At 42.0% G+C, this 144,179-nt stretch overlaps 2 protein-coding genes across 22 annotated transcripts in view; both read left to right on the forward strand.

Annotated features, from left to right (window-relative positions):
- Window positions 1-4,824: 4,824 nt before the first annotated feature.
- Window positions 4,825-104,136, forward strand: EPB41L1 (erythrocyte membrane protein band 4.1 like 1). Of its 21 annotated transcripts, none has more exons than XM_074292539.1 (23): window positions 4,832-4,963; window positions 51,486-51,694; window positions 53,771-53,935; window positions 54,686-54,790; window positions 56,807-56,849; window positions 61,326-61,401; window positions 63,818-64,036; window positions 68,191-68,278; window positions 69,568-69,720; window positions 70,287-70,384; window positions 71,207-71,382; window positions 73,211-73,362; window positions 74,702-74,737; window positions 76,664-76,867; window positions 86,906-87,010; window positions 88,141-88,551; window positions 90,836-90,940; window positions 91,163-91,234; window positions 92,624-92,710; window positions 93,503-93,586; window positions 96,482-96,562; window positions 97,815-97,931; window positions 103,889-104,136. In XM_074292539.1, exons 2-23 carry the CDS (start codon window positions 51,500-51,502, stop codon window positions 103,895-103,897), a joined length of 2,781 nt encoding a protein of 926 aa, XP_074148640.1. In that variant the 5' UTR covers window positions 4,832-4,963; window positions 51,486-51,499; the 3' UTR covers window positions 103,898-104,136. The 21 variants fall into 21 exon arrangements, with proteins under 21 accessions (XP_074148649.1, XP_074148640.1, XP_074148646.1 ...); XM_074292540.1 differs by lacking the exon at window positions 4,832-4,963 and adding an exon at window positions 5,192-5,356 and having other exon boundaries at window positions 73,214-73,362; XM_074292538.1 differs by lacking the exon at window positions 4,832-4,963 and adding an exon at window positions 5,219-5,356.
- A 29,987-nt stretch (window positions 104,137-134,123) lies between these two features.
- Window positions 134,124-144,179, forward strand: part of AAR2 (AAR2 splicing factor) — a 13,380-nt gene continuing 3,324 nt past the window's right edge. Inside the window, exons 1-2 of the mRNA XM_074292560.1 lie at window positions 134,124-135,046; window positions 136,598-136,827. Of these exons, the coding sequence (XP_074148661.1) occupies window positions 134,299-135,046; window positions 136,598-136,827 (978 nt within the window). The 5' untranslated portion in view covers window positions 134,124-134,298. The remainder of the gene's footprint in view (window positions 135,047-136,597; window positions 136,828-144,179) is intronic.

Genomic DNA, 144,179 nt, shown 5'->3' on the forward strand with positions numbered 1-144,179 from the left:
CATTTCTACTCATATGAAAAGGTGCTCTAAATCACTAGATCAAAGAATTGCAAATTTAAGATGACTCTGAGGTACCATTACCAGATTGGCTATGATGACAGGAAAAGATAAAGACAAATGTTGGAGGGGATGAGGGAAAACTGGGACACATTGTTAGTGGAATTGTGAACTGATCCAGCCATTCTGGAGAGCAGTTTTGAATCATGTTCAAAAAGTTATCAAACTGTGCATACCCTTTGATCCAACAGTGTTTCTACTGGGCTTATATCCCAAAGAGATTTTAAAGGAGAGAAAGGGACCCATATGTGCAAAAATGTTTGTGGCAGCCCCTTTTGTAGTGGCAAGAAACTGGAAACTTAGTGTATGCCCATCAGTTTGAGAATGGCTGAATAAGTTATGGTTTATGAATGTAATGGAATATTATTTTTCTATAAGAAACGATCAGCAGGATGATTTTAGAGAGGCCTGGAGAACTTACATAAACTGATGCTAAATGAAACGAGCAGAACCAGGAGATCATTGTACACGGCAACAACAAGATCATATGATGATCAATTCTGATAAACGTGATTCTTTCCAACAACGAGATGATTGAGGCCAGTTCCAGTGATCTTGTGATGAAGAGAGCCATCTACACACAGAGAAAGGGCTGTGGGAACTGAGCATGGATCACAACCTAGCATTTTTTTCACTTTTTTTGTTGTTGTTTACTTGCATTTTGTTTTCTTTCTCACTTTTTCCCTTTTTGATCTGATTTTCCTTGTTCAATAAGATAATTGTATAAATATTTATATATACATATATTGGCTTTAACATGTATTTCTACCATGTCTAACATATATTGGATTACCTGCCATCTAGGGGAAGGGGTAAGGGGGAGGAAGGGAAAATTTGAAACACAAGTTTTTGCAAGGATCAATGTTGAAAAATTATCCATGCATATGTTTTAAAAATAAAAAGCTTTAATAAAAAATAAAATGCATAGACAAAAACAAAAAAAAGAAAAGAACTAGAGAACATTATAAAATGCAAAATGGACAAATTTTGATTATATTAAATTGAAAAGTTTTTGTACAAACAAAATCAATGTAGCCAAGATTAGAAGGGAAGCAGAAAACTGGGGGGAAAAAAACAACTTTTACATCTAAAGGTTCTGATAAAGCCCTCATTTCTAAAATATATAGAGAATTGACTCAAATTTATAAGAATACAAGCCATTCTCCAATTGACAAATGGTCAAAAGATATGAACAGACAATTTTCAAAGAAATTAAAGCCATTAAATATGCTTAAAAAGTTATCAAACTGTGCATACCCTTTGATTCAGCAGTGTTAGTACTGGGCTTATATCCTAAAGAGATCTTAAAGAAGAGAAAGAGACTCACATGTGCAAAAATATTTGTGGTAGTCTTTTTTGTAGTGGCTAGAAACTGGAAATTGAATTGATGCCCATAAATTGGAGAATGGCTGAATAAATTGTGGTATATGAATGTTATGGAATATTATTGTTCTATAAGAAATAACCAGCAGGATGATTTCAGAAAGGCTTGGAGAGATTTACATGAATTGATGCTAACTGAAATAAGCAAAATCAGGAGATCATTATACATGGCAACAACAAGATTATACAAAGATCAACTCTGATGGATGTGGCTGTCTTCAACAATGAGATTATTCAAACTAATTCCAATTGTTCAGTAATAAAGAGAATCAGCTACACCCAGAGAGAGAACTATGGAAAATGAGTGTGAACCACAACATATCATTTCCACTCTTTCTGTTATTGTTTGCTTACATTCTTGTTTTCCTTCTCAGATTTTTTCCTTCTTTCTAGATCCAATTTTGATTGTATAGCAAGGTAACTGTATAAATATGTATAAATATATTGGATTTAACATATACTTTAACATATTTAACATGTATTTGACTACCTGCCATCTAGAGGAGGGCGTGGGGGAAAGGAGGGGAAAAGTTAGAACAGAAGATTTTGCAAGGGTCAGTGTTAAAAAATTACCTATGCATATGTTTTGTAAATAAAAAGATATAATCAAAAAAAGAAATTAAATCCATTTCTAGTTATATGAAAAAATGCTCTAAATCACTATTGATCAGAGAAGTGCAAATTAGGACAACTCTGAAGTACCACTATACATCTCTCAAATTGGCTAAGATGACAGGAATTAGATAATGATAAATGTTGGAGAGGATGTGGGAAAATTGGGATACTAAGACATTGTTGGTGGAGTTGTGAGCTGATCCAGCCATTCTGAAGAGCAATTTGGAACTATGCCCAAAGAGCTATCAAATGCCATAGCCTTTAATTCAACAGTGTCTCTAATGGGTCTGTATTCCAAAGACATCATAAAAAAGGGAAAAGGACTCACATGTAAAAAAATGTTTGTAGCAATCCTTTTTTAGTGGCAAGGAACTAAAATTGAGTTGGATGTCCATCAGTTGGGGAATGGCTTGTTGAGATATGGGAACCACCTGCCAGTGGCTACTGGAGGTCTAACTCAGACCTGTAGAATGGATCTCTTCATGTGAAAGGATGATGATGATACAAGGAGAATAAGAGGCAGTTGCATTCTCTGACCTCTCTCCTCTTACCTTTTGCCTCCAATTTATTTCATTCCCAATCCACAAGGAACATCTTTGAAGGCTGGTTTGCAATTCTTTCAAGTATTAAGATTCACAGCTGTGGAGGCTCTCAGAGAATTGACCTGCCCCTTCACTTAGGCATGGTCCTTAACAATGGCTGAATAAGTTATGGTATATGAATGTTATAGAATATTATTATTCTCTAAGAAATGATCAGCAGGACGATTTCAGAAAGGCCTGGAAAGACTTACATGAACAGATGCTAAGTGAAGTGAGTAGAATCAAGAGAACATTGTACACAGTAATAACAAGAGTATATGATGATCAACTCTGACAGACATGGTTCTTTTCAACAATGAGGGTGATGGAGAAAGCCATCTGCATACAGAAAAAAGACTATAGGGATTAAATGTAGATCACAATATAGTGTTTTCACCTTTTGTTATTGTTTGCTTGCGTTTTTCTTTCTTATTTTTTTCCCCTTTTTGATCTAATTTTTCTTGTGCAGTATGATTTGGGGGGAAGGAAGGGAGTAAAATTTGGAAAACAAGGTTTTGCAAAGATGAATGTTGAAAACTATCTTTGCATGCATTTCAAAAATAAAAAGTTATTATTAAAAAAGAAAAAAGAACTTCTAGTTTTAAATTATATGTTAGTCCTTTTATTTTACAAATGGGGAAAGTAAGGCCCAGAGAAGGAAAGGAAAGTGGGTTCCAGGTTCACAAAGTTCCACCCTAGACTTCAAATGTCTGTTCAACTTCTTTGAGGGAAGAAGGAAGCTCTGTGGTCCAATCTCTTTCTCTCCCTTTGCCCCTCTCACTCAGTTCTGATTCTGAATCTTTTATTTTCCCCCACTGCTCTGGGCTGAGTTTAGTAAGACCTGGGAGGTAACTATGCCATTAATTCAAGCTTGTGCTTTCTATTGTGCCTTCAGAACCAGGACTAGGGCAGAGAGTAGAAACAAATAATGGGTGGCAGGGCTAAGGATTAATTTGGGTGAGGTTTCCTAGGAACCAGTTTCCCTTGCCTTATTCCTTGTTAAGGGACATTGAATACTATTTCTTTTTGTCTCCTGGACATCTTTGTCCTACCTCTCCCAGTCTCCAAAGTGAGATACTATTATTTTGAGTAGAGGGAAGAGAAGGCAATATACCTCTTCCCTTTTCCCAGGTGTGACTGGAAATATGGATGATTTTCAGGGCAGGAATACATACAAAGATAGAATGATGTTTCTCACCTCAAGTAGCTTTTAACCTAACCTAATGGGGGAAAGAGAGATCTAAATAATTGTTAATAGATATAGCTCTAGAGCTGAAAAGGTCCTTAAAAAGCTCCCATAGTCCAATCCTCTTACTAAAGGGTTACTGATTGAAGAAACCAAGGCCAATATAAGTTGTTAGGTAACTTGTCCAAGGTGATACAGGTAGTTTCAGAGGCAACATTTGAACCCAGATCTTAGGAGTACAATATCTTCTAAGGCAGCCCCATACTACTTTGGGCTAGTTTGTGTCATTTGAAAATTTCCTTTAAATTAAGCTGAAATTTGCCAATCTGCAGCTTATACTCATTCCTCCTATTTCTAACCTTCCCTCCCCTTCTTCCCTCCAATAAGCAGAACAAGTCTAATCCCTTTTTCACCTACAGACCCAGCAAACTATCAAATATTTGAAGACGTCTATGTTGTCTTCCTTTTTAAAGAATAGCTCTAGTTGCAAACCTTGCTAAGCACGATCTGTAGACACAGGTAGATTACACAGATAAAAAGATGCAGGGGAAAGAGTCCTGGGCTGAGAGTGGGGAGATCTGCTTTCTAATTCTGGCTCTGATACCACTTTGTTCCAAGACCATGACAAAATCCCTTTCCCTTTCTACACCTCAGTTTGTCCGATTGTAAAAAGAGAGGCTTGGATTCAAAGGTCTCCGGAATGCTACGAATCTTCAGGGAATTCCTAGGACTGTGACAGATAAGGGTAAGATAGGGGGAGGGAAAAGGAGGGGAGAGGAGTCTTCGTGGAGACGGTGGGGGAACGTGGGGAGGAGTCCTGAGAAGAAAACCCTGAGAACTCATAGACAGGTCCACAGCCTGGAGCCAGGCCACTACCGGTGTAGACTCCAGTGGGTTTGTGGAAGGCCTGGTCCGGGATTGTGAACTCGTGGGGGCAAGAAGCTACTAGTACCGGCTAAAAGCCAGAGCTGGGGATCCCCCGGGTTTTACCCGAGAAGGGGCGGGGCAATTCTAGCAGGATTCCCCCCCTCCCCGAGAAAGGGGGGCGCGGCAGTGGAGGGAGGGGCCCACAGGGGCCGAATCTCTGGCTCTCTTTATCTCGCAGCCGGAAGCCTAGAACGGCCCTGCGCTTCCAGCCCAGGTAAGCTAGGAGGAGCGCCTAGGGATCGGGCTTAGGACTCTCCTCTCTCTAGGGACACATGCAGCTCCCCAGCTGGTCCTCGGGCCGCATCCCCTAGCCCTGACTCCCGGCCCTGGCCCGGCCCGCCGCCGCAGTTCCTCGGCGCCTGCGCTCGCCTCCCCGGCTCTCGAGGGGGAGGGTCCGGGGCGGGGCCCTGGGGGAGGGGGACGGGGGTGTGCGCGGCGGGCGGGGCAGAGGGAGTGGGGGGGGCCCGCTGCGCACCGACGGGGCGGGCCATTTCTGCGCAGCGCAGGCGAGGCTAGGAGCCCCGGAGCCTGGGTCCCTCCGGCCCGAGTCGCTGCGGGAACGTCGCTGTCCCGGACGCTGGACAGTCGGAGGCTGGACCGCGGACAGGTCAGCTTCCCCACCCCCACCCTTCGCCTCCCCCCGGGGCGTCTCCCGGCACCCTCCTTAAGACACCGCGAGGGGCGGCCCAGGTTCCACTTGGGGGGGAGGGGACGGTGCGCGCCGCAGAGATGGGGGGTGACAGGCCTGGACCCAAACCCTAGGATTGGGGGCTACCCTCCCTAAACCTGGACTCCGTTCTTTGGGAACCAGCGGTGTGTGTGTGTGTGTGTGTGTGTGTGTGTGTGTGTGTGTGTGTGTGTGTGACAGCTTGTGTCTGTGTTTCCGTGTGATTCTCTGGATGTGTGTGGCTTTGTCTCCGCACCGATGGGCGGTGTATGTGTTGCGAGGGGGGATCGGTGAGAGGTTGGGGGGCTCGGAGGTTGTGGGCTGTGGATATGAGGGACGTTATAGGGGAGGGGGAGAGTCTAGAGGGTTTCAGGAGCGCAACGATTGTCTGAGGTGGCAGGGGTTTGGGAGAAGATTTGAGAGATTGGGGGGCTTTCGGGGAAAGCATTGGGAGGGCGGTGGCTGTGGGTAGAGATTGAGAATTGTGTGTGCCCGGAGGTTTGGGGAGGCTTTAGGGAAGACAGCCGCAGGGCCCTTAGGGAGACCCAGCCGACGGTTCCCGTGTGTTTGATAGGGGTGGGCGTTGGAGGTTTGGGGTGGGCTGTGTGTATGGGAAAGCTTAGCGGGCTTGGCTGCTTGAGAATTTGGGGGGGGGTGGGAGGGGCTGATGGAGGTGGTTGCAGAGCCGGGAGACCCCGCAGACGCTCGGGGCGGGGATTAGAGGCTCTGCCTTGGGTCGGGTGCTCCCTGGCCTGGGGGAAATCATTTATGTGGGTGGGGTAGGGTGGAGTGGGAGAAGAGGGGGGCCTTTCCTACTCTTACACCTGCGGGGGCTCCGCCCACGGAGGGGCCCCGCCTCTCGGCCGGAGCCGGGGACTATTGGTCACCCTGTTTCCTCGGAAGGGGCTAGAACTGGGATTTTGGGTTGGGGGACTCCTCTAGCTCTTGGCCTCAGGCCGGGTTCTAGCTCTGGGGCTGCGGTCACCTTTCCTGGTCCTAGTAAGACTCGCCCTCTTAAAGGGCCAGTGTTCCCATTCCTTTCATCTCCAGAATCCCACCCCCACCTTTTCCTGCCTGTTTTTTTCCCGTGAAAAGGTTGAGAGTAGTGTATCTTTGTATGCATATGTGTCTTTGTGCATGAGGAGTACATGGCTGTATATGGTGTATCTTTGTGTGTATGTGATGCCAGTATCTGTAAAGAGAGGGGTGACATCTCTGTGGGTATCTATGTGAGGAGAGACATTTTTCCCCTTGTTGGCCACGGTTGTACCGAGTTGGCCTCTGGAAGGTGCTTGGGATGAATTCAGGACTCAAGCTTCTTTTCCCCTACATTATTGGGGTCCTGGAGGCTTTTAGAATAGAATATTCTTCTCTATATGAGGGTCATCAGTGTGTGTGTGTGTGTGTGTGTGTGTGTGTGTGTGTGTGTGTGCTTCTCAAACCATTTAAATGTTGGTTTAGAAAGGAAAGACAACAAACTTCATGAATGGCATTAAGCACAGATGAACATTAATCAGGGGCCTGGTGACCTTTCCTATATGTTAGGCTTTCCTAGGATAGCAAGTTCCTAGATTTAGAGCAAGAAGAGACCTTAGTCCCTTGTCTAGCTCCTCTCTTTTATTGTTGAAGAAAATGAGGCATGAAAAGGTTAAGGGGATAATGACTTGGACTCCTAGTCCTATCTTTGCTACTAAGTCTTTGACCTTGAAAAAATGTTTTTCCCTTCTGAATCGTACTTTCCCCATCTGTAAGATGAAAGAGTTGGACTTGGTGGACTCTAAAAATTGAAATGCTTTGTTTCCCAAAGGAGTATGTGTTGTAGGGTTCTACTTGGGGTCTTTGTCTGACCAGGTTGTGATTAGGGCATGTATATATCAGAATAGCTCAGTCACCTCAACCTAATAGAGTTACTGAAATCATTAGGGGCCCTTTTCACTTTCTCTGGACCTCTGAAATTTATTGTGGGCTAAGGGTCTAGAGTGCCTTGACTTAGGCCAACACCTCTGTATAGGGCCCTAAATAGAACTGGTTTTTCCTTCTGAGTCTCAAGCAAACTTTCCATTGTTCAAATTTTATCTGCTCCATGAAATCTTGACCACCCCACGTAGAAGTAAACACTCTAGAACATCTGTTATCTAACCTACATTTACTAACTAGCACTTAAGTGACGTGTTGTGTGTGGAGAGATTCCTGGAGGCAGTTCATCCCTTGGACTCCTTACTAGCCCCAAGCATAGAGCTGAGCACCCTGGAGCAGAGATAACACTTTGCAGGTTAGCTGATGATTAGAAGGTAGGATAGAGAGCTAACATAATTGAGGCAATCTAAAAAAGATTGACAAGTTAGACCAGGAGTTCTTTACCCAGAATCTGTGAACTTTTTTTTTTTTTTTAATTCATAACCCTATTTCAATATAACTGGCTTCTTTTACAATCCTGTTTTACTTTATGTATCTAAAAGTATTCTGAGAATGGCATCCATAGACATTCTAGAATGCTGAAAGGGCCCATGTCCAAAACAAACAAACAAACAAATAAATAAATAAATAAATAAGAACCTCTGGATTAGAATAATTTAATAAAATGGAATTAAATAGGGATAAATGTAAAATTCTAAATTGGGTTTATAAAAATCAAGTATACAGAGTGAAGGTAATCTGATTAAACCCTATTTGAAGAGATAGAGAGAGTTTTCTAGGAGTTCAAAGAGCTTGGTCTGCATTAATAGAAAAAGTTTCCTGAATTAAGAGATTGTGGTCTTTTTGTCCTCTACTCTGGTCAGATTTCATCTGAAGTGTAAAATCCAGTTCTGGAATCATGCTATAGGAGGCATTTGGATCATTTGGAACTTGCCCAGAGAAAGGCAACCAGTATAGTGAATGGGGCTTAAACCTATGTCATTATGGAGAACTAAAGAAACTGAGGCTATTTAGCCTGAAGAAGAGACTTAGAAGGGACATAGGTGTCTTCAGGTATCTAAAGGGATATCATGGGGAGGAAGGGCAAAATTAGATTCATTGGGTAAAAGTTATAGGAAGACAGCTGCTCATAAGAAGGCAGTGCTGTCCAAGAAATATGCAGCTTAGGAGGCAAGGAATGCCTCATTACTAGGTGTCTTTAAATGGAGGCTGGATGACCACTTAGTGGGGATATTGTAGAGAGTATCCGTGCTTAGGAACTGGTTGGACTAGTGTGACTCTGAGAATGGAGTCTCTGTTTCTATGACATTTCTATTGATTTTATTGGAAGAAGCAGGTAGTGGACTACCAACTACCTGGTAGTTTGGACTAGAATCAAAGAAATTGATTCAGATTTAAAGTAGGAAGGGATATTAGAGGGCACAAATGAAGAAACTAAGGCCCAAGAGATAAGATCATAGGAGCATACTTCTAAAGTCTGAAGGAACTTTAGACTACTAGTCACCTTCTACCCCCCTCCCTGCAAAGTGCAAGAACTAGGATTTTGGATTGGAGGATGCCTCTAACTCTGGGGCTTCGGTCACCTTTCCTGGTCTTAGTGGGAACTTGCCCTCTTAAAGGATCAGTGTCCCCATTCCTGGCATCTTCAGAATCCCCTCCCACCCCTTTTTCATGTTGAAAGAGATGAGAGGTGAATCTTTGTAACCATGTGTCTTTGTGCATCAGGAGTATATATCTGTATGTGGTATACAAATGAAAATGAGATCTAGAGAGTTTGAGGTCACATGGTAACCAGGATTCAAACCTGGACCCTTTGGCCTCAGATTAAGTATGCTTCCCATTGCATCAGGCCCTTTAAAATGAGGGTTATACTAACTAATCACTAAGGGCTTTTAAGAGCTGTAATATTCTGATTTTAGGATTCTTTCCTTAGTAACTTTTGTTTGCTAAGGGTGAAGCCACCCCTCTTTCTTCTCAGTGACTGCCTTCAGCCAATGTCCAGGTTATGCTGTTCTCCTCCCTCTCATACACCCTAAGATTCCCTTCTCACTCACTTGTGATTGGCCCTGGATCCCAAAGCCTGAGAGCCAGATCCTAAGGCTAGGTTTCTGCTCCCTGGAATTGCATGTCCCCTCTTTCCACTCACCTACCTCAAGGCATGCCTGCTTGCCATCTTTCTCCCCATAAATCTGCAGGAAAGGATAGTACAGAAATCCCTGTAATATATTATCTATCCACTCCCATCCCTTGTGGTAAGGGGGTGGGGTGGGGAGGAGCAGTACTGAGTAAGAGGTTCCTATCAAGTAGGCAGTATGGTCTAATGAACAGAGCACTAGAGTTGGGGGGGGGGTCAGAAAAAGCCTAATTTGAAGTCCCATTGATGAGGAGTAAACTGAGGTTCTAAACCGAGGGGCTACCACCCCCATCACCACTTTTGATATTCTAGCTTGTAACCTTAGGTAAATCAATCACAGCTAAGCCTTCCTCATTTATAAAACGAGGCAGCTGGACTAGGTGGCTCTATGGTTTGTTCCAGCACTAAATCTATAATTTTATGTTTCTGAATGTCTGGGAGACCGGTGGTCCAGTTAGGTCTGCTAAAAGAAATGAAGGATGAGAGTGTGTGTGTGGGGGGCTCAGTCCAGATCTCTTATGCAACGGGAAACTCCAACAAAGGTGAAAATAGTTACTCTATCAGTTTCTCTCTACCTCATTCCTATCCTTCCTTCAAAGCCTATTTAAGCTTTGCCTTTTTTTCTGGAAGTTTTCAGAAACTGTTTCCCCAGACATTGAACTTGAAGTTAGAAGATGTGTGTATTCCTGTCCTGATTTCCGCACACTTGTTAGCTATCTGACTGGGTGGGGCCAGTCACTTTTCCTCTTTGAAATGAGGAGAATTTGCTGTCTTCCTCCTAGGGCCATGGGAAGGAAAGTCCTTTGTACACCTCAAAGTGATATGGAAATGGGACCTAGCTAGCATTTAATCCTTTTCTGAACTTCTTTGATGTTTCACTTTTTAGATCCTACAGTCGTTGCTTTTCTATGACTGTCTAGTCTGTGTGTTTTCCTTGTTCCCTCTGGGGGAATCATTCCCCTCTACTGAGTTCACACTCTCATCATCTCTCTTGGACTACTGAAATATCCTCCCAGCTGAGCTGGATTTTCTACCTCCCACCTTCTTCAGTTTATCTCTTACACACACTGCCAAACTGATTTTCCGAAAGTACAGGTCTGACCATATCACTCTACTATTCCATGAACTTGTGCTCCCTATAAACGCCTCTTTTTGGCATATAAAACATTTACAACCTGGCCCCTTCCTGTCTTTCTAGTATTCTTTTATTTTACTATTCTTCCTTCCAGCCATACTAGAATTCTTGGTATTCTTCATGCCTGATCCTCCCTCTCCCAAGTCTTTGCATTTGCACTGGCTGTTTGCATGACTGGAATGTCCTCCTTCCTCCTCTCTTAGCTTCTTAGAGTTTAAGGCTCAACTCTAGGCTGGAGACCTTTCCTAGTTCCCCTCCCCCCTCCCCTGCTTCCCCACTTTGAATACATAATTGGAATGAAGGTATGTACATTCTTTGTATGTATCTTGTTTATATCTATTTATGTATCTTTTGTCCTGGCCATTAACATGTAAACTCCTTGAGGGCAGGGACTGTTTTTGCTTTTTCTTAGTATTTCTGGAGCTTTACACTGAGAGTAGTGTGTAGTAAAAGCCTCATTAAGCAGTTATTGATGGATTGATTATTCAGAATTGAGCCTCCCCAGGGCTTGGTTCTCCTGGGGTTTTCTCTGTCTGCCTAGCCTTTGAACTGAGCCCAAAGCTTGGAAGAGATGTCAGTCATGTGGAATCACACTGAGCTGTCCTTGGTGCCTTCTGTCAAAGATGAGTTCCAACCTTTGCAAAGGATAGAAGGCCCCAATCAAGTTTCCTCCTGGAAGGCATCCCTGAATCTCTCTGAGCTTTCATTTCTCTCCATGCCTTCTCACTATGCTCAGAGGTTGTGTCCCCACAATTTAGCATCAAAGAATTATAGAACTTTGGGTCTGGAAGACATCTCAAAGAATGAAGCCCCTCTCATGCAGCAGCAGAGGGAACCAAGGTTTCACAGACAGGGACGTACTGGTCCCCTGTCACAGCTAGCTTTTGTGGCCCACTCTCTTTACAGCCAGTGTCTGGTGTTACTTTCATGAGGTGTTAGCGGATGCCTATGAATAGTTGTGGGGCCCTGTAGGGGTGCTAGGGATGCAGGTACCTGGCCTTTGTCCTTTAGGTCCCCTGGCCTGAAGAGGGGACTGGGCCTCTGGTGAAAGGGAACCCTCTGTCCTTTCCCTCTCCCACCCAGGCTGGTGAATGGGGAGGTTGTTCTGTTATCAATCTTACAGTTGCCTCCTCTGCCAGGCCTATGGAGGAGGGGTGAGGGGGAGGAGATTGGAGCTGAGGTAACTCTCTTCATGAATGTCTTCATTTAAAACAGGAGAGCATCTCGTTAAGGTTGTTTCCAGCTCCCTTCTTTCCCTGGCCCCAGGAATATTCAAGGCCTCAGGAAGGAATTAGAAAGAAGAGACATTTTGTCCTGTCTGTGTTTGGGCCAAGTCATCTTGTTCTATTACACAAATGAAAACAGTCCTCTTTTCCTTCTATGTTCCCTCCCCTTTGCCTAGAATCATAGAATCTCAGGGCTAGAAGGGACCTCCGTGGTAACCACATGGTTGTAGACTCAGAGCTTAAAGGGACATTAGAAGCCATCAAGTCCAGTTCACTCTTTTTACAGATGAAAAAACTAAGACCTAAAGAGGCTTGTCCAAGGTCACACAGGGAGCATCAGATCAGGGAAATAAGCCTAGCTTATTATTATTATTATTAGCTTGTTATTATTATATATTATTATTATTTCCTAGCAATTCTTTCCACAATGCCCCAAAGTGAATCCAGAATTCTGTCTGATGCAGGTAGCCTATAGGTAACATTCCTGACAAAATGGTTAGGGAATCTCTTAAACACCTCTAATGATAGGGACTTAATTATCTACTGGGGTAGCTCCTTCTGGTTTTCTGGGGGGGGGGGGAGGAGAGGGAGTTGAGGACAAATTTGATTATTATCTTTTCCTTCCAATTGAATTAAGGGAAGGAGAATACTGGGTGGTTATGGAGAGGAACCTTTGATTTGGCCTCAAAGGTACTGGGTTTGAATTTTACTTCTGCTACCTGGGTAACTCTAAACAAGTCTTTTCCCTCAGTGCCTCCATTTCTTTAGTCAAATGAGAGAGCTGGACTAGATCTTTAAAGATCCTCTGCAGTTCTAAATCCAAATCCTTTCAACTGGGATTCCAAACCTTTCTCATACTTATAGGGTAAATTATCACATGACTTAAAGCTTCTAGGCTCTTTCCAAATCCCTGTATTCCTTTTCATATAGTGTGGAGAAGTAATATCTGTGCAATATACTTTTGTGTAGTAGATTTTGGAGGCTTTAAAGAATTTTTAGCTAGGAGCAAATTTAGCTCTCTTCTGCTAAAGTCTCAGCATCTAATTCTGAAGCCTGAATTCAAATGGCAGGTGTTTTTGTTGTTGTTTTGTTTTGTTTTTTTTACTCCAAATTCTATATTCTTTCTAACATGCCAACCTATGAGGAGGGAAATGTGTTAGTAAATTCACTTCCCTGTAATTATCATTACCTTGTTATTCCCCCCTCCACACACATACACCTTTTTTTTTTTTTTTTTTTTTTTTTAAATAAACAAACTGGCCTTATTTTTTCTCTGGTGTCATCCAGAATGTATCTAATCCTTCCCCCTCATGACAGAAAACTGCTTGTGACTGCCCCACTCTCCTCCTTTCTTTGGGATTAGAAATCGGGAGGGGTAGTGAATAGCCTGGGCTGGAGGCCTGAGCTGGTTGTAGGGTTGATTAAGGTTGGGCTGCTCTAGGCAGGAATTGGAAGCCCTTTGGTATTACTATAAGAAGCTCTTGGAGGTGTTGGGGATGAGAAGTATTTCTTTCCTAAATACATCCTGGTTGTTTTTTTTTTTTTTTTAAATTAAGTTTTAAGGTAATAGACCAAAGGGATGTAAGAGTTGAATGATACTATCCAGTTATCAAGTCAGAGTTTTGGAGGTGGAAGGGACCTTATGGATCACCTAGTCCACCCCTTCATTTACAGAGGAGGAAACTAAGGCCCAGGGAGTTTAGTATTTTAGTATTATTCATGTAATAAAGACAGTGTCAGGATTCAAATCCAGGTCCTGTGACTAGATTCAAGACTCATGTTTCTTTCCAATGCAGCATCCTACCTCTAAGTCTAATCCCCTCACTTTAATGATGAGGAAATGGACACCCACGCAGGGAAGGGAGTTGTTTAAAGTCACTCAGGAAGTCAGCAGCAGATTCCAGGTGAGAGTCTGGGTTTCTGGCTCTAGCCTAGGATTCTCCCCAATATTTGGGCATTTAGTTCTAACACTAGTGGCTTCCCTTCCCTCATAGTCCTGAGCAAATGATCTCCACCTCCAATAAAAAGTCCCATTGCTGGGGGAATCTGCCAAGTGCTTTGAGATTTTCTAGCAGGCTGAGAAGTGCTCAGATAGGTTTTCTTCATCATGGAGTATGAGGCAGAAGAGAACACTGACTTACCTGAATTGGCTCTCTTTTCCCTCACGAAGTAGTGGTTACTCCCTGTGAAAGGACCCTTAAGAAGGCTATATTGAGTTCTGTGATCATGTCATTTCCATTGCTCAAAAACCTCAGTTTTTGAAATGAGAAAACCCAGCATAGTGAAAAGCTCAAGAGATTTAACATCAAAAGAGCTGGCTAGGTTTGGGCTCTTGAGATGCATTTTCTTCATCTTTAAAATGGGGAGAATGCCATTCATTCTATTTATTGCATAAAAGTTGTTGTAGGCAAATTACTTTGTAATCATTCAAAAGTGTTATGGGAATGTGAGCTGTTATTCATTTCTCCCTTTGACCTTTGCAATCAAGTTCAAATTCATTAGACTGGTGTCCAACTTCCCTTTCTGACCTTATCTCCCTTAGTATTCTTGACAATCACAACTATCCTAAATTCAATAAGCATTTATTACATGCCTTCTATGCACTATTTTAGGTGCTATGTATTCAAAGACAAAAAAAAAAAAGATCCCTCAAGGAACTTAGTTTGCTTTTTTTTTTTTTTTTTTTTTTTTTCCCTGAGGCTGGGGTTAAGTGACTTGCCCAGGGTCACACAGCTAGGAAGTGTTAAGTGTCTGAGACCAGATTTGAACTCGGGTCCTCCTGAATTCAAGGCTGGTGCTCTATCCACTGTGCCACCTAGCTGCCACCTAGCTACCCCTCTCAAGGAACTTAGATTAATGGGGAGGAGAAGAGACTATCTGAATGAAGACAGATGATAACATACAGAATTCAGTTCCTGGGAAAGAGGCATTAGCAAAGAATTGAGAGTAGAGGGAGATTGGGATAAGCTGATCCATCCTTCTGAGTTATCCCCTCCTCTCAATATTTGTCCATTGACATTCTGCCCATCCTTTAAATTCCAGTTTAGATGCTACTTTCACCTTCTCAGTTGGATTCCACAAATTACTTTTCCTCTTTGGGACTCAGTTTTTCCAACTATAATATGAGGAATTTGGATTAGATAGTTGCCTTCTAAGTCCGCATCTTTTGAGCTATGATCTGTAAAATGCTAAATGTTTAAGTATGTTTTATGTCCCAGGTCCTATGCTGTGCATAGGAGATAAAAGATGAAGATGCTTTCGCATCAAACCTTCACTGTAGTACACTTAAAATGCATAGTTATGGATGTCCTTTTTCTGTGCTTATGTCTTGTTGGCTTTGCTAGTCTGAGTTCAGTGATGGTCCTTTTAAAACTTGGTAACTCTCATGGTGGGGGAACACATCTCTATGAAGTTGGGAAGAATCTGGGCCAATTTAGTGCCCAGGGAAGCTGGGAGACTGGGTAGAAGAAAGAAGGCACCCAGCAGAACTGGGCATGGGGAATGAAGGGTTTTTGATATCTTTTCCTTCAGCAGCTGCTTTTCTAGGATGATCCATTTGTTTATACTTTGAGCTCTTTGCTATTCCCAAAGAATATGCTTACCAATTGTAAATTGAGTGGATGCCCGTCAGTTGAGGAATAGCCAAATAAGTTAAGGTATAGAATGTAATGGAATATTATTGTTTTATAAGAAATGATGAGCAGGCTGATTTCAGAAAAGTCTGGGAAAATTTACATGAATTAATGCTGAGGAAGTGAGCAGAACCAGGACATTGTATATATTAACAGCAAGATTATGTGATGATCAACTATGATAGACTTAGCTCTTCCAAAAATACGTTATTCCAATAGATTTGGGATGAAAAATGCCATCTGCATTCAGAGAGAGAACTATGGAGACTGAATAGAGAATATCTAAGCATACAATTTTCACGTTTTTCTTTTGGTTTGCTTTTTCTTTCACAATATAACTAACATGAAAATGTTTAAAATGATTATACATATAAAAAACAAAACTAGCTGTGTGACCCTGGACAAGTCACTTAACCCTAACTGCCTCAGGAAAAAAAATAAATAAAATAAAAAACAAAACTTATGTTTGCTTCTACCTTCTTTCATATGGCCCAAATCTAGCCCAAAGGACCAGAAAATTACAAGGGAGAGAGGAGGGACCAAGCCAAAGAAAATGTTATGGCATTTGAGAATATTATGGAAAGGATCTTAGAGACCACCTAAAATAGAGGTTTTTAACCAGGAATTAACAGACTTGTATTTTTAAAAGAATATTTTGATAACTGTATTTCATTATAATTGGGTCCCTTTGTAATTCTATTTATTCATTTTTTTGCACCTAAAGCCATTATTCTGAAAAGGACTCCAAAGGAATCACTAGTCTGTCAAAGGGTAGGAGTTGGAAGTGCAGAAATGGGTAAAAATGGGACTTTCCCAAGAGTCTCATAATTCTTTAGGTTTCTTGATTTCCATGCCATGGTTTCATACTGTGTGCTGTCCTTGAGAGGCTGGGACTTTCAGGGACCCAATAAGACTAAGGGCCGGAATTGTACTGAGAAGTCCAAAATGGATTTCCTCTCTCTTCCCAGAAGAGTTGCAGAGAATGATTAAGATAAGGTAAGGAACAGGGAGGTGGACTAGGAACATCCAAAAATGCTGGAAGAGAGGAAGGGGTGTGTGTGTGTGTGTGTGTGTGTGTGTGTATGTGTGTGTGTGTGTGTGTGTGTGTGTGTGTGTGTGTGTGTGTGTGTGTGTGTGTGTGACATGGGAGTGGTGGTGGGATAAATAGGATGGGGCTGGTTGATGGAAGTTTCAAATACCAATCCGAGAAGGGTCTCTAGGCTATTATCTGTTGGAGGGTTTGAACAACCATGGGCCAGCCTAGTAGAGCTTAGATTCATAAGACCATCTCTGGAAAAAAAGGGTTGGGAACGGCTTGGCTTCTTCTTCTCCTATCCCCCAGTCTTAAATTCTGCAGGAGCAGGGACAGGCCATGCCTGGAACAGAAACTACTCTGAGTTAACAGAGTTAATTGTTAATCCAAAGCTAGGGCAGAGTTTCTCTCAAACAAAAGCTTGACTAAGAGAGTGAAGGACAGACTGGGAGAAGGATCATAGATAGAGAGCTAAAAGAGACTTTAAAGGTCATCCAGGTGACACAATGGAAAATGTTGAGGGCCTGGACTAAGGAAGGTGAATCCAGTCTTAGATACTTAACCAGTTCTGTGGTCCAGGATAAATCATTTAACATCTCTGTGCCTCAGTTTTCCTCATTTGTAAAATGAGGATAATAATAGCACCTGCCTTTCAAGATATTTATGAGAATAAAGGAGATATTTAAATTTTTTTTTAACCAGCATTAGAAAGGCTATATAAATGCTGGCTATTTTTATTATTATCATTATCATAATCATTGAGTCCAAGTTCCTCATTTGATAGTTGAAAAAACTGAAACCTAAAGACTAAGAGTAGGATTCAAATTAAGGTCCTCTGACTCCTTTGATTCCAAATCTATCATTTTCCTCACTGTACTACATTGAAGAAAAGAATCTGGCATTGAAGACTCTCTGGGAGTGGGGAAGAGTTTGAGCCTCCCAGTATTGTCTGGTCGGGACTCACTGCCTTCCTGTAGGGCTTATTCCTCTCAGGCTGACTCCCATTCCTCTCCTTTCCCTTGAGCTAGTCCTGCCAGATTTCAGGCCAGCCCCTGGAACTCTGGCTGATAAGGGGCTTTTGGTGAAGAGGGTAGGGAAAGAGAGAAATTAAGTTACCAGAGGGGGAAAAAAAAGGATTTTCTTGGTTGACTGGGTTTCTTTCTGTGGGATTTTAGCTGTAAGAAGCTAACTTTACATGGCCTATCTTCCTCTAGGTAGCTGGCCTGTTTGACACAATGCCTGAAAGAGGAGTCACTTTTTTGAACCAAAGAACTGCCTCTAGAAGGCCATTCTTAAACTGAGCCATGTTACCTGGGAAGGTTTGACCTAATCCAGCAGGATAGATTAGTGTCAATACTGTTATAATTCATGTTTCCATAGACACAGTGTGTCCAAGCCAGGTGAGGGAAATAGGGCAGAGATTATTTTTTTCATGTTTTTTAAAGAACCTCAGCAAGGCAATTCTAATATAGTAGTTGACTCTTTCAGAAGTGGCCAGGTCAGGGAAATGGTAGAGGAGAAAGAGTGACTTCCAGGCATTCTGTCTTTCAGGATCCAAAGATTGTTGAGTATGAAGTTGCTATCTTTTGATGATCCAGAATTGTGCTTTCACTGAATCTCATCAGAAGTTGATGACTTGTCCTAGAGGGATTAAATCATAGCCTTATGGCATGTTAGAAATGAAAAGGTCTTGAGATAATCTTGACACTACCCCTTGTATTTTGCTCAGCAGTAGCCTAAAGTCCAGAGACACTCAACTAGTAGCAGGACCAGATTTCAGGTTGTTGACATACTAAAATTCCATTCTTTTTTCTTTTTTTCTTTCTTTCTTTCTTTCTTTCTTTCTTTCTTTCTTTCTTTCTTTCTTTCTTTCTTTCTTTCTTTCTTTCTTTCTTTCTTTCTTTCTTTCTTTCTTTCTTTCTTTCTTTCTTTCTTTCTTTCTTTCTTTCTTTCTTTCTTTCTTTCTTTTTTTCTTTCTTTCTTTCTTTCTTTCTTTCTTTATTTCTTTCTTTTTTTTTTTTTAAAGGAAATGGGACAGGATTTGCTACTGCGTGGGAAAGGATCAAGATAGTTTCAGGAAGTCTGGAGAACTGTGTGAGCACATGTGGAGCTCCAGGAAAGATTGGAGATGTATGATGTATACTGATTGGCTTTAGGTCCTTAGTTACTTCTTATCCTAAAATTCTAATTTATTCAGTAAGCACTTAGTCTTAATGCTACTTTGGTTCTTGGAGAATAGGAAGGAGATTGTCCTTGTTTGATAGCTGGGAAAATAAGATGAGCCAGACCTATAGAGATAGTGTCTGATACCTTCTTAATACTGTGGAAAGGAGAACTGGGAGGGTTAATTAAGCTGGATCTTGGAGGAAGGGCTAGTAGAGGAAGGAAATCCAGCTCATCCATTTTTTTTTTTTAATCTGCAGAAAAGGCATTTAGATGGTACAGTAGTTTAGAATACTAGATCTAGAATCAAGAAAAATCTGAGCTTAAATCCAATCTCAAATACTTATTAGCTATCTGATCCTGGGTAAGTCACTTACTTAATTGTTCTCTGTTTCAGTTTCCCCAAATCTAAAATAAGAACATCACCTACCATATAGGGTTGTTGTGAGGATCAGGTGAAATTAAAGTGCTCCCCTTGGCACATTATGGGCATTTAATAAGTGCTTATTCCATCCCATTAGCCCTGGGAGAGAAGCAGTGGCTTGAGTATTATTCTAGAAGTCATGTGAAGAGGCTGCTTCCCAAGCTAATGTGTGCTTCCCAAGCTAAAGTGGAAGCTGAACAGCCCCTTGTCAGGAATGTGATAGAAGAGATTTCTCCACCAGGTCGAGTTGAGTTAAATGTGCTCTGAGAGTTCTCCCAGCTATGAAATTATAAGAATTATTCCTTTTATGAGATCCATCCAGGAGCCTGGGTGTATTCCACTCCACTCCCTGTCTTCAGATTCATAAAATAAGCCTCTGGAGGTAGGGAGAACCTCAGACTTCTCTTCAGGACACCTGGGTCCTAGAACTGACTGCTCCTAACTTGCTAAGTTGCTTCTGGAGCAAGTTGCTCACTGGAACTTGCTTTCCTCATATATAAAATATTCTAGGACACACCTCTGTTGAGTTCCCAAACCAAAATTTCAGGTGTTTGCATCTTGGCTTTTGTCACTAATTGGTTTTGTGACCTTAGATCAGTCCTTTCTCTCTGAGCCTCAATTTCTTCATTTGTTAAATGAGAACATTGGACTCACTCAATAGTCTCTGGGGTCCTTTTTAGGTCTTAAATCCTAGCCCTTCTTACTTGAAATCATCCAATAGCTACTTAACTATCATTATTCCTAGGGTGTCAGTGGAAGTAAGGACTCACAGACTATAGGGAGAATATATGAAATTAGGAAGAATGAGCATCTTTCTATCCTGGAAATGATAGGATGAATATAATCATAATAATTAATAATTTGACATATTAATTTTTACAAAGTGCTTTGTAAGCATGTGTTTTCTTGTTTGATTTTCACATCAACTCTGCATTGTCTCCATTTTACAAGTAAGGAGAGGTTAGGTGACTTGTTCAGGGTCATCCAGCTGGCAAGCATTTGGAGCAGTATTACAACTCTTCCTGACTCCTGTATAAGGGAGACAGTTCTACTGTGCTAGAATAAGGAGCCGTAGGCATTTAGATCTCAGGCTGAAGAAACTGTTATCTTAGTACTAGTGTTAACCTGTAGTGTAACCTTGAATAGGGCTCTACCTTTCTCTGAATCTTTGTTTCTGCAACTGTTAACTGTTAAAGGGTCTTGACTGATTGACCCAGAAGGGAACATTGTTCAGAGACCCCTTGAGGTCATTGGACTTGGTACAAGAACATTGTCTCCCTCTGGCCTAGAGGAACTTGTTGGGGAAACAGGAGAAGTGTAGGGCCAGGCATTGGCAGGATAGGTAGAGGAGGAGTGGATACTGGGCATCTTACAGGATTCTGAGAGTGGACATTGCCTTGGGACACCATGGCAAGAGTATCAGTCATCAATAGATATCCACCTGAGACTTGGTTCTGCAATCTAGAACTCTCCTGGTACTTGGGTTAAACTCTGGCTATCCAGGCCTTTTTCCTGAGAAAAGAGGATGTGGGGATATAGAACGAAGCTGTCCTACCTTCTTAGTAGGTTTATTGTAAAGAATCAAATAGAGAACTTGGTTGTTTAAGACTTTAAGATATGAAATATGCAATGCAACTTTGCATATAATAATAATAAAGTTAATGGAATTATGCAGACTAGTTGCTACAAGCTTCCTCAACAGTACAGACTCTTGTGTCTTGGCTGCCTTATACAAGGGACAGATTATCCTCAATTCAAAGATTGGGAAATTAAGGCAAGGGAGGCAAAATGATTTAATGGTCATAAAGAACATTAGTCCAGGCATGAAATAGATAGTAATAACACCTACTCCTAAGATTGTTGCAGCAATGAAATGAGCTATCTGTAAAATGCTTGGCAATCCTTGAAGCTCAATATAAATGCTAGTTAGAATGGTGACAATAATGGTGATGATGAGGTCAGGGCCGGAGAACTGACCCTATGTTCTGCCTCTTCAGGGACTTGAGCAATGCTCCCATTCCTTAGGGAGCCAGGGGTGGAGATAAGTGTTCCTTTGACCCCAGACAAATCAGCATTTTTCTGTTTTTCTTCTCCTGGGGTTCTGAAGTGAACCCAAGTCCCAGACAAAGAGATAGCTTTAGAAAGTTACCTTGACTCATGCTACCTTGCTCTGAGATTCCAAATAGGGACACGAGGATCTGGTCCCTGGGGATAGACATCTAGGGGCATTACTATGGTGTAAGAAACCAGGGCTGGAAATCAAGAGATCCCAGTTTGAGTCCTGGCATTGACCCTGCTAATACACTTTCCTTAGCAGAGTTTGTGTGATGAGTAGTGCTAAGTGGTACTAGCTCCACTTAACAGATGAAGAGACTGAGGCTCAGGAAAGAGAAATAATTAGGTCATTCACTAAGGAAGTGATAGAGGATCAGACTCAAATGAGAAATAGACACCGAAAGACTTAGCTGTTTGCTCAGGGCTACACGGAATAAGTAGATAGAGCTAGTACCCAATCAAAGTTTCTTTCCTCTGAATTTAGCTCTTAAAAAAAAAAAAAGATTTTTAGTGATATCTTTTGTTTTTATATTACCTGCCTTAATTCCCTGATCTAGCCACCCCTTATTTTAATAAAGAGAAAGAAAGGGGTAAAAGTTAAGCAAAACTGATCAATACATCTTGCTTTTCTTTCTTTTTTCTTTCTTTTCTTTCTTTTTTCTTTCTTTTTTCTTTCTTTTCTTTCTTTCTTTCTTTCTTTCTTTCTTTCTTTCTTTCTTTCTTTCTTTCTTTCTTTCTTTCTTTCTTTCTTTCTTTCTTTCTTTCTTTCTTTCTTTCTTTCCTTTCTTTCTTTCCTTTCTTTCTTTCTTTCTTTCTTTCTTTCTTTCTTTCTTTCTTTCTTTCTTTCTTTCTTTCTTTCTTTCTTTCTTTCTTTCTTTCTTTCTTTCTTTCTTTCTTTCTTTCTTTCTTTCTTTCTTTCTTTCTTTCTTTCTTTCTTTCTTTCTTTCTTTCTTTCTTTCTTTCTTTCTTTCTTTCTTTCTTTCTTTCTTTCTTTCTTGTCAATTGGGGTTAGGTGACATGTGCAGGATTACATAGCCCAATTTGATTTTTTTTGGGGGGGCCCTGAAATACATTTGGGGTTAAGTGACTTGCCTAAGGTCACATAGCTAGGAAGTGTTAAGTATTTGAGGTCAAATTTGAACTCAAGTTCTCCTGACTTCAGGACTAGTGCTCTATCCACTGCACCACTTAGTACCCCAGCCCAATTTGAATTTTGAAGCACATACTTCAGATCTAGTGCTCTATCCACTGTACTATCTAATTGCCCCAATCAGCACATCTTAAAAAACTGAACAAAGTTGCATAGTTCCATGCCTATAAATTTCCTTCCCACCTTTACATAACACTTCTTTTCATGCCTTCTTTGAAGTAAAGATTGTTCTTTATAATCTAAATTAACTTATAATTTATTTATTTGTTTGTTTGTTTTGGTTTTTTGTGGTTATTCTATCTGCTCTGACTCTGTTTCCTTTGCTTTGCGACAGTTTGTTCAGCTGTTCCTGAGTCAGTGGTCATCTACTTTTGTTTCTAGTTCTCTAAGACTCTTTTCACTATGACACTGACTCCCTATGTGATTTCGGGAAATTCTTTCCCTAATGGGAAGCCTTGGGTTAGATGATTTCCAGGAGCCTCTAACCTCTGCAATCTATGATTTTTAAGGACTTGAGGCCAGGGGAGCATTTAACTGGAATCTAGATCTCATGCTGCTTGGGAAGTTGTCAGGCCTGTGTGAGAGAGAGCTCTGAAGCTGAGAACAGCCTTGTTATCCAGGGGCAAGCCCATGTCTAACAGCTCTGCATGTGTGGTAGACACAGAACTAGATCTCTTTGAGGTCTCTCAGTCCTGCATCGTTGAGAAGCTGGCAAAACTGGGCTTTGACTTGCCCTTTTCCTGTGAGATTTCATCTCTCTTCCCCTTTATCAAAAGTACCACCTGGTTACCCAGGTTCAAAACCCCAGTGTCCTCTCAATTCCTCTCCTTTTTATCTATGTATCCAATCAGTTGCCAAATCTTGCTTCTAGTCCACAACACCCCTTGAATACATCCTCTTATCTCTAGCCAGATAGTGGCCTCCCTAATTCTGGCTATCAGACTATTGTAATAGCCTCCACTGATCTCCTTGACTCCCCTTTCTAATCCATCCTTTTGTAGTGCCAAAATGATATTCCCTGAGGGAAGGTCTGCCCCTTCCCAGTAAACTCCAGCCTTCCGGTGAGATTGCTCTCCTCCTCATTTCAATGATCACCAAAGATCACCATGCTGGAAGACAGGAGACCTCAGCTTCTTAAATTGTCTGTCTCTGACTTGTAGATCCGAAGACAATTATTTTCCCTCTCAGCCTGTTTCCTCATTTGTCAAATGAGTTGGATGAATATGGTACCCTCTATACCCTTTTAACTCTTTCACTTGGTTCTTCTGGTTCTACTTTTTTGTTTATGAATAACTCTGTGTGTGTGTGTGTGAACACATGCACAAGCCCTGACCTCCCTGATCCTAAAGCATTTTTCTAACATTCCAAACTAATTCTTTCTTGGTGGTATTGTTCAGTCATTTTTTCCAGTCATGTCCAACTCTTTATGACCCCATGTGCATTTTTCTTGGAAAAGATACATATGAGAATGGTTTGCCATTTCTTTCTCTAGCTCATTTGACAGATGAGGAAACTGAGGCATACAGGGATTGATGACTTGCCCCGGGTGACACAGCTTGAAAGTATCTGATGCTAAATGTAACTCCAGAACTGCTGCTCTATCCAGTAAGCCACCTAGCTGCCCCTAGAACAGAAAAATTTTTCTGGTCTGGGTCTTAGTTTGTCCTCCTTCAAATGGGGAGGATGCTTTTCACTACAGTCAGGCAGATGATCTCTTCTGTGGTCATAAGTACCACTGACAAGGGCTTTGGACCTTCTCCCTCTTCTCCCAGTGAAGTGTGGTAGATAGCTGCCAAGGTCTCACGGAAACAACTTAGAGATAAGGTCTTTGGAAAACAAGGTGTGGAAATGTTCTAAGGGAAGACAAAGGTGTATTTGAGCCAATGCCCCACTTTGAGATGTCCATACTGCTGAGAGTAGACCGTCTTTTCTTTTCTGGGTTTTTCTGGTCTGACCCAGTGCTCCTGAACCTCCAGGATCTTTTCCAGCTCACAGAAGCCTTAGGCAGCCTTTCCTGAGATCCTTACTACTCAGGTTTTTCTTTCTCCTCTAAATCTGTCACCAAAGCTGTGTTTGAGTAGAGGTTTTTTTCTTTTTTGTTTTTGTTTTTGATGTCCCAAAAGTCCAATTATGGTTTACATAATTGTCCCCGTTTTACAGATAAGGAAACTGAGGCAATAATGGTTATGTGGTCATGTGATACAATGAAAGGGCTTATTCCTGAAATGATGAAGCTTTAGGTTTAAGCCAGAGCTTTAATTTGATATTAGTTGTATAAAATTGAGCTAATCTCTTTTATTGAGTCTAGTATCATCATCCACCACATGAAGATGGTCATGTTTGTAGTAAAAAGAACACTGGACTAGAAATCAGAAAGTTCTGGGTTCAAGTGTAATCTCATATACTTACTAGTTGTGTGACCTGAGCAATTTAGCAACTTTTCTAAAAAAAATCTCAGTTTTCTCATCTATAAAATGGCAATGATAGAATTTCCCTTACAGGGTATTAAATGCAAATATATGTATTTGCCATGCAAATCTCAAAGTAGCATGTAAATATTTTCATTATTGTAGTTACTATTACTATTTACTGTGTGAGATAGTTTGAGAGAAAAGTGTTTTAAAGTTACAAGAGAAATGTGAGCTATTATTAGTAGGGAAACTAAAACTGAGTTGATTTCCTAGTTAGATTGTGGTAAATCTGTTGTTGTTTCCTGGTCCTAACTAAAAACAAAATTGCCCTGGGAAAGTTGTCCAGTTACTGGGCAGGAGGTGTAGCATGTAACAGAATGATGGACACTGTGTTCTTCCTAGGAATACAAAGTTTCCCTTTGGGAAAGGCCCTGATTATCACAAGAGATCAGGACAGTCTGAGGAGGCTTGGGAACATTCCTGCTCCTGCTGTTTGAAATGAAGACCTGTTTCCGTCATTGATGAACTCCCAGAGGCACCTAGCTGGAAAACCTGAGTTCAAATTCAACTTCAAACAATAGCTGATCCTAAGCAAATCACTTAATTTCTTCCAACCTCTATTTCCTTGAATAATATCACCTATTTTGAACAGTTTTTGCAGGCTCAAATCAAAGTATAAGTGTAAAAAGTACCTAGCTCATAACAGGGACTAAGTAAAGGTTTATTTCTCCCCTTTTTCCTATCCCCATCTGTTTGATCTCTTCCAGTGACAGCAAATTGCCTTTGCAACCCCAAAGCAGGAAGGGATTTGCTCTTTCTAGAAAGCGTTGGTATTGCTGTTACTTGGAATCCCAGCGTTGTGATTTTGGTTCCTGGGAAGTCACTGAAAGTTTGAACAAGTTAAATAGATTCAGAACATTGCTTGTGGAAGATGAATCTGATAGCTTCTTTGGGGTAGGAGAGCGTCTTGGTGATGCAGTAGCATAATACCAGATAAAGATATTAAGAGATGGTTCCTGGAGTCTTGTCTCTGCTTCTGTCTCACTGTATGATGCTGAATAAATCTCTTGATTTTTGTGGGCCTTAGTTTGTTCCTCTACAATGATAGATTGACTTTGATCTGTTTTTTCCACTCTATGACTCTAAGATTCAGAGACCAAAGTAGGGGTAAATTGAGGGAGCTTAGTTTTGAAAACAAGTGGAGTCAAATAATTCTTTCAGACCTCAGGTCCTGGGATTTTTCCTGGGCAGCAATACATTTTCTGATCTGAAGGAACTGACTGAAGAAATGATGGCACCTGTGTTTGGCCAGGCTTCTTTATCTTTTCTTCCTGTGCCTGGCTTGTTTGGGCTGGGCTGTGAGTGGCCAAAGAGAGTTTTTTTCATTAGGTCCTCTGCCTTCTCCCCTCCCTACTTCTCCCCTCTGTCTCCTTCCTACAGCTCAATGGGCAGGCAACCTCTCAGGTCTTTGGCTGCTGTCCTGTTTTGTCAAGACTGGTTTGACAACCTCATAGCTAGGCTCCCTTCTCCTGCCCTGCCTTGGGGCACCTCCAGGACTCGGTGGATCCACACATGCCCACAGGGTTCCATGGCTCTCTCTGTAAATATTGGAGAGACTGAGGCAAGACCTAACAGCCTCAATTACTTCCCTATCTCATTTCTTATTAGTTTTCCTGATCAATGATTTTGGATCTCTGGCAATGTGGCATAAGGTAAAGAGCCATGCACTGGCAGTTATAAGGTCTGTCATTGATTAACTGTGACATTAGCAATGCCATTTTTCATCTCTAAGGCTCTTTTCTTCATCTGTCAAATAAGGATAGAATTACAACCTGTTATCTGAAGGGATGTTAGAACACTGAACAGCTAATTCAAAAGGCTCATTTATTCCAACTCTTATTTTTTTTTTAAATGGAGAAACTGAGGTCCCTAGGTGGTAAATTAGTAGTGTTTGCAAGGATTAAATGAAGTAGATAGGACATTTAACAAAATTAGATGTATGCATTTTAATTTGAGTTGTTTGGTACTGTCATGCTAGAAAGGCTAGGTGGTTTTGAGTGCAGAATTCATTTTTCTCAGGATCCATTTATTCTCTTCTTCCAGGGACCCCTGAAAATGCAGGGAAAAATTATAGTCAACCTTAGTCACTTTTCCCAGACAATTGAAAGGTTACAGATAAAAATCATGGTATTACAAAAGAGCAAAGCTATATCAGACTAGACTGACTACTCCAACTTTTCATTTATAAAGAGGTGGAAACTGAGGTCCAGAGAAGGGAAATATAGTAAGTGGTATATAGCAGAGCCATAAAATCCAGATCTTCAGACTATAATACTTAAGCATTTTTTCTGAGCGATAATGACATAGTATTCCAGATCTTGGACACTATGCCAGATCTCAGCAAGGACAAGGAAAAGAAGAAAATTAATTCTGGCTTAGGAGAACCTGATACCCTGTGGCTAGAAAGGGAAACCCGTTTTCTTTTTGGAGAAACTAGTTTTGGACCTCTGTGGTGGTGGTGGTAGTGGATCTTGTCTTTACACTCACCCCAGAACACCTACACAGCAGGTTGAGACATGTCTGTCCCTCTGTCTCTGGGCACTTCCTCTTGGGAGGACTGTGGTAGCTGGTGGTGACAGGCCCGCCCTCTGGTAAGGGTGAGGCTGGATGGGGGTGGGGACAGAGCAGAAAATTCCAGAGGAAAAAATGATGGGTCACCTAGTTCTAGGTCCCTCGGTTTCCTCTTTGACTGGAGGGATAAACTGCAGACATGGGACCAATTAGGCAAATAAGTAGGAATTAATGAGCAAAGCCAGGTCAAACCAGAGTTAAAAGGGACAAGCATGTCTATGGCATTCCAAGGGAACTTTTAGCGGGGTGTCTGAATTGTTCTTCAGGACAAGTTGGAGCTGTGGGGATTTTAGACTTTAAAGCCTCATCCATCATTAGAGAGGAGCTTATACTACTTCCTGATTCAGAATCAGGTTTGTACTGATTGGGAGAACCCTGATTTTGGGGGGCAAAATAGGATGGAAAGTCAGGTCAGCTCAAATACTTGTTTCTGGGAGATTAAACTTTCTGAGGAATTGAGAGTTAGGATAAAACTATTTAATTCCCCACTCAAATGGATAATAATCCTTGTTAAATATCTGAAATTTTCCTACCTTCCTCCAACTGGTAAAGTTACTGGGGCAAATCCTTAATTTAGGGCAGGGTAACTGAGTCACCAGATTTCTAGGACATTGATTGATAACACTTGAAATCCTTCATCAGCTTGAAACAACGAAGCTTAGTATTTATTTATTGAGAATCCTTAGTTAAAATAGGAAGTCATCAGTTGGCTAGCTGAGATGATCCTCTCTCTCTTGTCTTTGACCCTTCCCTTCATAGACCCCTTGTAAACTGGAGGCAGTTTGTGGTTCTTGTCCCAGGTATAAAAACTAGTAATGGCTCTCCCTGGGAAAGGCTTTTGGTTGATAGAGTATCCTAGACATGTTCATGGTAAGAACCCTCCCTTCCCATCCAGCCTAGAGTTAGAACTGATGTAGTCTGAGCTCATCTGGGCTCTGGAGATCTAAAGGAGACAGCTCTTTGAGTTTTGTCTCTGATTGAAGCTATAAGATAGAAGCAAGGCCCTTTCAGAAGAGTTTTTTTTAACTACTATGAAGTATTCCCAATGACTAGCCCTGATAGGGCTGAATCATTATATCAGAAACCCTCAGAAACCATTATTTTAGGACATCTTGTTTTGGCAAAGTGAAAAAAAGTTCTGAAATCAGGAATACTCATGAACCTGAGTTCAAATTTGGCCTCAGACACTAGCTGAGTGACCTTGAACAAGTCACTTAACTCTGCCTCAGTTTCCTCATCTGTAAAACTGAGCTGGAGAAGGAAATGGCAAACCTCTCCAGTATCTCTGCCAAAAAAAGTCCCTATGGACAGTATGGTCCATGGGGTCACAAGAAGTTGGACATGACAGAACAACAGTATTTTATAAGAGGAGAGGGAAACAGGCCCAGAGAAGGAAAGCTAGTAATTCATTCAGCTAGTAATTATTAGAGCTGAGACTTGAATGCACATCTCCCAATTACCATACTAGGTCTCTGATGTTTAAGGTGCTGTCCCTGAGGTGGAGATGTGTCTACCCCCACAAGCTGGTCCAGGAAAAATGCCTGTTTCTCCCCATGATCCTTCTTTTTCTTTGGGGAAGTTGGAGAGTCAAGAATGGCAGTTTTCTCCATCTTTATAATGCTTCATCCCCATCTCATCCCATCTCCCTTCTCCTCCTTCCAAGAAAACCCATCTTCTCAGTATGAGATTGGAACTACAATGAGCTGGGATGAGCAGGGGGAAGGGCCCTAAAGCAGAGAGAAGGCAACCCAGCCTCTAATGCCTTCCTCTAATGCTTTTAGCAGGAGCCTGTACTGAGAAGGTGCCATTGTCTGCGTTGCTAGGGGAACAGGGGTTCCTGCCTGTTCCTGTGACTCTGATTGGCTTCTGGTGGGGAATTGACTTTAATGAGTGGAAGGCCCTTCCTATTGCCTGAATTTTCCTGAGGCTGAGAAGATCCCTGCTGGTGGGGTGAGGGGGGAGGATAAGGGGATATGAGAGGAGAGAGGGAAGGATTAAATTTGGTTTCCTAATATACACATCAAAACTTACCCTCTCTTCAAAGAGTTCATTCATACACTCATTCAATAAATACTCATCAGGCTTAATTTAAGGTACTTAAAATCTTTCCAACTTTAAAAGCCATATTCACAACCTCCTCCTGGAGGAAGCCTTCCCAGACTCCTCTAGTAGAATTGTCTTCCTTTTTCTTTCCTCAATAGAATTTCAGGTTAGTGTGGATTATTTATTCCAACCCCTCAAGAGGTCAAGGTGGTGGTTCTTAAACTTTCTTCACCCAGGTTTAATTTTCTGCACAGCCATATTAGGTAGTTTTCTCACATCAAAAGTATTGTCCATAAAGTCCATTTTTCAGAGTCCTGTACAATTTGCTTCTATATCTATCTGCAAAGCTACCCTTTATTTACTTGGCAGTTGAGGGGTGGGATAGCATGAAGAAGAGGGTGAATTTTACCCTCAAAATGTGTTGGGAAAAGAAGAAGAAAAAAGATAATTTGGATCCATGACAGAAATGTAGCTACCAACCATTTCTTAAATTAAGAGACAATTATACAATGGCAAACTTTCAAATGGTACTTATTATTAGAAAAGTAAAAATAAAAAACCTACTTAGCTAGAACAATGCTTTGATAATATTTAACAAAGGGTTCTATTGATACCTTTTTTTTTTTTACCTGTCATTTCTAGCCTTCCCTTGTAACTACAAGAAAGTTAAGCAAAACTGATGGACTTAGCATGTGTCTATAACAGTGTATGCAGCACCCCAACTCATAGATCCCCACTTCTCCATGGAAAGGAGAGAGTTTATTGCTTCACTTCTGTTCTTTGTCCAAGATTGGTCATTATAATTATGCAGCACGTGGTTTCTTTAAAAATGTTCTTTCCATTTCTGTTTCTGTTTCTTTTTTTGGTTTTCCTATTTTAACTTTGTCAGTTCATAGAAGTCTTCCCATCTTTCTCCAGATTCCCTCTATTAATTATTTAATAGAGTAATAAATATTCCCTTATATTTATAAACTAAAAATTTTTAGCCCTTTCCCAGTCTATAGTCTCACACCATTTTCCAGTTTTTTGTTACCACAAAAACTGCTACTATAAATATTTTGGAAATATATGGGTCCTTCTTTTTGTGGTACAGTGGATAGAATGCTAGACCTGAACTATCAGGAAGGTTGAATTCAAATCCAGACACTTACTAGCTATGTGACCCTACTGGCTGAGGCAGTATTGGGTTGGTTTTTTTCTTGGGGGGAAAGCCTCCTTCTAAGTTGGTCCTTCAGATAACTTCCAACCTTTATTGCCCCATTTGGACCTCAGGGTGAGCAAAGCAGGGCTCTGAGAGCTGGATTGAACTGGGGAAGGTGAGGGTAGGGAGAGACCTGGGCTCTTTCCGACGTGAACTCAGTTTCTCACCGTTTTTTGGGCCTCTGTAAAACCTGGATGATTAATTCTTGCCATATGATTTTAAAGCCCATATAAATATGCATCAATTTTATTATTGTTTTGGGGAAGCTGGTGGGAGTTCTCATTGACCCTTTCCCCATAAGAATTTTAGTCTGTATAAATTTGTATCAATACTATTATTGTTTGGGGAAGCTTATTGATCCGTTTTAATACTAAGAATTATTGCCTTTGGAGCCTCTTTCCTCCAAATTTCTCTTCTCCCCCAAATTGGCAAAGAAGGAAAGATTTTGTAGTTTTTGACTTGGTTGGGGAGGGGGATTGTTTGTGAGCTCACCTGAGAAAGATGCTTTGGGATTCTTTTGGAACCAGAAACAAAAATCACATTTTTTCCCCCCTATATAGTTGGAAAATGATTCAGAGAGGGGTATATGAAATATGTTGAGACAGGCTCATCTCAGAAGTAATGGTGAGAGAACCAGTTATATAAAGACCAGTTAAAGAACTAGGGATGTCTGGCCCGAGGAAGAGAAGGCTCAGAGCTGACATGACAGCTCTTATTGACTATTTGAAGGGCTGTCTTATGGAAGAGAGAATAGCCTTGTTCTCTTTGGCTCCTGAGGGCAGAATGAGGCAAAGAGAGAAGGTACAAGGAAGCCAGTTTCAGCTCTATGTCAGATTTTAACTGTAATGAGCTGTAATGTAATCACAGGGGAATGGGTGGCCTCAGGAGATAGTGAGCTTACTTTCACCTTAGAGGTCTTCTTTAAAAGGAGACTGCCTGACCTTGTCAGGGGTGTAGTAGAAGAGATGCATATTCTGGGGTAGGGGGCAGAAGTAGGGCTATACTCCCCTTTGAGGGCTCTTTCAGCCTGGAGTCATCTTTTCTTTCCATGGATCTTCCCATATGTACGGGTATCCAGGAACTTTGTGGAATTCAGCAGCAAGGGCACAGGGTTCAGGGCCTGCCTCTGCTGTGGTGGTGGGATGGTACCTGGGGGGAAGAGGCATGAGTCTTACTCTGAAATACTGCTGAGGGCAGAACCATGAAGGGGAGAGGGAATTGTTTAGGCTCCTGCATCTGGAAGAATTTCCTAGCAATTAGAGCTGTTCTAAAGTAGAAGAGCACCACTGCCTCTCCCCCCCCCCCCCAAAGTAGAAGTTTTTTGAGTGTGTTTTTTTTTAATCAACCTTTTTATTTATTTATTTATTTTTAAATAATTAGACATTCATTTTTTATGTTTTTGGATTCCAAATTCTCTTTCCCTTTCTCAGACCTTCCTTTACTCATTGAAAAGGCAAACAATACAATCCCCATTATACATGTGGAAATCATGTAAGACATTTCTATATTACCCATTCACCAAACATTTATTAAGCACCTAGTATATTTCAGGCAGTTTGCTCTGCATAAGAGATATACTAGTTAAGCTGTATTCTTTTTTTTTTTCCTAGTTTGAGTTAAATTAAATGGCCAGTGAGATCTCTTCCAACTCTAAAATTCTGTGATGTTCCCTTAGTTTCCCCAGTTGTAAAATGTAATTAGTAATCCCAGTGTTACCTACCCTCACTGGATCATGATTGTGGAAATCCTTAAAAGTATCTAGAATCACAAACAGTTCTGACAGTGATGCCTATTGTACTCATGCATGCATATATAATTATCTGAATTTTATTTTTACCTGCCTGTGTATTGTACAAGTCAATTGTGCTTGGATACATACATACATACGAAGGCATGTTGTTTGTATAGTATATGAAGGGCAGATGGAAGTTCTGCCCTGTTATGTCCCTTGCTTCCGGCTCCTTCCTAACTTCTGGACCAGGGCTTCTGCTCCCTGTTGTCTCCTGACAGCCTGACCAGGTTTGCAAGGCAAATGACTTGTGCCTTGCCAGGTGGGGCTGAGCCAGGGCCTCCTGTGAACTCCAGCCAGCCCCTCCCTGGCTAAAGGAGTAAAGTGGGGGGAGTTTGAAGGACAGAGAGTGTCTTGGGGAGACTATCAAACGAGATAACATGGAAATCATTTTACAAAGCACTAGATTAATGTTAGTTCTGATGATGGTCTCTCCCCCTTGAACCACCATTATTTACCTGCCCTGTACTGACCAAGAGGCTGAAGCCTGGCCTTGGTCCTGGTCTTGCTTGAAATCCTGTGTTCTTTTCATTACACTGTGCCCACCTCCCCAGTATAAATGTGCTCACTGGCTCACACCACACTTCAGCCTTCTTCACAGGAAGAATGATGGGCTGGGATCAGGGGATCCAGTTCTTGTGGTGTGGGCTCAGCTAACTCATTGCCCTCCTCTGAACCTGAGTTTCTCTCTGTAAGGTGAGGGGGTGGGCAGTTTCTAGGGTCACTCCATGTATGACTGAGATTGTCTAGCCGGGTCCCTGCTGAGAGTCTAGACGCAAGGTGACACTGTCAAGGTGACTCCTTTTCTGTGCCTGTGATCTGAAGACTTCCAGGACTGAGAAGGGGTTTCCAGTCCATAAGCTCAGGGTGAGGGGAGATGGCCTAGCTAAACAACCAGAGCAATTTCTTTCCTTCTTCAGATTGATAGGTCAGTCTGGTTTGCAGCTTCCCCTGAGAAACAACATTTATTCTGAAATTGATCTGTTCTTCTGTCCCTTTAATTCATTGGGGTGGTCTTCCTCACTTCTGCTTCTCCATACCTTTCCCCTAGAATTGCCTCTGTTTCTTTGTCTATGTTTTTCTCTTTTTCATGGCTACCTGTCTTTTTCTCTCCTTTTCTCTGTCCTTATCTTTCCATTCTTTTTTGCTTTTGTCCTTTTAGCTCTTTCTTTCCTCCTATCCCTTCCCCTTAGTCTCTTCCCCCCTCCTTCCATTTTATCCCCTCAATATCTCTCCCTGCTCCCATCTTTGCCCTTCTTTCCCTCCCCTTCTTTCCCTTTCCCTTTCCCTCAGTCTCTCTCTCTCTCCCCTCTCCTCTATCTCTTCTCCTCAGTTTCTGTCCCTCTGCTGAGGAATTTCAATCCTCCTAAGCCTAGGGCCCAGGGCCCAAGACCAACTTGAAATTTTATGAGCTGGGCATCATGAGGGAGAGAGACAGGCCTATAATTTACCCCTAATCACAGTACTCTGAATTTGTAGTCCATCTTTCTCAGAGTCTCCATGGACTCAGACATGATCTCATTCATCTGTGAGTGGTACCCATTGTGGGACCAACCTCATGCAGATCCTTCTCCTCCTACCAGACAGGCCATGAGCTTCCCAAGGGTAACCACAACTTAGTCAGCCTGTGCCCACAGGGTGTCAGTAAATGCTTGGCAATTCAACTCACCAGTTCCATTCCATTCACTCTGATTCAATTTGAACTGCACCTACTATGTGCCATATATTGAGCTAGTCTTGAGAAGCTCACTGTTTAGTGAGATTTAGGAGATGGGACATATGTGCCCAATATAAGGCAAGTTAGAACATAATTAAGTGAAGAAAGGGGACCAGACATTGATGACCTGAGAAATCCAAGGTGGATGGGGAGAAGGGGAAGTAGGAAAGAGGTCAGGGAAGAAGGAATATTTGAGCCAAGTCTTAAGGAGAAAATATGATAACAAGCAGAGGTGGAAAAAGGTGACTAAGTTCAGGTAAAGGGTCAAGGTTGGATGTGGGGGTTGGTGATCCAGTTTTTGAAAGCAGAGTACATGAAGGGGAGGGATGGGATCATAAGGGTTGAAAGAAAGATGGTCAGATGAATGGGCAGGGAATCTCTCTACAAAGGGCTCTTTGGGCCTTGCCTACATGGAGTTTACCAAGAGGAGCCATATAATGCCATGATATATGAGCTCTGACCTGAGCCAAATAAAATAAACAGGCAGGGCAGTGGAAAATTGGTTTTGGAGCTGGTACCTGGGTGCAAGTCAGAGGTCTGATTTTATAAGCTGGGAGAACCTGAGCAAGTCATTTAACCTCTGGGTCTCCTCAGTTTTCTTATCTATAAAATAGAGATAATATTTGCAGCTACCTCACAGGGTTGTTGTGAAGAGCAAATGAGATAATATATGTTAATATCTTTTTAAAACCTTAATATCTATTAAGCTATGTAACCAGCAAATCACAACTTCTCTGAGCCTAAATAGTTTTCTTGTATAGATACTGATGGGGCTGGATCTTCCCACTCAAGATTTCTGAGCTTCTGGATAAGCTGTCTTTTCTTGCTTCACAGCCCCATAGTTTTCTTTTTCATGGGTTCCTTGTGCTAAATTACTTGTATTTTTAACTTTGTTTGAATCATGACCTCCTTTAATAAATCCCATGGACTGCGTCTCAGAGTAATTTATTAAGTGTTTGTAAATATACAGAATTATAGAAGTAACCAGTTATATTGAAATGGAGTTATCAAAATGCTAACAAAAACTAAATTCATAGACACCCCCCCCCCCTTGAAATGCATCTATTCTTGGAGCTCAGTCTAAGACTCCCTGATACAATTTAAACCAAAAGCATCTGGGCATTTCTATTACAACAGGCAAATTTCCCCTTATTTTAAATGAAAGGCTGGATTAAAGCATCTCTAAGGTTCCTTTCAGTTCAAGGTATGTCTTCCTTACAAGTCCCAGTGCATAGCAGGTACTTGGTGTTTGTTGATAGGATAATTGATTGCAAGGACTGGTGGGAATTATACTGAGTTTTCCCTCATGATTCAATCACTTGTCTCTTTCTGTCCAGTTAGTTGAGGATCAGAAGGTCACTGGTGACAAGTCAGGAGGGATCAGGGCAAGGTGGTCCCTTCCAAGAACTCCCTCTCCCCAGATGGAAACTATGTGGGAGGGTAGGGGAAAGGAGGAGGATACTTCCCCAAGCAAGTACTCCCCAAAAGCCCCTAGGGGATGCCCTGTTGCTAGGAGACAGGAAGGCTGGTTGGAAGCCGCAATTCTGCCTCTGGCCTCAGAATGACTGAGATGTTTTTTCTCCCAGAATCTAGTGGGTGTGGCAAAGGAGTGGACCAAAAGAAAAGAAAGGTGGGGGAGGAGGAAGGGAAGACGCAGGACCTAATTTTGTGACTCATACTACCAACCCATGTTCTCTTAGTATTTACTATGTTTGAAGCCTTGTACTGGTTCTACGCTAGGCACTGAGGTGATTTGGACCAGCCTACTTGGGGCAGGCCAAATTCTGGATTGCTTTGTTTTAGGATGGGCTATATGACTTTGGGTCTGGCTGGTTTCTAAGCTAGGCTGGGCTCAGCTCTTTGAGGATTAGCTAAAATTTTAATCTGTCCAGTAATAAGCAATGCCATCTCCATTCCAAACCACAGATTTTCAGGTGTCTGTGCCCAGGCCACAGTCAGTTCCTGGGACAGGTCCCAGGCCCTCTCATTTAATTCAAATAACCCTGGACTTGTGCCATATCAGCTCAGAGCTTGGGTTGTGACTCATCAAAGATGGAGGAGCAGAGACTAGGAGATACTCAGGCCATTGGTCCCAGTATTTATTTGCTAAAAATAGTTTCTGTCTAAGCCCAATGGATCTTTGACTTTAGACAAAACTTCTTTTGAATGTGTTAGGTTTAACTGGAGACCCCAAGCTTTTTTGCTCAGCCCCCAGCCTGGTCCCTCAGCTGCCCCTTGGGGATTCATGGTTGGTTAGCAACCCTCAAAGTAGAAAAATCTCTAGCCAACTATCCAGTCCAATCTCCCCATTTTATAGAGGAGGAAACAGAGGTTCAGAGAAGATATTTCTCTGAGATCACATAATGAGTTAGTGGCTGAGCCAGGAGTAAAGCTCCATTCCTGGGTCCCCCCCTTTTTTTGGTAATAATTTTAAAAAATTTTAATATACATTGCTTTATGAATTATATTGGAAGAGAAAAATCAGAGCAAAAGGGAAAATCTATAGGAGAGATAAAAAAGAAGTGAACATAGGATGGGTTAATTTACTTTCAGTCTCCTTAGGTTATTATTATTTTTTTTTTTTGTTTTGTTTTGTTTTTTCTGGATGTAGATGGCATTTTCTGTCCAAAGTCTATTGGGATTGCTTTGGCTCACTGGATTGCTGAGAGGAACCAAGCCATTCATAGTTGATCATGGAACATTCTTGCTGCTATTGTATACAATGTATTCCTGGTTCTGCTTATTTTACTCAGCATCAGTTCATGGAAATCTTTCTAGATTTCTAAGATCACCTTGTTCATCATTTTTACAGAACAATAATATTCCATTTCCTGACAACTTGTTCAGCCATTCTTCAATTGATGGGTATCCACTCCTTTTCCAATTCTTTGCTACCACAAAAAGAGCTGCTACAAACATTTTTGCTACAAACAATTTGTGATTTCCTTGGGATATAGACTCCTGGAGCCCTTTTTGCTAACTTTCCCCTTCCCTCCCTTGTCTTCTGCCCCCTCTGACTACCACCACCATCATTAGAGAGATGAAACCTATCCTTTAAGGATCTGAATAGCATTATGGAAAAAAACCCTGGGCCCAGCATTGAGACCTTTATTTCAAACCCTTGTTCTCTCACTGAGAATCACAACATTCAGAGCAAAAAGACTTTGAGGTCCTCCAGCCTCATCCATACTCCCCCCTTCTAACACTCTTCATTTTACACAGGAGGAAACTGAAGCCCAGAGAGAGGCAGATCAATTTCCCAAAAACCTCTTCCCCCAACCTTCCTTTGTAACAAAGAAATTCAAAAATGCAATAAAACAAAACAAGTCAATACACAGAGAGTCACTCTGGTATGGTAGAAAGACTACTGGCTCTGAAGTCAGGGGTCTTGAGTCAAATTGTAGCTTTTGATGCTCGGGCCTCAGGCTTGTGAAGTTGAGTTTGTATGATCTTGAATAGGTCACTTAGCTTTGGTGGACTTCAGTTTCTTCATCTGTAAAATGAGTTGATCTTAGACTAGATAGACTGAATCACTTCTGATTAGACTTTGGGTCTCCTTTGACATATGAACTTTCATAGAATAACATTTTTATATGCATAAAATAAAATATTTAGAATTGCAAAGGAAAGCAATTATATTGAAGTAAAAATGTAATTCACCTGCTTTAAATAGAGGATCCTGTAATCTTTTGAAATTACCAGTATCTCATCATAAGAGATAGCTCATCCAGCACTTGTGGTCTACTTCCTCTCTTCTCATATAAACACAGAAAAGACAGAACTCTTCCAGGCAGATTTAAATGAAAAAATTATATTGAAGGCCATGTACAGCCCACATGGAAAGTATCTGGAAATCGATACACTGCTTAGTCAGGCAGGGCTGGGGCAGCAGCTTAAAGATGGATGCGTCCATCAAATAGGGAAAAGGAAAGATCAGTTCTGTCAGGAGCCACAGACTCCATTTGTATACAGAGTCTGCCTTGGTTTGGAAATTAGCTTTCACTTGTGGAGTTGGTTTCAAAACTGTCTAGTGATTTTCACTTTTTGTTGTTGTTTATTTGCTTGTTTTTTGTTTTTTGTTATTTTTTCCTTTTTTGATCTGATTTTTCTTGAGCAATATGATAACTGTGGAGATAGGTTTAGAAGAATTGCACATGTTTAACTATATTGAATTACTTGCTGTCTAGGGGAGGGAGGTAGAAAAATATGGAACACAATATTTTGCAAGGGTGAATGTTGAAAAATTTTTGCATGTATCTTGAAAATAAAAAAAGCTACTAAAGGGAAAAATAAAATAAAAAGATTTAAAAAAACATTCTTCAAAACTGTCTAGTACATAGGGAGTCTGTATAAATTATCATGGTCAGGTGAGCAATAGGTAGAAAGAAAAATATTAAGGTTCCTAAAGTGAAACACTAAGCTCTAACTGGCTCAATAATTTGGTTAGGACAAAAAGGGGACTTGAGAGGATTGGGCCCCAATCCCAGTTCTTAGCTGTGTGATTGTAGGCAAGTTTTTTTACTCTAAGGCTAAGATGCCGCCAGTGCTTCCTTAAAAACAAGGGTCATGATCTCTGCTTTCCTTCCGTAATGTTGTGAGAATCCATTGTAGAAATACTTTGTGATATCAAGCAAGGTACTAATGTGAGGTGGCCCTGGGTCCTGAGTATAATATCTGTAGAATACAGTCTTTAGAACATTATGTCCAGCTGGGATGCTTCTAGTCCAAAACAGAGAGGCATACCAGCAGAAGATTGGCCACTTTGTTATTAAGTTGTGTCGAGTCTTTGTGACCCCATTTGGGGTTTTCTTGGCAAAGGTATTGGAGTGGTTTGCCATTTCCTTCTCTAAATCGTTTTACAAATGAGGAAGCTATGGTAACACGGTTAAGTGACTTGTCCAGAGTCACACAGCTAGAGTCTGAGGCTAGATGAATCTTACTGACTCCAGGTCCAACACTCTGTTCTCTGGGCCACCTAGCTGTCCCAGGTTGAGCCTGAGATTGTGAATTTTTCTACCAGAACAGTGAGTGAAACTGTTTTACTAAGGTCAGTCAGTTAAATTCAATAATTATTTACTAAGTGCTTACAGTGTGCCAGTCAATGGACTAAGCTAAGGTGTATAGAAGAAGTGCTCTACCTTGAATAGATAGTGTTTTCCCCAGGGTAATCACAAATCTTTCATATATTATTATTATCATCGCATTTTTATCTTATTTGATGGGATTCAGAGAGAAATAATCATTGGACAAGTTACAATCCTATTACTGTTTTATATTTAATGTTCTGTGGACTACAGAGCAGGTGAATAAAGTAATTATTTCTTGTAATCAAATAAAACAGTTGTGATGTAAATTCCTGTTCTCTAAGCTCAGAACATGTCAGTAGGGACAGCTCCAGTACCAGATGGGACAGTGGAGATGATATGTACTTCATCTTCTTCCCACATGGCTTTGTGTCTACCACCGAGTCTCTATATTTTGAAATTTATTCATTCCACTGAATTTGGAAATTAGAGTATTCAATATGGTGACATCTGTTAAAAATTATTGTCATCATTCATTCATCCAACAAACATTTTTAAGTGGTTAGGTGCAGGACATAAAAAGACAAAATCAAAATTGTTCCTGTCATCAAAAGTAGCTTACATCTATTGAGTGGGAGAGAGGGAGAACAACATGTACACTTATAAGCAAATGCAGAACACTAACAAAGTAAACATTAGGTAATTTTCCAGAGCAGCAGGAGAATGCTGGATAAAGGCATGGATACCATGTTCAATTTGCTTGGAGAGTTAGCTAACATATTGGTTAATAAAGATCCAAAAGGATCTTGAGAGACTAGAGCATTGAATTGAATTGAGTGAGATGAACATCAGTGGGAATAAATATAAAGTTTACATTTGAATTAAAAAAACTCAACTTCACAAGTATAATCTAAGGGAAGATTGGTTAGACAGCATTTTGTGGCTAATCTGAAAGAGATCTGGAATTCTTAATAAACTGCTATCTCAATGAGTCAGCAATGTAATATAGGAGCCAAAAGTCACTGCATTCTTGGCTGGATTGAGGAAGATATAGCTTCCAGCTATCAGGAGATGATAGTCATTCTTTACTGTAGTCTAACCACATTTGGGATATTGTGTTTAGGTCTGTCAGTCTCAGAAGGCTCCAAGAAGTTAAGAAGTAACCACAATGTAAAAGGACCTTGAATCTTTTATCATGTGAGGATCTTTTGCAAGAAATGGGGATATTTACCCTGTAAAAAAGAAGATTCAGGGGAACAGGAAGTCATCTTCAAGTATTTGAAGGGCTGTGCTGTGCAAGAGGGATTCTCTTTGCTGTGTATAATCTCAGAGGGCAGAGTAAGAAGCAAAAATTGAAAAGAGGAAAAATTTTGGCTTGCTGTCGGGGGGAAAAAACCAATTTCCTTCCAATTAGAACTATTCAAAATTGGGCTGGCTTGTTTTGGGGAGCTAGATGGTTCCCCAAACACTAGACTTAGAATCAGGAAGATTCATTTTCCTGAGTTCAAATCTAGTTAACCCTATTTGCTTCAGTTTCCTCATCTGTAAAATGAACTGGAGAAGAAAATGGCAATTCACCCCAGTCTCTTTGCCAAGCAAACCCCAAATGGGATCATAAAGCATTGGACACAATTGAATGACAAAGACAAATTCCCCCTTTTTGGAGGTTTTCAAGGACAGGTTGGATGACTTATTTATTGGTGGTGTTTTTTAGGAAATGGGTAGGGTTAAAGGAATGCTTGGGGACCTTTCCTATTCATAAATCTTGAAAGTATTTAACTATCATCTAGGTCAAAACCTTTAATTTACAGGTTTCCAGAGAAACAAAGGGATTTACCTAAGTCCACTTCAACAACATTCTCCAAACATTTTCTTCAGTGTCTGCTCCATATTAGGCAAAGGAGTAGTGTGGAATATTGGATGGTGACAAGAAGACCTGGGCTCTCGTCTCAGAGGAAGTCCAACCTTTACTAGTAAAGGAGATTTCCTCAAAGGGGAATGAATTCCCATGCCAATGAAATGACAATTCCAGTTCCACTTTCTCTTCTTCTCCCTGTTTGCAAAGGACCGTGGATTCAAGGATTAAAACAAATCATCCCCTGACCACCAGGAGTTTCTATTATGTTGTGACATTACAACATGTCCAGAAATAAGTATTTTGGTTATTCAGCCATTTCAGTTATGTGTGACCCCATTTGGGGTTTTCTTGGGAGAGATACCAGAGTGATTTGCCATTTCCTTCTCCAGCTCATTTTACATGAGGAAACTGAGCCAAATAGTGATTTGTCTAAGGTCACACAGTTAGTGTCTGAGACTGGATTTTAAATCCGTATTGCTGACTCCAGGCCAGGAACTCTATCCATTGTGCTACCTAGCTGAGTTGTCCATAAACATATACAAATAAGTATAATATAAGAAAAATTGAGGGTAAAGAGGGCTTTATAGAGGAGGGGACCCATAAGTTGATCCTTTAAGTTGAGAGCAACTATGGTTTGATGTCAAAAACAAAGAAAAAACTCCAACTTAACTAAAGATTAGAACTCTTAAGAAAGGATATGGATTGCTTCAGGGAGTAATGGGTCTGTCATCCTTGAAGATCTTCAGACAAAGTCTAAATAATGACCACTTGTTAGGTGTGTGGCAGTGATGGCAGTTAGATGACATCATACTCCGACTTTGGGGTCAGGTAGACTCATCTTTCTGAGTTAAAATCTGGCCTCAGACACTCACTAGCTCTGTAATCCTGGGCAAGTCACTTAACCCTATTTGCCTCTGTTTCCTTATCTGTCAAATGAGCTGGAGAAGGAAATGGCAAACCTCTCCAGTATCTCTGCCAAGAAAATCCCAAATGGGATCACGAAGAGTCAGTCATGACTAAACAGTGACAATAGTGGGGATTTCTCTTGAGTGTCAGATTAGATGGCCACTGAGACCTTCCACCTCTGAAAAATTCTGTGAAGGAGTGCACAAAAGTGACAGGCAGGAGATAGAATTTGAAGACTGGCTAGTTCATCTTGGCTGGAACAGGAGTCTGTTGGATAAGGTAGTGAGTGAGTAGAGAGTTCATGTTGTGAAAGGACTTAAACTCTAGACCAAGGAGTTTATATTCTATCCTGTCAAAATGGGAAGTCTCTGAGGGATTGTTTAGTAAGAAAGGAACCTGGTCAGATTTGTGCCCTAGGAAGATAGATTTTTTTAGGGGCAGATATACTGGCAAAAGTACTGGATTTGAATTAATTCACATGAACTGGGTTCAGCTTTCACCTTATACAGGCACTTGATTTTTCTAAGCTTTAGTCTCTTTGTCAGTTAAAAAGGAAAGGCTTAGACTAGCCAATCTCCAAGATTCTTTGCTGGGTTGAATCAATCTGTGGTTCACTGGTTTCTGTGGAAGATTGGAGAGGGGAGAGAATGGAGGCTATGAGAGAAGTCTCATTGATGAAGGCCTGAACAAAGATGGAGATAACTGACTGGATATGGTGAAGTGAGGAAAAGGGAGGAGAGATGGGTGACTCTGAGGATGTGAAACATGGGCGACCAGGGACAATCATATGAGTGTGTGGTCTTAGGTACCTTTAGTCTCTGAATCTGTGTTTCTGCACCTTATTTCCCTTCAAGAAATGAGAAAGACCAATTGAGTGTTCAGTCATGATTCTGAGAGTGATAGGCTTACTCCTTGAAGGGGGTTGTTGTTAGGGAAGGCTTTCTGGAGAAAAAGAAAGGAAGTGGTGCTCTGGGTCATGAAAGAAGCTGGAGAGACACAGAAGATGTAAGAAAGGGAATAAAACAAGCAAAAGTTTGAAAGCATATTAGGAGGGAGTAGGGAGAAGCCCAACCCAGGCTTGTTTCTCTGTTTATTCATGAAAACACTTCTGTCTTCATTGTAAACACACCTTGAACACCCACCTGGCTTGTATACCACACATCCTCATCCTCCCCTCCCTTCATTCAGTGCCTTCTTTTAGGCTTGTTGAACCCAGAAAAGGAACCCAAGACATTGTTGAGGATGAGGAAGGTGGTTCTTCTGCCTGACCACCACCCTTATTATTCTCAGTCTAATATAATGAATTGGGAGTCAAGAGAGCATTATTACTACCTTGCTGTGTGACCTTAGTCAAGTCACTTTTCTCTGAGTCCCAGTGTTAATAAAATAGAATAAATAAATAAAGTAAATTTTAAAAAATAATGTCTGTAAAATAGAGAGAATGATGCTTACCTAGTCATCCTCACAAGGCTGTGGTGAGACTCAAATGCCATTGAGCAATACCTTGGTGGTGTAGTTAGAGCCTTAACAGCTCAAGAAGGAGAGTTAGTTGGGAAAGGCTTCCTAGGGCATGTGGACAAAGCTTTGAAAGAGGGTTGGCTGAAGGGAGGAGGGCCATGATCCTTTCAGAGAAGACAGCAGAGGCGAGAGCTTGGCTTGTAAGGGCTTGGGGCCCAGCTTTACTCCAGCTGGTGTGTCTCTTCCTAGATGTCTGGGGGATTTGATGGCTGGAAGCGTGGCTTGCTTAGGTTGGAAGGAGTTGGAGGGAGTGGGATGAGTGCTCGGGTACCTAGGGCCTCACTTCCCAGGTGGGATTGTAGTAGCAATGAGGGTGAGTCATAAAGAGTGATTCAAAGCTTCTCCCACCCCTTCCTGCAGGGCTCCTGCAGAACTCAGTGGGACAGAACTTCAGAAATGAAGAGGAGAGATAAAAGAAATGGAGAACAGCAGAGAAAGGCAGCACAGATGTGAAGTACTAGGTGACTTTTATTCTTACTGTAGGATTTTCTGGGGTGGGAGGAAGAGAAATGAAGGAGAGACAGAAGCAGAGAGACAAGGAGCCTTTAAGTAGATGGCTGAAGTCCATTCCAAATGATTCTGAAAGATCTAGAGATCCAGAGCTGGGGAGAGGCAGAATGAGATTACAGGAGAGCTGTGGAGGAAGATAGAGTCAGAGCTCTGAAGGAGGGTAGAAAGTCAGATCACGGAGCTGATGCAGCCTGCACGTGGCCAGCTTCCCTTTGGGCTGGGCTGGGCCGGGCCACCGAGTGCCTGCGGAGCCGGGGATGGGGGGAGGTGGGAGGGAGGGGAAAAGGTTGGCAGCGTGTCCAGCACCAGGCCCCCAGGGCTGTGGGCTGCGGGCACATCGCCCAGCTCCCTGAACAGGCTGAGCTGCTGCGACTGCAGTCAGCATCAATCACCCTCCCCGCCAGTGGGGGAACAGTGAACGGGGAGCAAGCGGGGGTGTCTGAGAGCTGAGCCTGCTCTGCAGAGGGAGCTCCCCTCCTCCCCCGCCCTTGAGAGGGGGCAGCCCCCAACCCTGGAGAAGAACTGAGCCAAGAGGTCTTTCCCCTCCCCTCCCAGGATGGGGATGGCCCAGCCCCAGGTAGGAATGGTGGCCCAGCTGGGGAGGTGACTTGCTGTGAGTAAGCAAATGGGATCCCCAGTGGGCCTGCAAAGCTCTGGAGGAAGCGTGTGGGGAGGTTGGAGTTTGCTGGCTGTGGGGGAGGGGGGAGAATTCTGCCTCCTTTTTTTCTGCCCTTTACTATCTGTTTCCCAATCCCCTTGTCCATCTCTTGAGTGTGCTAGGTTAGGGTTGCTGCAAGAGGGGAAGATTGGACAGGGTCCTTACTCTACTGATGGAGCCTGGGGTCTGGAATGAAGCCTGGCCAGGTGCTGTGCTCCCTAGGTCTTGTCCTTCATGTTAAAGGTTCAGAAACTCAAGAGTAATCTGGCTTCTAAGTCCTAAGAATTTTATTTTATATTGAACCCAGTGGGTCTGCAGGCCTGAGCCCTCCCAGGATCCCTTCCCCTTTTATCTTTCCCTTCTTTCTCCTGGTCAGTCCTTCTCAGTCCTCTTCCTTCCTTCTCTTTTACTTTCTATTTCACACTGGGTCTTCCCGTGGTTCCTCCCGTGGACATTGGTCCTAGTGCTTGGTGGGGGAGGTGGTTGGTTAGGGACCCCACATGGGTTATCAAGGGGCACAGAGTGAGGAGGACCGATGGAGTCGGTAGAGGCCATTGATATGGTTGTGGAAAGAATACTGGAGCTGGAATTGGCAGCCTGGCATTTCAATGCTAGTTCTGATGGGATTAGATGAAATAATCATTAAGCTCTGGCATGCTGTAATTTTGCCATTCAGGCTTTGCCAGTCAGTCAGGCTTCTCTTAACCAGTCTGTTTTTCTTGCAAGGACCTCAGACTCTGCCCTTAGCACTCCCCCACCATATGGCATCTTTGGGTTCAATCTCAGGTTTGCTTGATTGAGTGCTTTCTCTCTTCTCTTCTTTCTCTTTTCTCTCTGTCTTCTCTCTCAGTCTCTTCTCTCTTTTTTTTTCCTCTTGTCTCTTCTCTATCTCCTCTGTCTCCCTCTCTTCTCTCACTCTTTTTGTCTTTCTTTTCCTCCTCCCTTTTCTCCCCCCCTTTTTCTCTCTTTTTCCCCTCCCTTCTCTCTCCCCCCCTTTTCCTTCCTCCCCTCATCCTGCCCCCTCTTCCCACCCCTTCCGTATCTTCTCTCTGTCTCTCCTTTCTCTCAAAGATGAAGGCCTCTGGGAAAGGCAAATTTTCCTACAGTCTCCTCGATGTTGGGTGGACACATCTTTGCCCCACCCAGAAATGACCCCCCCCAAAAAAAAAAAGGATCAGTGGTAGGGGCCTTAAAAGGCCAAGGGTAGTCCCCCAGAGGAGTCCAACGCGAGAGTTCAGTGTCCTTAGCCCTGAACCAAAGATAACAGAGGAGGCTGTGTGCCCATGGCCAGATGGAGCCTGCACTAGAGCCAGTGTGTGCCAACCTCCTCCCCATGGGTCTGTTGGCCCTGGGAATAGATGGGTGCTGCACAGTATCCAGGCCCAGCCCTGAGCCTCTTTGCCTGGCAGACTTGAGTTTACCAGCTGCTGAAGTATCATCCCCGGTAGTGATAGAACTTGTTATATTTTTTCCCAAGTTTCCCATTCAGCATCTCAGACCCCCTGTGAGGCAAGCAGTGTAAGAATGATTGTCCCCATTTTACAGAAGAAGAAATCAAGGCCCAAAGAAGTTTTCCACTTACAGAGTTAACAGATAAGCCTTGGGTTTAGAATCTAAGTCTCCAGACTCCCAGCCTAGTCAAATAACAATATAAAGCCACATTTCTGTAGACTTCTAAGGTTTACAAAGCTTTTTCTTCTCAGATGAAGAAAAAGGTTGTGAGGGTTATGTGCATGCTCATCCAGGCAATGCTGTGTATAGAGGGCTCAGAAGAGCTGAGTTTGAATTCTCTCTCAGACACTAACTGTGTGACCCTGAGTAAATCCCTAACTTAATTTCCTCATTTATGAAATAAAGATAATAACAACACTATCTATATCACAGATTATCATAAGGCTCAAATAAGGTAATATATGTAATTTATAAGTCTTAAATATGGTTTATTGTGTTATTAATTGCTTGATAGAGATATACAAAGGTGAGGTTGGCAATGACAATATAGTATTAATTATAGTTCTTACGATGGTCACTGTTGTGACACATGTGAGATAAAACAGCAGCAGATAGGTGTTTGACCATCAGCTCTACTTATTTCTATTCCCCATGTGACCTTGAACGACTCACCTCTGTCTGGATCTTTGAAAATGTATGAGATGAGAGAGGTAGATGATAATTTCTAAGGTTTTTTTCAACTTAGAATTATCTGATCAAATGTAGCAGCATATTGTCCAGACCCATCGATGTTATTTGGTGCTTAACCAAACCCTAATTTGTACTGTGTGTTTGGGGGGGTAACATCTCATGTGATTTAAGATGATGAATAGCATAAGATACTATCTATCATCCTTGTCCCCTCCTAGGTAATAATGGGGAACATTTGCAGGGAAGTAGGGAGGGTGCATTCCTTTTCAATCAATAGCATTTATAAATGTGCTCTGAGAAGTTGGGAGATTCTATATCTATACACTTGGGTAGAAAGCTCTTTACAAACCTTCCAGTGCTATCTATGTAAATGTTAGCTATAATTAGCTAGCATTTCAGGCTACAGAGACAAAGATGAAATCATCCCTGTGCTCCTGACACATTTTATCAGGGATGACAACATGTCTTCCTGTGTGTATACAAGCATTTACACAATAAACACATATGAATAATTTAATTTAATTTAAAAAACAAAATAAAATAAAATAGGGGAGGAGGAGGATCAGGGGGAGACTTTCCATAGAAGATAAAGCTTGAGTTAGGACCTGAAGGAAGAAAGAAGAGGATTCTGTGAGGTGGAGGTGGAGGGAGTGCATTTTAGGAATGGGAAACAGTGGAAAGACATAGAAAGGGGAGGTGGGATGCTGTGGATGAAGAAGAGTAAGAAAGTTATTTGACCTTCTTTGGTTAGAGATCGATTGTGAAGGATTTAAAGAGATACAGAGGAGATAATTTTATCCTGGGGCCAATAGGGAGACAGAGCAGCTTATTGAGTAGGGGAGTGACATGGTCTGACACATACTTCAAGTAAACCATTTTGTGAACTCTATTTGAGATGGAGTGTAGTAGAGAAAGACTTGAGGCAGGAAGAACAGCAGAGGGGCTTTGTAAGGGTCCAGGTGAGGCTGGAAAATGGAGACTGGGGAGGTCTGTGGGGTTTCGGAAGAGGCAGGGGTTTGGGGGAGAGGCGCTAAGCTCTTTCGCTTTCTGTCTCAGCAGATGAGGCAGCCCTTATCACATATCAAAGCTCCTTCTTTTGATTGTGGACTAGAGAAAAGAACACTAGAGGAATGACTTGTCCAGATTTACCCAGTGAGTTCTTGGAGGAGGCAGGCTTGAACTCTGGTGTGCTGGCTTTAAGTTCAGAGCTCCTCCATCAGCCTCTGCTGCTTCTCTGTACCATACCACATGGCCAATGCAGCATCTTGTCCTGAGAGCAGTGACCTTGGAGTTAGGAGACCTGAGCTTCTGTCTCAGTTTAGCTCTTCCACCCTAAGCAAATCTTTTCTTTACCTGGGTTACATTTTCCTCATCTTAAAAAAGGAATAATGATTTCACCACCTAACATCACAAAGTTGTCAAGAGAAGCAAAGATTTACATATGTAAAACACAATATAAATAGGAAGCGTTATTTTTTAAATAAACCTTGGTTTTGGTATCTCTCTCTCTTTTTTTTTTTTTTTTTTTTTTTTTTTTTTGCATTACCCTCATTTCTCAATATACACCACCTCTCTTTCCCAGACAGCTATTCCTTAAAATAAAGAATACAAATGAGGAAAAACAACAACAACAACAGTTCAGCACAATTAACCAGTACATTGAAAGAGACTGTTATCTACTGTGTTCCCCAATATAGTTCTCTGCTGCCCCATCCCCCTACCAGGCAGAGAGGAAAGGACCTTTTTTATCTCTTTTTTGGAGGCAAGCATAGTCATAATTTCACAGCTTTGAGTTTCAATTGTGGCTTTGTTGTGCTTTCCATTTATCTTATAGTCATTGTGTACGTTGTTGTCCTGGCTCTGCTTACTTCACTCTGCATCAGTTCTTACAAGTCTTCCTGTGTTCCTCTATGGTTGCCATTTCTCAATAATATTCCATTACATTTGTATACCACAGTTGGTTTACCTAGTAATTGGGCATATACTTTCCTCCCAATTCTTTGCTACTATAAGTATTTTGGTGAATATGAGACTTTTTTATTTTACCTTTTACTTCCTTGAGGAAGTAAAAGTAAAAAAAGAAATTACTGCCTTGAGGCATATGTCCAGCAGTAGAATATCTGGGTTAAAGGGTATGGACATATTAATCATTTTCTGAGAATATTTCCAAATTGCTTTCCTGAATAGAGCAATTCACAGCCTTACTAAGTGCATATTAGCTGGTCTTCCTTGGCTGGCTCAACATTGATTATTCTCTTGTCCTGTTGGACAATTTTCTGGGTTCTAGGGGAAATTTCAGATTTGTTTTGATTTGAAATGTGGTCTCATAATCTGTACTAATCACCTACTCTCTCCAAGTAGTGGGTAGAGTTCTGGCCCTGGAGTCAGGAGGATGTATCTTCCGGATTTCAAATCAGGCCTCATACAAGTACTAGCTGTGTGACCTTGGGCAAGTCATTAACCATGTCTGCCTCAGTTTCCTCATCTGTAAAATGAGCTGAAGACAGAAATAGCAAACTGCTCCAGTATCTTTGCCAACAAAAGCCCAAATGGCGTCACAAAGGATCAGACGGGACTGAAAAGCAACTGAACAATAGCAGTTTTCTGCAAGGCTAAGTGCTTCCACTTAGTTTAAGTGGAAGAAGCAAAGGTGAAGAACCTTTGAACCTTGTTTTCAGGGAGCTTACAGTCTAGAAAATATTTCTTTAATGATTGAGGCTACTTTCGCATCCTGAGTTGTGGAGTAGAGAGACTTTAGGTTATTTAGGACATTGAGGCTATTTTTGTGAAATGTAGAATGCAAACTGTTTGAGGGAAAGGATAGATGCTTTTGTATTTGTGGTGCCTAGAACAAAGTGGTAGCTTAATAAATGTCTATTGAATGAATGTATATGAATTTTTCCCCTTCTGTCTAAAGTGGAAATTGGACAGGATTGGGTAGCCTGAGTCTCAGAGTTATTCATTTATTTATGTATTGCTAGATCTTTACAAAATAAATTTGGGCGTTTCCCCAGTTCTCTGTAATTTGGTTCTCTCTGCTCACATTGAAGTACAAAGAGATGTTTATGGGTTAACCATGAGTTCTGGGTTCAAACTTATCTTTCACTGAAGATTCTAGGTCTTGGGATTGTTGTTGACAAAAGTTCCCTGTTATGAGGTTGTATAAAAGTTTGATTTCTATCCAGTTGAACCAACATTTCATATTCACTTATATGCCAGTCTAAGGGTGTACAGTTGTAATTAATGTGCCATTTAAGGTGTGTATGGATGGGGATATAAGGAGGGATGGTTGTTTCAAAGAACTTATCCTTCTTTCACTGAGGGCACCCCATAGCAAGATGGTGAAATGCATTTGCATTGATCTATGTGCCCAGTCACAGGCCTTAGGAAAAGTGAGGGTCAAAGAGAAGCGAGAGTGTTAGTTCTGTCCCTGTGGAAAAAGCAGACTGGCCACAGAATGAGAATGAACCTGAAACCAGACTTTAGTCTGAAGTGTGAAGTGTGCAGGCTATTTTTGGATGAGACTGAGAGATGGACCTTTTATTTTGGCTGGTGGGTACAAACTTAGAAATTAGAAAGTCCAGCCATGAATAGAAAGAGCCAAACTTGGTAGTAAAGAGCTGCTATATCCCTTCCTTTCTAAATTGCCATGGAGAGTGCCACGTAGGGTCTGTGGGGTTAGTAGATGGGACCAAGTAGGACTGTTGGGAAAATCTGTCACTTTACTTAATATTACCATATCCTTTTTCTGACCCCCTCTCCTCACTCCTACCCACCGGGCACAGAGCTGTAACTGGCAACTGTGGCTATATTAAGTTGAATGGGGATGGGGAGAAGGACCTGTGTGTATAATAAGACCAGCACTTGTAGGGTGCAGTCACACTCAGAGAGGTTAGTCCCTGGTGCCCCAGTTGCATAGCTGGGAAAGGTACAAGTGTGACAGTGAGCCCTGGGAGAGGGGTGCTTGTGCTGTGGATGTTGGGCCCTGATGGGGGGCTGTGAGGTACGAGACTGCCTGCTATTAATGGTGACTTATCAGTTGTAAGTAACAAGACACAGCCCAAATCCTACCTTTAGCTAGAAACCTTTCCCAGCCCTGGTGCTATTGAGAGCACATTACATTCATTGAGTCTCTGTGTATCTTGTATGTATCTGAGTATTTACATGTTATTTCTCCCATCAGAATGTAAGCTCTTTGAGGGCAGGGACATGACAGCGTTTGTCTTTCGCTGTGTCCTCAGTGCTTGACCAAGTTCTAAGGGCTCAATAAATACTTGTCGACTGACTGAAGGAATACCAGTGCTGTCAAGCCCTCTAAATTTGGGTCCTCTCGGGCCGAGGAGTAGTAATTACTGACCTTTTACACAACTAGTTCATAAGGAAATCTTTATTCTCCAGGTAGAGAGGGAATACTGAGGCCCTGAGGAGAAAAATAACCTGGCCAAGGTCACTCAGTAAGTCAGTGACCGGGCTGGGATTGACAGAACCCAAGTCCTCTGGTTGTCAGGATGAGGTTCCTTATCCTTCCTCTGGGAGAGCTTGTCACCATGAACTAGAAAAGCATTCATTCTGTCCCAGAGGCCTTAGGCTAGGAGTCCTGCCTGTCGGCTTAAGGGTCTGTCCTTTGCTAACCTGTTTCTGTGTCTTTTCTGTCCCTCCCTGTGACTCTCCATCTGCCTCCATCTGTCTCTTCCCCTCCCTCCATCTGTGGCTCCTGCCCCTCCCGACCCTCTATTGCCATCCTTCCCATGCCTCTTGCTCCCATCTTGTGCCCTCACTTATGCCTGCTCAGGCTTGCTGGTCACCATGACAATGGAGACAGGTCCTGAAGCTGAGGTGAAGAAAGCACAGGAAGACCCTCCACCCCAACCCCCACAGCAGCTTGAAGCCTCAGCCTCTCAGGCCCCCGCCACCGCAGCCCCCACGGGCCCTGCTGGCCATCCTGAGGCTAACTCCAACGAGAAGCAGGGCACCCAGCCTGATCCCAGGCACTCGGAGCAGGTGAGTGTCCTGATTGCCAAAGGGGCCTTACTGTGTGCCTGGACTGGCCACAGGTCCTTCCTCCAAACCCCATGGCCAGCAGAGATGCTGAAAATACAAATTTCCTGCTCTGTGTACCAGTTCTCCTCAAGCCTGCCTACCTTGGCTTACTGAACTAGTCACTGGAAACAATTCAAATCAGGCTAATTCAATGAAAATAAACTCAATTCCTAGAAGATCAGAAGTGGGAGGGGCCCTAGAGATCATTGTTTTCCCAAATAAGGAAACTGAGACCCAGAGAGTAGAAGGGATATTTAGTCCAAGGTCACAGAGTATCATTGGTGAGACTGGGATAAGGAATAATATATGATTATATAAATATAAAAGTTTAAGATTTTCTAAAGCACTTTACATGCCTCACCATTTATACCCCACTACAAAAGAATCAGATGTCAGAATCTGAAAGAACCTTAGAGCTCTAATTTAGCCTAGGTCAAGCTATCGCATTTTACAGAAAATGAAATTGAGGTTCAGAAGGGGAAAGGCCATAGAGACAGAGTCTGAGTTTCCTTTCTCCAGGGCCATTGTCCCTCCCTGCACCTGGAAGAGATTCTGCCCAGTTCAGTTCTTCAGGCCCCTGTGTTATCCAAATGTCAACAAGGGTGAGAAAGGAGAACGTATGGAGCTCTGCCATTTTAGTGCTCACATTTACTTAGGAACAGGGTTCTGAGTCTGAGATCCAAAAGCTTTTAGAAAGATAGTTTGATAACTAGGTCTCAGTCTAATTGGTTTCCTTTGTAATGCTGGGTGTCTTGTTTTATAATTTATAAACATCATTCTGATAAGAAGTCCATAGGCCTCAGCAGAATGCCAAAGGATCTATAAAGAAGATTGAGAATCCCTAGGCTAAAGAGACAAAATTTAAAGTCAAATAATAAGACAGTTGAGGTCTTACCACCACCTGGTACAAAATGGTGTCAGGCTCTGACCAAAAGGATCCCAAAGGAGGGGCTTCCCACCCAAGGTGTGAACCACTGAGAGAATGTAGCATTAGCACATGTTTTGGTTCTGCATGTTTTCCTTTACAAAAACTATAATTCATGGAAGAATCCTTAAATTTGAGACTGAAATCTGAGGGGGAAAGGATGTCCAAGAGCAGAAATCCTCTCTGCAGCATTCCTAAGTAGTCACTCAGGCTGTACTTGAAGATGGGAAATTCACTATCTCCTGAGGTCACTTGATCCTATCATTAGACTGTTTAGGTTTGAAACATTCTTCCTTATGGTGAGCTGAAGTCCAGGTCCCTTGGACCTGGCCCAATTCCTCCCCAAGACTTCTGGTTCTGCCTTCTGAGGCTAAGCAGCAGAAGTCTGGAGAAGAGATATAATGGGGGAAGAGGGGACATGCTAATTGTCTTCTAGCACAGGGAATGTGGAAGAGGAGTCGGGGGAATTCAGTTTAACTCCAGAGGACAAGAAAGATGTCCAGCAATGGGGTGGGCTGCCTTAAGAAATGTTGGGAACCTGAGCTTCAAAAGGTGGCTGAAGACCCGGGTGGAAGGGAGCTGTACAAGGCTTGCTTTGGATCAGAGAGGGTTATTTATTGATTGCCTAGGATCAATCTGCTCTTCCTACTCAAAGACATTACCTGCCTGGCTCTGTGTTGTGAGTGGAGAAAGAGATAAGAACAGTAGCCCCGCTCTGCAGAGCTCCCAGCCTAATGGGAGGGCTGGCTCCTTTTTCTCCGGGGCTCTACTTGCCAAGTACTTCCACTTTAATCGTCCGGGGTGTGGGGGGAGAATGAGCTGAGATTATTATCCCCATTTTACAGATAGTAATAGAAGCTTGGGAGGGTGATAGATTTGCTCAGGGTCTTTTAGTGGATCTAGTAAAGTCAGGAATGGACATCTAACCCCCAGTCTGTGGCTTATCTCCCCATCAATCAATCAATCAAAGGACATCTATTAAGCATTCCTGGTGCTGATAACAGTCCCTGTCCTTGGGTGACTTACTTTCTGTCTGGGAGAAGGTAAAGCTTTTCCCCCTAGGTCTCCGGAGACTGAGTTAACCCGCCCTTTGTGTTGCTGCTGATATGCAGGGCCTGGACATGGAGGAAAAGGATTATGTGGAGACTGATGGCCTCTCAGACAGGACAACGCCCAGCAAGACCCAGAAATCTCCCCAGAAGATCGCCAAGAAGTTCAAGAGTGCCATTTGCCGTGTGACCCTGCTGGATGCCTCAGAATATGAGTGCGAGGTGGAGGTAGGGCCAGAACATATTGGGCTGGGGAAGGGAAATCATGCTGCAGATTCAGTGTCGCATCTGGAAGGGATTCGGCCTCCTCATTGTACAGACGGGGAAGCTGAGACCAGAGAGGGGAAAAGAAGGAAATTCACATTTACTGAGCTCCCCAGGCACTGTGCTAAGCGCTTTCCAACTTCGTCTTGAGAGCTGATCCTCATAACCCAGGTGTTATTATTGATCTTTATTTTATAGTTTGAAGAAACTGAGGCAAAGCTTAAGTGATTTGCTCAGGATCTCGTTGCTAGTGTTTCAGGCTGGATTTGAACTTGGGTCTTTCTTGATTCCAGACCCAGCACTTTATCCTAGAGAAGGAGACTGAGTCAGTCCATGTTCCTGTTTTCCTATTTGTCCCAATGGCAGGTGAAACTTTGCTCTTTCTAGAACTATGTCAGCTGCCAACTGGATGAGCCCCGAGGGACTTTGTGGGTGCTAGGGAACGGGACCAAGGGCTAGGTGAGGATCACGAGGAGGAGGAAGTGCCTCTGGCACTACTGGGTGTCCTTAGGGCCCTCGGGACTTGGGCTGAAGTGGAAGGGGCGATTACTCTCTCCGGGCCCTCAGGGTCTTCATGCTGCCGGCCCCACGGAGCTGGCTTGAGCTGGTTGGCAGCAGCCACGCCCAAGGGACTCTGGAAATAGCTGCCCCCACCCACCACCTGGGTGGCCTACTTTGCCGACTCCCTGACGCCCTTTGTGTCTCTGTCCACAGAAACATGGCCGAGGACAGGTCCTTTTCGACTTGGTCTGTGAACACCTCAACCTCCTGGAGAAGGACTACTTTGGGCTGACTTTCTGTGACCCAGACAGCCAGAAGGTACTGGAATTAAGACCCAGGTCTCCAGAGCCTACTGATTCCGCAAGGTCTCCCCATCCTCTCCCTCTTCTGTCTGCAAGCCCCTCCCTCCCTTTTCCCTTTCCCTTTCCCCTTCATTTCCATTCCCCAAATTCCTCACTCAGCAAACATATCTGGGGTGCCCACTGTGTGTTCTGCTCTTGTCGGCCTGGGATGGAACTGGCTTATTCTCTGATCTCTTAGAACTGTTGGGAAGGGGGTGGGGGCAGGGTGGCAACTAGAGGGAGATAAGACAAACAAAGAGATCTATTATACACAATAGAGTTGATAAAGGAGGCCTCTGGAACTCTGGAGCCCAAAAAGGAGGGGAGATTACTTTGGGGGGAGGGGCGATCTCCATAGTCTGAAGAAGGGGTAGTCATTTGATAGTAGGGAGGAGCAGGGCTCTAAGCGCCTGAGAGGAGAAAGTAAGGGATGCTTTCAGGGACTGGAATGCTGTTCATTGCGCAAGGGCGGGGTATGGAAAGTGGAGCAGAAGGAGATAAGTTTCCTCCTTCAGGTTCCTGCCCAGCTCAGTTAATAAAAAAGTTTTTCTAGGCTTATCACACATTATTCTCTTTCACAGGCTCTATTCTGGCCAAATTAGACTTCATGCTGCTCCTTATACACAATGTATATTGTCATAGCATCACATATCAGTCATTCCTTAATGATTTTGTCTGTCATTGTGGAGAAAAAAAATCTATATGTCCAATGACTGGGGAATGGTCAAAAAACCTGTGGTGCACCAGTGTACTGTAAAATTATTATTCCATTAAAAAGTAACAGATATTAAGAATATAAAGAGACACGGAAAGATGTATGACGTAAATGGAAGGAGAACTGGAAAATGCACAATGACTGCACATTTTTAAAGAATCTCTGCCTTTGCTCAGATTGTTTCTTACCCACCCTTTAAAGTCTAACTCAAATGCTATCTTTTCCAAGAATCAATCAATAAACATTTATTAAGTGCTTACTATGTGCTAGGCACTATGCCAAGTGTTTAGGAAATAGAGACAAAAATGAAATGATCCTTGCCCTGAGGGATATATATTTTATACAGAAGAACAACTCTAGTATATATAAGGTGTATACATAATGAATACAATGGGGGAGGGTGGGAAGGTACCAGAAGCTGGGGGAATTGAGAAAGGCCCCCAATGGTAGCATTTGGGATTCCAAATGATAGAGTGGAGGAGAAAGTGAATTCCGGACAGAGATGGGAGATGGATGATAACTTGAGGGGATGATAGTGTCTAATAAAATGGGAGAGGTTAGGATTTATTGGGCTTTGTAAGAAGGACCACCTTTTCATTAGAGCCTAGAGTAAAGGCGGATGGAATGAAGGATGACGTCAAAGAGATTTTGAAGTGTAAAAAGGAGAAAAAGGGAAATTAACGGCAAATGGTCTCTATTTTCTCATTTAAGACAAAAATCCTCAGTTGCAAAGGGAGGGGTACTGTGGGAAGCTGGAAAGATGAGATGGTTTGGAACAGCTACTGGAGGCTGAGAAAGAGGCACAATAAATGGAATAAAGGCCCATGAACTCAGTCTGCAAGCAACAGTCAGCTCTGTTCAGGATCATATGAGTAGGAAGGAAGGAAGTGGAAGGTGGAAGTAATCCAGGGTTGAATTTTGGCTGAGTGGTAACAGGGCAGCGGAACCAAGGATCCAAGAGTAGAGAACAGTATAACTGTTAATTACAAGGTTGAGATTGGGAAGGAAGAGGAATGAAAGGATGAGGTTATAATGAAGGTGAACTGATTCAGGAAGAATAAGACAAAGGGAAGAATAAATGGTAGGAGGTTATGATCAGTTAAGAAACTTTATAGCACCTTAAGAAAAAGGTCTCATAGTACCAGTGGGTCCAGTTTTATGATCTACAAGCAACAGCTGCCTTTCTTTTTCTTGATCTGGCCCCTTCTTAGTCCTACTTTTTCCCTTTCCATTCCAACTCTAACTCTTTCATTCAGCATCTCTCTTTTCTCCTTTTAGAACTGGCTGGACCCTTCCAAGGAAATCAAGAAGCAGATACGCAGTGAGTAGAACAAAGACCAAAGATTGTGGTGGGGCAGGTGGAGTGTTGGTGATGGTGAGAGTGATGATGATGATGATGATCATAAATGACACTGATATAGCCCTTTAAAATTTGCAAAGCTTTGTGATTTGTCATGTCATATACTTTTGATTCTAACAACCATCTTCTAAGATAAGTACAAATATCAATATCCCCATTTTAAAGATGAGGAAAGTGAGGCTCAAACAGGTTATAAGTGACTTGCCTATAGTCATACAATTGATAAATTTCAGATCTGAAACCAGAATCTGAACTCATTCTCTTCTCTATCCACTAAATCTATCTAAATCTAAATCTAAATCTATCTAGTGGTAGATATATGAGGAGGCTCAAAGACAGGGCAGGGTTTGTCCTTGGTTACTCCCTGCCAACCTAGGTATTGAAAGGATGTTCACATCCATTATCTCAATGGGTTATTGCACCATTCCCCCAGAGGAACGGGTCCTAAGATGGAGACCAGGAACAGTAAGTCCTAGAGAGGGAAAGGGACTTAATGTCACACAGCCCATTTAATGGCAGAGCTAGACCTTCAGTAGAAATTGTAGAAAGATGGGATTAGACTCATTGCAATGAAAAACTTTGTGAAAATGAAAGCTGCCCAGAATAATGTCATTTCAGGATATTATTGAATTTAAACAACATTTACCAAATGCTTACATTATCTTGAGTGCCGAGGATAATAAATACAATAGTGTCTGACTTGGAAAAGAGCCTACGTTCCATTTGAGAGATGAGATATAAACCTAGATAAATAAATGAAAGATAATTCTAGGTGAGATGGAAGAGGGAAGAGCAAGAATTAACAACCTGAAGGGATCAGGGAAGGCTTTTTAGAGAAACAGCGCCCAAACTGAACTTTGGAGGGCAATAAACAGTTTTGAAAGGTAGAGATGAGGAAGAAGTGCTAAGGTCCAGAGGCAGGATATGAGAGAATGCTGTTCAGACTGGGGTGTAACTAGTTATTCAGTTGGACTGGAATCTAAGTGCCTTTAAGAAAATAATGTGAAGTGGAATGGTGAGTAGAGTCAGATTATAGAGAGCTTTAAAAGCCAGGCAGAGCAATTTGCAATTTCTCATAGAGGCAATAGGGAGCCATTGGAGATTTTTGAGCAGGGGAATGATATGGTCATACCTTGGCCTTTTGGCAGTTGTGTAGAGAATGGAGAACAAAGGAGAGCAACTGAAAACAGAGAAGCTAATGAGCAAATCATTATAATATTTAAAATATTATAATAATAACTTGCACTGTACATTTTCATTATATTGGAATCATTTACCATATTTCACGTGATTTTAGCTTCAGATAGTGTGTTCATCATTTGTACTAATGATGTGATACCAAGGAGAGGCAATGAGGACTTAAAGAGTAGTAGTGTAAGTAGAAAGATACTATGAAAGAAAGTGGATATGAAGGTAGAATTGATAAGGCTTAGTAATCAATCAATTGGACATGGGTAGTAGTATGGGTAAGGTTAGGAAGAGGGAAGAATGAGTCCAAGGTTGTTCCATCTATGTGACTAAGAGGAGCTTGGAGCCTTTCACAGAAATAGGAAAATTTGGGAGAGGAGCAGATTTTTTGGAGGAGGTTGTTGGGGGAAAATGAGGAGTTTTGTTTTGAATATGTTGAATTTAAGATGCCAATGGAATATCTTGGAATCCAAGTTGTGGAAGCTAAGGGAGCAGAGAATTCAGGAAAGAAGAGATATGTCCCTCTTGCTGATCCTTGGGGTTAACAGGGTGGCTAGAGGCGCCCAGACTGATCTCTGGAACTAGAGAACCTAGCAAGGCTTTGGGAGCATTCTGAGTGGGAACTCTCCTTGTTTGACCCTGTGTAGAAGAAGGGGCTAATAGTTGCCATAGCCCTCCCCTTCATTTATTTTCCTCCCTATCTTCCCCCACTTAGAAATCTTGATGAAATCTTGACCCTGAAGCTAGGGAATTGAATGTTCAACTTCTGACCCTCCTACTGACTGTGAGACTCTAGGCAAGTCTTTTCTCTCTACTTTAGCTCCCTCCTCTGTAAAATAGGACACTCAGACTTGACCAGCCTCTCAGCTTCTTTCTAGCTGGAAAGAGCACTGATTTTGAAATCAGGACTTGGATTCAAATTATGGCTCTGGGCACTTACTGCCTGTGTGACCTTTCTGACTCTTTTGGTCTCAGTTTCCTTTGTCATAAAATGAGAAGGTTTACCAAGCTAAGGTCACTTCCAGCTCCAGAACTGTGATCCTAGCTTTGTTACTCTATGACTCATAGTTTCCTTCAAGGATCACTCTTTCATGCCTGTTTTCTTGTTATCTCCCTCAATTCCACATAAAGGGAAACATTCCTGGTTAATTGAAAGGACTTTTAAACCTGGATTCTGGTTAATCAAGCTGATGATTCAGCTTCTGAGGCCACATGGGAACAAAGCACTGGTCTGGGGGTCAGGCCTGAGTCTAGTCACATCACTTCTCCTAAAGTGAATGATCTTGGGCAAATCAGTTACCTTTCCAGAGGCTCTGCTCCCTCACCTGTAAAATTCAGATAACCATATTTGCTTGCTGCCTCACTGGATTATGGTGAGGAAGGTGCTTTGCAGATTTTAAAACACTACAGAAGTGGGAGCTCTCGTGATTATCTTTATTATGCATGGAGGCAAGAGAGATACTTGTTCCACCAGGGAGAAATCAAAGTCATCCTTAAAGCACAGGCTGTCAGGGCCTTAGACATCATCATCATCATCTAGCCTAGCTTCTTATTTCAGAGAAGAAGAAAGCCCAGAGACAGTATGGCATTTGCCCAAGGTCGCATGGTAAGGGGAGAAATTGTGATTAAAACTCAGGTCTTCTTGTTCTCAGTCCAGAGCTATGCCATTATGTGGCATAAGATAAAAGCTGATAGGGAAAAGAGGCCCACATTTAATGTCAGAAGATATGTATTCCATTCCCATCTCAGCTATTTATCTGTGTGGTCCCGGACAAATAATTTCTTCTCTCTGGGCATTGATTTCTCCGTAATTATGGGGCTGGGTGATCTCTATGGGTGCTTCTGACTCTAATATTCTATGAATCTATAGTCTCAGAAAGTACCGGGAGCCAGAACCCCCTTAGCCCAGGGGGAGTTGCCATGTTGTGGGGGCTAAGCCAGGCTGTCTTGGGACAGATGGGGCGAGGGAGGCCCTCCTGGGTGAGAGGGGATGGGTGGGCTTGGTGGCAAAACGCCTGTGCCCTCTGTTCTCCCCACCTCCTGCTTCTTAGTCTATGGAGAAATAAGCCCCCTAGTTCCCCGACTCCTTTGGCTAGGAGGCTGTAGCTGAGCCTGTTTCCATGACAACTGACAGACAGGCAGGAGATGTTAGCTATCACTTATGAATGGGGGTTGGGGAAGTTTGGATGGATTGCTCTTTTTGGTTTCTATGATCTGAAGAGATTTATTAGCCCCTGTAGACCCCACCTGGGGCTACTAGCTACTTTGGAGATACTCCCATTCTATCTAAGAAAACACAGCAGTTCAGAAATGCCTGGGCTAGAGAACAAGTCACACAACAGCAGAGGATCAGCTTCTGAAACTGAGTTGAAGGAGGGAGTTGCCAAAATGAGATGTAGCTATCAGAGGTGCTTTCTTGGAAAAGGCAGGATTCGATTCTTAAAATTGAAAGGCACCTTAAAAATTATCTACTCCACCCTCAAAATTCCTTCTACCAATATCCCTAACAATGACAATCATTCCTATTTCCATGGTACTTTAAGATTTACAAAGCATTTTCACTATAAATAACCTAAGGAGGTAAATAATGCAAGGGATATTTTTACAGGTGAGGAAACTGGGGCCAGGAGGGGAACTGATTCACCCAGTGTCCTACAGCAAGTAGATATCAAATCTGGGATTCAAATCCAGATCTCTTAACTGCAAGTAAAAGACTATTCTAGTCTAATATAAGACTATTAGGTATTCTAATATACCATATTAATAAGGCACTCAGATCACTCTGATTATACATGTCTAGTGATGTGAAACTCTCTGCCTCCCAAGGTAATCTAGTCATTAGAATCACCTTCCTTACTTTGGACTAAAATAGGCTTCCACATATCTTCCTCACCCTGTTTCTCAGCCCATCATACAGTCTGATAGCAATTCCATCTCACTTTAGGCTTGTGTTTTCCAGGGAGGAACCGCCTTGGTTCCTTCAGCTGGTCTTCCTATAACTTGATTTTTAATCCCCTCCCCATCCTGGTCTCCCTTCTGTTGATACACTCCAGCTTACCCCTGTGTGATGTTGAGCAAATACTCTTAGTCTCAGTTCTCACATCTATAAAATGGGAATAACAAAATCTTGCCCTGCTCTCCTAATCGTTTCATTGTGACATATATGAGAAGCCCACAAAGTGACCTAAGTGTGACAGCCATCCACAGTAAAGGGGACATTTCTAATCCCTGCCTGTCTCCTCCCTTCAGGTGGCCCCTGGAATTTTGCCTTTACAGTCAAATTCTATCCTCCAGATCCAGCCCAGCTTACAGAAGACATCACAAGGTGAGAGGAAGTAGTCTTTCTTGGGCAGTCCCAGAGACAACTGGGTGTGAACAAATCTTTGTGGTGAATAGGTAGAGAAGGGCATGCATGTGGTCCAGTGATCTTGTAACCATGAGGGATGAGAGGGGAGGCAGAAAGGGGAGGGGGAAAGAGAAACAGAGATACAGGGAGGGAGAGGGAGGGAGGGAGACAATCAGGGAGGGAAAGAGAGGGAGAGAGAGAGTGTGCTAACATAGGGAGCAATGTGGATACTTTCAGAGTCAGAGGAAAGTGACTGGATGAGAACAAGATGGGCAGAGGGCAGACTTTATATGGGGCATGCTCATCACAGCACAGCTCACAGTCTCAGAATGGCAAAGCTAGAAAGGACTTTAGAGAACATTTTGTTTAACTACCTGATTTTATAGGGGAAACAGCATATTCTCTGGGAGAGAAAGGGACTTGTCCAAAGGTACACAGCTAGTAAGTATCCAAGTCAGGACCCAGTTCTAACTCCAAGCCTGGTGCTACTGTATGTCTCTACATGACAACGCATTTACTTTGGTCGGAGAAGGGGTCAGAGGGACACCAGGGAAATTGAAGGAAGAGGATTCCTGGGGAATAAATCATCTGACCACAGCCCATTTACTCCTTGATTCTCTAGTTTTAGTTTCCTCATTTTAAAGTGAGAATTGTACTGAATTATCTCTAAAGTGCCGGACTCACTCCACTCCTGTGAGCTCCCGACCTACAACCAGACTTGCCTCAGCTTGTCCTTGGCTCCCCAGGCCTCAGAGCACCACCTGGCCCCGTAGGGTCATCCATTTAGAGCTAGAAGGGACATTGGCAGTCCTTGAGTCCACATTCTCCTCATGGAGAAGGATAGGACTCAGAGGCTAACTGATCTGCCAGCATCACACAGCTAAGTCTCTGACCCTGAACTTTATGTTTTGGAGATCCAGATCCAGCCTCCAGTACTTGTCTAATGTTCCAGCCGTGCTGCTGGCTACCCCTCAGGTTCATTTACTGATTCTCTAATAGAGCCAGGAGGATATTTCAGTGAGATGTCAGCTCTGAGTCATTTGGAGCAGAGGGGCTCTACTGAGCCATCCACACTCCCATCTGGGTCCTTGGCACCCACAGGGCCACCTGTTGGCCTGACAGCAGTCACTAATGAGATTGGCGGCGTTCTGTGTCAGCTCATTATCCCCGGTGAAGGTAACCACCAGAGCCTCGACCGCAGCCACAGTGCTCAGTCGCTTGCCGCAAGCTGAGGATCCCAGCAGTGGGGTTCGGGCACTGAGACCGGGAAGCCGGTGTCTTGGGGACAGCTAGTTTACATGGGGGAGAAACGGAAGACCTGAGTTTGAATACAGATACTTGCTAGCTGAATGACTCTGGCCAAATCTATAACCCTTCTCAACCTCACATTCTTCATCTGGAAAATGGGGATAATGATAGCACTGACCTCCCAGGATTGTGGGGATGATCAAATAAGATAAATTGTGTGCAGCATTTTGCAAGTCTCAACGGACTATGTAAATGCTAGTTATTTTTACTATTATTATCCCATATAGAGCTTGGATAGATGACATTGATATAACATTAAGTTTTGCTGAGAAATTTAGATATGTTATCTTATTTGATCCTCAAAACAACTCTGTGAGAGGCAGGTGCTGTTATCCTCAATTTGCAAATGAAGAAATCGAGGCTAAATGATTTGTTTCAGTACAAAGGTAGAATTTGAATTCATACCACCCTGATTCCTAGTCCACTGCTTTAGAGGCTGTGATGTTGACATCTATAGTACTTGAAGGTTTGCACATCATTTGGTGTCCATTTTCCCATTTAATCCACTTAAGAATTTTGATTGATTGCCATCTAAGGCAAGGTCTAAGCCCTTCTGGGGACCAGAAGGAAATCAATAAGGTCCTCTTATAACTGACTTAATGTGATGAATAGGATATGGAGTGATGGAGGTGATTGAGAGAGAGTGGAAATGTGCTGTGGTGGGAAGGGTCCTGAACTGGTATCAAGAGAGTGGTGTTGCAGACTCAGTTCTGTCACTAATCTGCCATCAGATCTGGAGCAAATAAATCTCATTTCTTCTTTGGGTCTCACCTATAAATGAAAGATTCAGAGAAGATGTTCTCTCTTATCTCTTCCAGCTATAATGTTATTCTGTGTCCCTGAGATAGTTAGGAGGCCCTGGATGGTAAGGGAAGCCATGTCCTTCTGGCTGCACTTAAATAGACTTGACCTTCCTTGGCCCTGATAGTCCATCTGGCTGGGCCCAGGATTATCCTGGGAGGCACCCAGAAGATTCCCCTCACCCCAGAAGACCCCCGGCTATGGACCCGTTACTTAGAGCTCTCCGTTGTGGATCTCTGTGCAAGGATGCCACCCCCCTATAGCACGTTCTCCCTGCTGCCCACAGATACTACCTGTGCCTACAGCTGCGGGCAGACATCATCACGGGCCGGCTGCCCTGCTCCTTTGTCACACATGCGCTGCTGGGCTCGTACGCGGTTCAGGCTGAGCTGGGAGACTTTGATGCTGAGGAGCACGTGGGGAACTATGTCAGCGAGCTCCGCTTTGCCCCCAACCAGACCAAAGAGCTGGAGGAGAGAATCATGGAACTGCACAAGACTTACAGGTAAGTACAGCTCCCTGCTCCCGCTCGGGAGCCTGGGGAGGCAGGCTCTCAGCTTTTGCCCCATCACTTACCTGCTCTGTGACCTAGCAAGTCTTGTGGAATAGTATGTGATCTCAGCAGTGAGAGACCTGGGGAGGGCAAAGGACAGGTATTCAAATCAAATCATTTTACTATGCTACTTTTCTCTAATTAGTTCTCTCTAATTACTTACTTCTCTTACCTCCTTTATTTCCCTTAATTCCTTTCCCATTTCTCCTCTCTTCTCATAGGACTAGGAAGATATCATACTCTGAGTCTGTGCCAACCTAATTTCTTTTTTTTTTTTAAATTTTAAAAGCTTTTTATTTTCAAAATACATGCATGAATAATTTGACAACATTGACCCTTGCATAGCTTTGTGTTTCAGATTTCCCCCCTCCTTCCCCCATCCCTTCCCTTAGATGGCAAATAATCCAATATATGCTAAACATGTTAAAATATATGTTAAATCCAATACACATAAACATTTATACACTTCTCTTGTTGCACAAGAAAAATCAGATAAAAAAAATAAATGAGTAAGAAAATAAAATGCAAGCAAACAACAAAAAGAGTGAGAAAGCTATGTTGTGGTCCACACTCAGTCCCCTCACTCCTCCCTCTGGGTGTAGATGGCTTTCTTTGTCACTAGATCATTGGAACTGTGCGAATCTAATTTCTTACCTTATGCAGAAATTCTCTCTAGTTATAGATTATTTGTTTAACCTTCTTTGTGCTATAGATCCCTTTGGTAATGTTATAAAGATGGAGGAATCCTTGATTATTTTTTAATGTTTAAAAAAAAAAAAGATCACAGACTCCTCTTTCCACCATTCTCTTTTTTAGGGGAGAGGGTAATTAATGTTCAGTCTCCAGTTTTCTATATAATATAAAATCTTGGTTAAGCAATCCCAATGAAGATGTTACTAAAAAATACCATCACGTGAACAAGAGGACATTGGACTCTTCCGTTTGATTGACTTATAAACCTCTTCACAGGTTCCTTCATTAGTTTCTATAGTTGTTAATGTCTCTTTTTCATTTGCCAAAATCATCTTTAAAAGGAAGCTAGTGGCTCAGTAGATAGGATGCTGACCCTGGTCAGGAGGATCAGAGTTCAAATTCAGCCCTAGACACTATGTTACTGGGCAAGTCACTTAACCCTGATTGCCTCAAAAAAACAAAAAACATGTGTATAAGAACAGTTTAGAAAACTAATCCCTATTGTCGACCATGTTTCAAACATGTCTTCTTTTCTTGCTTCTCCCACTGAATTCTTTATACTCATCACTTCTTATGGTATAGAATATTTCATTACATTCATATATCATAATTTATTCAGTCTTTCTTCAATCACTGGGCATGCACAGATACTTATATGTATGAAATTATAGGGTAATTTTTTCATAAGTAAAAGAGACCAAAATAATTAGGGAATGATTCTAGATCCATGGGTCGATCCTAGCAATACAGTAAAAATGATGAGATGTCTCCAATTAAATGTTTAGTGCTATACCAAACAAAATACACAAAGGATACTTGATGGAAACAAAATACTAAAATTCGTTTGGATGAATTATAAAGTCAAGAATTTCAAGGAATATAATAACAAGAGAAGAGAGGCTTTGTGATAGTGGACAGAGAAATAATTTTAAAAACAGGAAGACTTGGATGTGTCTTTGACACATATTGGTTATGTGATATTGGGCAGGTCGTTGAACTGTTTTTCCCCCCCATTAAAAAAATTTATTTTATTTTTAATTAATGAAATAAAATAAGATTCTTGTTATATAGTATAATAAAAATGACAAGTGCTCATGAAGCTAAAAAAATCTATTATGTACCACTTAAAATAAATAAATAAATAAATAAGGGATCTCATAAACTTCTTTTTTTTCCCCTTTTTTCTTTCCCTCTCCCCAGCCCTAGAGATGCCTATCTTTAGACACAAAGAAGCATATATATGTAAAGTTAGTATATACATACTTTCTCTGGATGAAGATTGTGTCCTTTATTTTTAATTTGTGTATTTATAGCAGTCAAAATGACTAAGTGCTCCAGGCAACTAACAAAGTGCTCTAGGCAACTAACTCTTAAGTAGGTAAATTGCAAAGAAACTCCCTAATCTGGGAGGTTCCTATACCAATGAAGTCCTAGGTCTCTAACCATAGATTTACAAAAAGGAATGAGTAAGGGAAGTTTAGTGCTATTAGTTCTTATGAGAAAGCAGTAATTATAATAGCTCTCTCATGCTAGATTTCAAAGGAAGAAAAATGAATAGATGGAGCAGACTAAAATAGCAAGACCTAGAAGCAAATGCCTGTAATAAATAGTATAGTATCTGATAAACCCAAGAGAGTGAACCATTGGTGAAGGTACTCAACTCAAAGAGAACAACCTCTGGAAAAAAAAAGGAAGCAGTCTGGTTAAAAAAACAAAAAACAAAAACCCTACACCATTTTGATCAGCATCTAATGTCTGTACTACCAAGAATTCAAATGGATAAAGTAAATATGAAAAGTCAAACCATTCAAAAATTAGGGGGAGAATGAAAAGATCAATCGTTTACAGTTGTGGATAGGAGCAAAATTAGTAACTACATATAGAATAGAAGAGATCCTAAAAAATAAAATAAATAGCCACAAAAATTTAAAGCACTTTTATACAAATTGTCTATAGACACAGGCAGAGTAGGAGAAACTGATTAAAAGAAATCTTTCACCTATTCATTCATTAGATTTATTAAAAGAAATCGTAATTCTGCTTGCTATCAAAGGGAGAGGAATGGAGGGAAGGAAGGGAAAAGTTGGAACAGAAGTGAGTGCAAGCAATAATGTTGTAAAAAATTACCCAGGCATATGGTCTGTCACTATAAAGTAATAATAAATAAATAAATAAATAAAAATTTTAACAAAGAAGTCATAATTGATAAAAATCTGATACCTAAATTCCAAAACAACATTCCTCAGTAGACAAATAAATATTCCAAGGATAGGAACATATTTTAATAGAAGAAATTACCAGTTACCCTCTCAAATTTTTTTTTTCAAAATTCCAAATAAACTTGAAAATGAAATCCTAAAATGTCCCCTCATACTTACCAAGCTTATAATTATGCTAAAAACAAATATGAAAATTCATTTTTGGAGAAGATACAGGAATGCAAATATGCAGGTATGCAAGCACATTGCTGTAGCATCTATAAATTAGTCCAACCCTTCTAGAAAATAGTTTGGAATGATTCAAGGACATTACTAAATTGTTCTTATTCTCTGACCCAGAGCCTCCACTTCTGGGACTTTATTATTATTGAAAACAAGAAAAGGCCTATATGTACCAGCATGTTCATAGTAATGTTATTTGTGATAACAAAAACAATGAAAGAAAAATAGGCAGCATTTCAATTTTTTCTTTGAAAAAATTGTTATTTATGGAAATATATTTAAAAGAATATTTAAGCTATATCAGGTTACTTGCTGTCTTGGGGAGGGGGGAGGTAAGGAAGGGAAAGAGGAACTCAAAATCTTACAGAAAAGGAACTATCTTTACATATATTCGGAAAATAAAATACCACTGAAAATTTTTTTTTATAAAGAAAAAATAATTATTGATATCTTTTGTTTTCCCTTATTTCCCAACATATTCCTCTTCTTTAGGGCTCAGCCTAATTGTCATAATTACACATCATTCAGTTTGGGGTTTTGTGGTTGTTGTTATCATTCTTCCCACTTAGATAATTGCATTGATTGTATAAGCAGTTCTAACTGGTGAGTTTGGGTGAGTTGTACTCCTTTTAAGGTACACACATTGTTCCTAGTCCTGTCCCCTGTGGCCAGAAAATACAAATGTGATGTTTCTTATGTATGATAGCCCTTCAAATATTTAAAGACAGCTCTCCTGGGTCCCTGCGGATTTTTCTTTTCCGAAATAAACTTTCTTTAGTTCCTTCAACCATTCCTCATCTGACATGGGCTCCAGGCTACTGCTCTTCTTGATTACCTTCTTCTGGAAATGCTTCAGACTGTCAGTATACTTGGAGAACTGTGGCCCCAGAGCTGAGCACGGCAGTCCTGACGGGGCAGATTGTCCCTCCTTTCAGCACTTCCCTGCTCACTGAACGCCCTCTTCCCCCACAGGGGCATGACTCCTGGAGAAGCTGAGATCCACTTCCTTGAGAATGCTAAGAAGCTGTCCATGTATGGCGTGGACCTTCATCATGCTAAGGTACTCACTGAAGGCTGGGCACCTGGGCTTGGGCAGTGACCCCCCAGAACTCACTTGACCAATCCAGATATCAGAAAGGAGTTACTCTTGCCCTGGATGGGTGCTATTCACAGACAGAGAAAACTCAAATTTAGTTGCTGCCCTCTATGATCCGTGGGAGTGGTACAGACAGTCAAGGCTGCAGAATTTCAGGAAGACCAAAGAGCTTAATGGGACCAGAGGAAGTTTTCTGGAAGGATGGCCTTTGAGTTGAGCCTGAATGTATGAGTAGGATTTAGATAAGCATAGAGGGAGAGGATGAGGAGAATAGCTTGAGCAAAGGCATTGAGGCTGAAACGTGGAGAATTTGCTTCAGAGGGAACCCACCTGGAATTCAGGAACCATGAAAGGAATTTAATGGGAGATGGGACTAAAACTTAGATTGCAGCCAGAAGGCCAAGCCAAAGAATTCAGACTCGATTCTGGAGGCAGGTGGAAACAATTGAAAGATTTTGAACAGGGGATAATGTGACAAGAGCTTCAGAAAGCTCACTCAGACGGCATGAGCAGGATGGGTAAGCGGCCAGAATCAGGAAGACCGTTGAGGATGGTATAATAGAGTAGATGAGAAGGAAACGGGGCTGGGACTAGATTTAGCTACCTGACCCAGGGAGGATAGACTAGACCTCGTACTGAGCTGTTCTCTGCCATCTTGTGTTGGAATTGGCTAATGGTTTCTTCTTGCTTGACCTTTGTATCCTGAGTGGATGATAAACCTTCATATTCTGAAGTACAGTTCTCTGCGAGAAACACCTTTCCTGGCACTCCTTATAGACCATATTCCTGCTTGCCATCAAAGGGAGTGACCTGTGAACTTTGGCCTTGCTCCTTTGGAGCCAGAGGCACCTTCTGCCTGTACCTCGGGCCTCCCCCAATAGGATTTAGGCTAAGAGAGTCCCCAACAAGATGGCTCCACTTCTGTCAGTATCTCTGGAGATGATGGATGGGTAGTAGCTCTCGCCTCCCTTATTTGTCTTCTTGTCTCATCTCTTCTCTCCTCCTCTCTTCTCTTTTTCCCTTCCCTCCCTTCTTCTCCCCTCCTCCCTTCCCCTTCTCTCATCTTTTCCCTTCTTCTTCCTTTTCCTCTTCTCCCCTTCCATCCTTTCCCTCCTTTCTATCCCTTTCATCCCTTCCTTCTCTTCTCTTCTCTTCTCTTCTCTTCTCTTCTCTTCTCTTCTCTTCTCTTCTCTTCTCTTCTCTTCTCTTCTCTTCTCTTCTCTTCTCTTCTCTTCTCTTCTCTTCTCTTCTAGGACTCAGAAGGTATTGACATCATGCTCGGAGTTTGTGCTAACGGCCTCCTGATCTACAGAGACCGTCTTCGGATCAACCGATTTGCATGGCCCAAGATCCTTAAGATTTCCTATAAAAGGAGTAATTTCTACATTAAGATACGTCCAGGGGAGGTGAGCCCTCTCTACCCATGACTATACTTCATGGAATCTGACTTGGGAGGGGCCTCAAAAGGCAGATACATCTTATCTGAGTTAGAATCTCTTCCACAGCCTCCCATTTAACCAGGTGGCCACCTGGCCTCCTCTTGAAGATCTCTGTTTTAGGGAAACTCACTATCCCTGAGCCCTTTTCACTTTTGCCCCCGCTCTAATTGTTAGAGTTTTTGCTTAAGTCCATCTGAAATCTCCCTTCTTCCAACTTGTGCACTTTGTGCTGAATTTTTCCCTTTGGGACTAAGCAGAAGTGTAATCCCACCTTGCCAAAAATGGCCCTTCAGACACTTGAAGATAATGATTGGGTTCCCCATCCTTTCTCCCCTTTTCTTCTCCAGGTAAACTCCCCCTGTTCTTTTCCCTGAAAGAAATAATAGAGAAGATTCCCTAAAGAAAGTAGGTCTAGAAGCATGGGGCCAGAATTTGGCTAAGTGGAGAGAGGGAGAAGGAAGGTCTGAGAAGGGGAGAAAAGGGTGGGGAGAGTCAGGGTCATGTCACTCATCCTCCCTTCCCCGGTGTTTTAGTATGAGCAGTTTGAGAGTACCATCGGCTTTAAGCTCCCCAATCACCGGTCAGCTAAGAGACTTTGGAAGGTCTGCATTGAGCATCACACATTTTTCAGGTAAGCAGGACATAACTGGGTAGGGGCAGGGGCAGGGTCAAAATGAGGACAGATGAAACCAGGATTTTGATGGATCCAGAAAAGAGCCTTTTGTTGCCCAGACATCCCTGTTCACCTAGTATGCTTAGTCCTCTTTACCTTGAGAGATGGAAGAATCTACAGGGCAAATGCAAGTGTCCCTTATATATAACAGCCAGCTAAACCTGGGAATGGGGAGATCTGGTTCATTTCCATTGACCTTGGGTTCATTCCTTTTTCCCTATTTGGACCCTTAATTTCCTTCCTTCTAAATGAAAAGGCAAGACTGGATCCATGTTTAACAGACTCATTTGTCTGTAGAACACTGGGTAAAGGTGTATATTATACACCTTTACAAGTTGGTTCATAGGGGCTAAGGAGTATAGTGACCTTGGAAGAGTTGGAAGAATCAGAAAAATTCTGGGGTAAAACAAAAAATTTGACCTAGTTTCATTCTTTCAAGTTATATTTTTGGGTATTCACATAATTTCATGTTTAACATTTGAGAGAGGAAATCATTTTCTGGGAGCACCATTTTCCTCAAATGGGTTTAGTTAGGAAAAGCTGAGCTAAAGAATTCCACTAAACTTCCCTTCAGCTAAGAGGAATTAATTGTCTGTTGGGTGCTTGAAAGGCAAAATTTAGATAAGATATGAGCCTTCTTGTCCTCAGTTTCTTAGGATCTTGTAGATACAGGCACAGATAACTAGAATATAAAAAAGATATTGTTTTGCCTCCTTGTAACTCTGGGCTCTTCTTGTGACCCTTGTACCCTCCCAATCTTAACCCATGCCCCAAATGCAGGCTAGTATCTCCTGAGCCCCCACCCAAGGGCTTCCTGGTGATGGGCTCCAAGTTCCGCTACAGTGGGAGGACACAAGCACAGACCCGGCAGGCCAGTGCCCTCATTGACAGGCCTGCACCCTTCTTTGAGCGTTCCTCCAGCAAACGGTACACCATGTCCCGAAGCCTCGATGGAGGTATGCCCCAAATTTGGTAGGCACTTGGGCATCTGAATGAGGGGTGGGTGGTTAGTCAGTGATACCAGTTTAGCCCAAGAATGATCCCATTGATCCTCATTTTTGCATAAAACCCTCTCTTGCTTAAATCATATTGCCTTTTAGGGATGGAAATTTCTTTGGTCATCTGGGGGCCTCTGTTAAAAAGTACATGTCCCTGGGATAGGTTATCACATGATTGACACCTAAGGTCAAGACCCATCAAAGGTCTAATATTGATTTTTGAAGGGATCTAATGGTTCTAAGAGGCAAGAGTAAGAAAAGAGTACGTTTCTGGTATGGGCGACAGCCTGAACAGAAGCATGAAGGTAGAAGATGGAAATCTTTTTTATAACAATTAGGCTAATTTGGCTGCAGCATAGTATGTTACAGGGAGCAAGTATGACCAACTTGAAAAGATATAGGCTGGAACAATAGGGAGGGTAGAGTTGGACAGGAATGATGTGGATGGATATGAGGGAGATGGATGTAGTGACCAAAGAAAGGAGCTTTGGTGTAGGCTAGGGGATCTTGGGGCAGCTAGGTGATACAGTGGGTAGCTCTGGAGTGGGAGAACCTGGGTTCTGACTCAGACTCAAGCACTTACCAGCTGTGTGACTCTGGGCAAATCGTTCAACTGTTTCCTCATCTGTAAAATGAGCTGGAAAAGGAAATGGCAAACCTCTCCAGTATCTTTACCAAGAAAATCCCAAATGGGTCACAAAGAGTTGGATGAGACTGAAGCAACTGAACAACAACAGCAACAATAACAAAGGGGTTCTTGAGCTACCTCGGGTCATGGACCCCTTTGGCAATTTGGTGAAACCTATGACCCTCTCCCTTTTTCTTTTCATTTCATTTCTTCCTTCCTTCCTTCCTTCCTTCCTTCCTTCCTTCCTTCCTTCCTTCCTTCCTTCCTTCCTTCCTTCCTTCCTTCCTTCCTTCCTTCCTTCCTTCCTTCCTTCCTTCCTTCCTTCCTTCCTTCCTTCCTTCTTTTTTGTCTTTCTTTCTCTCTCTTCTCTCTCTCTCCCCTCCATCCCCTTGCTTCTTGTTACTATTTTGTCTACCTGGAGATTCAGCAGCTATTCACAGGCCTGTTGCCACTGTGTTCCCTCTGCTGATTGGCCTGGAAGCTCTGACCTGCTCCTTTTCTGAACTGGGCTGGTTCACCCTCCTCAGGGATCTGGTCCCCTCCCAGGCATCTCCATGCTGGGGGCTCACTATACTGGTGCCCAGAGGAGAGCGCACAAATGAATTTAGCTCTAGTGCAATTAGTCCTCCTAAGCTTAACCTCCAGCCTCAGCCCATCTACCCAGTGGTAGAGATTAAAGATGTAGGCTTGGGCCCCTTCTTAGAATAATGTTTAAAATGTATGGAATAAAAACGGTGGGATTTCAGAAGAAACTGATTTTATTGAAATACAATTATAAATTTAAAAAATCTTCAGAAAGTTCATGGATCTCAAGTAAAGAGCGCTGAGTCTAGAAAGTCTACAACTCAGAATCACGGGCATTCTGAGTGGAGCCAAGAGGCAATTAATTACTATGTCCTTCCAAAAAGCAGTGTTAAGGTTGAATTGATTACTATTCCTTGAGAAAGAGGCAGGAAGGGATGGCAGAGTAATTGATAAGATATCTGCCCTGGCTGGGATAAGATGACTCTACCTTGAGTTCAGAACTGAGTGGATTAATTGGGCGGGCAGTGGGGAGGGTCTCTTTAGGATGTGTTTAGTTCTCTTGTCTAGGAGCTTTAAGTGTACTTACCTTTTGCCCTGTTTGCACTTCTTTATCTCCCTGCCATTATCTTCCAGCAGAATTTTCTCGACCTGCCTCAGTCAGTGAGAATCATGATGTGGGGTCAGAAGCTGAGAAGTCTGAAGAAGACAGAGACTATGGTGGAAGGAGAAAGTCAGAGACAGAGGAAGGAGAGCTCCGGACCCCGACCAAGATTAAAGAGTTGAAGGTATGAGGCTTTCGAGCCCTTTTCTACCCCTGAATGCAAGAGAACCTTGGGCTTCCCTATGATACAAGTACCTGAAATACATACATAACCGGGTGTGTCTGGATGTCTCAGCTTTGGTTGTAGAGGCTGAGAGTCTTAGCTGCATATCTGGGATGTGATATATATGCAGCCCAAGCCCTGTCCTTTCTGTTTTCTCATGAAAAGCAAATGAACTGGTTCCCTGTCCTCCCCCAAAGTACATCTCTGCCTGTGGCTGGGCTCTGTATGTGACAGCAATATGTGATTGTACCTGTTCAAGGCTGAGCCCCTGAGATGGGAGAGGGGCTCTAAGTGTGCCTGGAGAAGTTCACGAAGCACATGAGCCCTCCTGGGCATATTCTGTGCGTGTCTGCACTTCCAGATATTAACATCCATTGCCCACACCTAACACAATGACATTTCTGCCAAGAAAACACTATTGGCTAAACCACTATATGTATGTGCTTACAAGAACTCCTACATGTGATATATTTTGAAAAAGTTGCTATTTTTTGTTCTGAACTTTAATTTCAGATTTAATAAATATATACAAATAAGAACTAAAACGTGAAATAAGCCCATGTAATTAGCACTATTTACATATTTCAGACTGTAAAGATTCAATTAATAATGGCAGCTTATAACCCTGAGCTGCCTTCACAGATTATATCACTATTGCCTGATACCCGTAGCTGGAAAATGAGGCCATACACCTGGGTTTGTCAATCCTGAGGAGGCTTTGCCTGGATCTGAGAGAGACTCTCCTACCCAACATGGGCACAGCCTTTCAGGGAAAATCTGTCTGCTGACCCTCCTCCAAATAGGGGCCTTTTCCCAAAGCCCCACAAGCTTGGCTGGTCGCTAAAAAGGAGGTGCCCTTTTGGGGCGCCATGAAGCCAGACTGTCAGGGCAGGAGCTCTTATAACCAAGCACATCCTAAGGATGTGGCCTCTCTGTGGCTGACCCAGGGAGGGGCTTGTGAGTGCCCACAGCCGGTCTGTTACTTTATAGGGAGACTCCACCTGCACACACATACATGCACCTGTTTTAGAGCACAGTGTATCCACAATATATGCTCACATGTGAAACAACCTACCCCTTTAAGCCCTCCTGCATGTCTATATAGACATAGCATTCATAAGTAAGCTGACCCACTTACTCCCTCCACCCAATGATATTGTGGGTAGCCCCAACTAATGTTCTTTTGGGATCGGGTTCCCTCCCCTCCCTATCTTCCCTCCTTGCCTGACCTGATTCTCCATGTGAATAATGTAATCCCACTACTGACCCTGCTGGTTCCTCCCTCACCATGTACTGCTAGCCGGAGCAGGAAACCACGCCGAGGCACAAGCAGGAGGTACTGACTGCATCATTTCCCCTTCTCCTTCTGGTCCATTATTTGCCACCCACCATCTGCCATGTGCCATTCTGCCTTCATCTCAGGTCCATGCCCTCTCATTTCAGGACATCTCCTATGCCATCACTGGTCCTCATCTTCTTTGTCCTTAAGTTGGGGAGGTCATTCATATTCCTGGGAAATGGGCCCATTGCTGTGCTGCCTGCCTTCTTTCTGCATATTACTCATAAAATTACCCCCTTCTTCCTTCTTTTTCCTTTATCTTACCCATTTCTTCCTCTCCCTTCTTTTCTTTTTTCCTCTTCATTTCTCTTATTTTCTTCTTCTCTTTTCATCTTCCTTTTTTCTTCCTTCATTTTCTCTTCTTCTTCCTCTTTCTATTGATTCTTTTCCTCCAACCAAAATTAGCTCCTTTCTTGCTTGTCATCCAAATCCAGTCCCTTCTTAATATGTTCATTGCCAAAATAGGTTTGTCTTTTGGCTGTCTTGGAAAAGGTTAAATTTGAGGTTACTAGTTGGGGAGGGAATATAATCCTCATTCTCCTGCAGAGGCCTCAGATACTCAGCTGGCTACCATAACCCTAGTGGACATTACCCTGCCTGCTATAGGAATCCTGTCCCATGGTAGAAGGAGGAGATAGGAGATATTGAGAGAAGTATGACCAAAGCATTTGATTTTCCAAGTCTTCCCAAGGATTTATCCTCATTGGGGAATGCTAACTCTGGAATTGAGGCAGTAGGCTCACTGCAAAAAGACAGAAGCAATGAGGCAGGTCATATTTACTTTTGGGGAACCCACTTTTTCCCTTCTACTTCTAGTACTTGAAGAATCAATGTTAATAGATTGTGGTCTGAACTTGGAGTTAGAATATCTATGTTTGACTTTCATTTCTATCACTTAATTCACTATGTGACTGGTCAAGTCACTTTACTTCTGATACTGTTTTTTCATCTGTAAATTGGAAATGATGATAATAATAGTAATAAGAATTCTCACACTAGATAAAATTCAGTAATGTATATAAAGCACTTTTTTAAAAAAATTATGAAGTGCCACCTAAATGTAGACTAATTACTGTTGGTAGGCTATTTCCATGGCTCCAGAGAGTAACTCTAGAGGCTTCTAGCTGTATTTTCAGGCCAGCTCCCTAGGTCTGTGATCTTGTGATTGCTTCTCAAAGGAATCTGCTGACTTTCCTTTTTTCTTTTTTGGATAAGTGGAATGGGATTGTGATGAATTGAGCATTTTTAAATAGCCTCATAGATGAGACCTCCTGAGGATATGGAAAGTAAATGTAAATTGCTGCCCTTCCCCTTGTTCTACTCCATAGCAGACAGGTGACTCCTAGCCTCATTGAAGTCAGCTTGTGGTCAGAAGCCTTGCCACTTTGTTCCCCTAACTAGTGGTCTCATACCACGATGCTAGAGCTAATGTCCCCTACTTCTGACATCTCCGTTTAAAAGACCCTTAAAAGCACTTGTTATGGACAAGGTACAGAGGATGCATATTTGAAAAATGGCTTAGAGCATTTCCTCAAGGAGATTACAATCTAATAAGATGCTTATACAAGTCTCTGTTATAGGGTAAAATGTGATCAAGGTAAAGCATAATTACAGAAAATTCCTTTTTGGTTCATAGAGGAAACAGCATCTGAGCTGAAACTTGATGGAAAGGAAGATTAGTTCACTAAGTAGGGATGGAAATAGATAATATTCCAAGAATGGAGAACAGTTTACATGAATCCTTCCCTGTCTCCTCCCCACTCATACCCAGAGAGCATGCATATCTAAGGGGATAGGAAGAGAAACTTGCAGCTTCTGACTTTTCTAGTCCTCCAGTCCCTTATTCCTTGTTTTTGTAATGAAAAACTATTGTAATTCAGAGATGCTTTCCTTTTCTAACTCACTTGCTTTCTCCATCCCAAGTTCTTAGATAAACCAGAGGACGTACTACTGAAACATCAGGCCAGCATCAATGAACTCAAGAGGACACTGAAGGAGCCCAATAGCAAATTGATCCATAGGGATCGTGACTGGGAACGTGAACGGAGGCTTCCTTCCTCCCCAGCCTCATCCTCTCCCAAGCATGAAGAAGGAACCCCTAAAGGGACCCCTGAGAAAGCTAATGAGGTGGGTGCTGTGGCCTTGGGCTCCATAAAGAAAGATGGGCTGTGGGAATTGGGATTTTACTTACCCATAATGGCCATTTTTGGTGGAAGAAAAGGATGGAGCCAGGGACCATAGTGTCATTTACTCGATGTTAGAACATGAGATGTTGGAGTTGGGGTGGGGGAGAGTTGTTGAAGCCTGAAAAAAGGAATATTAGGGCCAAGAAAAAGAAGAATGTGTTCTCTACTATTCAGCATTCTATTGGCAAGGAAACTCTTTTTAACTAACATATCCAATAAATTCTAATGCTTATTGTTTTTTAAAAAATTAATGACAAAAATAGCCAGTAAGAATGTACTACATGTCTATAAGGTGAGATGTTATCTATATAAACTAATTCTTCAGAGCACAGGTGTAAATTTGCCTATGAAAAAGAATTTTATATTCCATTCTTATAATTCTAAGGTAGTGTTCTAAGTACTTTCTATAATAAATTGTGAAAAATATTTACCTATATTTGTTATACAAAAGACATTTTCTCCCTAAAATCTAGCAGGATTATCAAGTACTGTTGTTTAACTATTGTTGACATTCAGTAATCATAAATAACAGCTTACATTTGTGCAGCTCTTTCTAGCCATCGTCACAACAGTTCTTGGAAGTAGATAGTACAAATATTTTTATACTCGTTTTAAAATTGAAGCTCAGATGAAGGGACTTGGCTAATGTCAACTAATAAATCTTGTAACCTTGAATCTTAGTTTTCCAATTCCATGTCCAAAGGACATGATATTTTAAATTCCTTTGTGATATTTCAAAGCTCATGAATTTCTCTTACACATGAAGATTTCTAAATAACTAAAAGAAGATTAAATTATGCTGTATCTAGATATAGTGTGAAGTTACTATATCTGTTTTAATTCCTTAAAGATTATTGATCTGCATATGGGATATGTGGTATTTCTGTATTACTCAGAATTTTAAATTAACTCAGCATTCCCCATCCTTAGCAGAATACTGGACTAGAAATTAGAATACCTGAGATTGAGTTCCACCTGTAACACTTCTTATCAGTCTGACCTTGGGAAAGACTCTTCCTCTCTCTACGACTTGATTTCCCCATTTGTAAGATGGTAGCAGTTTGGACAACCTACTTTACAGGGTGGTTGTGAGAAAATTTGTAAAACTGTAAAGAACTAGAGAAATGTGAGTTAGTATTAATATATCAGATTACAGAGTTTGCGGTCTTTATTTGAACATCAGGAAGTAAGATTTCTTATAAGCTGAAGGTAATATCAAAACTCTATGACAAGTGACTTGAAATGTCCTTATGTATTCCCAACCCTAGAGGTAATGTTTCGGTCCAGCATTGCCAGAGCCCTTCTAAGCCGTGCTTGGTATCTCTGTCAGAGACGGGCTTTTTGAACAAAGGGACTGACTGGGTGATGGTATGGGAGTTAATTCTGTGAAAGCACTCATGATTAATTTAAATGGAAGTCTGTTCCTAAAGGTGTGAATGGCACACTGGCAGCTGGACTGGTTGTCACATCTGTGTTTACCCTGCTTTCAGTGACAGTTGTTTCAGTCATCTGTGATGCTGTGTTCTTGGTGCTGGAGCAGGGCTTGGCTCTGGCTCCACCCTTGAGATAGCCTGTCAGCAGCCCTGTCCCTTAAGGGATCGGGAGAGTGGGGCTGAGGCTGTGATGATACCAGCCAGACTCCGGGAGCAGCTTGGATATGTATGATAATCCTGGAGCAAGGGGAGAAGGATGACCTCAGCCTTGGCCATCCCCTGAGAGCCAATACCCTTGAGAAGAAGGGAGGAAATCTGCTTCCTTACCCTCAATGAGGGGTGGAGGGGAGTACCTGAGAGGTGTGTAAGTTGCTAAAGGTGGTGTTTGGGGGAAGGAAAGGACTGTAACGAGTCACAGGGAGGAAGCATCTCAGATGGCAGTGGGCAGAGCCTGCAGAGTGGATCCAGGGGCACTGCTAGCATTTGAATTGAGGAAATAAGAGGGTGAGTTTATAAAGAATGTGTCCTGAGATTTTAAGAGCCTGAATCCTACCCACAATTATGATCTTATGGTTCCCAACTCCTGTGGTCCATGAAGGAAGGATAGCAAATCAAAATGGAAGGAGCTGGGTGCATTCCCTGAACTCAAATAATGGCATTTTCACTGAACTGTGCCATAATTCCAGTTTTGTTCCCACCAAGGAAAGTTATTTGAAAGAGGCCTGAATCTATCCTTTTTCTAATACTTAAACAAGAATAAAGCTGGCTGGAATATCCATGTAACACTTTTGATCCTGGGATCATCCTAACAGGTATCAGACACAGACCTTGGGACATAAGGGTTTCTATTCCAGCTAACCTAATCCTATGGATCACTTCTAGAAATAAACTAGGAGCTCTGACTTCCTCCCTCCAAAGCTCCGTACTGCTCAGTCTTTTCCGGGTACATCTAAAGAAGCTGTATGATAAAGAATGACAGAGAAGTAGTGTGATAGAATGCTGGACTTGGAGTCAGCAAAGAGTTGGGTTCAGTGAATCTGCCTTCAACACTAGCTGTGGTGACAGTGAACAAGTCATTTAACTCCAGTTCCTCATCTATAAAATGGGTATAATAGTAGTATCTACCTCCCAGGAATGATGTGAGAATAAACTCTAAGATATGGAGAGCATGTTTGTATTATATATGTATATGTATTGTGTGTATGTATATATAGATATTATTCTACCTCTCTGAACCTAAGTTTCTTCATTTGTAAAGTGAATATAATAATACCTACATGGTTCCTACTTCACAAGGTGTTAAATGAGATAAAGATTCAAAATATTTAGCTTGTGAACCTTAAAGTGTTGTATAAATGTTAGCCATGAATATTCTTCCCTGGCACTTCCAAACCAGATGCTTTATACTGCTGGGTTTGAACCAGGGCCATGTGAGGAAGGCTGAGTGTTCATGGAACGTATGTCCGTCTTTCTTTCTCTCTGTCTCTCCCTCTCATCTCTCCTTCCCCCTTCCCTTTCCCTATGCCCCTGCTCTCCCTCTGCCTGGGCCCTGGACCTTCCTCCCCTGCAGAGCCAGAGAACAGAGGACGCCTCCCAGCTGGAGCCGGGAATTGCCTTAGCCCTGGAGTCATTCATCCAGAAAAGTCTTGCGTCTTCTCCTGAGGTTACTGTCCATCCTCTGTCCCCTGGGGACTCATCTGTCCCCTTCTCAGGCGTGATGGGTGGGGGGAGGTGCCTTAGCCATGGACCAGAGGGGACGGAGAAGGCCTCCAGCCTCCAGAAAGGGCAGCCCCAATGTCCCCTTCCTTAGAGAGCAGATTGTCTCCTGGGAAGGGTCGAGGAAATAGACAATCTTTCTTTCCCAGTGTCTGGTCAAACAGGCAGAATTTGCGGAAAGCTGAATTCTGTGTTGACTGAGGGCGTCAGGGTCTCCCCAGAGACTTGTCTTTAGATGGTTCCAGGAAGCTCCTAGTTTGGCCCCTTCCTTCCTCCTCTGGCTCCTTTAGGGCCTGTCGGATTCCCTGCTAGAACAGAGCCCTCCCCCGCCATCCCCCTACCGAGTCAGGTAGGGAACCTGTTGGGTTCTGTGTCTGAGGTCAAGGATGGCTAGAAGGCCTGGCTGTCCCCTTCCTCCTTCTTTGCTGTCTAAGACTCATCCCTGGGCTTGGCTCCAGGGCTCCCCAGAGGATGACATTCTCCCAACGGAATGAAGAGCAGCGAGGTGCTTCCTTAGAGGCTCTGTAAGCAGCCTAGTGCCCGAAGCCTGCACCAGGGAGCGGTGGGGGGCAGCTTTGAGAGCCCTGGCCTTTGTCAGGAACAGGCAAGCAGTGCCCTCCTCCCCCACCCCCAGCAGACAAAAGGAGGGTCTCTCCCCCAGAGAAATCCCCGAGAAGCAGGGAGTCCGGCGCGGACTAGTCTGGCACAGATCATCCGTTCTCCTTGCGTCCCAGGGGTGTCTTCCCTTTGTTGCCTTCAGGATTTTGATTGATCCTAATCCATTTTCTAGTTAGTTTCTTTCATTCTTCCTTCTGACTGGTCTATCTAGCGCAGAGAAGAGATGACTGAGGGGAGATATGTTCCTTCCTTCAAAGGGCTGTGTGTCATGTGGAGAAGGGATTAGACTTCTGTTTTACTCGGCCCTGCAGGAAGAATTAAGAGTAATGGAGGAGAATTGTGCTTTTAAGCGCCATTTAAGAAAAATGTTTCTAACACTGAAAACCAATGTGGGGCAGCTCAGTGTTGTGGTGCATAGAGCACTGGACCTGGAGTCGGGAGGACTGAGTTCAAATTTGGCCTCAGACACTTAATTAGGTGTGTGACCTTGAGCAGGTCACTTCTGATCTCCCTTCCCCCCCCACCAAAAAAAAGAACTGATGGCGTCAGTAGTTAAAATGGGGAAGTAGTGAATTCTCTTTCCCTAGAGGTCTTCATGTACAAGTAGGAAGACCACTTTTGAGAGATTTTATGAATAGCATTCCTACTTAGATAGTAGATATTTTTGAGCTAGGAGGAATCTTGGAACAATTGAAACAAGTTAAACGAGAAATTAAATGGCTCATCCATACAGCTAATAAGGATGTGAGTCAGGACCTGAACTCAGATTTTTTTGACTCCAAGTCCAGTGCTCTTCCTCCTTTGCATTTGCTTCCATTGATCTCTGGATCAAAGATCTCCATCTGTTCTCTGAGTCTGCCCTGGGAAGAGCCCAGGAGGGCCTTAGTGAATCTTCTGTATAAAGGGGGTTATTTCCTTAGCAAGCTTATGGATCCAAACCATAGATTCTTCCCTGGTCAAGGGCAGCATGTTCCACATGTCCATGCTCTCTTGCTGCTTGAGTACTGACTGGGACTCATCTGTCTGCAGTGCAATTCCCTTCTCTCATCAGCGTTCCTCCCCTCTAGGGCATGCTGTTAAAACCCGGTCCCTAGCCACTGTGACAGTTTCGGTGCTATAGGAATCAAGGGCAGCTTACAGCAGAGTGAGAAGGGGTTGGAGAATGGGACCATCTCTTGGGCCCTCATGTTGCCAGGGTGAAGCTGACTGAGATGCAAGCATTTCTGCCTAAATTCCCCTGGATACACTTTGCCACCCCACAGCAGGGCCCTTCCTTTCTTCTTCTTTACCGGAGTAGATTTGTGAGTCTGCACAGTTTCTCCCCAAGGATGGGGAGCCCAGTAGCACCTTGTCCAGAACAAATTTCTCAGTTCATCATGGTTTCCAGCTGTGTTCCTTTGGGGAACTTTCTAATCCCCTTATTCAAGGGGTCTTATGAAAATGACTGATAATAGAGTAGGATGCAGGGCAGCTAGGTGGTACAGAGACAGAGTACCAGGCCGAGAGTCAGAATGTCTCATCTTGAGTTCAAGTCTGGCTTCAGATGCTTACTGGCTGTGTGATCCTGGGCAAGTCGCTTAACTCTGTTTGCCTCAGTTTCCTCATCTGTAAAACTTGCTAGAGAAGGAAATAGCAAACCAGGCCAGTATCTCTGCCAACATCACCCCAAATGGGTCACACAGAGTTGGACATGACTAAAAAATCATTTAACAACAAGCCTAGGATTCCTTTCTCCCAACTTGACTTTTAACTTGTGCTTTAATGCTGATCTTCCAGCTACTTCACTAACTTATTCTACCATTTTTCCTAGGGTTTATCTTACCAGGATATGTGTGTCATGATAAGGAATCCAAGTCCTTACTAAATTCACCGCCTTCTTATTCCTGTCTTTGTCCCAGGGAAAACCTCCAAACCACGGGGAATCAATTCTCCTTGGGGCATGGAGACCATCCTCCCCTAGGTTAGGGCTTCTCCTTTTTCTGTGGCTAGGTAATTACTTGGCTTGGGATGTGTCATTAGCTCTGACATTTTCATTCTGTTTGTAGGTAGCTTCCCTCAGGGGTATACCACTAGTGGGTGGGCCCATTGAGCCTGATCTGAGATATCTGCTGATAAGGCTGGTGAGAGACCCCACCAGTGACTGCATAAAAAAGACTTCTTTTTTGGCTTCAGAAGATACTGACATTCCTCTAGATAAATGCTCTCCCTTGATCCTAGGGAGTGGCTGATCTTGCATATGGGCTACTCAGGCTGGGTAGTGTCATCTCAGAGAGTGAGGGGTACATATAATCTAGAACTTAATTTCAGTTTTTTACCCTTTCTGCAGGGCTATGTTTAAGCTCTTTTGAAAATCAAGCTTTTCAGTAAGGATGATATTGTTTTAAAAATACCGTTCCCTCTTCAGATGCATCTGTACTGTATCCTTGACAGCTTGAAGATTCAAACTAAGAGCCACCTGGTGAGAAAAGAGGCACTTTGGTCTGCTGTAGGAGGGCATGCCTATTCTTCCTCCTGTTGGAGAGACCAAGTTGGAGGCTCTGCCACATCCTTCCCTTTGCTTCACACACACGGCATCTAATAGGTCCCTTTCCTCCTAATAGAGCAGGTGTGACTTAGGTGCTTTGGGACAGGTAGGAGATTAGAGGCAAGAGCAAGCCAAGTTCTCCCAAGGAAAAAGGTAAAGAGAGAAAGTAAACCAAGACTCAAACCAAGTGAGAGTTAAGGTTTTAGATTAAGGATGAGAACAATCTGATTCATCAAAAAGCTGCCGTCTTTGAGCTAGCTTTCCTCAGAATCTAGTTGTGTCTGGACGACTAGCTATGTCAGTCCACAAAGGTGTATTGTGGTGACAATTAGAACTATTTCTCATTATAATTCTCATGCTAACTTTCTTTGGGACCTGGACATCTCAGTACTTCTCAGAGTAACAAAGACGGGGCAGCCAGATGAGAGGTGAGGAAAGCAGTGGTCCTGGAGTCAGACAGACTGACTTCAACTCTAGAACTTACTTGCTGTGGGACCTTGGTTGGGCAAGTCACTTCTCCTCCGTTTCCTCATCTGTAAAACTGGAATAATAATAGCATCTACTTTCCAGGGTTATAGTGAGTAGAGATTATATTTGTAAAGCATCATGCCTGGAACCAATTAGGTGTTATGTAAATGTTAACTATTAATATAGTTGTTATTATTATTGAAGAACCCCTTAAGCCCAAGAATCAGGAGTCCTGGTTCTGCCCTAAAAAGCTATACCACTTTAAGAAAATTACTTGTCCTTTCTGAACCATGCGTAGTATTTTTTTCATCTTCTAAAATCAAGGGGTTGCACTAAAATCCTTTCCAATAATCTATTAGTCGGTTTCCCCACTTATAAAAATTATTTATAATCTCTATACTAATACCCTGTCCCATTTCATAGAATTGGGGGGGGTAGTAATGAAAGAAAGCCCTCAGTAGAAGACATAAGAAGGCCACTGGTATTTTTCTTCCTTTCCAATGCCCTCCCTCTTGGTATCGTGAGGGCAGTGCCATGATATCTACCCTTTGGTCATTTAAATTTTTTCTTTCACTGATGGAAGAAATAGTCTTCTGATTTCAGCCTCTTGCTAACTTTTCTTGCTCCAATTGAAATGCAGGGTTCGGAGCACTGGGTGTTTATAGAAAGAGAGTGCTCTCAGCCTGAAGAACTTGTTATCAGAAACCTGGGCACCACACAACCAGAAGAGCCCCCAGCCACAGGCCCATCAGATGATCTCTCCAGCTCAGGGATCTCCAAGGTGGATGTTCGTGTGGATAAGTTCAGAGTGGAGGTGGCCACTGAAGAATTAGTCAGAACGAAGGGGCGAGGAGAGACCTGCCAAAGGGGAAAGATGATTGCAAGTCCCGAGGACTTTGAATCTGTGTGGGAAGATAATGTGTGGACTCAGGAAGGCCCGGAAAGGACTTCACTCTTGGCTAGTCAGGCATTAGTGGAGAAAATTCCAGATACCTCCCAGCCCAGGCTTACCAGCAGGGAGGCAGGCCTTGGGGAAAGCAGAGCCTCAGCCAACCAATTTGAGACGCAAATGGAGCTCAAAAAGGAGCTTGAAGAATTCCATGCCTGCAGACAGCCTTCAGCAACAGGGTCGGGGGCTCAACAGGAAGTACGTGGGATGAAACCTTGGGATTCCTGCTCTGAAAATCCTGCCTTGGAGAAGGAAGATATGAAAGCATCTCCAGAGGATTCAACCAGAGCAGATTCCAGTGATGAGACAGAGTCCTCTCCAGCAGAAAGGAGCTTCTACTTAAGTTTTGCAGACAAAGAACAGGAGGAACTGGCATCCTTTGTCCCTGAAGATGAGAAGGCAGCAAAAATGGGCGCCATCCAGGACAATCAGAAAGGCCAAGTAGAATTGGAAGATGAGTCGTCAGTGGCTCCTGAGCTTAATTCCATAGACCAAGTGGTCTCAAGCCTTGGCAGTAATATGGGTATATCCTCAGAGGGAGATGAGCCCCCAACCATAGATGTAGGATTAGATGAACTCAAAGTGCTTTTAGAACAACTGAGTAAAAAAACATCTCTAAGTTATAAGCCAACTAGCAATGAGAAGAGGCCTTGTGAGAGCAAAGAAGGAGAGTTTCTTGACCAAACAGGTGGCAAATTCACAGAGGAAGAAATGCCCAAGACAGGAAGTTTCATAGAAAAGGCTCAGAAGAACCTCTCAGATGGATTAGAGAACCACTTACCAAGCCGAGGAGGAAGTGAGTCCCCAAACACCAATGCAGATCAAGGTGCTGCTAACCATCCAAGGGTTCCACTAGGAGATGTGAAAGGACCAGACAGACTTAAGGAGGACCATTTTCTATTCCAAGAGAGGCCATTTCATACTCTAGAAGGAGACGCTGAGCTGAATGAAAATAAAGCCTCTACAGCATTTCTTCAGATGGAAGGAATCATGATGAAAGACTCTGCCCTGGCTTCCCCAGGAAATTCTGAGGCCCTGGCAGCTTGGGAAGATCGTACAGAGCCTCCACCTCCAGGAGAGCAGCAGTCCAGCAATGGGCTCCCTCACACCGAACATCCCATTGTCTTTCCAAAGACTGCCCGTTTTCCAAAGGAAAGTCTGGAGACCAAAGATGCGGTAGTCCCTGATGTAGCTAACACAAAGGATTTGCCTACTGCCAATGGGAAACCAAAAGATGGAGCCAAGCAGACCAAAGCAGGAAGCCTAGTGCTCACTGCCTTGGAAAGGAAACCCAACCAGGGGATATCTTTCCAAGCTAGTGGTCATGAGGGCTCCCAGGAAGACATTAGCAAGACCTCGGTGGCCAATAAAATCAAGATATTTGAGCGAGGAGACACTCATGGTGGAGATAACTTCTGGGCAAGTGTAGGTGATTCCAAGGCCCAGCCAGGTGAGCAAGCATCTGAACCCTTCCCAGGGCAGGTGGAGCAGCAGCGTAACAAACTCTTGGAGCTAGGTTTTGTCCAGCTTCACCCCCCCAGCGATATCTCTAGCCCCAAAGCCACAGAGCCTCCTGGGTCAGCATCAGATACTGGTCACTTCATTACTAAACCTGGAACAGCTGCAGATCCTTTCAGAACTGTGTTCATTGCCCCCGAATTGCCCCAGGAGAGGGATGAAGTGCTGAAACATGCATCCGTGGATTCTGGCTCCAAGGCCATGTTGGCAGAAGCCAGGGTAACCAGCCACATGAATCCCTCTCCTCCAATTCCTTGCTCTCCTCCCTACCTCCCTATGGAAACTGACTGCATGTTTTTGTGCTTCTTCCTGGAGCATGTTCCTACAGCTTCACCTCATCACCAAGAGCAGAGGGGGCTTGGCCATCTCAGGGGTTTTTTTTTGTTTCTTGGTTTTTCATAAGTAACCTAAGCTTGTACCTGATTACAGACAGTTGCCCCAATGACATTCTCCCTTTGGTTGGGTCAGAAACGCCACCAGCTACTGATGTAGCACAATTTCCTAGCCTGGAACAGAAGCAGGGTGGTCTCGCCGCCAGCCATGAAGCATTGCCCTCCCGGGGCCCCTTGCCTTATCATGTTCCTCCCGTCCCGCCTGGCTTCTTTAAAGATTGTCCCTTCTCCTCTTCCTGCTCCCCACTCCTACCTGGGACAATCTTTCTGTCCTGCGGCCTCCACCCATTCAGTTAATGCTCCAGCTCAGTGTCATCTTCCCTTTCTACCTCCTTAAGACTAACCCTTTTCTCTAATTCAGAGTAAAACTCAGGAACCCGCTCGGGAAGAGAAGGCCTTGTCAGGCTCAGCAGCTAAGGGCGCTCCAAAGGAGGAGAGTCGACCGGCTGGGCCCCGAATTGCCCAGGTCTCTGCCACTCATCCTTCCTCTGCCCACCCACCCCCTTTTCTGGGCCACGACCGTACATGCTTTAGCCTAGGCTCCTCCACTCCTGCTGCCTGTCTCCGGCTGGAACCAGATCCCTCATACCTCTCAACCTCACAGAAGCTTCATAGGCAGGGGCTCGGTGGGTCCTCCCTGCCCCATTTGCAGGGTGGTCTTGACAACCTTAATCTCTGAAGAGACTGTTTCTTTTAGTTGAATTTGAAACTTCCAAATGTCTGAGACCAAATCAACCAGAAAAGCTTTGTGGCTAATTTTTATTCTCTAAAAGCAGACTTGGAATGGAAGGAAATGGATGAAGCAGGTAGCGCTGTCTGTGTGGACGTTAGCCTCTGGGGGGGTGGGCCAGTTGAGAGGTATGTATGATAGGCAGGAGGGGCCTGTACCCCACTGTGCTTGTCACTTACACTGGTAGCCCCTGGCCTGCGGCCTCCCAGGGGGCTGAGGGTCCAGCCTGGCCATGCCCTTCATTCTCCTCGGGGCTCCCAATAAAGGTGCCTAGCTTCATTTTGCTTCATGCCTAGAGTAGAAAATAAGGGTCCCTGCCCCGAGGAGGAGGAGATTAAAGAAATTGTATCCTGGGGCCTGGGGGTGCCGGCATCCCCTGCCCCTCAACGGGCCCGGTGGAATTGACAAGCCAAATTTGCTTCCTCTCCGTTATTCCGAGCTGGCTCCAGCCTCCTTGCCTCCTCCCTCCCTGCGGACTCCTTTGCCGTTTCGCAGCACCGGACTTACTTCATTTCAAGGCCGGGCATCTGAGCTGCCGTCCGGGTCCCTTGCACAAAGCTGCTTAAACGAGCTCCAAGAGCCCAACCTTGGGGGGCCTCGCGTCCAGGTGGACGTCCAGGCCGGGCTGTTTGCTTTTTATTTGCTTCTGCCTTCAGTGCCTGAGCAGGACGTTGCAGCCCCTCCGTGGAGCTCTCGGGAAGGTTTTGGTTTTCTTGCCTTGCATTGTGGTTTCAGTGACGCTGTCTTGGGGTGACTCACTCCCTACTGCCGACCTCCCTCTTTCGGACATTTACCTGTGCTCTGACATTCACCCTCTTGATTTTTGTCTCTCTCCTCTGTGTTCCTTGACTTTCACTGGTGTTTAGAGAGCGGGGCTGAGGGAGGGCTCGGAAGAGAAAGTCAAACCCCCGCGTCCCAGGGCCCCAGAGAGCGACCCGGGAGACGAGGACCAGGACCAGGAGCGGGACTCGGTCTTCCTGAAGGACAACCACCTGGCCATCGAACGCAAGTGTTCCAGCATCACGGTCAGCTCCACGTCCAGCCTGGAGGCAGAGGTGGATTTCACCGTGATCGGGGACTATCACGGCACTGCTTTTGAGGACTTCTCCCGCAGTCTGCCCGAACTTGACCGAGATCGGAGCGACTCTGAGGCTGAGGGGCCAGTGTTCCCTCGGGACCACGACAAGGCAGCCCCCAGCCACGAGGAGGAGTCCAAGGCAGCGAGTGAAGGCCCAGAACGAGGGACCTGTCCCGCCCCTGACATGCCCCACTTTGAGGTATGGTGGGAGCCGTGAGCGCCCGTGTCCATCCCGAGTCTTCGTTGTCTCACCGTGACCCCTGTCTGGTATTGCATGTTCCCCGGGCCCAGGGGCCACTGTGGAGCTGCCCCCCCCGGGGGCATTGCCTTGGGCTGCATGGCTGTCCCCAGCCCCCTCCACTGTCTGGGTCTGTCTTAGCATGTTTGTCGAGTCAAAGACTTATGGAGAATGCCGCACTAACTCATGATTGTTCCATCCTGTTGCTTCGGTCCTGACCCCACAGCATGGCTGGATGGGGGGGGGGGGTGGGAGGGTCTAGAGATTTCCCCTCCAAGACTGCTCGGTGCCAGGCTCGAGGGCCATCAAGCTTGTTGACCGCTTCTTAGTGTCCAAGATCCTGTGCTCCCTGGGCCGGAGAAAACGGGGTTCAGAGAGGCTGCTGAAGAATGGGCTTTGTCTCAGCTCGTGGACAAATGCCTGGGGAAAGGAACGGGATGGCATAGTGTAGTAAGAAAAAGCTCTGGGCGTGGAATCAAGGGATCTGGGTCCAGCTCCATCCTGGCCCTCAGAAGCAACGTGACATTGGCCAAATCAGTTAGTTAGCTTTTCTCTGTACACCAGAGGAAGCACGGCCTCCTGGGGAGAAGGCCGGCTTTGTTGTCAAGAAGACTTGGGGCAGAGTCCCTTCTCTAACACGTTTGCTGTGGGGCAGTGGGAAAACCACGAGCGTCCCGGCTGCCCTCTAAGATCATCCTGCCAAGGAGTTGCTGACCCGTGCTGTTGGAGATCCTTCAGAGCTCTGCCTCTGTCCTAGAGTGGCTTTGAGGGTTAAACGGGACAGCATTTAAAAAGGTTTTGTCACCTTCAAGCACAGAGTCAATGGACTAGATACCACTATTTTTAGACCAGAAAGGGAGAGTAGGTGAGTTGGGGATGGGGGTGGGAAAGGCCCTGGGAAGGAGCTGAATGGGCTGGCCTTTGATTTCTCTCCCGGGTTGCACTCTCTGTAATTGTTTCTCTGCTGGCTAATGCAGATGGGTAGCTACTGTGGGTCCATTATTAAACTGGGTCCTGAAGGGCATAGAGGGGAGAACATGGAGATAAGCCAGCAAACAGCCTGGAAGGGTTTCAAGATAACTGAAAATGACTTGGAACAAATGAAGTATAGGAAGCCTAAGTATAGGTTTGTGGAGGGCAGGATTAGTCAGGGTAGGCTTCCTGGAAGAGGTGGCTGAGAACCTCAGAGGTGATTCTCTAGCCCTTGGCTTTCTTGGGCTTCTGGGGTTGTTCAGCACTCCCTCCCACTTTGGTACTTAAGACCATTGGTGGGAGGAAGGTTTTAGAAAGGAAAGACCTGTAGCATGGGGCTGGGGGGCAATTTTAGGGCTTAGGAGCATCCTAACCAATAACATGCAGAAAAGGTTTAGGACAGGGTGGAACTAGGGGAAAAGCACCGGACAGGGAGACATTGTTCCCCACCAAGCTCTGGGAACAGTGTGGTGTTAGGAGATTTGGGTTCAAGTTCTGCTTGAGCACTTCTTAGTGACTGAGATAACTTTTTTGAACCTCAGTTTGCACATCTGTTAAACTGAAACAATGCCTACCCTTCATTCATGGAGTTGTAAAGGAAATACCTAGTAAACAAACAAAAAAACAACCAACAAACTTAATTGCTCTCTTATTTTTTATTTGTATCCCTACTGTATCCCTTGAGAGTCCCCCCCTTCTTTTAAGGCTGTGAGGAATACCTGAAAACTAAGCACATGAAGCAAGTTAGCCCTCCACCTCTGCAAAGAAGGGTGGGAGGTACAGTCTCCTCGTCAGAGCCAGGCTTGGTCTTGATGATTTCATAGCATTCTATTTTGATTGTAGTGTTGTGTGCCTTCCATTTATGTCATTGCGTGCATCATTTTCTAGTTCGCTCTGCATCCTTTCATGTGCATTCCTGTGCGTGACATAATACCAGGATGTGAATGCCATCTGTTTTTATTTGCTGTTCCTGCCGTGTCAGCCTCCTTTCATCCCCTTTCTGTATGACCCATTCTGATTCCTAGTGTGTTATGAAAGCATGACTCCATGCACCACTTGGATGGCTTCCCTGCTCCTTAGATTCATGCCTTGTCTCAGGGTGAGGAAGTTTGCTCTGCTGGAGAAGTAAGTTGTCTCCAGACTGGCCTCCCAGCTCTCGGTCACGTCCTGGAAGCTGGTGAAGCTCGGACCATGCCCCACAGCCGCGGACAGGCTTGGGGATGCCTGTCCTGGGCCAGCTGCTGAAGATTGCCCCCCTGCCTTTTCCCCCCAGACTGTGAAGACCGAGACTGTGACTGTGAGCAGCATGGCCATCAGGAAGAAGATTGAGCCTGAGGCCGCCTTGCAGGCTAGAATCAGTACAATGGACACCGCCCAGGTGACTTGCCCTTCCCCTGCTCCCCATCCTGGCCCTGCCCTTGGGAAGTCTCGAGAAAGGAATCTCAAGTAATGCCAGTAAAACTGGCTCGCCCCACTGCCAGTAAAACCGGGGGGGGGGGGGGGGGTCCAGCTCTTGACCTTCGGTGACTTCATCATGAGTTTGTGTTCATGTATTCCTAGTCAGCTCACAGTAGTCCCTAAACTTTCCTCTTGTCACCAGGTGGATGGGGCTACAACTGGAGGGAAAGAGATAACAGCTTCGCACTCTGTCACCACAGAAAGCACCGCTGTGGTAAGCCGAGGCCGCCCCATCCCGATGTCCGGGTCAGCACGAAGGGGAGGGAGGTGCGGGTGCCTCTCAGTCCCCCCTCCTCCGCTTCCCTCTCCCAGCACTAAGTACGGACATTATTCAGACCTTGAGTCTCTGAAGGGGGTTGAAGTTTAGCAGATGGATGACTCTGGGTCTCAGGTATCCCAAGAGCCTGTGTCCTGTGAGTGTCGGGAGGAGCTGCCTGGGCATTGGGCACTTCCGACAGAACGATTTTTCTATGCAACGAAAGCTCAATATGAAACACCTGTTTGAGTCTTATCCTTGTACACAATCAGACAATCAGTAAACGGCCTACTATGTCCTAGGCTTTGTGCCCTCGAATCAATGGGGGAGATGCATGCAAACCACTATGGACAAACAAACTAGATAGAGGAATAATCAACAAAGGAAAGGCATTCGAATTCAAGGATATTAGAAAAAGCTTCATGTGGAAAGTGGGATTTTAGCTGGGATTTGAAAGGAAGCGGAAAGCAGAACTGAAGAAGGCGAGAATTCCAGGTTTTGGGAACAATCAGGGAAAGTTCCTGGAGCTGGGAGTTGGGGTGTTTTGTTTAAGAAATAGTTTGCAAAATATGTAGCAGGACTAGGATAGGAAGGTGTAAGGTATAAAGAGACTGGAAAGGTCAGAGGAGGGCCAGGATATAAAGGACTTTAAATGCCAAACAGAGGATTTTATATTTAATCTTAACTTTTTTTCTGATATGGGGGGGTTAAGTGACTTGCCCAGGGTCACACAGCTAGGAAATGTTAAATGTCTGAGACCAGATTTGAATTCAGGTCCTCCTGACTTCAGGGCTGGGGCTCTACCCACTGCACCACCTAGCTGCCCCTAGTGCTCTCTTTTAATAGACTAGGAAGATTCAGGAGGGAGAAGTAATCTGCCACATAGGCTCACTTCATGAGTTAGAAACATAATCAGGATCTTAAAACTCAGAGCCCAATTTGGCAATTGTCAGTGTTGTAAAATTACCCATGCATATATCTGGTAAATAAAAACTATTAAAATTAAAAAAACAAAAACTCAGAGCCCTGTTCTGAATTATTTTCCATTTAGTTCCTCCAGTAGAACATACTGGATATTCTCCATCCTTTTAAATGTTTCTCCTTTTATCCCCCGCACTTAACACAGTGCCTAGCACATCATCAGTGATTAATAAATGCTTTTTGAATGATGAGATTCAGTACTACCACTACTACTCATTGTTGGCTAGTTAGAACTTAATAAGAAGGTGGCGGTGGGGTTGTTTCTACTCTAAAAAGCACTGGTGCCCATGGGGGAGTGCTCTGGGAGCCTGCCCACTCTCCTCTTGGTCCTGGCAAGCCCTTGAGATCCAAGTGTTGTTTTTCCAGGAGAACAGTCTGAAGTCTGGGAAGGGTGCAGCAGCCATGATTCCAGGCCCACAGACAATGGCGACAGAGATCCGTTCTCTTTCTCCGGTGAGTGATCCATCCTCTATCTAATCCCATGGTTGCCAAAAGCCCTCAGGCCTGGGGAATGGCATGGACCTGGTGGTTCCAGTTCCTAGATGCATTCCTAGAGTCGGGAGTATTCCACGTTCCCTATGCATCCTTCATTAGCAATTTTTTCTTTATATTAAGGAGAAATTTATACCTCTGTATAGTTTCCTTCCATTGCTCCTAGTTCTGGCCTCTGAGACCAAGTGAAACAATTCACTTTCTCCCCTAGTTGGTTTTCCCATACTTGAAGACAATGGTTCTTCTGACCCTCTGTTCCCCATTCCCACCGCTGGTCTTCCCTGTTCCAGGCTAAACATTCCCAGTGCCTTCATCCATTCATCCTATGGCATAGTCTCAGATACTTTCACTATTCCAGTTGTCCTCCTGTCGACAGGATCCTTCCTGAAATTGGGCCCCAGATCTAAGCCCAGCCATCCAGATCGGGGCTGCCACTGCTTTCGTGGCTCTAGGGGAGTGTCCAGGGCCTGTTCCTACAGAGAGGACTGGTGGCCAACCCCAACAGAAAGTGGCCCTCATCTACCTCATTCTTCTCTCTTTGTCCTTCCTCTTACTTGGGTTTGGAGGAAGGAGAGAGACATCCAATGGCTCTCAAAGCAAGTGCCATAGTACCAACCTCAACTTGCAAAGACCACTTGCCCCAGAGGATGTCCCCCAGCCTTGATCCCCATACTCTTTCCCAGCATCCTTTTGGGAGGCCATGTCTCCTCTCCTTAATACCAGGGGATGGGGTGGGGCTTGTGTCTCCTGCAGATCATCGGGAAAGATGTCCTTGCTGGTGCCTATGGGGCCACTGCAGAAACCCTGTCCACTTCCACTACTACCCATGTTACCAAAGTGAGTATTATTTGGGAGCTGGGATCCATGGCAGGCAGAGGCTCTCTACAGATGTTGAGGCAGTGTGATGCTGTGGAGAGAATACTTGGTTAGAAACTGGAGACCTAAGTTTGAATCCTAGCTCTGCTACTGTAAACTTTACCTGTGCAAACTTGAGTAGTTGCTTCATCTCCTCAGTCTCATTTTCCTCATCTGCAAAATGAGGACATTAATCCAGACTTTCTCTAAGAAACCTCCCAGCTCCAGATATGTCATCCTGGGGCTCCTGGGGAAAGCCACTAAAGAGCTCAATTTAATCCAAGATTTGCCCCAACCTCTCCTTATGACCTGGGAAAGTTCCTTCTGCTCAGTGGCAAACTGGGCAAAATTAGAAATGGGAGGTTCTACCAGGAGATCCTTGTACACGGCAAGAGCAAGATTATACAATGATCCATTCTGATGGACGTGGCTCCTTTCAACAGTGAGATGATTGAGACCAGTTCCAACGGTCTTGTGATGAAGAGAGCCATCTGCACCCAGAGAGAGAACCGTGGGAACTGAGTGTGGATCACAACACAGCATTTTCACATCTTTTGTTGTTGTTTGCTTGAATTTTATTTTCTTTCTCAGTTTTCTTCCTTTTTGATCAGATTTTTCTTGTGCAGCAAGATAACTGTCTAAATATGTATGCCTGTATTGCATTTAACATATGCTTTTAACTATATTTAACATATATTGGATAACTTGCCATTTAGGGGTTAAAGGAGGGAAACATTGGAACACAAGGTTTTGCAAGAATCATTGGTGAAAAATTACCCTTGCATATGTTTTGAAAATTAAAAAGCTTCAATTAAAAAAAAAAGGAATGGGAGGTTCTAGACCAGATTGAGCTGAAAGGGACAAGAGGCCAAATGGGAGGTTCTAGACTAGATTGAGCTAGAGGGGACAAGAGGCCATGTGGGAGGATCTGGACTTTATTCAGTTTCTTCAACTCTATAGTAGAGAAAATAATCCTAGACTTGCCTTTTTCTCAGGGTTATTACCAATCAAAAAGAAATATTTTTTGAGTTTCTACTATAAGCTCAGCACTATGCTGTTAGGGAAGAATAAAGAAATAAAGACAAGCAGCAATATTGTTCGAAGAATAATTGTGAATGACTAAGTTATTCTGAGTATTATAAATACACAGATCAACTACAAAGGACTTAGGAAGGAAGATGCTATTTATCTCCAGAGAAAGGATTAATAAATAGAAGAATGTATAGTACGGTCTTATATATATACATAAGGTAAACATCTTAGAGAGAAGGACTATGTATGTCTTATATTTCTTTTATTTTTTAATTTAATTTTGTAATATTTTGTTTGTCTATATCAAGTGGGAGCCTTCTCTAATTTGGGGTGGGGTAGGGAGAGAAGGAAGGAAACAGTTCGGAAAAGAATTTTTATTTATTTATCCTTTTTTTATTTATCCTTTAATATGCATGGTCCTTTCTAAGGTATTCACATTTTAGCAAAGAAGGTTAAGAATCATCTGAAATGAGAACAAACTGCAAAATTTTGTGTCTGTAGAGGTATAATTGAGTACTGACTCTGAGGGCTAGAAAGATTTGATGAGAGACAGTTTGGGATAATGGAAAGATGTAACTAAGAGTCAGGAAACCTGGATTCAAATCCTATTCCCTATACTATCTTTTTGACCACAGGCAGGCCACAACTATCAAGCCCCAAATAAAAAGTCAGGGTGATCTTTTCTGGGAGCAAATTCTTTGGTAATGATTCTTGTACACTTAATCTATTCATTAGGTCTGGGAGGAAAGCTACAAACTCTAATTGCTGTGGATGTGTTTGCTCTTGTTCCCTTTGCTGGGAGTTTAGAATACAGGGAATCAGTGGGAAGTTTTGAGCAGGAGGTTGGACTTCAACTGGTCTTGAAATATGAGTAGTATTTACATAGATGGTAGGCATAGGACTGGGAAAACATTCTGGGAGGCGGAGAGGAGAACCAGCTTGAGTTGAGTCAGGTTATAAAAGCAGGAGTAAATGTGTATATTGTAGAGTAACAAAGGCCCCAGCCAGACTGGAACAAAAGGGTTATGCTGGGGTGCTTAGGGAAAAAAAGGTTGGCTAGGAAGGCTAAGGCCAGATGAGAGAGGGCCCCATCTCATTAGGAGTTTCATGATAGAAGCACGGTGAGCAGGCTATAAGCCTGACATTAAGAAGACTTGAGTTCAAGTGCAGCTCAGGCACTTTTTAGCTGCGTGAGCTGAGTAAGTCACTTACCCTTGTTTTCCTCACTTTATCTGTAAAATGAGCTTGAGAAGGAAATGCTAAGAAATGTTTACTCCAGCGTCTTTGCCATGACATGGAAAAGCTAAGGAAATGGGTACTCCAGCATCTTTGCCATGAGAAAGAAATGTTAAAAAATGGGTACTTCAGCATTTTTGCCAGGAAAACCCCAAATGGAGTCACAAATAGGCAGGATTTAAATGACTGAACAAAGAAGGGGATCAGTCTGATTGGTATATTGAAGGACACTAGACATGGCAGGGCATGAAGAAGGGAAGAAAGAATTGTTAGGATTCGATATCTGATCAGATTTAATGAATGAGAAAAAAGAAGATTCAAATGTGTTTTCACCTTTTGAGTTTTCCTGTTAGGAGAATACACCTGTGCCTGCCACAGAGGCATGAAAGGGGAAAGTGTTTTGGGCCAGAGATAGTTTTGAGGTAGTTATGGACAGACTTCCCATGGTGATGTTAGTGAATTAAAATTTAGAAATATCCCTAGATTCAATTCTCATCTTTTCCGCTTAATCCTTTTGTAACAAATTTGGCTAAATACCTTCACCAATGTGGGGCTTACCGTTCTGACCTGTGAATGACTGTTTCTAACTTTTTCTATCTCTTCCTTCAGACTGTGAAAGGAGGATTTTCTGAGACTAGGATAGAGAAACGCATCATCATCACAGGAGATGAAGACGTAGATCAAGACCAGGTATGTTGTCTGTTCTGACTAGAACCCTACCCTTGATCACAGATCACAGACCACACTGGGTGTGGGCTGAGGAATGAGCCTATTTCCTACTGTTCTAAGCTCTGATTTGGGAGTAGGTAGTCAGAATGGTGAATGTCAATACATAGTTGAGGTTTGCCTTTCACCTGTCGGGATTATTACCACTGTGACTAATAGTATTAGTGGAATTCATTACTCATTTTCTACCCTGTTCATCCCTCATGCCTGCCCTTTATGCACTGACTGGCCTTCAGAAGCAATGACCAGGAATTGGCCTAAGAGGTCAGCAAACTGGATTCAGAACTTAGCTTTTATCCTGACTTTATATGTGACCTAAAATAAATTATTTTCCATCTCTGAGATAATTTCTCTATAAAAAGAGGGGTCTCCTGTCCTTTCTAGTTATAAATTTGAGGTTCCTAAGATGCCCTTCCAGTCTCAGGAAGTAACTTACCTGGAATGTGAACAAAAACGCTAAGCTATTTTCCCCATTAAAAGAACTGACAAGGTATTCTAAACTTCCTTTAAAGCAAATCTCAGATCATGAAGAGGAAAACTCACCACTTCATTCAGTCTTTGTATATGGAACTCATTAGGTGATTAAAAATGGGCCAAAGTCCTTTAGGCAAAACTAAAAAGTATTTCCAATCCTTGGCCTTTTCTAAAGGTGTGCTGGTAAATGTTTAATAACCAGTAATATTCACAATATGCTTTTAAAATTTAATTTGCATTATTAACATTTTTCCACCTCTTTTTGACGTCTAGACAATCAGCAAAATAATAAATCACTCCCTGTTTTGTATAGCATTTGACAATTTCTGATGTGTAAAAATTTAACAATCAACTTTTCAAAGCCAGTTCAAGATGGCTCCAGCATATGTCTTTTTTTCTCTCAAAGTTCTTTGATCCCCTGGGGAAAAAAGATATTCATTCAGTAAGATATTGTCATTTGATAGTACTTGCAGAGTGGAGTCCTGTGTTGAGCTTTGGCTTGGTTGAGGGAAGGTAGCTCCCAATCTGATTAACATAGAAAGGTTCCAGGGGTCCTTGAAGTCTTTGGGTTTGGTTGATGATCTGGTTTCTATCTCAGAGACATGAGCCCCAATTCCTAAATCTCAGCCCTAGCTTCAGTGATGGGGTTCATTTCCTTCTTCTCTCCTCCCCCTTTCCTGGTGCATCCTGGAGTCTGGGTCTCTGTGTTCATATAAGGAGCTGTCCTATCCTTGTGTTACAGGCATTGGCTTTGGCCATCAAGGAGGCCAAACTGCAACACCCAGACATGCTGGTAACCAAAGCCGTTGTATACAGAGAAACAGACCCATCTCCCGAAGAAAGGGACAAGAAGCCACAGGTAATGAATATGCTCTAGAGGCCCTGCAAGGCCCTTCCTTTGACCCCTGATCACTCATGCTCAGCTTTGTTGTCGTTAGGCATCTCATTCTCTGTAACCCCATTTTGGGCTTTTCTTGGCAGAAAAAGTAGAGTGGTTTGCCAATTTCCTTCTCCAGCTCATTTTGTAGATGAGGAAACTGAGGCAAAGTGACTGGTCCAAATGTCTGAGGCCAGAAGATGAGTCTTCCTGTTTTTTGGCCCTGTAGTCTATTGTATCACTTGGCTGTCCCATGAACAGGTAGTATTCCTCAATTCAGAAAAAATCACAGATATCCTGTATCCAGGGATGCATGGATGCTCCCTGCCCTAGGAAAATTGCTTGCTGTTAATTCTTTCAACCTTTACAACCTCACTCAAGGTTTTCTTCCCCTGGATAGGCTTCCTGAATTGGGGAACAACATGTGGAACATGTAGAAAAGAGGTATCCTAGGTTCTAGTCCTAGTTCTGATACTAACTCATCTAGACAAGTTCTGTGCCTCAGCTTCTTCATCTGTAAAATGAAAGAACCGAACTTGATGACCTCAAAGATCCCTTCCAACTTTAAATCCTGATGCTGAGCTACTCTTTCACCTCTATGAAATATCTTTTTTGCTCTGTCTTCTTCATCTAACATCCCCCTACTGTTTTTGCTTTCCTTTTTCTGTTCCATTCACAGCATAATATCTTAAGTTCCACCTATCTCCCATTTATTCTCTCCCTCCCCCAACAAACGTGTACAAGTTCTTTCCAACAAGACTTCCCATTCTGGCTTCCTCCCACTGCTGCTGCTCCCACCTGTAGATCTGTGACAAATTGCTTTTACTTCTAGCTGCCTCTGTTCTTTCTTTGGCATCCAAACCTGTCTTCCTTTCCCTCCTCCTTAGGCTCTGTCATCTACCTTCTATAATTCTTTTATGCTGTCTCCCCACGCAGTGCCATCTTTCACTTTTAGATCCCATTTTTTAGTGGTATTGCCCTTCAGGAGCAGCTTTTTTCCCCTTTACTCCTTATTCTAGCTCTGGCACTTCACTCTCCACCTCCTAAGAATCACTTCCCAGCCTAAAGAGGGGTGGATGTTGTTTTTTGTTCATAGCACTCCATGACTGGACAAAACAAGTTGGAGAAGGTCAGAATCATGAGTTAAGTTTTTTCTTTTTCTTTTTCTTTTTTTTTTTTTTTTTGAGAATTTTTTAAAAAATAATAGCTTTTTATTTTCAAAATATATGCAAAGATATTTTTCAACATTCACCCTTGCTGTTGTTGCTATGTACAATATTTTCTTGATTTTACTCACTTCACTTAGCATCAGTTCATGCAAGTCTTTCCAGGCCTCTCTGAAATCATCCTGCTGATCGTTTCTTATAGAACAATTATGGAATATCTATGATCTCTAAGAAGAGCCTTCTTAGCTCTAAATCCTATGCATTGTCCTAATTGGTTCTGTTAATGCTGGGAAAAAGTGTGGCTTTCTCTTCTCCTCCCAACTCTTTTTTAGTTTATTTTATTTGAAAAAACAGACTAAGAAACAAAGAAAAACAGAAAAGAAATACAAAACAAAATAGAACATTGTCATGTGCCCAGCAGAATATCAGAGACGATTCAAAACATATGACAATGAATTATCAGATCGAAAAAGTATGTAAATTAATAGAGGAAATTATATTCATGAATGTCTATTTATTCTTTACTTTCTTATAAATTGTTCTTTGGTTCTCTTCTGTGAACCTTATTTATTCTTTTTTTCCCCTTTCATCTCCCCATCCCTAAGCAAGCTACAGTTAAGAATAGATATATCTATGTGTACATATGTTGATATATACATATATACATACACTCTCTCACACACACACCCATCTTAATTATCTCTGCTAAGTCTTTAATTAAATTCTACTCCATAACTTACCTTATTATTATTTAATCCCCCCTTCCAAGTATCCCTCCCTTGTCTTCTTCCCTCCTCCTTTGCTTCCCCATACTCCCATCTGCACCCCCTTATTTCTTTATCGATTTTGGAGGTCATCGTGTCTTTGAGCATTCGGATTCTACCCTACTCTAGATACCTGGCATGAGTGGGATTAAGGTTCCTGCAAATAGTTCCTGTTTCTTCCAAACTCAGGTTTTAAAGTCTTTCAATAGCACCCCTAATGCTTCTACCCTTTTTGGGGGTACATATTAAGGTAGAGGGAATGGTTGCTAGACAGCTCTTCCATTGGAGGTATCTGTTACTATGGACACACCCCTGGTCAGCAGCAGCCCAGGGGCAGTGATCAGATTATCTAGAATCAGAATACCATGTTCTCCTGAACATCCCACAAGAGGTGAACCTTTGCACACAATGGGAAACCAGACATTAGGAGTAGGGTGAGGCAGTGGAGAGAGATTTGAACTAAAAGTCTCCTTCTTTTTTCTTTTAGTCCCACCTCTGCTCACACACTTTGTGTGTGACCTTAGGCAAAGTTGACATGATGGGGGCCTCAGGTGTCCACTGTGAGAAGAAAGGATCAGATTCGGGGTCACTTTTGTCCCAAATCCTGTAGCTAATTGATTATAATTGATCTTTGAAGTCTCTTCTGGTGCTGACATTTTTGGGATTATAACATTGATGATAATAATGATGACATGATTTATATTGATAATATATTTCACATCTCTATGATGCCTGAAGGTTTGCAAATCATCTTCCTCTAGAGCATTTCCTCTGTAGTTAGAGAACTTGACTTCAAATCCTGCCCACTGCTCATGAGTTCTTGGCAAGTCACTTAATCACTTAATGTATGGAGTGAGAAGACTGCTCAGTGGTTTCCTTCTTGGTCTTTTCCATAAGACCTATAATCCTATAAAGGAGGTAGCAAAAGTATAATTATCCCAGTTTTACAAATGAGGTACTTTCTGAAGCATCTCAAGTAAAATGATTTGTACAGGAGCACAAAGTGGCTTAGGTTCTTTATGTTTTTTTTGTTTTTTGTTTTTTTGTTTTGTTCTTTATGTTTTAATATTTTCCCCAGTTGCATGTAAAATAATTTTTTACAATTATTTTTGCTTGATCTGAGATCAAGATTCTACCCGTGCTTTTTTTTTTTACTTTAGCTGAAGCATAATAGATTCTCTTCCAGCCTTTTACCTTTACTGTATCTCTCTGCTTTAAATGTGTTTCATATAAAAAACATATTGTAGGATTCTGGCTTTTAATCAAATTAGCTATGTGCTTCTGTTATATTGGAGAGTTTATCCCAGTCACATTCATAATTAAAATTACAAACTCTAACAAACTAAAATTTTCTGCCATCTTATTTTAACCAAATTATACTTTTCTCTTTCCTTTCCTCCTTTCCCACCTCCTTCAATCAGTGTTCCCATTTTACAGCCTTTCCTCCCTTTCTTATCCTTTTCCCCTTCTACTTCTGTTCTCCCATTTATTAGCCTCTCCCTTTTCTTTACTCCTCCTTCCCTATAGGGTGAGAAAAGTTTCTCTATCAAACTAAATATGTCTGATATTCTCTCTTTGAGCCAAATCAAATTCTGTATTTGAAAATCAGATTTTCTATTCAGCTTTGGTCTTTTCATCAAAAATAAATGAAGTTCCCCAATTTCATTGAATGACCATCTTTTCCCCTAAAAGATAATACTTAATTTTGCTGAATAATTGATTCTTGGCTACAGTCCAAGCTCCTTACCCTCCAATATAACATATTCTAGGCCCTTTGATCCTTTAAACTGTAAGCTGCTAAATCCTGGGTAATCCTGATTGTAGCTCCTCAATTTTCTAGTTGTTTCTTTCTGCCTGCTTGCAGTATTTTTTCCTTGATTTGATAATTCTGGAATTTAGCTACAATATGCCTTAGATTTTTAATTTTGGGGTCTCTTTCAGGAGGTGATCAGTGAATTCTTTCAATGGCTATTTTACTCTTTGGTTATAAGACATCAGGGCAGTTTTCATTGATGATTTCTTGAAAGATGTTGTCTAGGCTCTTTTTTCATCATAGTTTTCAGGTTGTCCAATAACTCTTAGAGTGTTTCTCCTGTATCTGTTTTCCAGGTCAGTTGTTATTCTATTGGTATTTTACATTTTCTTCTATTTTTTCTTTCTTTTTCTTCTTTCTTTTCTTTTTTTGTTTTTGTTTGACTAATAGTTGATGCCTCTTTGAGTCATTTACTTCATTTGTTCAATTTAATTTTTAATGAATTATTTTCCTCATTTAGCTTTTTTTAAATCTCCTTTTGTATTTGTCCAATTGAACTTTTAAATGAGTTGTTTTGTTCTTCGGATTTTTTCAGAAATTCTGTTTTTCAAGGAGTTGTTTTCTTTTTTCCATTTCACCAAAACTGTTCTTTAAGGAGTGATATTCTTCAGACACTTTCTGTGTTTCCTTTTCCAGAGCTCTCATTGCTTTTCCCCATTTTTCTTCTAATTCTCTTTTAAAATTCTTTTTGAATTCTTGTAAGAGAATCCAAGAGATGGAGAGCAACTTATATCACCTTTTGAAGCTTCATCTGGAGACCTTTTAGTGTCCTCAAAGTTTGAAGTCTGTTCTTCTCTGTCCCCATAAAAGCTATTTATGGTCAGAGCTCTTTTTGCTTTTTTGCTCATTTTTTAAAGGTTGAGGTCTGTTCTTAGGGCAAAGGGGTTATTGTCCCAAGCTTCCTCTACAGATGACATTGGCTTCACACTGCCTTGGGGCTGGTTCTGCCAACTTCCTTCCCATGCTGAGTGGCGTGGACAGATCCTGCTTATTATTCTGGGGCTTAGCAACTCACTATTTGCCTTCTGTACTTGGTGTTGGTAGTCTCACAACTAGCCTCCTGATACACTGGTTTCTGAATCAGGGCAGAGTAGCCAACACTGCTGTAGAATCTACCCAGTAGATTCCTCTAGCATGTGGAGGCCTCTCTTTTGGATCCTTGAGCTATACTGGGCTACCTCCCCCACTGCCCAGTTGAGACAGACCTTCTCTGAAGTTCTTTCAAAATATCTTCTGCTAGAAATTTGTTTCACTAATTCATAGAACAATAGTGTTCCATCATAATCACATACCATAGTTAATCCAGCCATTCTACAATTGATGAACATCCCCTCAATTTCCAATGCTTTGCCCTGAAAAGAGAGTTCTGTAACTATTTTTGTACATAGAGGTTCTTTTTCTTTTTTAAAAAATCTTTTGGGATTCATGCCTAGTTGTGGAGTTGTTAAGTGAAAGGATATGCGTGATTTTATGGTGGCTTAGGTTCTTGACCAGAGATTTAGAAGAAGAGGGACATCAAAGTCCAAGGCCCCCATTTACAGATCAGCACACAGAGGCTGAGAGAGATGAAGGGATTTGTATGAAGTCACATAAGCACTAGTGCTGAGGATTCCATCAAGGCTGGAGCTCTTAATTCCTTAGCTCATCTCTTTTCCCCCTGCAACAGAGGTTCTTCACTTGACATCCATGAACTTTAGAAAAAAATTTTGTGATCATTTTATATCAATATAATTGGCTTCTTTCACAATCCTATGTAATTTATTCTATGCATCTAAGAGTAACTGATGTCTCATTGGATAGAGCACCATGATGTTAATAACATCTATCTCTCAGGGAGGTTGTGAGAATCAAATGAGAAGATTTGTAAAACTACATAGTAGAAATGCCTGGCACATAGTAGGTAGTATGCAAATGTTTATTTTCTGAGAAGGAGTCCATCAGCTTCACCAGCCAACCAAAGGGGTCATGACACAAAAAAGAATAGGCAACAGCCGGATGCTTCCCTGTGATCCTGGGGGAACATGAGCCACCTGAACCTCTTTACTCAACCAAGAAGTAGAAAGCCTCAGTTGGAAAGGTGGCAAGAAAATAACCAGAGATCGTTAACTAACTTTGTCCTTTTGTTCCTTTCCTTTTTTTAACTTCTTTTCCCTTCTGATCTCTGTCTTCTCTTTCCCCTCACACTGAAACTTTCAGGAATCTTGACCCCTGTGCAAAGAAGTTGGCATCTCAATTCAAACCAACTTGGAGAGCAGTTGAGGAGAGGGCCTTCACACTGGATTCTGCGACTAGACACAGACAACCCAGCTGCAATGTTCCGTCCCTGCTGAGAGACTACAAAGGAAGAGCATATATATGTATAGATATATATAGGCATATATATATATATATATGTACACACACACACACACACACACACACACACACACACACACACACACACAGCAAACAGAACATAGCCTTGCACTGCTACAGAAGTTGGGGGGAAAGAAATCAAACCAACGGCTAAAGCAAACCAACCAACCTCCTACGTTCGCCTTTGCAGACAAAAAAAATTGATGGGATTTTTAAGAAAAAAAATAAAAAGAAGAAAAAAAATACTACCACGATTAACAGAAATAAAAGCCAGATCCCTCGTGACATCGCAGCTGCACAGCAAGCCACAGGCTCTGCATATCCTGTCTCGCGAGGACTCATGTGTGATCCACTCCTTCTTTTCCAACATTTGTCACCCATGTGTATGAGGGGAAATGCTTTGCAACAAAGAAGCTCCTGCAAGAAAAATGTCTGAAAGAAGGAAAAAAGTTCCCCACTGACCAAAGGAAGGAGTTCTTTCTTTCTGGGCCCGACCCTGGGCTCTGTAGCTAATATCCAGACCCCTCTCTCCGCTCTCCCCCAAACTCATGCTAATCTTGACGTACTTTCTCACTACCATTGCTCCACAAGTTTCCTCTCTCCTCTCCTTGTCGCCCCCTCACCTCCTGTGTTCCACCCAGGGCTGCCCAGGGAATTGCGGGCGACTCGTCATTGGAAATAAAAGAATACTGGAGAGACGAACCCGAAGAGAGGAAAAGTGGATGCTTCGTGTCTGTGGCTCTCACTACAATGGTGCAGCCCATGGGGGGGGGGATTCATACGGATGTGCTTTTAAGTTATGTATATTATATATAACAGGGAAAAATATTAAAATAAACAGTGCTGGTAAGTATGATGCCGAAGTTTTTAAATTATAATTCTTTGGTTGATGTATTCTGAGGTTCTTAGATCACACTGAAATCCCCCTCCCCAAGAGGCCTAGAGTCTGTGTGCAGGTTCTGTCTTGGTGGCTGAAGGGATCGGTGTCGTGAAACAATGTGTGGTGTTTGTCTTTGATGAGTTGGGGGGTAGTGAGGGGCAGATCCTGGGGTGGAGGGCAGGGGTTTGGCAAGAAGGCAGCAGAGCCATTGTCCAGAATGTGCCAGTCAAAGGAGCCTCTCTATTCTGTGTCCCCATCCCCACCCCACCCTCACTACCGGTGTAACTGAATTCTAGAGAGGCCTGATTTTTGCTTTGGGAATGAAGGAAGTGGACTTGGGGCTAACTCACCCACCCTGGGACCTCAGACTCCTTCCCTAGGGTATAGTTTGGGATCTGAACCCCCTTTTTATGGCCACACGCCTTTTCCTCCCTGGCCATATTTGTGGCAGGCCATTGGCCTTCTAAGAGCTCAGTAGGTCTTGCTCCGGCCCTACTTCCAAGTCTTCCTAAAATTCACAATCTCCTTTCTCTTCATGTGCCAAAGGATGAGCCAGAGTGGCAGCAAAGTCTGGGGGGACCCAGACCCAGGACAAGAATTGTCATGGATCATAGGGGACTTTAAAGCTCAATCTCAGATTCTTGTTCCCAAAGCCCAAGTATGACCCGGTGACCTTGGACAATTTATTTAACCTTTTTCTGGGTTTTCTGATCTGTAAAATGAGGCAGTTGGACTAAATATTTAACTACCCTCCAAACTCTAAATCCAAGCTGAAAATCAAGAGACCTAGATCATTGGCTTCTTGGAAAAGATTCTGGTTCCCCTACCCTCTTCTCTTTGCATCTGAACTCCCAAGCCCAAGAACAATGGAGGCCCTTCCTGGGCCATAGCCATCACCACATGGTGAATAGGTTTTCCATTGGCTGCTGGCTAGGGCTCAGTGGAGCCAGGGCTATGGCTATGTGACCCCCTCCAAGTGGGCTGCCACAGGGTAGGGCATTAGGGGAGAAATGCCCCCACTGCACTTTAAACATCTCCTCTCACTCCACTCCCCAAACATATTTAAGTTCTATTGATCCACCTTCACAGAATCTCGAGCTGGACAAGATCTCAGGCAATCCAGTTGTAATCCTAATCTGAGCGGGAATCCCTTGTTCATCATCCCTGACATACATAGGACAGTGCCATGGCAACTTCTATGTGGGATTATCCAGGTGTGAGCAGATTCCCTCCAATCCCAGTGCTAGCCAGGAGGTGATAGATGTGCTTCCTTTCTTAGCTCACTTTAGATAACCAGGGCTTTGCTCCATTATCCTATCCCCAACACTCTAGGTAGGGCTAGAGGTCAGAGTGCTCCAGGAATCCTTTGGGTCCCACAGAGAGGAGGTGTGAAAGAGCCCTTTGCTTGGGCTTCAAGAAACTACCCCTGCCCAAGCTACCTATCTCACGTGCTAATGACAGGTACAGCTCTATGCCTCCTGTGTTCCAAGATCACTCTTTCTGGAGGGGCTCTGGGTGCCTGTGATCACTGGGTGAGTCCATTCATTGAAGAAATCCAGACAGTCCTACCTTTTTTTCCCCCAAAGAGGTGGGAACCAAGGGATCAAGACTTTCTGAGGCAGTGAAGCTATAAAATAAAACCACTGGCTCTTAGCTCCCTCCCCCCCCCCCCCCCATGGAAATGTCAGGCACAGACTTTGCCTCTATTTCCTCCCTCCTCCATCCACATTTCTTTTGCTCTTCTCTCAGAGGCAGGGGAAGAGAATAGAGTCCCAGTCTTGTCCATCACCAACTCACTGTCACATTGGGCAAACGACTTCTTCCTGGGCGGGGGATAGAGCTGGTAACCCCCGAGACTCCTCCAGTTCTAAGATTCTGTGAAGCCTTCTCTTTTATTTCTCTGGATCCCTTCAGGTTGAGGGTGCGGGAAGTGTCAGTGCCTGTTAAAAATACCGAATCCTGCAAGCACATTCCAAGACTGGCCTGCAATTGCATGAACAACGACACTATAAATAAATTATTTTTTCAGAAGCACCTTTGACCAACCAACTGCGACAGCCTCCTTCTTGTTCCCTCACTAACCCCCACTCCCTTGTGCCCCTCCCTACCCCCTTCCCCCAGTGCTCCGTGCTGTATGCGTGTGTGCTCTCTGTTCTTGTACTCAATAAAAGTGAAATAAATGTGTTTGATTCTGAACCAGATGTGGCCCCACCGCCTCTGTCTGTGACTCCAAGGATGCGAGCAGAGCAGGCATCTAAATTAGCAAACAGTAGTATTTCCAGCAGCCTGGCAGCAGATCAGAAACCCTTTTTGGTGAGGTACAACTAACTTCCCAAACACACTGGCAGCCAGTGTGCAATTAAAAGCAGGATTTAAAGAACGGCTCACTTCTCCGGAGGCACCCTTCCCTATTCATTGCAGCGGGAGGGGGAAGGCCCCTAAACTTCCTAGCTCTGTGCCCAAAATCCATGAACTAAGTAAGGCTTCTTCTCAGTGGAGGCATTTGAGTTGGGAGAAGTTGGCAGTTAAGTGAGGGAATGAACAGACATTTACCTCTCTCAATTTCTATCCTTATTTTCACGTAATTCAATAAAGTTTAGTTCTTCACTTAGACACTGCCAAAAATGAGCTGCTGCCAAGAGATAAGCAAAAACTCTGCAAGGGAAACATAAATCCCACTCTGAGCCCCACATTTGATAGCAATAAATATGGGTGCAAACAGCTCCAGTCATAGATCATGATGAACCCGAATCCAAAAGGGAAAGCCTAAATTGTGATTGTGGTCCTCTGTACAGAAAGGTATGTGATGCATTTTATTTTATTTTATTTTATTTTTCCTTTTAAAGATGAAACTTTATTCAGTATCAGGAAAGAAGTTCTCTTAGTCCTTTCTATATTTTATATAATAATTTCTTTTAATTGTCAGTTACCTATCAAGATTGTCTTTCTTTTTTATATAATTAAAGCTTTTTATTTACAAAACATACACATGGGTAATTTTTCAATATTGACCCTTGCAAAACTTTCTGTTCCAAATTTTTCCCTCCTTCCCCCCAACCCTCCTCTAGATGGCAGGTCATGTAATGCATTTTTAAAAGATTTTCATCAAAAATGGCAAAAACAAGAAAATATTTTGGTGTCCAAATAGGTCTTACAAAGTAGTATAGCATAGGGGGGAGAGTCAAATTTAGAGGCAAAAGATCTGTGTTTAAATTATGGCTGTATCATACTACTCATGTGAGTCTAAGCAAGTCATGTAACCTCTCATCCTGTGAGGGAATTGGACTAAATGACCTTGAAGGTCCCTTCTAACTCTAAACCTAAGATATTATCATGCTTCCTCCTGGCAAAAAGAGGATCCTGGGTCCCTGAAATCTTACGCTGTGACAGTTCTTAGTGGGTAGGATCCAGCCTCAGTCACCTAGAAGGGCTTCTGGAACAGGTGACAGCAATTTAACCAAGACTTGCTACTGAGGCAATGAGAGGACTGATTAATAGGGAGGATTTAAGTTTAAAAAAAAAAAAAAGACCTAAATGGAATAGTAATTTAATAATAACTGTAAAATAAATAACTCTAAAAAGATGAGAATTCAGTGACCTAGAAAATCACCCAGGTGGAATGTGGTAAATGCTGCATTAAATATAAAAAAATCTAGATATAAAATACATATAAAAATTAAATATTAAAACAAATTTCATTTAAGGATTTTTAAAACAGGTTTGATTCATTGATTGAATAAATATTGGATATTATGCACTTGGTTGGGCAAATACAATTGACATTTGTTTTTAAAAATTACTAAACAATTATTATCTGGAGGCAAAGATGTTGGGACAGTCAGTGGATGGAGTGCTGGAGTTCAAATTTAGACTCAGGTGCTTAGTAGCTCTGTGACCCTGACCTTCAGTCCCAGTTTCCTACAAAGGAGTCAAATGGAGTTCTCCTGTAACCCCTTAGGATTTGGTGCAAGGGTAGGGAGTTTCAGGGACTCCCTCTGGTGGTGCAGAAGTTTTCTATAAAGGAATTTACAGACCTGAAAACCTAGATTGATAAAAGAGGTTTATGTTTTTTAACCTTTTTTTTTTAATTATAGCTTTTTATTTACAAGGCATATGCATGGGTAATTTTTCAGCATTGACAGTTGCAAAACCTTTTGTTCCAACTTTTCCCCTTTTTCCCCCCACCCCTTCCCCCAGATGGCCGGTTGACCAATACATGTTATATATGTTAAAATATAAGTTAAATACAATATATGTATTCAGGTCCAAACAGTTATTTTGCTGTACAAAAAGAATTGATCTTTGAAACAGTGTACCATGAGCCTGTGAAGGAAATCAAAAATGCAGGCGGACAAAAATAGATGGATTGGGAATTCTATGTAGTGGTTCATAGTCATTTCCCAGAGTTCTTTCACTGGATGTAGCTGGTTCAGTTCATTACTGCTCTTTTGGAACTGATTTGGTTCATCTCATTGTTGAGGAGGGCCACGTCCATCAGAATTGATCATCATATAGTATTGTTGTTGAAGTATACAACGATCTCCTGGTCCTGCTCATTTCACTCAGCATCAGTTCATGTAAGTCTCTCCAGGCCTTTCTGAAATCATCCTGCTGGTCATTTCTTACAGAACAATAATATTCTATGATATTCATATACCACAATTTATTCAGCCATTCTCCAATTGATGGGCATCCACTCAGTTTCCAGCCTCTGGCCACTACAAAAAGGACTGCCACAAACATTCTTGCACATATAGGTCCCTTTCCCTTCTTTAAGATCTTTTTGGGATACAAACCCAGTAGTAACACTGCTGGATCAAAGGGTATGCACAGTTTGATAATTTTTTGAGCATGATAAAAGAGGTTTATTATGGGGATTGGAAGTAAGGTTAAAGTCTAATTAGGGAAATAGGTAGAGAGGATAGCACTGGAAAGAGTATTCCAGTGGACAGAAGCTCCTTGGGGTGCCAAGCATGGTGCTAGCATGTTTGGAACCTCTGCAAAGAAAGGGTTTTAGTTTGGTTCCTTTTATAATGAGAGAGTTAACTAAAGGGGCCCATGGATGGAGTCCCAAGTTGTCTCCTCTTTGGGCTTCATCTAGGGCTAGAATTTGAATTGAATTCAATGGGTTTCAAGACTGATAACTGACCCCACCCAGATAACAAAGATGAAACTGTTTATCCTTTTATCCTTGGGGTGGGGTCCCTCACTGAGGCAGAGTTGAAGGAGATTTTCTCCTTTAAGGATTTTCAGAGTTTCAGGGTCCCCTCTTCAGTATAATGGGCCTGGAAGACCAGAGTTCAAATCAGGCTGTTATTAGCTGTATGATCCTGGGCAAGTCCCTTTACCCTTTTTGCCTTTTTTATATTGGTAAGATTAGCTGGAGAAGGAAATGGCAAACCACTCCAGTATCTTTGCCAAGAAAGCCAAGGAATCACAAAGAGTTGGACACAACTGAAAATGATTGAACAACAAACGATGAAGCACATTACCCAATCCCTAATAGAGAGTTGATGGATACAACATAGATAACACACATTTTATATACAGCCAAAGTGAGGATTTGTTTCAATGTTTTCTTTCTTTTTTTCTTTCAATAAGGAGGGAAGTGAAAAAAAAAGTTATCAATAGGATTGTCAAATTAAAATTGAAGAAAAAAGGATTAGTGAAGCATTTTTAACAGAGGAGTAAATGTAAGGGTAGACAGAAGGAAACAGATAAGCAGGACAGATTTTAAAGTTATATATTGAATTAACTATATTCTTAAAAGGTTTTTAGGTATTTCTGCCAGAAACACATTTTTTTTTTGATCATTTAAAAAATTTCAATAGTATTTTATTTTTTCCAATTACATGTAAAGATAGTTTTTAATATTCATTTTTTGTAAGATTTTGAGTTCCAAATGTAAGAAACAAAATATCTTACCAAGAACTCTACTGACTCACCGATGAATTCAGGAAAGATTTATTTTACATTCTTGCAAGAATGGATATACTCCAGTTCCAAAGAATGAGAATACACTTACAGAAGCCAGGTCAAGCTTTGATTATGGGCTTTAGTTAGCCCTACTTCTCCTGATTGGTCAGGATTCTTTCCAGGTTAACATTCTCATTTATATAGTATATAATATACTCAATTTTGAGCAGTTCTTTCTTTGGCACTGAAAGAAGGATAAGAAGTTGGGTTTCCACAAATATTAGAACAGGATAAGGGGAGAGAGAGATGAAATATCTTGTTAGGATATCTCCATTCACCTGTGAGTTGAGGAACTGGTTAGACAACTGAATTCATAACAAAGAGGGTTTAGGGTTAAACTAACCCAAACCAATTATGATCAGTGCCAAAACATGACTTTTTGAGGGGATTGTAATGCAATCTAATTGTTATTCGGGTGGTAAATCTGACCAATTGTAATTTTGATTGTATCCAGTCTAACTACTATTTGGATAGTAAATCCGACCAATTGTATCCAACTGGTCTGTAAATCTGACCAATCTAAACCTTAAAGGGAGGGGTAAAGAATCAAGCTACCAGTATAAATTTTGCTCCCTCTAAGTACTATATATGTCTCATCTATGGGTACATGCTTCACTTCCCCCCCCCCTTATTCTCTTATTCAAGAAAATCACTGAATAAAGGATTTTTTCTCTCACTCTAAAGAGCACTGGTTGTAACACTACTCCTCAACCAGTAGTGGACCAACTTGCAACTGGGGAAACAGTGGGCAGTGGCAGCTCATCCAGGTTTATTTCCCAATCCTGCTGAGCTTCATGTAGTCCTTTGATAATAGCACTTTGAGTTCGTACTGTTGTTCATGTCTACACTCTCCCAATCCTTCCTGGTCCAAGAGGGAAATTCCCCCTCCTTATCACAGACCTAGTCCCTGCTCCAAGAAGCTCTCATTCTTCATTCTTTTAGAGGAAGATTACCTGAGGAGGTTAAGAGCAAAATCCAGGGGGCTCCCATTCAAATCTAAATCTCCATTCCTGGTTATTCTTTAATGTCCTTATGAGTTTCAATTTTCTAATTTGTTTCATTTCTCCATTTTAATTTTCATAACTGTGGAAACCACATAAATAGTGATGTGGGTGATGTAGACAGCAGATGATGGTAAGCACCAAAAGTTGGTGTTCTGTCATATGAGGAATTCGCAGTGCTCATTCTCTTTGACCATTATTTAGGGAAGAATTACAGACAAAATGAAGGAATACAATAGATACCAAGAATGGTAACTATGAAATAGAGTGGAAGAGCATATGAAAGACAAGTTCCTCAGTGGAAATCTTCAACATAAAGAAGATCCAACTCACTTCCAGTTGATCAATGATGGACAGAAATAACTACACCCAGAGAAGGAACACTGGGAAGCGAATGTAAATTGTTAGCACTACTGTCTATCTACCCAGGTTACTTATACCTTCGGAAGCTAATAATTAATGTGCAACAAGAAAATGGTATTTACACACATATATTGTATCTAGGTTATATTGTAACACATGTAAAATGTATGGGATTACCTGCCATCGGGGGGGAGGGAGTGGAGGGAGGGAGGGGATAATTTGGAAAAATGAATTAAAAAAAAAAGAAAATAATGGAAAATATATTAATAATGAGCCAAAAAAAAAAAAAAAAGAAAGAAAAAAGAAAGACAAGTTCCTCAATGGAACTCACAATTACCCAGGAAAAAGGAAACACCCCATGAGGTTGGAGCATCTCCTTAGCTGGCAGGCTAAATCCTGAAAGGGACTTAGCACCCTAAAAGTTAACTATAAAGAGGAGAAGTGGGGTTGGGAAGCAGAGTGAAGTTAGGAGAGATACTACATGGTATGAGGGAAGTATAAGGGGAGAGATACCACAAAGCAGAATGTCATGGCAAAACTGAGCCGAAGGAAAGCAGCAGCCATGAGATAGCCCATAAGTAGATTTCATAGGGAAAATTTAACCTCAGGGATATAACTTGGTTTTCTGACAAGGTGTGGCAAGGTGAGACTCCTGGAGATCCCTACAGAGGAGGGTCTCAGGGTTTGACACAACTTGGATTTCATTCTGGACCACATCCCTAGAAGGTAGGATCATGGAGCTAAGCTCTCAATTCCTTCATCCTGCTTGCCTCAGGGATTATTTTTTATCAATTCCTCTGCTAATTACATGGAACATTGAAGACCTCATCAAATACCCATTCATTTCTCACACAAACTTTTCCCCCTCCCTCCTTTTCTTCCCCCTTCCCTAACACAGCAAACAATCTGATTATTACAGGTTATGCATTTAAAACATATTTCCATATTAGTCATGTAGTTAAAGAAAAATCAAAACCAAAGGGAAAAACCATGGAAAAAAAAGCAAACAACAAAAAAAGGTGAAAATAGTATACTTCAATCTGCATTCAGTCTCCATAGTTCTTTTTCTGGATGCAAATGCCATTTTCTAACATCTATTGGAATTATTTTAGAACACTGTATTCCTGCAAAGAGCTAATGCTATCATAATTGATCATCACATAATCTTCTTGTTACTGTGTACATTGTTCTCCTGGTTCTACTCACTTCACTCAGCATCAGTTTATGTGAATTTTTCAAGGCTTCAGAAACACATTTTTAAAGAATTTAACATTATTCTAAATCTAAGCATGTTCCATCTCAGAGAGAGAGAAATGTTCAAAATGGCATAGTCCCATTATGCTTTCAGATATCTCTATGCCAGAAGACAATTTGAGGTAACATTTATAGAAATCTTGATCAAAGAAAATGTCATAATATGTTAAAATACAATTTGTGTTAACATTCTATTTCAAGCCTCAAAAAGGACTAACTTAATAATCACTAAGTTCCTTTCTTGACTGAATTCCCCTCAAATATTGAAAGGATCTCTTTCCTTGCAATCAATATAGTAATATTCATTCTGAATGAGAAAAAAGAGACTTTCCTTTAGGGTGGATGGTGGGTGGGAGAGACTGGAAGGCAATGATTTTAAGAAGACTAGAAGTACTTTGTTCAAAGCCTGTCTTGCCATCGTTAATCCATATCCCTAAAAAAGGCTTTTGTTCTTCTACACATTTTCCAATAGAAATCTGAATCTGAAAAGGGTTTTTAGACTAGAGAAATCTTTAAGAATTAAAAATGATGCTTTTAATATGCTTTCTTAAAGCAAACTGTATACAATACAGAACTGTGGGTTTCAGATATGATTCTGTTTTTGTGTATATGGAAATGTTCATTTTGATGTGTGTTCAGTTTGGATTTTTTTAAATGAAATTGAAAAAAGAGAGAATGATAGAAGTAGGAATAGGAATGAAGAGTACATGACTCCAATGTATATGGCACTTATAGATGAAGAATCCATGAGACTTGACCCCTGACTAGATATTAAGAGTGATGGGATTGGGGTGCAATTCCTAGTTCTAAATAAACATATGACAAATTCACAATGGCCATTCTCTTTGGCAAAAGGCAAATTTATTTAGGTGAGACAAAATGAAGGGATACAATAGACACCAGCAGTGGCAAATATGAAATAGAATTGGGAGAGCATATAGTTATGATGAGGTATGAGAATGTAGTAATTCCTCAGAAACTCTAAGGCTACAGGGCCTTGGGAGTGTCATAAACAATACTGGCTGTCAGACAACAATCTGTTGGTCAATAAGCCATAGAATCCAATGATGGGAACTACCCCACCCCTACCACTCTTCAACTGTACCTATAAATCATAAAATTAGCAGATTTACCTGTTTCTCTTTCCTATAAAGTTATCTTCTTACTTTCTGCTCTTTGCTAGATTCCCTTAGAACTTTAGCTCGCTTCACTTGGCATTACATTATAATAAATCTTTGCCCCTTAACTTGGAGACTGCATATGTGATTCTTTCACCAAACCTGCAACACTGACCAGGAGATCCTAATCTTGTTGGGGTGTCTTTTGCCTTAACAGATTAACCAGAGTTAGCCAGAGTAAGGAGAAAGATGGGAAAACATTATGAGGAGGGGGAGAGAGAGAGAGAAACCTCTTAATGGGTTTAGTCCTGAAAAGAACTCAGCAAAGATCTTCAACATCATATTCAGATATTTTATCAAGGAAATATAGCCTTTGAGATTTCCCAAATGTAAAGGTAAGATCTCAACTGGGAGGGTCAAAGAGCCAGATGGAGTTCACCTGGCAGACCAGATCCCAGACCTGTCTAAAATATGCCAATCAAGATAATCTGGGAAAGCTAACTTCTTTTTTTATGTATGCAATTATGGTTGATAGAGTTTACACTATGACTGTCTAAATTTATGGTAATAAAACAGTCTGAGAAAGCTAAATTCCCATGTAGGTTGTCTTAAAGGTTGTTATGACTGACTTTAAAGATGCTAACTAGATTGGAGACGGGATGGATGAATTAACTACTCTTAACTTCACATTTTTCTATAGGATAATCTGGGAATTGGTTACATATGATTACAATCATTTGGGCTTCTTCCTGACTATGAAAGGTAGTTCACATCAAGAGGATGGAGGAGACTGGAGTCAAAAATCACTTGGAGGTTCTAAATCTAAGTAACTGAGAGAATCTATAAACTATAAATGTAAGAAAAAAGAAATTGGAGAGGCATAGGGCAGAAGGGGATAACAAAGTGGAAAGAATATAGGACTTGGAATCAGAGACCTGGGTCCATCCCCCCCCATCTTTAACACTCATCAGCTGTATAAAGCCCTTAGCAAATCACTTCACCCCCCTCAGTTTCCTCATATGCAAAATGTAGCTAACATCATAATCAATTTGGGAAGAGTTTTAGAAAAATGGGGGCACTTATACATTATTGGTGGAGCTGTGTTCCACCTACTCTGAAAAAAAAAAAGATTCAGAATTATGTTTAGAAAGAGATTAAACATCTATTTCCTTTGCCCCAGATATTCCATAGCTAGGCAAGTGCTCCAAGGAATAAATTATAAAAAAGAAAAATTCTATATCCACCAAAATACTTATGGAAGCACTTTTCATAAGAGCAAAGAATTAGAAACAAATGCTTAGAGATTAGGGAGCTGCCAATCAAGTTGTGGTTCATTAATATAATAGAATATTACCATTGCTTTGTAAGACATGATAAATATGAAAACAAACACACCTAGAAAGTACACAGTGATAACAATGTGAAGACAAAGAACAACATGAACAAAACAATCAAAATGAATATTGTGAAGTTATAGGGACCAAGCAGGACTTCAAAGATGGGAGGAGAATGATGGGATACAGCTTTTAGGGGAAATATAGCAGGGATCCTGAGATTCCCTGACCTTAGAGTGCTATTGTTTTAACAATCTGTCAATGATTCTAAAGTCTTCTGGTCTTAGGACAGCCCTAGAAACAGTGCTGATAGTCAGATCAATAATCTGTTGGTCAGTGATGGCTCAGTATTCCTGAGAATACTGAATAGACCACCTCTCAAAGCTCCTGTAAGCCACAAAATTAGCAAATATGTAACCTGAAGCTTTGGTCTAACTTTGCTCTATAAAGTTATCTTTTTTCTCCTGGTTCTTTGCTAAATCCTTTTGGAACTTAGCCTGCTTCAACTCGCATTATAATAACAATAAACTTTGTCTCTTGACTAGGAGATGGGTTCAAGGCTGCCAATCCTTTTGAGATACCTTATAATACTGGTCTGTGACCCCAAACTTTCTTATCCTTTGTCATAAAGGATGGCTCTCTTAGAGATAGATGGGGAAAGATACACGGGGAAAGGTAAGTGGTGTGAAAACAAAAGAAAACCCACATTCATCCAGCACTTTGAGGTTTGCAAAGCAATTTACTAAGAGGTCCCTCACCAGCTAGCAAGACATTATCCACACATGGTATCTTCAATTACAGCAAATGGAGAAGTTTTGAATGCTGTGGATAAGTTCACTTACCTTGGCAGTATACAGACGAATTGATAATGAGGTTGATGTGAACATTGCCTCTATTTGAGGCTCTGAAGGAAAGCGTGGAAAGAAGAGGTGTTAGAGTAACTTCCAAACTAAACGTCTACAGAGCCATTGGCCTGATCTCATTGTCGCATGCTTGTGAAATCGGAACAGTCTATCACCATCATACCAGGAAACTGAATTGCTGCCATACAAACTGTCTTGGGGAGATTCTAAAGCTCCCCTAGCAAGTTAAGGTACCAGACACTAAGGTCCTTTCTTGAGCTGATTGGTCAAACATTCAAACTTTACTACAAAGAGGATAACTCCAAAGGACTAGCCACATACTCTGAATGACAAAGGTACATTTGCCTAAAAGACTCTTTTATGGAGAGTTCAAACAAGGCAAGTCCTCCCATGATGGTCAGAAGCAGCAGTACAAGGACAATCTCGAGGTCTTCTCTCTGAAGAAATTTCCTGGGAGACATGGGAGACATTGGCACAGGATTACCCAGCATGGCATGTCTACATTAAACAAGGTGCTCTATGAGCAAAGCAGACGAAGTAGCACAAAGGAAATGTGAACTATGCAAATCCAGAGACACTTCCATCCCAAGTGTTCTAATAGATTACTCATGCCTGACCTGTGGTAAATAGAGCCTTCCAAATTCATATTGAACTGATCAGCCACAGCCAAACTGTACCCTGGCCCCAACATCATGATGGCATTGGTCCTCTTCGAAAACAAAGGACAAGCAAAAACAAAGTGTATTCTCTCATTTGTTCCTCATATTTCCAATTTCCAATGGAGTAAACTGAGAGTGAGAGGTTTATACAACTAATGAGCACTGGAGGCAGTATTTAAACTCAGGTCTTCCTCACTCTAAATCCAGTGTTATATTTGCTGAACAACCTAGCTACACACACACACACACATTTATACAAATATATACACATACATATATGTGGATATATATATAATTTAGCACATATATAATAAGGAGGTCTCAGAGGTAGATCGACCCCACACAGAGCCAGGTGCTCATTGTGGCAAGGCTGTCCACTACCACTTCTGCCAGTAACAGGGTGCTGGGGTTCAAAGGAGAACCCAAAAAGATTGGGTTCCAGTGTCATGAGGTCTCAAAAGAATTTGAAGCTCGGACCCATCTCCAAGTCAAGAAGCAAAGTCTATTATAATTGTAACACCAATTAAAGTGGGATAACCTCCAAAAGAATTTAGCAAAGAACCCGGAGCAAGAAGATGAAAGTATAGGAAAACATTAGAGAGACCAGGTGTTTCATATCACTGATATGCTCATTTTATGGCTTACAGCTGGATTTGAGGAGTGGGTTGGTACACACTTCATTATTACCTAAGAAACTTCGTTATCACTGACCACAGATTGTTATCTGACAGCCAGCAAAGTTGTGGAACTACAGCACTCCCAAGGCCAGGGGACCCTCGGGGTTATCACTACATCTAGTCCTGAAAGCTAGGGGAAGAAATATATCATTTTTAACTACATCACTCCCAAGGCCAGATGGCCTTAGGGCTATTGCTACATTTCCCTTAGAAGCTGCACGTCATCAAGGGGACTTTCCTTGTGTGGTTCAAAGGGATGGAATTGCCACCTCTATCTAACCCTTTTTTCCCTGTCTCCCTCCCCGCCACCCCTCACACACACTTTCTCCAAGGGAGACTTTCATTCTTGTCATAAAAAGGAAGGGGAAATTGGGACTGAAGGCCACTCTGCTCTCCTCACAGAGAGGAGATATCAGACTAGAATTATATCCATCTGCTTCTTTAGATATTATTAGTGTAAGAAAACAAAATATCTTACCAAGAACTCCACTGACTCACTGATGAATGCAGGGAAGATTTTACATTCTTGCAAGAATGGGTGCCTGGATGAGTAGACATACTTTTGAAACTCCAAAGACAGGATTTTATTTCCTATCCTGAAGGGTAAGTTCCTCCATTGATCCCCATTAATTGGATGTTACAAAAGTTACATGAAGCAAATCTCCATCCCTCATTACGTAGCTAGTCCCTGCTCCCAGGGAGTTTACACTCTGGAAGGAGGAAGGTAACAGAAGGGTGCTAAACGCAGAGAACAAAAGATTCTTTACAAATCTCAGGCTACGGCCCGATTACAAAAGTCAGTCCCTGCTCCCAAGGAGCTTACATTCTTTTGGGGGAAGATAGCTAACCTCCACTCTTGATTATTCCTTGATGTCCTTGTGCTACTGAAACTGTATTTCAGTTTTCTAATTTAGGTTTCATTTCTCCAATTTAATTTTCCTGACTGTGGAAACCAAATGCCCATCCATTTCTCACATTAGTTTAGGGGAAATGTTTGGGTTCAAGCTAATTTCAAATTGCTGTCATTATTGGAAGAAGTTGAACTCCAAGCTTTATATCTAAAACTTGACCACTTTCCCATTAAATACCACTTCCACAATGTACAATACACACATAGCAAGTAGCAAAGAAACCCATTTCTCCCAAAGCATAGCAAAAGAGAAATCAAAGAAAGCAATAACTACTACCACCACTACAACACAGGAGACAACCAGACAATACAGGGATCTCAGAATGAGATCTCACCCAAGGGGAAACTCCCTGAAGTCTCTAGTGTAGCAAGCAAGACATAGAGACATAACAGTGACTGTTAACTCCTCTCTTGTCTTCTAGTGTCTTTTTCTTCAGCAACTTGAAGTGAGATGAGCCTCTTCCTCTTTTCTCTTAAAGCTGGAAGCCAGAAGCACCTGAAGTGACTGGAAGCTTGAAAAAATTCAAAGAAGACTTGCATAAGAACCAAAGCATTCTCTCTCTCTCTGTCTCTCTCTTTTTCTCTTTTTCTCTCTTTCTCTCCCTTCTTCCCTCTTTTTCCCTGTTCCTATCCCTTCCTTTCTCTCAATCTCTCCCTCTCTCCCATTCTCTTTCTTTCCCTCCCTCCCTCTTTCTTTCTCCTTCTCTCTCTCTCTCTCTCTCTCTCTCTCTCTCTCTCTCTCTCTCTCTCTCTCTCTCTCTCTCTCTCTCTCTCTCTCTCTCTCTGTGTGTCTCTCTCTTTTTCTCTATGTCTCTGTCTCTTAATAGATTAGATAGATCTAGATCTAGATTTTTCTCCCTTTCTTTTTTGTAAATAAAGGTTGTTATTATTTGTCTTTCCTTTTTTTTTTTTTTTTTTTTTTTTTTTGTCTTTCTTTCTTGAAGAAGAAAATTAGGAGACATTAGGAGGGGGACGTCTGCACTTGCAAGTGAATTGGATTTAAGTAAGGCAGGATTGTGCAAAGTCATCAATCTCAGTCTCCCCTCCAGGATGGCAGTGGCCCTGGATGCAGTAGAAGACCTTGACTTTTTAAAGTTAAAGTCTTTTCAATGTCTCAGTTTGTCTGAGGCAACACTCATTCAGTGATCAAAGGATAGGTAAGAATTCAGACATAGATATGGATGTAGCTAGATTCTTCTTTTTTCTCTCTCTCTCTGTCTCTCCCCCCACCTTCACTCAGGACAAGGTCTTTATTTTCACAAATAGGGAAAGAGTCCCACACCAAAGGGATTTGGGATAGGGATTACACATATACTACTTCTCTCTCATAGTATTATCAAAAGAGATGTATTTAAAACTCCGTAGAAATTTGAGCTCTGTTGATAAGTGTATTTCTAACAGGGAAACATTTTTCCTCCTTGGAATTCTGTTAGAGTACACATTTAATCATGTTCTAAATTTATGTGTGAATTATTGTGGGGAGGGCAAGCTATTCTATATAGAGCATGCATGAGGATGAGTTTGGCTCCTAGCCCCCTTGTAATGAATCACCTCTGCTCTGGTCCTTTGCTAAAGGACATTTGCAAGAAATGGTTCCTTGTTGAATCAGGTGTTCTGTGTCCCTTTAAAAGATGACCTCTCTGCTACCCTGTCTGATAGTTATTTGTATAAATGTCCATAGTTTCTTAAGCGCAGGAATTCCATTTTTCTTTTTTAGTGTTCCAAAGATTAACAAAGTAGGTTGTTAGTTGACCAAAGTTCATTGAATTTAGTTAAAGGCCAGGAGAGTGACAGCAATCTTCTGTTCTGTGGTTTTGGGCCAAGACTTTACTACACCAGGATGGAGCCTTTCATAAGCTAATGTCATTAGCAGGAATTTCAGAGAGGATCATTTAGATTTTTTTCTAAATATGAGATCCCTTTTTTAATAGCCTCATTGGAGTTAATACTAAATTTATAAAAGGGGGAAACACATTTCCCTACCTAAGGAAATGTGATAAAATGCATGAGCTAAGAAAGGAATATTCCTGTTAGTGAAATATATAAGGTCCTCTGTGCTTCAAAACTGCCTGGATAACTATTCTCTGCTTCAGCAGATTAGTCAGCTTTAACATTTCGTCCCTCCTCATTATTTCTTTTTATAATGGCTTTTAAGGCAGGACAGGAGATTATAAGACATTTTGAAGAATATAAAGAGGATGGATTTTGTAGATTTAAGAATATGGAGGTTTTTCTTTACTCCCTTTCTTTTTTTGGTCCTCAGTTTCCCCATCTGCAAAAATGATAGTTTTGGATTCAATGGCCTCTAAGAAATTTTTCAGTTCTGACAATTTCAAATCAATGTCTTTCTTTGATTCCAAAAGATGCAAGTATGTAGAAGTAAAATAGATTCATTTTAGGGGAAAAAAATGAATAGTATTGAATTTGATCTTGATTTTGCCTAGAAGAATGAAGTTTTTTGTAAAAACCAGTTTGAATTGCCCTTTAAAAAAATTATTGTTGAGATTATATAGTCCTTTCCAACTCTTCTTGGTCCTTTACTGGGTTTTCTTGGCAAAGACACTGGAGTTACTTGCCATTTCATTCTCCAACTCATTTGAAAGATGAAAAAACTAAGGCAAACAAGGTTAAGTGACTTGCTCATGGTCACACAGCTAGTAAATGTCTGAGGCCAGATTTGAACTCAAAGAAAATGAGTCTTCTAGACTCCCAGCTCACCACTCTGTCTATTCTGCCACCTACTTGCCCCATGAATTGCCATAAGGGACTGAAAATCACTTTTCAGGCTTGTCCTATACTTTTGTGGGCCAGTCCTGTTCCTCCTCTGAATCCTAGTCTTTAAAATTCTAAAGTGGGAAAGGATTCTTCTGTTTATAACTGCCATTTAACTTGTGGCATATTGCTTAACCTTATAGAATTACAGAATTGGAAGAGTCCTCAACCTGTACTTAAATAGGAATCTTCTTTATCACCAAATAAATGACCATCTGCCAATGCATGAAGACCTCCAGTGAAAATCAGTGAAGATCTCTTGGGGCAGCCCATTCCACTTAACTTTTCTTAGCTTCAGTTTCCTCATTTGTAAAATGAGAATCCTACAATGTATAAAGCCTATCTCATGAACTTGTGAGAATAAAATGAGATAATACATATCCGAATGGCAGTATTGTATAGTGAATAAGGCACTCACCTTGAATTCAGGAAGACCTAGGTTCAAACCCTACTTTAGTCACATACTAGCCAAGTGACCATAGGTAAATCACTTAATTTTCAAACATTTACTAAGGGTCTACTGTGCATAGTTAAGTACTAGAAGTTGATGCAAAGTTTAAACAAAACATTGCACCTGCTCATGGACTCATGGTCTGATGGGGAACAAGAGAAAAAGGATACCTAGAACACATAGGTCATGGGATAATTGCAGGAATCAATAACACACAGAGAAAGGTTAGCTTTGGCAAGAAGCGACATCCTGAGATGAAGATGAGAGAATATTCTTATCCTGAGAGTGGAGCAAGAGAAAAAAACTTATAAAAATGTCATAAGATCACAAATTTGAAATTATAGAGGCCTTTAAAGGTCATCAAGGCCAAACTCTCCTTTTATATAAGGTATAGAATGATTAAATAACTTGTCTATGGTCACACAGCTAATAAGTAACAGAGGCAAGATTTAAAGGCAGGTCTTCTTAATTCTGACTCCAGGGCCCTCTTACTTCCAGGAACAAATATAAAATCCTGTTTTGACCTTGAAAATCCTACATAAGCTGGGGGATCAATGTGGACAAGGTAATTCAACAGGACAAAGGAACAAAAGATTCAAATATAGAGGACAATGCTTAATTAAACTGAGGAACTACAGGGTCAAGTCTGTGAGGGGAAGAAAAGGAGGCCAGAGCAAGAGTAATGTTCTGGGAGAACAGCAAGGGGCAGAGGGACTTGGGACAGGAAATCATGGCCAGGATAAAGAACAAATTTAGGAGGCGATAGGCAGAGGGGAAAGAGATTTTGAATTCTTAAATTCTCTTCTCTGATCATAATCTTAAAGGTGCATGGGATAAATTGGGTTGAATAAAAAATTTAAGGTGTAACTATTCCTTATCATTTCTATTATATATATTGCTATATATAATATTATATGGCTGAAGTAGAGAGACGATAGAGGTATCAAAGTGATTGATGAACTGAGAAGCCCATAGTGATAGGTCTTAAGTATGAATATTAACATCCTGAATATGAAAATAGTGGCTAGAGTGGAAAGGAAGGATATGAACAATCTATTTTTTTTTAAACAGATGAGAAAACTAAGGCACAGTAAAGTTAATGACTTGCTTTGTGCTATGCAAATCATATCTGAGGTAAAATTTGAATTGAAGCCTTCCTGACTCTAAATCCAGTGCTATATCTACCATGCCACCTAGAGGCTACCTGCATGATTCTGTGTTCTTTAAGTGAGCAGTCTATTCTTGAAAGCGCTATATCAGTGCTTCTAGTAACCTCAAAGGGGCCAGGGTTATCAAGTGATAGCAGCAGTATAGGAGTCTAGAAGCAGTAAGGAGGAACAAGGAATAAGCTGACTCCATCCCATTCCAGAGTTTCTGAGGTCATGAAGATTGTTGGACAGACCTACAGAAGAGCTGGTATCTTTTGGGAAAAGCCAGGATTCAAAAAATGGAAGGAATATACCAGAGATAAGTATAGGATGAAGATTTTGTTAATAGATACTTCATTTTGCAGGTGAAGAAAACGAGGGCCAGAGTGATGAAACCCGAAGTCCCACAAGTAGTAAGTGAGCAGATGAGATTTAAACCTGGGTCTTGTGACTCCAATTCCACTGCTTTTCTCACCAAATCATGCTGCCTCTGAGTTACTTGGTAATGACAGAGTGAATTTTTTACCTAGTCAGACAGTAATTCTGATTTAATTTTCTGTTTAGTTCTGTTTTTTTTTTTTTAATAGAAATGATTGAAAGTCTTACTTCACTAAAGCTCCATCACTTCCCCTGAAAGATGTTCTGAATCTCACTGGACAGTTAATTCTTAGTTGTAACCCCAAGTCCTTTGCCTTCCAGAATATGGCATTGCAGGTCCTCCAATCCTTTATAATAGAAGCTGCCAGATCCTGGGTAATCCTGAGTGTTGCTTCTTGATATTTGAATTGTTTTGGTCTGGCAGTTTGCAATATTTTTTCCTTGAGATTATAGTTTTGTAACAATGTACCTTGGGTTTTCCTTGTGGGATTTATGGTGAAACTTCTTCCACTTCATTGAAAAGTGAGAGGGAAGGAGTAGGCTAAGGGGAAGGGAATACAGAAATTGTGAGGAAAAGGGGTAAAATAAGGGGAGGAACTTTAAGGTGGGGGAGGGATACTAAAAAGGGAGGGCTGTGAAAAGCAAGTGATGCTCACACGTTTAATACTGGGGAGAGGGGGAGAGGGAAGGAAAGGAGAAAGCATAAGCAAGGGTTAACAGGATGGCAAGCAATATAGAATTTGTCATTCTAACCATAAATGTGAATGGGGTAAACTCCCCCATAAAGAGGAAGCAGTTAGCAGACTGGATTAAAAGTCAGAATCCTACTATATGTTGTTTACAGGAAACACACCTGAAACAGGGTGATACATTAAACTAAAAGTAAAAGGGTGGAACAGAATCTATTATGCTTCAGGTAAAGCCAAAAAAGCAGGGGTAGCCATCCTCATCTCGGATCAAGCAAAAACAAAAATTGATATAATTAAAAGAGATAAGGAAGGGCATTATATCCTGCTAAAGGGTAGCATCAATAATGAAACAGTATCAATATTAAAATATATGGACCAAGTGGTGCAGCATCAAAATTCTTAAAAGAGAAATTAAGAGAGCTACAAGAAGAAATAGACAGCAAAACTATAATAGTGGGAGATCTCAACCTTGTACTCTCAGAATTAGATAAATCAAACCACAAAATAAATAAGAAAGAAGTCAAAGAGGTAAATATTATACTAGAAAAGTTTGATATGACAGATCTCTGGCAAAAGCTAAATGGAGACAGAAAGGAGTATACTTTCTTCTCAGCAGTTCATGGAACCTATACAAAAACTGATCATATACTAGGGCATAAAAACCTTAAAATCAAATGCAGTAAGGCAGAAATAGTAAATGCATCCTTTTCAGACCACAATGCAATTAAAATTACATTTAATAAAAAGCCAAGGGAAAATAGACCAAAAAATAATTGGAAACCAAAAAATCTTATACTAAAGAATGATTGGGTAAAACAGCAAATCATAGACATAATTAATAACTTCACCCAAGAAAATGACAATAATGACACATCATACCAAAATGTGTGGGATACAACCAAAGCAGTAATAAGGGGAAGCTTTATATCTCTACAAGCCTACTTGCATAAAATAGAGAAAAAGAGGGCCAATGAATTGGGCTTACAACTAAAATTGCTAGAAAAGGAACAAATTTAAAACCCCCAGACAAACACAAAACTTGAAATTCTAAAAATAAAAGGTGAGATTAATAAAATTGAAAGTAAAAAAACTATTGAATTAATTAATAAAACTAAGAGTTGGTTCTATGAAAAAACCAACAAAATAGACAAACCCTTAGTAAATCTGATTTAAAAAAAGAAAGAGGAAAAGCAAATTGTTAGTTAATAACTATCCAATTATTATTAAGATTCTTTCAGTCAGTATTTCCCTCTCTGTTTCTAGAATATTGGGGCTCTTTTATTGGGCATGACTTTCAGATAGACCATTAATTTTTAAATTGCCTCTTCTGGATCTAATTTCTAGATCAGCCATTTTTCCATTGAGACATTTCACATTTTCTTTCATTTTTTAATTCATTTTCATTTGTACTGATTCTTGTTCAGACAGAAGTTCTGAATCATGACTATATATCCCAGGGTCCTCCTGGTGCAAATACTCTGAAAGCTGAAACCTTGAAACCCTAGGTCCACTCCAAACCACAGTACATGAACCTTGTGGATGTGTTTCTTTTACCCAAGTAGGATATATGTTAGTTCACAGCAAAAGACTTTTAGTTACCTAACATAGCAAAATAAGTGATACCAGATACACACCGATACACATATTCTTCCACAGGTGAGAAATAACACTAGTGAGAAAAGGAACACAGAAAGAGAACACATGTGGCCAGGAAACACCTGGAGAATACATATAGAAAGCACCTGTGGGGTTACTTATACCTTCGGAATCTAATAATTAATGTGCAACAAGAAAATGGTATTTACACACAAATATTGTATCTAGGTTATATTGTAACACATGTAAAATGTATGGGATTGCCTGTCATGGGGGGGGGAGGGAGTGGAGGGAGGGGGGGCGATAATTTGGAAAAATGAATACAAGGGATAATATTATAAAAAAATTACTCATGCATATATACTGAGGAAAAAAATTCTAAATTTAAAAAAAAAAAAGAAAAGAAAGAAAGCACCTGTGGCTAAGTCAACCCATACTCTTAAGATATTGAGCAAGTCATAAAGCATTTATTAAGTAATTATTCACATGCCAGACACTGTGTTAAACATTGATGATACAAAGAAATGCAAAAACATGGTCTCTGCTCTTAAGGACTCATTCTAATGGAAAGGACAACAGGCAAATAAATACAAACTAGATGGAAGGTAATTTCAGAAAAGCACAAGCAGCTGGGGAGGACCAGAAAAACCCTCTTTCAGAGGTGAAATTTGATTTGAGTCATGAAAGAAGCCAAAGAAACCCAGAAACACAGGTGAAAAGGAGAAGGATTCCAGATACAGGGGACCAAAGGCTCAGAGACTAGAGACACAATGTCATATCTGAAGAACAGATCAGTAGTGCTAGACATAAAGAGTAAATGGAGAGATGTTTACTGTGAGAAGACAGGAAAGATAGGAAGGGACCAGGTTAGGAGGGAATCTAAATGCCAGAGTTCTTTATCTTTGATCCTGCAGGTAATAGGGTACCACTGGAGAAGAGGAGTTGCAAGGTTACACCCACAATTTAATTTTTTAAAACATTTTTATTATAGCTTTTTTATATACAAAACATGTGCATGGGTAATTTTTCAACACTGATGCTTGCAAAACTTTCTGTTCCAAGTTTTCCCTTCCTTCCCCCCACCCCCTCCCCTAGATGGCAGGTAGTTCTTTCTTTGGGTGTAGCCGATTCTGTTCATTACAGTTCAAGTGGAACTGATTTGGATCCTCTCATTGCTGAAGAGAGCCACGTCCATCAGAATTGATCATCATATAGTATTGTTGTTGCTCTGCATAATGACCTCCTGATTCTGCTCATTTCACTCAGCATCAGTTCATATGAATCTCTCCAGGCCTTTCTGAAATCATCCTGCTGGTCATTTCTTTTTTTTCTTTTTTTTTTTTTTTATTCATTTTTCCAAATTATCCCCTCCCTCCCTCTACTCCCTCCCCCCGATGACAGGCAATCCCATACATTTTACATGTGTTAAAGTATAACCTAGATACAATATATGTGTGTAAATACCATTTTCTTGTTGCACAGTAATTATTAGCTTCCGAAGGTATAAGTAACCTGGGTAGATAGACAGTAGTGCTATCAATTTACATTCACTTCCCAGTGTTCCTTCTCTGGGTGTAGTTATTTCTGTCCATCATTGATCAACTGGAAGTGAGTTGGATCTTCTTTATGTTGAAGATTTCCACTTCCATCAGAATACATCCTCATACAGTATTGTTGTTGAACTGTAGAGTGATCTTCTGGTTCTGCTCATTTCACTCAGCAACAGTTGATTTAAGTCTCTCCAGGCCTCTCTGTATTCCTCCTGCTGGTCATTTCTTACAGAGCAATAATATTCCATAACCTTCATATACCATAATTTACCCAACCATTCTCCAATTGATGGACATCCATTCATCTTCCAGTTTCTAGCTACAACAAAAAGAGCTGCCACAAACATTTTGGCACATACAGGTCCCTTTCCACTCTTTAGTATTTCTTTGGGATATAATCCCAATAACCTGCTGGTCATTTCTTACGGAAAAATAACATTCCATAACATTAATATACCACAATTTATTCAGCCATTTTCCAATTAATGGGCATCCATTCAATTTCCAGTTTCTAGCCACTACAAAAAAGGGTGCCACAAACATTTTTGTATATACAGTCGACCACACTTTAGAAAAAGTAGTCTTATAGAGGAATGTAGGGTGAGACCAACCTGAAGGTCCAAGTGAGAGGTGATAAGCAACTGAATTAGTAGTGGCTGAGTGAAAGGAATGTCTATGGCTGACATTGTAAAGGTAAAGTTGCCAAGATTTGGCAACTGGATGTGTGAGGTGAAAAAATATTGAGAAAGAGGCCAGAGTTGTGAGCTTGGTTGACTAGGAAGGTGAGGGAGCCCATAGTAGTAATAGAAATGTAGCTGAGGGAAGGGTTGTGGGGAAGGGAAATGATAAGTTTGGATATGTTAAATTTGAAATGCCTATGTTACATCCAGTTAACGATATCCAAAAAGTAGTTAGAATGTGAGCTCCTTCAAGAAAGGGACTGGAGTTTAGGGGGCTTGGGGGAAGTTTTGTTGTTGTTGTTTTGCCTTTCTTTGTACCTGTGCCTGTAGTCAGGGACTGTTACATACTAAGCAAGTAATAAATGTTTGTTCAGTGACAAAAGGACCAAGAAAGACTAGGGCTGTATATATAGATTTAGGATTATACAAATAATTGAACCTATAGGAAATGAGATCACCAAGTGAAATAGTATAAAGTAAAAAGGGAAGACAGTCCAGGACAGAGTCCCAGAGGACATCCATGGTGGGTGGGCATGGTATGAGTGAAGAACTCGTAAAGGTTAATTAGAAGGAGCAGTTGGGCAAGAAAACTAAAAGAGAACAGTGTCACAAAACCCATAGAGCCGAGTTTCCAGGAGGAAGAGGAGAAGATCAACAGTGTTAAATCCTGCAGAGGGGTTACAGAGGCTCAAAACTGAGAAAAGCCCATTAGCTTTTGCAATTAAAGGCCACTGAGATAATTGGTAACTCTAGAGAAAGCTGTTTCCATTGAATAATTAGTATGGCTGAATGATTAGAGTTTTGAGTGTTATTAGAGATTGGTTGGTTGGCTGATTACTGTCCTTTGTTCTTGAAGAGGACCAAAATGACATCACATTAGAGTTGAGTTACAGTGTGTCCCACTGTGGCTGATCAAACCAATATTATCTTGGAATGCTCTGTCACAGGTCGGACACAAATACTCCATATGAATTTTGGGGGTAGCTTCTCTTAATTTTGCATATCTCATGTTTCTTTTGAGCTTATTCAATTCTGCTTTTCTCACAGAGCATACTTTCTCTGATGAAGGCACAACATGCTGGGCGATCCTGTGACAGGGTCTCCTATGTCACACAATTAATTCTAAAATTTTTGAGACCCCCTTGAGAGTGTCCTTTTCTGATGCTTTTACGACCACCTTGTGAGCTCTTGCTCTATTTTTTTTTTTTTTTTTTTTGGCAAATGTATATTTGGCATTTGAACAATGTGGCCAGCTCCAACTGAGTTCTATTCTCTGAAGTAGAGTTGGAATATTTGGCAGTTTAATTCCAGAAAGAATCTCAGTGTCTGGGATCTTATCTTGCCAGGTGATCTTCAGAATCTTTCTAATTTAATTCAAATGGAAGCCATTCAGTTTCCTGGCATGATGCTGGTATACTGTCCAGGTTTCACAGACATACTGGTATTGAATGATTAGAAGTCAGAAGCCAGACTATAGAAAGTTTAAAAGAGAATAAGACAGGAAGTAGAGTGTAGATATCTTTCTTAAGAAGTTTAATTTGAGAAGACCAGAGAAGAGAATATAGGACTGTAACTAGAGGGAATAGTAGGATAAGTAAAAGTTTTTTTGTTTTGTTTTGTTCTAGGAGCAGGACTTGGATATGTTTGCAAGCAGCAGTAAAAGAGCCAATAGATACGAAGAGATTCAAGATACAAGAAAAAGCAGAAGTGAAAGAGGAAACAGTCTGGTGTAGAAGATGGAAGGGAATGAACAGTATCAAGGGTGCATATGAAAGTTTGCCTTTAGCAAAGAGGACCATCTCTTTATCCAAGGCCAGCATGAAGGAGGGGTAAGCAGGGAAGATATTAGATTGTAGATGGTCAGGATTAAGGTGTCATGAGAGATTTAAGGAAAATTGAGAATGTTTGAATAGCTGCTGTGGACAGCAAATCAGTTAGGAAGGAATAGAATGTCTTGCTGCAATGATGGCCCAATTGAGATTACATATGCTATTACATAGTATAGTCAGCACAGTTTTGTGATTTCCTGTACAAGTCATGATTGTGAGTAGGACAAGGAAGCAAGGTAATTATTTATTGTTTGTTTTCTGTTTTCAAAGACATTTCAACTCTGCCATAAATTGAATTTAAGTGAAGAAAAACTACATAAAGTTATCAGTGGTACTCTCTGTCTTCCAGAGTCATCAAAGTCCAGTAGCAGGTCAAAATTCAAGATAACTGGGAATGTCCTGGGATGCAGTGGTGTCTTCCATGTTTGACCAAATGCTAAGCACTCCATAGCTTCTGCTTCAGTCACCTTTGGGGCTTTTGGAACAAATTGTTCTTACCTGCTCATTCTGCCAGGGGAAGTCTTCATATGGTTGGGATAGATACTCCCACCAACTCATCAAGTTACCTTCTCCCTGCTTTAGCCACTTCTGCCACACAGGGCTGTGGCCACTGCACAATATTCCAGCTTCTTGGAGCCCCAGGTGAGAGGTATACACTTTGGTGTATGAGCTGAAAAGAGCTCAGCAAACCCTCAAAGCCAAGATGCTAGTCCTCCCTGAACTTGTTTTCGTCAAGAGTTCAAAAGAGAAAAGGGAAGAAAGTATAACCAGTGATGGCCTGGAAAAGAATTAAGAGTGGAGGGAATGGAGACCATAACGAAGATGAAGATAAGCTTAGGGGTTATGAGAAATGGGGAAAGATGAAATGAAAATAGGTTTTTTTGTTTTTTGTTTTGTTTTGTTTTTTAAAGGAATTTTAGAGATCATGAACATGGAAGTAAAGACTTATGAGTTATGGACAAGGTCAGGAATCTGTGTAGCCAAGATAGAATGGAGGAGTGGATCATATGAATTAAATAAACTGGGAAATTAGAGTATGGAGAGGGTATCAACACATATGTTGAAATTCCCTAATATAAGGAGAAGAAAAAGGAAAGAGAGAAAAAGTGCAAGCCCCGCTTTTAATGTTAACTGCTTGTTCCCTAATATTGTGTTCCTGATTCTTTGCTGAGATTTAGTCATGATTTGTTTTCTCTGCAATGCTGCTCTCTGCTGGTCTTTAGCTTTTGTGCAACTTCTTTCCCAGTGGCAGGGGAACCTCTTTTGTGATTTCAGATGAGCTTGGATATTTAAATTTGTCTTTTGAACTCAACACTTTAGATATACTTCAAACTTTTGGTGTAAATTCTAATTTGAATTATGGTCAGATAATTATCTTTCATTTTTATTGTACTTATGAGTCTCTTCAGGAGTTCTATTTAGCAAAATTACAAAGGACCTCAGTGGAGCTATGATGAGGTTACTTTTAAGCTTCATCAAATCTCTCTCTGGTCCAGAAAGTAACTCCATAGCAAGACTAGAGAAGGGCTGCTGGATGGAGGTGATGACCTTTCCCTTTTTCTCACCCCAGTTCTCACTCCCACCCATTAGAGCCAGAGTTAAGGAAATGAGTAATTACATCCAGGCAACAGTGTATTGACAATATATATGGTTGCAAAACTGAATGCCAGATTCTCAGTAGCCAAGGACCCAGAAGCTTGCCTTCTCACAGTTAATATGTAATTTGGAGGGAGTAAAAAAAGGCAGGAAAAATACAGGATAGTAGAACTGAGACATCTGATTTCTCTTGGGTGGCAGGGGAAGGGAAGGTTGGGAGGGGAAAAAGCAAAATGGAGTCACTAATGCTAATTATTTTAATGCAACATACTCTAGCAATTAGTTGCTGTATTCTTTTTTGGGATTAGAAGATAAATAATAGAGAAGCATATGATCAGCATGAGTAGGCTGTGACACACTAATAATGATTGCTGACATTAATAGAATACTTGATGGTTTGCAAGATGCTTTACATACCTATAAAATTTACAACTAACCAAGTAAGAGAAGAAGAAAAAAAGAAAAAGAAGATGGACAGGTCCTATGGAAGGAGGTATAACCAAAAGATAATGGTTTTGCTGGCACACATGTGAGATTAACAAAACTAGAGAAAAACTCTTCCCCCATTCCCCTCACAGAGTTGCCGTGAGGATTAAATGAGACAACTGTAAAATGCTTACCACAGCACCTGGAACAAACAGATACTTTAAAAATGCTTAATCCCATTCCATTCACCACTGTCTAAGCACTCTGAGTGGTCCAATAGAGACCCTGTGAGGGATTTATGGGAGGATGTGGACACGAATCATAGAGAACAATAGGGTGCACATGGGTCATGATCTGTATTCTTGGAAGTTCCCACATGAATGAGATCAATCAAGTATGGAAGAAAAGGAGCAAATGATAGAAAGATTCTCTCCATGGGACAAGGGTGATAACTAATTAGCCTAAATCAGCCCAAAGTTCTAGTTAAGGGTATTAGTCCGAGGAACTAGCCCCCGGTCGGGGTCTCTCATGTGGAGGTCCCTCTCAGCAGTGGGGAAGATCCAAACTTATGGCAGCAAGGGCAGTCCTCCTGGAAGGGCTTTAATCTTGTTGTGGACCTTACAGAAAAGCAAAATTAAGAGCCTTTTGTGGGAATTAGGAGAGGTAAATTATGGATTTACCCAAAGGAAAATCTTTCTAAAAAGTTTTTTTAAAGGAATATTGAGATTCCTTGTGAGGAAGTGGACTCCCTGTCCATAAAAGTTTTCTAGTGGAAGCCAGAGAGCCACTGGTTGTCACCGCTGTGACGGGGATTGCAGATCGGATCCTGGTAGCCCTTTATAATTTTCCAGGTCCCTTCCAGCTCTGAGATTTCTGATTCTGAGATTTGGGGACTGGCTCTCTTTCTGGAGCAGGACCTGGAGCAAATCCCTAAATGAAGGGCTTTCTCTTCTTTTAAAAATATTTTATTTATTTGTAATATTCACTTTTTAAAAATTGAGTTCTAAATTCTCTGAGACAGAGACAGAGAGACAGAGAGAGAGAGAGACAGAGACAGAGAACAGAGAGAGAGACAGAGAGACAGACCGAGACAAAGAGACAGAGAGAGAGAGAAAGAGAGAGACAGAGAACAGAGAGCGACAGAGACAGTCCGAGAGAGACAAAGAGACAGAGAGACAGAGAACAGAGAACAGAGAGAGACACAGAGAGAGACAGAGAGACAAAGAGACAGAGAGAACAGAGAGAGACAGAGAGACAGAGAGAACAGAGAGAGACAGAGACAGAGACAGAGAACAGAGAGAGACACAGAGAGAGACAGAGACAGTCCGAGAGAGACAAAGAGACAGAGAGACAGAGACAGAGAGACAGAGAACAGAGAGAGAACACAGAGAGACAGAGAGACAGACCGAGAGAGACAAAGAGACACAGAGAGAGAGAGACAGAGACAGAGACAGAGAACAGAGAGAGACACAGAGAGAGACACAGAGAACAGAGAGAGACACAGAGAGAGAGACAGAGAACAGAGAGACACAGAGAGAGAGACAGACAGAGAGACAGAAATCAGATGTAAATCTGCACGCATGCTCCGTCGGCTCTTTCCCTGCAGGGACAGTATTTTTCATCCTATGCCCTCCAGAAGGACCTTGGACCACTGAACTTGATCAGATAGCTAAGTCAACCTCTTCCTTTCCTTTCAATGAACAACTGTCCGTCAGTAGACGTTTGTTAGGCGGCTGCTGCATGCCGGGCCGTGCTAGGCTCGGGCTCCTGCTCAGGACCGCTTTGAGTTTTAGTGCCAAGCGCACTAGCGGGCTGGGGAGTGGGGCAGTCTGGCCAGGGGCGAGGGCGGAACCGAGAACGTAGGAACCCGTCTCTCGCTGCCCCTGGTGGGAGGGGAGCACTTTCCCCTTGCACCCGCGTCCCATCCCGGGAGAACCGACCGCACTTCCGGCGCGCGGCGGTAGCGGCCGCTGAGGAGAATTTGTCCGCCTGAGGTAGAAGCGCTCTCCGGGAGCGCCCCGGGTGCCGGGTCTCGGTTCCCCGGGGCCCCGCGGCCGGAGCTCGGGTCAGGACGGCCTCAGGGGGCGGCCTGGCGTCTCCCATGGATCCGGAGCTGGCCCGGAGCCTCTTCTTCGAGGGCGCTACGGTGGTGGCCCTGGACGTGCCCGAGGGCACCGAGTTCGGCATCGACTGCAGCTCGTGGCAGGTGGGCCCGCGCTTCCGCGGCGTCAAGATGATCCCCCCGGGGGTGCACCTGGTGCACTACAGCGCGGCGGGCCGCGGCCCGGGCGGGTTCCGCGAGACGGGCCCGCGCACCGGCTTCTTCGTGACCCTGCCGCCGCGGGGCTTGCGCCTGCTGCGCTGGGACGCGGCCCGCGAGGAGCTGGACCTGAGCCCGCCGCCCGAGGAGCGGTTGGAGGCGGCCCGGGCCAATCTGCGGGAGCTGGATCGCTTCCTGGGACCCTACCCCTACGAGCTGCTGAAAAAGTGGGTGTCCCTGAGCAGCTGCCTGAGCGCGGAGGCCGTGCAGCGGCTGCAGCCCGAGAGCGGCCAGATCTGCGCCTTCTCCGAGGTGCTGCCCGTGCTGCCCCTGAGGCACACCAAGGACCGCGCCGAGCGCGGGCCCCCGCCCTGCGCCGCCGAGTGCAAGAGCTACCGCGAGGGCCTGGCGCGCCTGCCCCAGATGGAGCAGAAGGCCGGCACCGAGATCCGCTTCACCAAGTTACCCAAGCAGCCCTACCCCGACGGCGCCAGCCCGGCCGAGATCACCAAGCACAGCATGGACCTGAGCTACGCGCTCGAGACCGTGATCAGCCGTCAGCGCGCCGCCGACCCGCAGGAGCTCCTGGGTACGTATGAGGGCTGCCTCTGGGCCGGGACGTGAGAGCGGGCCTGGGAGTACGGGCGGCGTGCCGAGCGGGGCTCGGGTCCCGGGCCGGGCCTGCTGCGGGGTCTGGGCCGGCCTGACCGTCCTGGCGCTCCCGCCGTCCGGTCCGGGAAGCTGCGGCCGTCCGGGCAGACACCCCTGAGGTGGAGCCGGGTCTTCTCCCGCCCGGGAGGTATCCGCCTCAGGTATCCCGGGAGCTTTTCCAACAGTGCTATCTAACTTCTCTCTTCTATATCCAACAACATTAAGCGGGTACTAGGTCCCGAATGCGGCAGGGAATAAAAAGCAGGACAACTTAACACTGTAGTGAAAATGTATGCAGATAATGTACTACAGATGGGAGCTGTGAGACCAGGCTCCTAAATAAATTATTTATTATTTAAAAAAAATAATTAACCAAACGTAAATGAAAATTGATCTTATTTTTTTATTTATAAAAAATGTTTAAATAAAGCCTCTTGTCCCTTAGAGCCCGACGTGCCTCACCACTGGTCACTGTTGTAATTTCCCGAGTTTGGGAAGGCTTCCCAGAGGAAGTAGCGTTGTGGAACTGGCCCTAAAATGACCTTGGGATGCGCAGCGGTGTCGGTTAATGAAGAGATGCTCCCCTCCAACCTCCGGCTCCTTTTTACAATTTTATTCCCTTAACTTGCTTAGAAGAGAAAACGTTTGCATGGAAAACCCTATGAGCCTAATTATCGCAGTGCTAGTTTAGGCGGAGTCAGTGAACCAAAAGCTAGTTCTCGGATTTACGGAGTTTATTCAAGTGGAACGTTGTATGCGGAAAACATGTCAGACACTGGGGAAACACATTCAAGTACTTGCCTTCATGGAGCTTACACTATAACGGGGCAAGACAAAGCAAAAGGAGAGCGAAAAATGAAGCAGAGGAGGACAGGAGGGGGGGTTCAGCGGAAAATAAATGTACAACCAAGATTTGAACCGAGGGCCTCTACTCTCAGTCTAGTGGGTTTTTTGGACCTTGCAGTGCCGTCTTCCTTAGTATTTTCTTGCTTTTAGATTTCATGTCTCCCCAAGTTGTTCTTCCACAGAGAGGACCTAAAAATTACTAGTTCTAAGTCAGTTAAGGCCCAGCATTCAGTGTGAAAGCTACTTTAGGGGACTAACAACAAACCGGGATGCAGCTGTAGGGACTATAGCTTTGCTCTCCTGGCTCTGATTAAAGGGGTTAGCTGGAACTGTTTTTGAGAGTAAACAGGGTGCCCTCTACTATGGCTCATGCTATCTCTTGCTCAGTCTCCAAGATCACTGCTGCTCTTAGTGAGGGAAGACCCAGGTTTTAGCCCTGACTGTCAGTGACTGGTTGGGACTTTGTCTCTTCCGTCCTCGGTTTCCTACTCTAGCAAACAAGAGGAGTGGAGTAAAGTTCTTTCCAGCTCTGGCACTGGGTGATTTTGTATCTCGAATAATTTCCCTATTGTAGAAATCTTACATGAGGTATTAGCTATCAAACCTCCTGAGATTTGTATTTCCTTTCTCTGGGACTCCTCAGCTGAGCTGCAGTTTGCCTTTATCTGCTTCCTCATTGGGCATGTATATGATGCTTTTGAACATTGGAAGCAGCTGTTGAACCTCCTGTGCAGAGCAGAAGAAGCCATTGGAAAATACAGCGCCCTCTACAGCCGCCTTATTTCCATCTTGTATCATCAGCTCGCCGAGATCCCTGCTGACTTCTTTGTGGATATCATCTCTCAAGACAACTTCTTAACCAGCACCTTACAGGTAAACTGTCCTTCCAGGTGGGTCAGCAATTAGTAGGCATCTTTCTCTAATTGGGTGAGAGAATAAAGGGACTCTTTTAGATAAAGTTTTCCAAAATAGTTGTTATGATTTAGGTGCTTTCTATTTTCAAACATTCTGTTAAAGACAAAAAAGTTTTTGCGTTTCCACTTCTCAAGGATTGGGATAGCATCCTAAACCTGAGACTCATGCCCACCCACTCTCCTACTCCCCCCTCCCCCAACACATTTTAGGTATTCAAACCAAAACAGTAATTTTGCTTTAACCTTATACTTCAGGCTTGGGTTTTGAGATTTTTCTTAGTGAAATGCCTGTTATTTGAACATTAAAGTAACTTTGATTTCCTTTTCAAATAAAATGCCAGCTTCTTCTGTGGTTCTCATCCAGAAGAAAGGAAATTTCCTTTTAACTTAGCAATTAAATTTTCATTACGAACTGTAATTAGGAGAGATACTTCAAGTAATGTATAGTTTTCATCTTGTGCTGCTTCTTCCTTTTTCAAACAGATCAGTCTTCTTAATGTACTTGTGACTAGTTTCTGCCATTATGTGGTTTTCTCAGGCCTAGGAGCTGCACTGACTTGCAAATTGTTAGTTTCCATTATTTTTTCCCCAGTGAGCTACTTCTTCCTGTGTATAAAGGTACTTTAAAAACCCCTACACTTGGTTGGTGATTAATTAATTTATTAAATTGCTATTCCACTCATTAATACTACTGCTTTATTGTTTTTGCTTCTTAAATTGTGGTTCTCAATGTGGGGGTTACAAAATTATAATTTATTATCAGTAAATATTTTATTTGTATACCTGTTTCCTATACCTATGTATCCAGGATCACATAAAAATTTTTCTGGTGAAAAGGGGTTTTGGATGGGAAAAGTTTTAAAAAGTTTTGCTCTATAACCCTTGGCATGTTAAGTACCTGGTAAGACTTGTAAATTTGTATTAATTAGTGATAGTGACAGCTTTCTCGAACTGTGCCTAAACCTACTCAGTATTATAAGAGAGCCTATTTTTATACTATACTTTATTTTTATACTATAGTCTTTTTTTTTTCTATTTTATCTATAACTAGAAAGTGAAATGAGTGGTATTTATTCATGAATTGACCTTGGTTTAATCACTTTAATCACTTTGAGAAGTATTTAGAATCAACATAACATTACTCTTCAACCAATATGTATTGAATCCTGCTGTGTACAAAGATTCCCCCTCACACAATCTATGTCCCTGTCAAATAGTTTAATAACTGTTGTTCCCCATTCATGACGTTCCATCTCCTGCCTCCATGTTTTTTCAGTGTTTCTCCATCTCCCTTCCTCATATATTTAAATGTTTTCCATCCTTATTTCCATCTCTTGGAATCTCATCTGCTTTGGAGTTTTACCTTCAGTGGCAACTTCTTTATGAAACTTTTCCTGGTTCCTACAATTGTGACTCCCTTCCCCCATCTCCTTATATGTATTCTGCTTCTGTCCTTTATTTCTCTGTGAATATGTTGTATCCCACAAGTTAAGAGAAAAAGAACTGTCTGATTTTATGTTGTATCCCCAGTGCCTTGCAAATAGTGGCATGTAGTAGATACTTAATAAACATATAGGTAACATATAGTCCCTGTCCTCAAGGAGCTCATAATATGGAAGGGGAAAAAAAAAGATATAAATGACTGAGAATAATAAGTAGAATATAGAGGAGCAAGAGAGATAGAAGGTGCTAAGAGTATATAGGGGATAGATAAAGGAAGCTATTATGGTAGAAGTTATATTTAAGCCTGAAATGATGGCTAGGATTTAAGCTAACAGAAATTAAAATAGGAGATAGAAAGGGGACATTCTAGGTGTAGAGGACAGTGTATGTGAAATATATGTTCAGGGGAATATTTAAGTAAGCCTATTTGGCTAGATTTTAGTATTTATGAAAATAAATGTTAAACTAAACATGGAAAAGTAGATCAGAGCCAATTTTTATAGGGCCTTGAATTCTTGGCCAAGAGTTTGGATTTTATTTGATAAGCAGTGGGGAATTATTGAAAAACTTTGAGCAAGGAAATAAAATGACCAAAGAAGTAGCATTAGGAAGGTTACTGTAGCAGCATGTGCAAGGATGACTAGAGAGGGAGGGACTAAAGGAGGGGTAACCAATTAAGAGGCTAAGCCAGAAAAAACCAGAAGTTCTTAAAATTGCTGCTTGAATAAATCTCACTGAAATGAAGGGAGAAAGTCCTCAGGAAGAAAAAGAACATGCAGCTATTTGAGAAAAGATTCCTTTTAAAGTTACTAGTCTCCATGAGGAGGCCACCTTGAACTTTGAGCATCCTTATAGATACTAGAACATCCTGGATGGAGGTAGTTTTAGCTTCAGTCTCTTTGAGACCTTCTTCCCATCCCTAAACATAATAAAAAACATAGAGTTAATGCTAAAGCCAGCCTGTCATTGGCTCTCTAGGGCATTGTCAGCACAACAGACAGCTGAGTTCTAATTGTAGGATCTTTTTTTTGCCAGCAACGATTTATGAAGCAGAAAGAGCCCAGCTGGATTTCTAGATTCCCAGGTGGGGTTTATAAAGCTGATGGTTGGAAAAATTTCTTCCTTTGACTTTTAACTGAGGAAATTCGGTATATTTATTTGGAAAACAATAAATTACTCCTTCCCCCTACTTTCCCTCCCCATTTTTTAGTGTTTATAGAAAAATTATATTTTCCAATGAAAAATTACATATATTACTATAGTCTCAAAAAAGCTGACATATTTACAGGGCTTATGATTCAGTAATTCTAGCACAGGGGTTTTACATATGGTTTGTTGTTGTTCAGTCATGCTTGACTTTTCATGATCTCTTGGAGGGTTTTCTCGGCAAAGATACTGTTATTTCCTTCTCTGGATCATTTTACAGATGAAGATATTATGGTAAACAGAGTTAAGGGAGTTGACCAGGATCTTTCAGCTAGTAAGTGTCTAAGGCTGGATTTAAACTCAGGTCTTCCTAACTCTAGGCACAGAACTCTATCCACTGAACCACCTGCTTGCCCTTTGCATAGAGTAGATATTTAGTAAAAATGTATTGGTGACTGAATGTGAAAGAAATAGTTTAAGAGAAATTTCTGCTGTATTGATGTGGAAACAGCAACAAAACAGTGTTATTTGCATAATGTCATAAATAGAATACTACCTTGGTAATTTGGAGCCTAACTTCAGAACCAGGTTTTATCACTGACTTGCTATTGTGACCTTAGAACAATCCTTTTACACAAGCACATTACCTCATCTTCATAAATTGAGACATTTGGGCTAGAACTGTCAATCTTTGGTCATTCTGCCACTTTTGTCAACAGCTTTAGCACTCTTCATTCTCTCTACTCTGTCCCTTGCCCTCATCAGGAACCTAAATATTGTTGTAATTGATTCCTCTGAACACACAGTTCTTAATCTCACAACTTCTGTTCCATTTCAGCCACATCCCAGCATAGTCAAGTTTTAGATATTACCATCTCTTGGAATTGTGCCATCTCCATTTGGGATTTTTAGAGAAAGTAGAGGAGAGTCTACAAATTTTGTTCACTCCAAGCTGATGATTTATAACCTCGCTCTGGGTCTTTTTCTCTTCTGGCTCATTTAGCTCTCATCCCATCCATCTCACTTTCTCTGCTGTTAAACTGACTGCTCAATTTCCTCACGACCTACTCTTCTTTCATGCTCTTGTAGTCATGATATTGTTGACTCTTCTATCCCTCTGCATACTTTCTCTTCCCTCTATGTGACTACTCATTCCTGATTCTTATCCTATCTAGATGATTGCACCCTTATAGGATTATCATTCATGTGTAGATTCCTAATTGTGGGTGTCTCCTAAGGATCTGTTCAGGGCTTTTTTCTCTATATATAATCTTCTCCATTGTTGAACTGATCGGTTTCCAAGAGTTTGGTTATATCTTTTTCTTTAGATGATTTCTAAAAATCTATATATCCAACCCTAATGTCTCTTCTGAGCTCTAATCCCCCATCTCACTGCCAAAATAAATTTCCTAAAACACAAGTCTCATCCTCTGATTTGCCTCTTCAGGAATCTTCATATGACTCCTTATAGCCTTTGTGACAACTACAGACTCCTCAATTTGACATTTGGATCCTAGCTTTCACCTGTTTTTCCAGACTTAATTCACATGATTTTCTTTTACACACCTAGCATTCTACCCAAAACAATCTCCTTGCTCTTCTCTAAACTCAGCAGTATATATAACTGTACCTTTTTATATGTGCCATTCATATCTTTTACATGCCTGACTAGAGAATTAGAATCTAGAAAGATCTTCACTTACCAAATTGTTTGCTGAAATATGTTGAATCTGGAATAATGTGTTCAATCTAAAGAGAAGAAACTTCATAGGGATAATTAAAAAGCTTACTGGATAAAAAGATTAGAGAGGAGACAAGAAATGTCATCTTTATCTTCAAAATATGAAGTGATAACATAGGCAAAAGTTAGGTTGTCCATTAGACTCATAGGGCAGAACTAGTAACAGTTAGTAATAGTTGTAGAAAATAATAAGGGAGAAATTTCTTCCTTTAATGTTATGGGCCAGAAATCTGAACTTGAAACAAAGGATTCTTACAAGGTACTAAGTGGAATTGATGAGACCATAGTTATCTAGTTTATCATGGTGCTTAATAGTTCTCTAAGTTCAATATGATTGATTTAATCTTACAACAAATAATTGTTTCCTAGTGATATAATGATTGGTTTATACTCAGTGTAGAGCATATAAACTGGGAGCCCTCAGCTAGCTTTCTGGAGGTCCTTCAAGACGGGTCTTGGTCTCGGTGGAGAAAATACAGGAGGCCAGCCACAGTGGTGTGAGATGAATGAATCTGTCTCTAAATCCCAGCGCTTGTGCTTCAGCCTTCAGTCCACTTGTCTTCTGTAGCTCTCTCTCCTCTCTGAGAGCTTAAACTCCTGCCTCCAAGCTCCTGCCTCCAGTTCTCTTGTCTTCTCTGACTCTGAATCTGGCTGTTTGTCTGAGCTTATATGCTCTCTTATCATATGTGTGAATCTTGTAGAACCATATCAAGTACTGAGTACATGTCCTGAACTAGAGAACTATTAATCACCATGTTAAACTAGATAACTATTGTCTCATTTCTTAACCCTTGGTACAGCCAATAGTAGAATGAACTGCCTCCTGAGGGTGTGTGAGTGCCTCATCACTCAAGGTTTTCCGGTAGAAAATGACCTATTCAATAAGCATTTATTAATTGTCTATTATGTTCTAGGCAAGGTCCTAGGTATTAGGAATAGAAGACAAAAAGGAGCCAGCCCCAGTCCTCAAGACTTTTTACATTCTTTCTGGATATTCTTTACATTCTTAATGATAACCACTAGGGGATGCTGTAGAGGAGATTCTTGCTTAGGGAAGGGCTGGATTAAATGACCTCTGAGTAGACCCACTTCAAATAGTGATTCGTTCAGTTTTCAGACATAGTGACAAAATTAATCTGCAGAAAATTTAGGATAAATTATTGTTTTAAATATGCACATCTTTATCTGAATAGTAAAAACAAAAATGCTAAGGGCCTTTCAGGTTTATATCTTAAGAATACATTAAAACATTAATAAAATTAGTCTTTGTGATTTAGGATTAAAATCAGAAGTTAAATTGAAGTCAAATACATTCTTATCAAATTTAATCTTGTCTGTAAGTTGTTACCTCTTGGAGCACTAAATTTACATTCAATACCCCCCAGTACAGCATATAAATTGTGGAATTTAGGTAGGAACTCTTAACAATCAAAGCTGGGTTATCTAGCAGTAGGGAGAATGGAGCTTAGTCAAAAGTCAGCTAAAGAATTACTTTGTATGCCTTAGTCATTTGGCTTTCCTATTGCTTAATCAAGCAGCAAGCATTTATTAAAAGCCTGCTGTGTACAAACACTGTGATAGGTATTAGGAATATAAAGACAAATAGGAAAAAATTCTTACCCTGAAGGAACTTTTATTCTGTCAGACAGTGCAATATGTATACTTACAAAATAGATGAAAAATCGTTGATGGAGTGTTAAAAATGATTTTTCCAGAAGGCTATTATTGTTGTTTGCAGGAAAAGATTCATTTACTAAGAATTTCATAACCAGGCTTAAACCACTATACTTTGATTTATAATCATTATATTCAAAGCGCAATCCAAATGCTGTTTCCTTCAAGAGGTCTTTCCTGATCTCCTCACTCCACAGCCTTGTTTTGCTTGTGTCTAATAACCAGACATTGAACTAAAGTTTGTATTGTTATAATAATGACAAAAGATTGAAATAGTCATTGTCGGAGGGGTTATAGAAAGATTGCTACACTAATGCATCATGTTGATGTACAAGATTCAAACCATTTTGGGAAAACCATTTGGAAATTATGCAAAGAAAGTGACCACATCCTTTGACTCAAAAATGCCACTGATAGATAGCATATGCTCCTGGGAGGTCAGTAACAACAACAAAACAAATATACACCGATTTGTAGCAAAACTCTTTTTGCTATGAAAACCCCCTGAGGCAAATGGGGTTATGTGACTTATCGAGGATCACACAACTAGGAAGTGTTAAGTGTTTGAAGTCACAATTGAACTCTGGTCCTCCTGACTTCAGGGCTGGTGCTCTATACACTGCGCCACCTAGCTGCCCCACATAGCAAACTCTTTATAGTTGCAAACAAAATTGATGTCTGTCATTTGGGGAATGGCTAAACAAATTATGACACATAAGTGTAATAGAATATTACTGTGCTTAAGAAACAGTGAATATAATTAATGCAGAGAAGCATAGAAAGATTTATGTGAATTAATGCAAAGTAAACAGAAGCAGGAAAAACAGTGTGTACAGTGACACAACTATGTAAATAGAGCAACAATAACAAAGTAGTTGAAGCTGAAGCTGATATGAAATTATAACTAAGCTTGGCCCCTATGAAGAAATTTGAGAAGCCATTTTCCTCACCCCTTGTTTGCAAAGTTAGAGAACTATGAGTATGGAGATTTGTGTGGGCCAGTGACCAAAAGAGAATATTATGACACAGTGAAGAGTTCTGGGCTGGGAGTAGGATTGACTGAATTTCTGTTCCATCTCTGACTCAAGCTTTGTAACAAGTCTGCAAGTCCTTTACCTCTTATAGGCCTCAGGTAACTATCCAAAGGCTATAAATTATGCTTTGATCTTTTTGATGGAGAAAGTTCCCATACCAAGGAAATCAGGTTCTAATAAGGAACTCTGTTCTAATCACTGTATTCTCCTCAGAGGCCCCTCCTTTTCTGTTCACATCCCTAAATATGCCAAACTTTGACAATAAATCAAATT

The sequence above is a fragment of the Sminthopsis crassicaudata genome, chromosome 2 (assembly GCF_048593235.1).
Source record: "Sminthopsis crassicaudata isolate SCR6 chromosome 2, ASM4859323v1, whole genome shotgun sequence".
Taxonomy (NCBI): Eukaryota; Metazoa; Chordata; class Mammalia; order Dasyuromorphia; family Dasyuridae; genus Sminthopsis; species Sminthopsis crassicaudata.

Excerpts from the sequence above, each read along its gene's own strand:
- EPB41L1 (XM_074292537.1), top strand. The coding sequence starts at position 84,320 with ATGCAGGGTTCGGAGCACTGGGTGTTTATAGAAAGAGAGTGCTCTCAG. Across the intron at positions 93,587-96,481 it reads CTACTACCCATGTTACCAAA|ACTGTGAAAGGAGGATTTTC; the intron begins GTGAGTATTATT and ends CTCTTCCTTCAG. Across the intron at positions 96,563-97,814 it reads AAGACGTAGATCAAGACCAG|GCATTGGCTTTGGCCATCAA; the intron begins GTATGTTGTCTG and ends CTTGTGTTACAG.